Genomic DNA, 144,179 nt, shown 5'->3' on the forward strand with positions numbered 1-144,179 from the left:
ACAAAAGGAACCTTTTCAAATTAGAACTTAAAAAAAAAAAAAAAAAAAAAGCCAAACGACCTGTCGTTGCTAAAGTCCGTTTAAAAGACTAATCCTAAGTTATAGTTGCTGATAGTGACACTGTAATCTTCAACTGAATTGGATACCTTAATTAAAAAAAAAAAAAAAAAAAAGCTCGTCAATAAAGGCCCATAAAATTAACTTGTCCTAAAGAACATCGTTTTCTAATTCAACATTCAGTGGGACAGCCAGTGTGGGCAATGAAACACCAGATGGCGTTACTTCCAGTAAGGTGTACACCATTTAAGTTAAATCATTTCTTTAATTTGGACTCCGTAAAAGTATGTCAGATATCTAGTTACTTGGTTTTATTTTTAAGTTCCTGAGGGGGGGAGGGGGTAGCAAACACCAGGTGGCACTGTAGACGCGCAGCGGCGGAACAAATCGCTGAACCATTCCGTGTATTAACGCCCTGTAGGCTGTTGCCCAAATTAGTGAAATTGAAAGCGACTGCCTTGCAGAACCCCCAGCAGCTCAGCTATTTAATAAGAATCCCAACTTGGCCCACGAGCCGAGAGCATATCGCAGATTATTTTACTCACTGGGTCACAAGTGTCTGTTCCGCTAAGAAATAACATCCTCTTTGGCGCCATACAACTCCCGTTTAGCCCCTTATTCTGTCGGGACACTAAAACTTCTGGCACGCGTTTTGGATAGCGTTCGTTCTCAGTCTTGCGAAAGCTGTAGCGGAGCAGAGATCTTGTATGCATCGATCTTTTATCCCTCCCTCCCTCCCTCTATCCGAAAACTCCCTCAGCGTTCACAGTGCCGAAAGATCTTCGACCCATTAGCGATTCTGTAACATTCCTTTCTGGGAGCTGTGGGAGTTGTTTCTTTCTGTGGCGTTTATTCTCCGTAGAATCGGGCGAACGCTATCTTCCTCTCAAATAACACAACTTTACAAGCGAGGTTTTACTTATTCTACGCATGCATTCTCTTTTGGTCTTTTTATTACAGGCCAGTGTCACCGTTCTTTGCGTCTTTGGGATTTTTTTTTTTTTTCCCTCTATTCCAGAGCACTTTTATTTTCCTTGACCAACTTGGCAATAGCCTGAAAAATACAAACACGTTTCCCATTCTCCGATTTTTTTCTTTTTTTTTTTTCCCGAAAGGAATTGTACCCAAACTGCTTTTCGAACGATTTGTTCTTGGCAATGTTCACCTAAAGTATTTTTTTTAAATAATATTTATTCCTTTATCGTTTCTTGACATTTGTGCATTTTTATGGTATTCAAAGTGGCATACACTGTTTCAACGACAACAGTCTACTCATCAGCGAGTCACATTGCTTTAGATATAATGAAAAAAATGAAGCAATATCATAAAAATTTTGCTTAAAACTAAGCTTTTTATTTCTACTTAAATGATATTAGTTTAATATTTTTAAAACATTATATATCGCTGTTTTATTTTTTAATTGTAGATTTATGCCTTTTATATTTTTTTTTCCAAACATCTCATTTTTGCCATGGGAAGTCCTTTCTTTCCTGCTTTAGCCAACTTTTATTTTGAACATCTAGAAAAAGTCCTCTTCTCATCTATTTCCCCTCAACCATCCTTTTGGATAAGATATATAGATGACATCTTTACTGAATGGCCGCACAACAAAGACTCCTTACCTTCTTTTTTAAACAGTATCAATTCCTTACATCATCGTATAAAGTTTACTATGGAAATGGAAGAAACCAACCAGTTATCTTTTTCAGACGTTCTCCTCATCCGATCACCTTCAAATATTCTTACAACTACAGTATACAGGAAACCAACATTCACAGGTCGTTATATTCTTAAAGAATCAGCCCATCATCCTTGTCAAAAAACAGGAATCATAAAATGTCTAATCAGAAGAGCCAAAACTAATTGTTCTACTTCTAATTTTCTACAGAAAGAACTTTCTACCATCCAACAACACATGAAACTCAATCGCTTTTCCGAAAAGAGTATTCAACATCTTCTCGATTCTTATAATCCACCACAAAACAACAAAGATTCAATACGTCGAGTTCCAATTCCTTACATCTCCGGGATTTCAGAACCTATCGCAAGAATTCTGAAGAAATATGAGTTAACAGCTACTTATTCACCTATTAACAAATTATCTTCCCATTTTCCTTCTCCTAAAGACAAACGCTCAACTATATCTCTTCCTGAAGTTTATCAAAATCCCTGCAATTGTGATCTCTCCTATTTTGGACAAACTGGACGTTCTCTTGAAAAAAGAATCCAAGAACATCAATCCTTCATTCATCACAACAAACCTGAAAAATCTGGACTGGCTCAGCACTTGATTGCAACTAACCACAACATCCTTTGGTCAAAAACTCGCCTCTTACACGGATCCCGTTATAAATTTGAACGTTTATTCAAAGAAAGCGTAGAGGCCTTTCTCCATCGTCCTAACCAGAATCGGAATGACTGTATATCTATATCAAAAATCTGGGAAAGTCTAATTAGGATGACTCATTAATTCATATTAATTTTATGTTATTTAATATTATTAATTAATATCTTTATTTCAATCATGTCTCTGTTAAAAATATTCCCTTTAATACTTAGTGATATAACATCACGCGGCTTGTTCTATTTTTAAATGATCTATTGTTAGTATTCCACCTTGTATTTTTTTTTTTTAAACTGTTCTTGTAGTGCCACTGAAGATGGTCTGCTATTTCCAGACCAAAATATTTGGTTAATTAAATATCTTTCTTGTGTTTACGTACATATATTATTCAGTCTTTATGTCACAAGTATCCTTAAAACATCAAATATTATTATTATTATTATTATTATTATTATTATTATTATTATTATTATTATTATTATTATTATTATTATTAAATGCCAAGCGAGAGGAATGGAAATGCCTATGCTACAGAGAGAACAAAGAAACGCCCTCACCCACAACGCAACTGATTACGCCGGAGGCAGAATCGGACGATGAACTGAACAGACAAAAATATAGCGGTGTGTCTTATAATTTGAGTTCCGTAAATTTGTTACTAGAAAAAGGTTTAGAAAATATAAAAACCAGCTTGGTAGATCTTGTCCAAGAACTATTTGATAAACAGAATAAACAAATAACAAAAAAAAAAAAAAATTAGCGAATATGAAGAGTTTGTTAAATTTAATAATTCAAAAGTCCAAGAAGTCTTACAAACGGTAAAAGACATTAAAACCAGCAATAACGCACTAACTGACAGGCAGCAGAAATTGATAAAAGACACATCGGAACTCCATCAAGAATTTAATTCCCTGAAACTACAATACAAAGTTTTAAACCAACAACAACATAAAGAAGAACCTTGTCATAAACGGTCTTCCAAAAACTGAATTCACAGAAAATCTCAGAGACGTAGTTTTAAAGTTAGGCCATGCAATTGACATCTCCCTACAGCGTAATGATATTCAGACCATAAATCGGATTCCCAGGAAGAACAAAAAACAAGGCTTGCCGCGACCCGCACCAGTAATAATCCGTCTGACAAGCAAGGCTACAAGAGACAATCTAATAAAAGACAGCAGACTGAAAAAAACCAGTAGTCAAGGATTTAAATGCATCGCAAGACAATACGTCAATCTTTCTATCTGAGTATTTAACACCTTTCAATCAGAATCTTTTGAACCAAGCAAGAAAAGAAAAAACAGTAAAAAAAGTACCAATTTTTATGGATCAAAGACGGCAAAATATTCTTGAGAAAGTCACAGACTTCAAAGTCTATACAAATAAAAAGCTCGGAAGATTTTGACAGGTTGCCAGAGTGAAACAAAAGACTCCAACTTAGTTCAATAAGAAGATCTCAACACAACAAAAATGAATGTGAACCATCAGATAGATGTAATTACACCAGACTACATCAGTAATTGTACTTTCGAATCGCTTGATGCACGGAAACAACACACAGTACAAGCGAGAGGTCTCTCAATCTTGCATATTAACATCAGAAGCATCCGAAAACATTGGTTATTGTTACAGGCTTATCTGAGGAATTACACTGATATTATTGATATATTGATTCTTACAGAAGTATCCATAACTAATGACGAAGCGATTGCTTTCCAAATTCCAGGCTTCCAACAACATTGATCATGCCGCCAAACAAAAAGAGGGGGTGTAATATTAATATTTATCAAACAAAAATTAATAGCAAAAGAAACGGCCTATCAGTTTGAGCATGCTGAAACCCTTTGCCTCGAAATCACTAATACCACCAATAGACAGCATCCCATAATACTAAATGCTATTTACAGGCAATCAAACCTAAACATGATAAAATTCTTGCATGAACTCAATTGCTGGCTTTCACGCCAAGAAATATGCTCAACCGAATACCTAATGTTAATTGGCGACTTAAACATAAATATTGCAAACGAAAACCAGAACAATACCTAGACACGCTATCCATGTATAAACTAATACCAACAATAACATCATGTACTAGAGAAGAAATATTCGGAAATACTATCACTGCCTCCTGCCTAGATCATATAAACGTCCGAGCACCACCAAACAGTTACACTGCATCAGTCATAAAGTGCAAAGTAGCAGACCATTACTTCACCGCTCTAAACCTGCACACCAAGACAATATCCATGCAATGTCCCACAGAAGAAAAGCGGCAGAAAACAATAATAGACGAAGAAATAGTCAACCACGAAATAAGAAAAACAGACTGGAAACACCTGGCATCAGATTCAGGAGATATCTTATACAACAACATTAAACTCACACTGGAGGAAATATATAAGAAAGCTACAAAGAAAGTCAGAATTCTTTCAAAAACAACACAAAATCCTTGGATAACACAAAACTTAATCCTAGAAATACACAGAAAGGACGCTTTATGGAAAGAATTAAAGCGATATCCAAATAACACAGCTTTAAAAACTGAATATAAGATAACAAGGAATCGCCTTACAACACAAATCAGAAATGCAAAAAGAAACTACTACAGAGACAAACTAACCTCTGCACAAAACAACATGAAACAAGCCTGGCATCTGATCAATAAGATGCTAGATTGTGTTCCCAACACCACCGCCTCCGAAACCATAAAACACAGCTTCATGAAAGACGCAAAACCTATCCAACAACTAGCAAATGACTTTAACCAATACTTTACAGACTCCATCCAAGAACTGCACAGAAATATTCCCCCAATCACAAAACGTGACCCTCCACTTGGACCACAATCAAAACAGACATTATGGTTCCCAACCATAGAAGAAACAGAACTTCTCTCTGCAATACATCAATTCAAACCAAACAAAGGCCCAGGAATTGATGGTATCAGACCTAAAGATATAAAGCAACATGCAACTAGTTTAAGTCCTATCCTACTAAAATTAATAAATAAAATATTTAAAACAGGACAGATACCAAGTATGCTAAAGACCGCCATAATCACACTCATATACAAACATGGAAAAAGAAATTTAATCAGCAATTACAAATCCATAGCAACATTACCAATTATCAATCAAATTATGGAGCGGATCATACTGAAGAAACTCACAGCATACACAGAGACCTTTCATATTATCCCCAAAACACAATATGGTTTTCAGAAAAAGAAGGGAACAACATCTCTCTTGGAAGACTTTACAGGCGTAATTAATACCGCCTTAGACAAAAACAAAATTGCCATGGTAGTCTTTATTGATCTAACTAAAGCATTCGATACATTCACACATCAAACCTTGTTAGAAAAGCTGAGGCATGTTGGAATAGACGGGCCTCTTCACAGGTGGTTTATAAACTACCTTCAAAATAGAAAGCATATCACACGTATCGGGTTAAACCGAAGCAGAAAGCTACCAGTAACCTGAGGAGTACCACAGGGAGCTGTACTCTCCCCAACTCTATTCAACATTTACACGCACGATATTAATCAGCTACCACTCAAAGGTAAGATATTCCAATACGCAGACGATACAGCAATAATATCCATCCATAATAATGCAAGCATAGCCCAAACAAATATGCAACATGACATAAATCTGATCATAAACTGGCTCACGAAAAACTCCATACATCTAAACTCAGAAAAGACAAAATTAATGATATTCAGAAATCCACTGACTCGACCAGTTGATAACAAATATATAATCATCCAACATCCACTTTCCAACATAAAAAACACACAGAACAGCAAAACCACTACAATCACTCAGGTTGAAACAATACGATACCTTGGAATTTACTTCGATGCAGATATGAACTGGAATAGTCACATAAACCATCTACACAACAAACTCCGAACAATTAGTGGCAAACTCTACAGGTTAAAAGACATAGTTCCCTAAAAACACTAATATACAAAGCATTATGCCAAAATATACTAAGATACGTTATAACAACTTATGCTTTCTGTGCACCCTACAAATTAAATAGATTAATGTCGCTACAGTACAAAATGATAAAACTGATCTTTTGGGAACAAAGAGAAAATAACGACCTTATAAACGTTGCAATGGCAGAACACAAAATACTGACAGCAAAACATTTATGTCACTATGCAGCCTTGCTAAAACATTATTTCGATGCCAACTACAGGACAGTTAGAAATACATACCGTATAACAAGACCTCAGACTACTAATTATATCACATATAAATACAATAATCACTACGGAAAGGCCACGCGAAACTTCCACATCCCAGACATGATAAACAAATTACCTTTTGAATACAGAAACCTTACAAACTACAATAGCCTGAATAGAGCTCTAAGGACATACTATGAACAAGAAACACGCACCCAAAATACCATACAAACTTAATGAAACACAATATATTCGTTCAGGCTTCCAGTTCAGCGATGCATCAATACATTCGAAGTTATTTGTGCGTGCATGCGTGTGTGTGCGTGCGCGCGTGCGTGCGTGCGCGCGTGAGCGAATTTCTCAATCATAGATTGCGTAGCTTCCCAACACAGCAAAAAAAAAAAAAATAAATAAATAAATAATAACCAACTGGTGTCATCCTCAGATAAGCTTACATATAAGCTTCGAGGATGAAAGCAGAGAAATTAGTTCTCATCGAAGATGTATCATATGTAACCAAATGCATGTAATGTACGTATCACATGTAAACCAATGATATAATGTACGTATTATATGTAATCAAATGTATGTAATGTATGTAATAACTGTAACAAAAGTATGCAATATAGAGTGATTATATCCATTGATATTGTATATATAGAGTGTAAAATTGCAAAGAAACATCTGTAATAATCATCATTATGAATATTATAATAATATACGTTATAAACAGTTATTGTTATTATTATTATTTAAAAAAAACCTTCATGTACGAGAAAGTATTTGTTATGCATAATTGTGTTCATATAATGTATGTAATTTATCTGAGAAATAATGAAATGTTAAAAAAAAAATAATAATATTATTATTTTCAGAATCTTTCCAAATGGCTATCTAAAGTAAAGGACATTGGGAACCTGAAATTTTAATAGGTGGGAGATGAATTGCGTCGCTGCTCGTGAGACCACCACACTACTTATTGGAGGCCTGAAGTGGCTTAAAAAAGTTCCATTTTTGGTCTCTAGAGCAGGGTTTACGGACCAGGCAAAAAATGAATAAAAAATGCAAAAAATTAGAAAAATAATTTCAAAAAATCCTTATCCCATTCAGGCTAAAAACCTTTTTCTGTGTGGAAGTTGCATAAAAAATATAATAATAATAATAATAATAATAATAATAATTTTTTAACTGAATAATTTTTTGATCTCTCAAACATTTACATATATACAATGATCATCTTAAGTAACATTCAGTATATTATTTTACAAGGTTCAGCACTAAGTGTGCTACCTATAATGAGATTTCAATAATAATCATGATAACATGATTTTTTTACTATTTTTTAAAATAACAATCACAGTAATAATTTACAATTATATAGTTCAGGGTTACACAAGTTATATAATATTACATGTAGTTTGCTATTTTTTTTTTCTTCAAAGTTTGAGAAAGAATGATTATACAACAGTATTTACACATGTGCAATTAAAATATTATATTTCCTATTTCTCACAAACATGCAATGTAAACTCTTTATTTACATATTTTTTTAATAATGAAAATAATTTATGACATTAATTTTTTCATGTTATATAGTAATATTATATTAATGATATTATCACATAATAATCAGTATCTTCTTTATTGTTATTTACTTTACTGACTGTTTTGTTACTTTTCTGCATTTGATTATAAGGATTACGTGTAGATGAGTGAGGCAAGTTAATCCCACCTACTTCGAAGCTTGGGTGAGCTTTTATGAAGAGAGTGAGAGTTAGCCTTCACTATTTATGTTGTTGTTACTGTTTATTGCATGGGATGTAGGCATTGGATGCTGGTGATTTGTGATGTGTATATTAGTGTTAATGGTATCTTAACTTTGTTGGTATGTTTTCCAGAGTTCGTTTTTTAATGTTCTGTAATTATCTATGTGTTTTAAATTTCTTGGTAGGTTGTTGAGTTGCGTGGGTATCTGATGTGATTTCACTGAAGAACCTTATGAGCTGTTGAAGGGTGTAGGGATATAGAGGGTTGTTGTAGGTCGTGTTATACGATGTGTGTCTCTGTTGTTTCCATAGGTGATGTTGAAGTAATTCCTTGTTAATGTCATGTAGTGTTTCAGGTTTTTAATGTTCAGGATTCTGTGTGTCGCCATGTGCTGGTCGGATAATAATAATAATAATAATAATAATAATAATAATAATAATAATAATAATAATAATAAATTATTTTTTGTAAATAAACACGCTTTATTACGTAAACATAACTAGGTTGGATTTTAAAATAAATATATTACACGGAAACCTACAGAATCAAAAAAACAGAATAGTTTTTCAATGACAAATTCAATTGGCCCTTTTCCAATTTATTTCAATTTAAAAAAAAAATCGAAAAGCATTTCATGACGTCAGGTGACGTCACTAGACATCTTCAGTCGCCAGTGTTTTGCCACTCTTGCTCTTGAAGACTCCCGAAAAATTAGGTCACAACAAGCTTGTTCTTACAATCTAAATTCAGTATAGAAATAGTAGGTTGTTGAGTTACTGGCATTAAGAAGAAACAGAGGAAGCATGTCCCCCAAGAAAGTTTTCGAGGTGATTTCTCAAGCATCCAGTTATAAGATTCGTGCTTGTGCTAATTGCTTGTCAATACTGCATCCCCCAATGAAGTCAACATCCATCCACACATACAGAAATAGTGTTTAATTTTTCCTGAATTCCAAACATCACTATAACCATGTCTATCTCGAACTTATCTTCAAATTTTCTAGTCACTTCAAATAGTTCATTGAATTTATTAATTTACTTTAAATTCGGGAAAAGTTATCAATATCAATACAGGTATTGTCAATACCTGTATTACATAATCAAATTTATATTATTACTAATTTCCTGTCAATAATTTTTATCCAAATTAGTCTCCGAGGGTTCCAACATTATCAGATCTTGTATTTCGGATCCTGTTTTGCTAACTTTCCTCTCTCATTCTGTTTAAGTGACCATACCACCTGAGATTAGTTCTGCTAACGCATTCCTGGATGCTGAAAATATCAAGTTCTTTCCTGATATACTCGTTTTTAATATGATATTGCCATTGATGCCATCTGTTCGTGTTCCTCATCTTTCTCAAGACTCTCACACAGGCGGTCTCCAGTCTTTGGTCAAGTGCTTTATTTCTAACCCAATTCTTAGATCCACAACTTCAAAAATGGTTTGAACACTGTCTTGTATACTGCTAGTTTGGCTAATTTCTCTCTTATTCCACATAAATTTATTGAGCTGGCTATCCACCATACCAGCTTTCTTATTCTGTTGGATATTTCCAGCTTTAACCTGCCATCTTCACTAAAATACAAACTATAATCAACCGATTCCAATTATATTAACCAATTGGAATTGGTTGATTATAGTTTGTAACAGTTTTTTACTTTTTAGTGCCTTACATCAGTTATGTACCCTGAAGATGCCAACAGCCTTCGTTGGTGAAACTAGTTGGTATAACACAGTTGTTTATTATATGCACTTGATCAATATAATCCCATTAAAAGTCTTTCCATAACTTATGTACTCTATACGGAATTTAATATACACACAAAGAAAGCTTATATATTTAATTCTTAATTGAAATTAATGAAGGCAATAAAATACAGCGTTACTTCCCTTTTTTCTTTTTTTGTTTGTAATTCTAATAACGTTCACCGTAACCATCATCTTCATTTTAACTATTGCATTTTTCTTATGTATTCGAAAATATCACAATTAAATAATAATAATAAATATTTTATATATTTTATAAATGTTTATTTATAAACTTATTTCAGATAAACCCAAATGAATCTTGAAAATTTAGAAAATATTTATATTTAAAATATATTTAAAACTCATTAAAGAACATTAATTAATATTAGTTCATTATCATAAGAAATAAAAGGTGTTTAAAAATAATTCATATTTTTATTACTTTGTTTAAGTATTTTATTTAATTTTTTTTATATATGATATTTATTTCAGTTCCTTCCTCTTTCATAAAGAGTAACTTTGAAAACTGATCGATAAAAAGGAATGCTTTTTTTCTCCTAGAACTCGATGATATGTTATTCCCATACCTCTTTTCTACATCACCTTGTACTGCATTACAACTGATTAGATTAAAACATAGAATTACAACATTTGTAGAACGAAACCACGGCATGCAAAGTCAAACATAATCTTTAATGATTTGCAAAAGCTTCGAGGTTCATTAATTATGCATGCAGATAATAACTAAATACAATATAGAATCAATGAATAGCATTTGCAGTTTCGTTTAGATATTTTTTAGATTTTTAGAAAAAAGCATGCGCTTTGATGACTGAGTCGCGTGTTAACCGAATTATTGTTGATTTCATAAGCAGCCAATGAAAGAAGAGAAAAATTAGTTTTGTGTTTATTCTACGTCTGTTTAACATTTATTCGTTGTTTTCATCTTATTTTTCTTCTTCTTTTTTAAAATAGAATATAAATAAAGCGGTGGGAAAGAACAATTCAAATAAAGTGTTAAAATGGTGTTAAAACTTACTCGACTATTGCTTTATATATATATATATATATAATGACCTGGAAACATGGCTCTTGTATATATAAAAATACCTTACTTACGTAGGTAGCAAGCTATTTTTTTTTCTATAAACATATAATAGTCAATGGGGAATTTTATGTGCTCTTTCAAAAAAAAAAAAAAAAAAAAAAAAGAGAACGAAAGAAAGAAAAAAGAAATCGCTTTCCCTCGTCTTCATCTATTATTTGCAGACTAAACTAATGGGTTTTTGTGCTCTGAGTTGCCCTTCATATTGTCTTCGGAACCAATATTTCTTTCCCGAGTTATTCCGAAGAATAAGCAGGTGGAGATATTTCCACGCTCGCGCTACGAAACTCGGAAGCTCTGTCTTTTCCGTTCTCCTCTATTACTTTTTCTATTTCTTCGTGTGGAGGTTCAAGGCAACGGTTTTGTTTGTACTACAGATATATTCCTGGCGCAATGTGTCAGAATCAAATCACTACAGGACACATGAAGGACGGACCCAACGTCGCTATGGTAACGTACCTAGTGCCAACGATTTAGAAGTGAACTATGCAGCAGACTCAATCCCAACCCCCCAATTTATCCCCCATCTTTCTCCCTTCCCCCTCTCTCCCGTTCCCTACGTTTGCCCAAACCTCCCCTCACGTAGCGACTATCATATATTAGTCCTGCGAAGCAAAGGAGAACTGGAGGTGGGGGGGAATGGGTGGGTGGGTGGGTAGGCAACAACGGTTATCGACAGTAGCGCTAGTACGGCGGCTTCAGTCAGCACTCAGCCGGCGCGTAGAGAAGGGTGCATGATCGGCACGTGCACCTAGTGTATTACTTTGTATAGAGGGCTGAACCTGTGGCCATCGATTTTTAGGCTAAGGGAAAGACGGGAAGACGGGGGGAAAGGACGGACGCCTTTGAACGCGCGCGCGCGCGCACACACACACACACACACACGCACACACCAACTCACGCTACAACACACTGAGCGAGAGGGAGTAGAAGCCCGGTGTACAACGACGGCGCTTTTGACGGCACAACTTTGAGATCCACGCCGATAGGAAGCCATCTTTACGGCTAGCTGTGATGTCAAAAACCTGGCCGCGTTTTCTACATGGTTACCCTTCGCCGGTCTTAAGAAGCTATCCAATTTTGGTCACAGAAAGGTAAGAACCAATGTTAAGTCTGTTTTTTTTTTTATGATTATTTGATTACCGACTAGTGATCTCTTTATGTAGTAAATACGGCGTGCGGACACAGATGCACCGCTGTGTGTGCGTGTGTGAGGAGCAAACCTTTCTGGTGGCGTTTATTGCGTTGCTCGTAACACATATCAATGGCAGCCCGTCACAGGGTAATAATAGGCGCTAAGAATGATGTTTGTGCGTGCGTTGATGCTGATAAAGATCCTCCCTTTTTTTTTTTTTATTTATTTATTTCTTTTAAGGGACAATATGTAACTTGGGGATGCGCCCAGACTAAATTTACAACATTTTTCCTTATAAATAAAAATGAATTAATTAACTATATCCTTGTTGATGACCTCTGTGACCCCTTTCCCGATCCACTTAATCAAATGACGTGTTCCAGAAATGTGACATCCACTTAGACACCTTTAATTCAAAACGCGTTTCTTCAAAATGGTATTATGATTGAGAAGTAACTAATTTTCGATTTATACTCTTAACTCAATAGCGTTTGCTCACGAAGGATTGATTTGCGAAGGATATCCTGTACTTTTTTTCAAGGCAGTGTATATTTCATAGCAACACGCAATCTTCTAGGAATAATGTGTATTTACGGTCATCAATCGAATGATGATCAACTAATTTAGTTTGTTTGCGTTTGGCTGACATTACCAAGAATGCGATCATTGTTGAACTGTTTACATTCGCTGCTGATTAGTTTATATGATCATTTTATATTTTATATTCATTCGTTAAAGTTTTTTTTATTTGATATACATCTTACTCGACGATTATAAACTGGATTTTTGATGCTTATGAATATTTAAAAAAAAACATAAAATAGTTTTTTTATATGTTTTTTAACTGAAAAATAGCGATGCATTTTTGAATCCATCATTATGTATAATTTATACAAATCGTTTATTTGCATTTATCTCATATCATTCTTTGTGAAAGTGTATTTTAAGTGGTTAAGATAGATTTTTTTATTTTAGTTGTTTTTATGATTTCTATAATTATTATTTTAAGTTTCCACAAACAAGTAAAAAGTTAACGATTAATTCCAATCATATCAACTATATTGATTGATATTTCGTTGTAAGGAACACATTATTACGTAAACTTAATTACAAACAGAAGATTATTTTAGTCCATTTTTTTTTCCCCCTGTTACAGTCATAAAAGATTTGGCCTTAATATGATTTCTTTCATTTGTTAAGATGTGTATGGATTAAGGCATCTGTTTAGTAGGGCCTCACTCCTATAGATTTTAGGCAAGCAGCTTATTCTATTTATATCCTCTCTCTCTCTCTCTCTCTCATCTTCTTTCTCTTATTATTTCCTAACTCAACAACATCATTAATGCCCACGCATCTTCTTCTGTCCTCTAGAACAAAACTGCGAACCAACAAATAAGATTTGTACAATATACGAAGAGAATTTACGTAACACACACACACAACTGTGGATGGTTGCTATGGAGATATGAGTGATGTTGATTTGTGTCAAGAGTAACATGGAAGAATTAGACGCACTCGCAATATATGTCTCGTGTGTACACATGTTGGGGTTAGTTTGCATGTTTAATACATTTAACAAAGCGAGATAGTGGAGAAGTGGATTTTAAATGGCTTCATCTGTATGTGGCAAATTTGTAGGAAATCGGAAAGTATAGGTGTGTATGTGTGCGCGCTCGCCATGTGAAATCTACCAATTTTAAATAAAAATAGACAGTCTGTAAGAAAAAAATTATATATTGGGTAGTTCTCTTATATCCACACATCATAGTGGAGATGTAGTCATATACAAGAACCTCTATCGTGATATCTGAAAGAGTGAATTTTCAAAGTAGTGTTAAGCCAGAACTATGGATTGCCAATAAAAAGATGGCTGTTTTCCTGTTACAGGGGGAGGAGAAAATGACTCTAATGGCTTTGAACTTCCCAAATCGTTATATTCTAATACGGTAACCATGACAACAGTGCCACAACTGATAGAGTTCTAGTCCTGATAAGGAGATGGTAGGTGGATTAAGAGGTAGTAGGGGAATGGAATGTGAAAAAAAAAGTTATTTCTAGTACCAGGATCGTAGGTAGATTAATAGGGGGGGGGGGGACGCATGGGAAACTCTCATGACTTCGCACCCCTGATCATTAAAGTGTAATGTATTACCTTAAGGATGACAGGGCCTTTCCGCTTCTTCTTCCAATCTTCCATTTTTTTTTTTTTTTTTGTCGGTAATCAGTGTTTAACTTCTAGTTACTAGCTAGAATAATAGGTTAACCTTTTCGAGTTTATTCTGTCGATAGAGTGAACTGTGTATGATTTTCTCATACGCAGTTCACTCTATCATCTCTCTATATGTGTTAACTCTTTCGTCTTTCTTGCGTTCTTCCCTCTTTGAATATCGTCACGTTCTACTTTCATTTTCTTTTCCAAGCATATATAATCTTCATATTACTCTCTCTCTCTCTCTCTCTCTCTCTCTTTCTCTCTCTCTTATTCTCCTTAATGAGAAAAATCCTTAACAAAATACTAAAATTGACTACTTTGGACGAAATTATTGAAAACGAACTGGACCAATGCTTACGTCTTGTTGCGACTGGTGTACGATATCGACACATGTTTAAATCTACTTCCCACATACCATGGGATACACTTTACGGTTTTTGCATGAAAGTTCCCATTATGGCCGTGGAATAGTCGGCAGGATGATGTTATGCGCATTTGGTTGGAAAAGAGAGTACGAGAATGATCTCGTCATTATATGAGGAACATTTATAAAGGCGCATGTTAACCGAATCCGACAAGATTTTCCTTCTGGAAAATATTTTTTGCTTCCGCAAAAATCAACCAAATCTAAGTACTTCATATAATGTATTCCTCCTCATAGAATTACATACACATACTATTAATTACATTATACATATCTTCGTAGAATTATTATTATTATTATTATTATTATTATTATTATTATTATTATTATATCGCTGTCTCCATGGAGTCAGACGACTCATCGCGGAGGATCCTACATTGACATGCTAACCATTTTCACTACCTATCATATCATATGCTAGATGGGTGAAGCAAGAATGATTTTCACATTCCGTTATCTGTAAAAAGAAAATTTTATGGATAGGGTATTATTGAGCTATAAGCTCTGATCATGGCAGGAGGGTAACACAAAAGCCGAGCCTCAGTTAAAACTTTATTAGTTACAGCATTGCCATCCGTTACCCTGGATCCTCGGTACCGTTTTCCATTCAAACATTATTATTTATTGCAATAGCAAACATTATAAAAAAAGGTAGATGGTATTTTTGCATAAAATATAAGTAATATTTAAGAACTAACTAGTATAACAATTTATAGTGTAACAAATTATTAACACACTAGTTTACTATATTTAGTTTTAAAGAAGTTCGTTTTTTTTTTATTAATGTAATTTTCCAAAGGTGCAAATGAAAAAAAAATTTCCACAGTACTGTATGTGTTTTTTTATACAAAAATTCGTTCTGAGAAATAACCTAGAATTCTCATTAAATCCTAGATAGCCTCCTGAACTGTTAAATTTTATCCCTTCAAATGTGTTAAGAATAAAAGCAATAATTACATTTTTTTTAATCCAAAAATGTTGGTCATGACTTATTTCATAAAACCGTAAATAATTAAATTAGAAGGCTCCAAACTTTCTTAAAGGGTCTTATTTAAAAATAAAAAAAAACAACTGTAACTTCTTGAAAACAGTGACAATCACGATTCTTAATTGACTGAAAAATGTTATGTTAAAAAAATCCCAATGCATAGCAATTTGCCTTCCCACCTAAACTGCTATAGTCCTTATAATGAGGACTGGCTTAGAGGGACGAAGGAAGAATGCTTTTCATCTTCCCCGTTATCTGTAGAGGACAGTGTAAGGATAAGGTGTTATTGAGCTGTATAAATAAAGCTCTGATCATGGCAGGAGGGTAACAGCAATAGCCTAGCCTCAGTTAGAACTTCATTGGCTACAGCATTGCCATCCATTACCCTCCAAGGGTATTAATCACCGCACTTCACGGTCGATTAACTTCACACCACATATATGATATATATATATATATATATCATATATATCATACCGGTCCAATGGTCGCAGAACGCAGAACGATAATGTTTTGATGAGTGAAGCATAAATGCTTTTCATATTCCCCTCCATCTGAAAAGGTAAGTTCTTTGGGTGGAGAATTATTGAGCTTTAAGCTCGCCCTGAAAGGGCAGTGAGATTAACTGTATTCAGCTGAGCAATTGATTTGGATCTCTTGTATTTGCAGAAATCTGCTTCATTATAGTCTGAAGCTTACTTGATCAGTGGGTTCGGATGATTAATTGTCTTGATGAAGAACTTTTCAGCTAGGTCGTAAAGGAGAGATGTGATGTAGGGAATGTTGACGTCTCTGTGAATTTGGGTGTTTCTGATGAACCACGGAGCATCCAAACTCATTCTCAGACATTTGTTCTGTATTCTCTGCAGCTTTTGAATATTTGTGTTGGAAGTATGACTCCATGCAGGAGATGCGTAAGTGATGACTGGGCGTATTACCATCTTGTATATGAGCAGTTTGTTCTGAGTATCGAATTTACTTTTTCTGTTGATCATGGGGTAGAGCTGCGCTATTACTTTGGATGTCTTTGAACTTACGTGTTCTATATGATTGGTGAATTGTAGTTTTTTTTATCGAGAATTACTCCGAGATATTTGACTGTATTTTGCCATGGGATTTTAAAACCTAGTAAATGTATATCCTCCTTGATTTGAGGCTTTTTTTCTAGTGAACAGTATGGCTGAACTCTTCTGTGGATTGGATTCTCCAGTCCATCAGCCATTTCTGAAATGTGTGAATACTGTTTTGGCAGCTAGTTTGGGGCTAATAGATTTTGCTAATAATGCAGTATCATCAGCATATAATGCAGTGATTGTTGAGCTTGGGTTTTGAGGGATATCAGCAATAGAGCTAGAAAACAGCAAGGGGGGCCAAGAGTGAGCCCTGTGGCACTCCCGCCAGAACCTTGCGTCTGGTTGATACAGTTTCATTTATTTTGACTTGCATGTATCTGTCTCTGAGGTAGGAGTGAATTATTTTAACTAGATTAGTAGGCATATTGAATGTGATGAGCTTGTGGAGAAGATCCTTATGCTACACCTTATCAAAAGCCTTTGCAGCATCTAAAAAGACTGCAGCTGTATGAAGGTTCCGGTTGAAGCCTTCGGAGATATATTCGATCAGCCTGTGGATCTGCTGAATGGTGGAGTGGTTTTTTCGAAATCCAAATTGCTCATTTGGGATTATACGTAGTTGGTCCGTTTGTGATTGAAGCCTAGTAAGGACTACTTTTTCTGCGATCTTTCCAAGGTTAGACAGAAGACTAGGTCTGTAGCTTTCAGGGAGTTGGGTGTTTTTTCTAATTTTTTTTATTGGTGTGACATCTGCTATTTTCCATGTTAAAGGGAAATACTTGAGTCTGAGGATGGCATTAATTAAGTTGACTAGATGTACAATGGCTTTTCTGGGAAGTAGTTTAATTATTTTGTTTGTAATTCCATCTGAACCTGGAGCTTTGTTGTTGTTCAGGTGGGTTATAATTTTATAACTTCTGTTGGAGAAGTGGGTATGAGAGGTTCTAGGTCATCTTTTTGTTGTGTTATGACCTGGCTAACGCGGCGGTGAATCTTGTAGATGAGATTGATGTTCAAATTTTCATATGAGGGGTTGCATTGAGTTTCTAAGCTGTCGACCAGAGCCTCTGCCTTTTCCTTGTCAGTATGAGCTATTCCATTCGTGGTCTGAATTGGGGGTAAAAGTTGTCTTTTAGTGGGGAAGGTTCTCAGAAACTTCCAAATGGAGTTGTCTTCTGGGTTTAATTTCGTTAGCTTAGATTCTCATTCTTGGTTTCGATGTTTTTGGAGGACTTCACGAACTTGTCTGTTTAATTTATTCAAATTTGTTTTATCTTGAGGGGCTCTTGTGTTATGATATCTCTTTCTGGTTTTGTTTTTCAGTCTGATTAAATCCATGATTTCCTCGGGGATCCGACCACTTGGGTGAAAGATTGTAGTTTGGGTGATTGACTTTATTGAATTTTTGATTTCACGGTAAGGTTGTTTGCAGCCAATACTATCTCCTCTTTAGTGTGAATAGTAGGGACTGGACCAATGTGATTAGGTAGGATTCTGGAGAGTTTGTCCCAAGATATGAAAGAGTTGGGAGGAGAGAATTGTTCTTGTGTACCAAGCTGAAGCAGAATAGGGTTGTGATCGGACGAAAGTTCATTTATTGTTTCCAGCTGATATTGGTATCTGATGTTTTTGAGGACGACTATGCCAAGTACATCTGAATTTCCAGTTGAGCTGTGATGGGTGGGCTCTGTGGGTCCTGTTACAACAATAGAATGTTGCGTTGAGTAATGGTTTAGAATGAGACCTTTGTCGTTGAGTGTGGAGCTATGCCAGGCTGTATGTTTGGCGTTACAGTCACCAGCCATGATGATGGAGTCTGTGAAGCCGAGAATGGAGTCCAAGTCAGATACCAACAATGGAATGCTGGGTGAATTATATACAGCATAGATTTTGATATTGCCAGCATAGTCGTCCTCAAAAACATCAGATACTTATAATCCTTATAAGGACTGGCTTAAAGGGGCGAAGCAAGAATGCTTTTCATCTTCCCCGTTATCTGTAGAGGACAGTGTAGGGATAAGGTGTCATTGAGCTATTAAAGCTCTGATCATGGCAGGAGGGTAACAGCAATAGCCGAGCCTCAGTTAGAACTTCATTGGCTACAGATGGTCCTTATAGTCCTTATAAGGACTGGCTTAAAGGGGCGAAGCAAGAATGCTTTTCATCTTCCCCGTTATCTGTAGAGGACAGTGTAGGGATAAGGTGTTATTGAGCTATTAAAGCTCTGATCATGGCAGGAGGGTAACAGCAATAGCCGAGCCTCAGTTAGAACTTCATTGGCTACAGATGGTCCTTATAGTCCTTATAAGGACTGGCTTAAAGGGGCGAAGCAAGAATGCTTTTCATCTTCCCCGTTATCTGTAGAGGACAGTGTAGCGATAAGGTATTATTGAGCTATTAAAGCTCTAATCATGGCAGGAGGGTAACAGCAATAGCCGAGCCTCAGAACTTCATTGGCTACAGCATTGCCATCCATTACCCTCCCAGGGTATTAATCGCCGCATCTCACGGTCGACTATCACCACCCTACAGATGGTTCTTAAAAGAACTGGGCGATGGACTGAGTCCTTGACTCTTTATCCCGTCATCTGAATGAAGAAAATCTGTGTGGATGGAGTGTTATTGACTAAAAAGCTCTAGTCATGGCTGGGTAACGGCAATAGCCGAGCCTCAGTTAAAACTTCATTGGATACAGCATTGCCATTTGTTACCCTGGAAGTCCTAAAAAGGACTTTTCTTTCCCCCTACAGATGGTCCTTATAAGGACTGGCTTAATGGGGCGAAGCAAGAATGCTTTTCATCTTCGCCGTTATCTGTAGAGGACAGTGTAGGGGTAAGGTGTTATTGAGCTATTAATTAAAGCTCTGATCATGGCAGGAGGGTAACAGCAATAGCCTAACCTCAGTTAGAACTTCATCGGCTACAGCAATGCCATCCATTACCCTCCGGGTGCTGAAGAAACTTTTATAGAAAAGATATGCAATATTTTTATGGTGTAATTATTTAGTTTTTCAATAAAGATATTTTGACGATTAAAATCATGTAAATTTTTATATCAGAATATACTTATTATTATTATTATTTTAGAAATAAAATACAATACTTTTTTAGGATAGCGCGTATTCATGGTAAGAGCGGAAGACATTTGTGTGCTAGTGTTGTATTTTAGATAATGACCCATTATAAAAAATTGATAGAAACTGTAAATGCTGTAAGTACCAAAGAGAAGCGACCAGAAAGGAAATAACGTATGGAACAAAATATATCAATGACAGACAGCATCTTGTTGGCATGTTTTATTCTAAGAAAGCTACAAAATGGAAGTATCAATCCGCACGTACGGGATCATTCTTCCGTGACCCGACTCCATATCTGTTCCTTTGATGGCCTGCTGTCTCTCAGAGACCTTCTCTGCTTGTGTTATTGAGGGCAATAGGCGGTGAGAGTAAACAGCCGCTTTTCTCCATTCACTGGCTGGATGTGTAGATGGAAAAAAAAAAAAAATCTGTTGTCTTTCTTTGCGGGCTCAGCAGTACGCTCTTGTTTCGGTGCTTTATTTCTTTCTATCTTCAACACGTCCACAAGTCGGTTTTCGTTATCGCAGGCGCTAGCATTATACACCTCATAAAGCACACGTAGACCAGCAGTAGTATAGCACCAAGTTCCTAAAATATAGAACAAACACTTTTTTTTTTTTAATCCCTGTTTTTAAAATTCGTAACTTTTAAATTTCAAAATCAAGTTTCTAACAACAATCGGCACGTCAGAATTTAAATGAATTTATGGTATCCTCATAAAATCATTTATGAGGATAAATTCATGACATTGTGTAAATCTGAAAATTTATTATTATACTTTTTAATTTATTTTATGGTGTATTGGATTTTTTCCATAAATTAAAAAAATATTTTAATATTTTCTTTTTTTAATTAAAATTAATATTTAAATATTACTTTCCCAATTTTTATATAAGAAATTCAATTAACATTAATATATGACATCAGAAAAAGCAATTTGTTATGTCGTTCCAATTGAACTGATAACAGACACATTTGAAGATAAACGAATCTCGAAAACAGGTCACCCTACAGTGACGTACGCATGAAGTATAGAGTTGCTCTCTTCTCCCATTCTTCATCCTCTGAATTGAATTGACACCATATTACAAATCAATGTCTAAAGTGAATTCTGGTTGAAAATAAATGGAGAAGAATGAGATGTGCCAACTTTATCAAAGTCAGAGAGATTGCTTCGCACATCCCATGCTCACTGAACAGCTGTTTCTAAATTATCTTCATTCTTATCACGTGCTTGTTATTCCCCGCGAAGTTGATCAGCATAATTTTCGCTTTGCCTTCTGTCGAATCACCTGCCCCTTAGCTATCAGCAATTTGCATTCGCGCTTTTAAAGCTGGGGTTAGATAATTAATTTCGTCATAGATTGAGAAGTGTGGAGCGCTCCCTATTGGTACACTGAAGAAACATTAAAAAAGGCGATTCATATATATATTCCCCCCCCCCCCCCAGTAACATGTAAGAGGAGACAAATAAGGAGATATCAGTTTTTTAATCACGATAAATACAATGTTCATTAACAATTAATATTAGATCATAAATAAATAATTAAAATACATTTAGTATAATTAATATACGATTGGCAATTAATTCTGTTGGATTAGATGATAACAATATTATTCTTCAAATATATTACTGATTATACTGAATATATATATATATATATATATATATATATATATATATATATATATATATATATATATATATAAAAAACAGAATAAAATAATAAAATAAAAAAGCAATTAGAAGAGATAAAATCATAAACTAAAAATCAAATTAAAATAAAATAACAAAATAAAACAAAACATATTTATTGTATTAGTAATGAATAGAAAGAGTTTTTTTTTTTCTTTTGAGTAAGATCCTCCTGATGATATACAGTATATATATATATATATATATATATATATATTATTGATGAAGGTCACACAGTAGTCCAAACGTTTCCTGTTTGATATGTGATTGTCAACCCAAATTTTCATCCATAGATGAAATTGAATTTGACAGTCGTTAGGGGATACATTGAATGATTTATAGTACCCTCTACTCCATAACTGATAAGCCAAATACACACACTTCATTCTGTCTCCGTGGAAACCAGGATACGCACATGATTGATTGCGTACACACAGGCTACATAATGGACTATTGGCAAAAAACGAAATGAAATGAAAGATAAAATAAATAAAATATAAAAAAGACATTAAAATAACGCGCCGAGAAATTAGTTAAGCTATTATGGTATTCGTTGAAAACATTTAAATATGTTTAACATATATATATAATGAAAGTATGAAATATATTTGAAAATAATATTTTCATGCATAAATTAGATAGTTTTCATCATCTGTTATAACGTGATCACTTTGAAGGGGCGATGTCGGATGTATTTGACATCATTCAAACGAGTGGTCAGCTTATATAGTCTGAACTATATCTTCAACAGTATACGCATATTTATTCTTAAAATCCGCTGAGTAGATTTAGATGTGGCGACTGGCATGTAGAATGCCATTTAGGAGTGTATCATCCCAATTTGCTATGCTCATGTAATTTAAACTTGCCTTCTAATTCTTGCTGATGTGCTTTATAGCGTGGCAATTTTCATGAAAAAGATCCGGTTGAATGTCGTCATGATAATACGACATGTCATAGTGCAAAGTCTGTAGCGATTTGGTTTGAGGAAATATAAATGCAAATATTAAACTGGTTGAGTGCAGAGTTCCGATTGGAATTCTATAGAGCACGTTAGCAAGAATTAGAATGTAGGTTTAAACTACATGAGATAGCTACCGTTTTTGATGGAGGAATGAGCCAAATATGTTGGTCTCTTTATCAATATCGGTGAAAGATCTACTCAAGAGAGTGACGATCAAAGGTAAAGCAATGGTATATTGAGGTTTGAGAAAATAAAGCATAGGGGAAGCCAGGTGTACGTTAAATTTTTGCAATGGTATTCAAAGCCAAAATTCCACCTTCAGCGAAGTCTATTTTCACTCCTAATCCTCCCAACAGCTCATTCTTCCTTAAATCCAATGAGCAACTTCTGTACTAAGAATTCCTCTCACATTTCGAACTATTTTTTGCATTCCTGTGTGACCGATAGTGTTTGTAGTGATCTGCGATCTGACGTACATCGAAAATTGTCTAACATAGCATTTTATTTTGTTTTATTTTATTTTTCCTGGGTCAAAATTTTATTATCTTATTTTTTGCGCTTTCTTTGCTGCTTGTATCATTGCACAACTCAACAAATCATCCCAAACCTTGAGACTTTCCCTCAAATTGAGACCTTCTGCATTCTAACTACTCTGATGAAATCATTCTTGAAAGAGAAAATATCAAAGCATGTGCTGTCACTAATGAAAATACCCGAACAATTCCCGATAATCCTACGATTCCAGTAGTAATAGTAATCCCAACATACTGGCTCTTGTCCTTGCCAATACCCTCACAACATTATCATCACCAGCATATGAAATATGCACATTTCGAAAGTTTTGTGTGTTCCAACACAAAAGTGGTGTTGTCTATAGCAAAAAATAAGTATTTATCTATTACTTTGACTCTTTCATGAGTACCTCCAACCCTCACTCCGCATTTAATTCTTGTTCTTTATCTAAGCCTTAACTCTCTCTTACAAGTGTGCTAAAGAAATTGTTATAAAAATTAAACATACTTCGCTAAGCACTCAACATAGCTCAAAACAAAATCCCCAACTTCTCTTTCTATCTATATCGAGTTGTTAGTTGTCCATAGGACAACTAACAATGAATCCAAATTCGATTTCTAAGAGAAAAGGGGGGAAAAATCTTCGAAATAGAATCAGGATTCATTGTTGGTTGTCCCTGGTATCATACCAAATATTTTACCCTCAGTGCTTTCAAATCTTTCGCTAAAAGCTGAAAAATCAAGAGATTTCATCACATTTCTCCAAATAAAAAGAATCCTGTCCAATAATTTAATCCCTACTAGCACAAAATATTTGTTCAGTCTTGCTTAAAAAAATCGCCAAAATAATTTTATATAAAGAATAAAACAATTTAAGAATAAATATTTATTTCATTGTTGAAGTTATTATATTAAAATATTTTCAACTTAATGATAGAATCTTAAATAATTAATTAAATAAAATTAGTGTTATTAAATTTTTCTGGAAAAATTATTAAATAAATTAGAATTATAAAATAAACCTTTTCTAATATTTTATATTTCTCTATTTAATGGTAAATTGACAATAAAAGATGAATCAATCGACCGTATTTCACGGTCGATTGATTCATTCAATCCAATACCCTTGGAGGGTAATGGATGGCAATGCTGTAGCTAATGAAGTTCTAACTGAGGCTTGGCTATTGCTGTTACCCTCCTGCCATGATCTAGAGCTTTAATAGCTCAATAACACCTTATCCATACACTGTCCTCTACAGATAACGGGGAAGATGAAAAGCATTCTTGCTTCGCCCCTTTAAGCCAGTCCTTATAAGGACTAAAAGATCGGGAAGAGATTCAGATTGACACTGAGGTTGATTAGTACCCTTGGAGGGTAATGGGTAGCATAGCCAATGAAGTTCTAACTGAGGCTCGGCTATTGCTGTTACCCTCCTGCCATGATCAGAGCTTTAATAGCTCATTAAGCACCTTAACCCTACACTGCCCTCTACAGATAACGGGGAGATGAAAAGCATTCTTGCTTCACCCCTTTAAGCTAGTCCTTATAAGGATAAGGAAAGTATGAAAAGATTTTCCATCACCCTGTATTACAGAATCACTAATTGGAATTATTATTTGTATATTTTATATTGCATTTAATGTTTTATACACGTTTAATTCTAATATTTTAATTTAATCTAATTAATGAGTGTTTATATGTTTAAATTATATATTTAAATATTTTATATATTATTTTATTTAATGTCGTTGAATATTTTATTTTCTATTATACTATTTAATTAGCAATATTTAATGGTTTATTTGAAAATATTGCGAACTGTTTTAATATTTTATATTATGCCACTTAATTAGCAATTTGAAAATTGTGTGTGTGTGTGTGTATTGTATGTTTAATTCTAGTTGATTCATTAATTCCGTGACTCAATCAAGCCAATCGATAAACATTGCAAGTGTTATAATGACTAAGCTTTGGCGGTACTGGGAAATCTTGGTTGGGCGGACACAACACATGGAAATGGGTACACATTTAATTAAATCCGTAACGAATAATACGCATACGTATAACACATGGAAATGGTTATGTCAGTGTTATGCTTGACCTGTTAAACTAGTCTAATTAATTCTGAGGTTGTAGTCGGCAGAATCTGAGGAGGAAATATTAGATCCAGTTCACAGTACTTAAAAATGGAATGTTCATTGAAAAAAAACCGTGAAAATGCTGTGCATGGTTGTTACAATCTTCAGAAATCTTCTACAAGGTTGCAAAGCTACTATTTGTTCATAAACTGATATTTCTTAATGGACCCTAACTTTTTTTTACGTAGTATACATTCCTTAAAATCGCCTTCGGATCTTATGATACCATTTGCTAAAGGGGGATTTAGTTTAAGTGCATTTTATGTAATCATTACTTATGTCAAGAAATTGAGGTAAGATCAACTCCATTATTTCTATTTGAGCCGAAATACCACCAAGAAGATGGAGAGCTTCTACACCATTGCGCAAATACTTGATACAGCTCTGAAAGTATCATACAGCAGTTCTTCTCGGCACATTAGTGCAAGTGGAATGTGTGGACATCGTAATGAGACGACTCGAGATATAAAAGAAAGAAAGAAAGGGAAAAAAAAGAATGGTATGCGATTTAGGGATTACAGTTAGAATGGTCGTAGGATGTGTAATGCTATCATTATTTCAAATAATGTACTAACGTTCTTTCCTTTGGTTTTGAATTGCTTTTGTACAAATTCGTTTTCTCTTCTATCTTCTTTCTTTCTTTTTATTTCAATCTTTTTTCCCCTTTCTTGTTGTTTTCTTCCATTTTCGTAGTATAAAGATATGCCAATGCAAGTTAGCTTAGTCGCGTATCCTTAAAAAAAAAAAGAAGAAAAAAAAAGAAAAAAAAATCCGCGCATGCGCACATCGCATTTACAAATACCCACATAAGCAATAGCAGTTCACTTCATGTGTGGCACTGGAAGCTCTTATTGCACTACATTTTAGCTTCGATCGTTATTTTCTTTAATAACTGCAATGGATGGGGAAAGGCTGTATAAAGGAGGGGGGGGTAGGAGAATGAGGGAATGGAATTCTTGTTTTTCATCATCAGTCAGAAGGAAGTAAGAGACATTCGAGTTGAACAACCTACTATGTTCATTTCTTCTTTCTTTTACGACAAGACCGAAACAGCGAAGAAGACGAAAATATCACGCAAAAATCTCATTTTGTAGTTTTCATCGAGTAGATTAATATTAAATGCCATTAATGTCTCTATTCGTCTCCTAACAATAATGATCACCGAAAATAACACGCTTTTGTGTATGGCCGCTTTATAATCGAAGGGAGTGTCTCTCCTATTGACATGACGTCATTAGGTGATACCATTAATGGCCCACTTGGGTCTATCGGGAGAAATTTTCTTCAAACCACTTAATTTCGTCCATCTGGGAATGCAATAGAGAACAAGATCAAAGGTATAACCGACCCGAGAAGGGTGGATCAGTGGGTGGTAGGGGTCTGGGGTAAAAAATGACTGGGTGGAAATCATTAATGTGTTTAGTACAACAAATAACTAGTCAAGTGTCCCTTAGGAGTTTCGCGCGCGTCAAAATTCATGTATCCAATGAAATCAACATCGGTCCAATGATTTATTAAAGGTCGTAAGTCAATGAAGATACTAATGACGTCATAACAAGCTTTGACATCATGATTGGTACGTGAAGTATTCCCAAAGAGCACAAAACAGATTAATTTTGTACGCAGACGTTGGTGATCGGTAGATGGCGCCAGAAGTGTTTTAATTATGCACAATACGTTATGGGTATTCTACAACCATCTGATGAGATACTAAGAATGCGAAATACGAGAGTCGTCTGAAAACTTCTCGGCCTAACAATGAAAAAACGCATTTATAATTTCAAAATTATTTTTATTTTTCAACATAATCTCCCTTAAGACTAATACCTTTATTCCAGCGATGCTCCAGCTCCATTATCCCGTCCCTGTAGTGGATCTCGGTAAGATCTGCAAAATACCCTTCTACAGTTGCAATCACCTCTTGATTCGCTGACCAGCTAGGAAGAGTTTTAGTTTTGAGAAGAGATAGAAGTCAGAGGGAGCCAAATTGGGGAATAGGGTGGATGTTCCAACAATAAGGGATCTGTATAGTGCAGATCCCTTAATTTTTTTTTTTTTCCCCTATTCTGTTTTCTGGAAGATGTTATTATGGTGTTTGCTTTTTGTGATGTCAAAATTTCAGAGACAAACGATGTATTCAGAGTTATGATCGTGTGCAAAAAATTTATTTCGCCATATGACGAGTGATGAACTGTGCGAAATGCCTTTCAATAAAACTATTATTGACATTTTAACTAAATTTTATTATTTGTACTTAAAGCGAAAAAAAAAAAAAAACGCTAAAAACGAGAATTCTCTTGTGAGTTTTGAGGAAAAAACGGTGATGGTCTCTTTTCTCTTTCATTTGGTACTAAAAAGGGCAAAAACACTTTTGAGATCTTTCGTAGTTCCCCTGTTAGAAGTAGAAGGTAATCAGTCCCCTTTAATGGAGGCGGATCGTCGTTATTCCCATCCCTACTGACCATTTAATTTTGATTAATGTACACAAGGCGCTTCTGTTTGCCAGGCAGGGGTGCTGTCGTAGATCGTTGCAAGATAACGTTTGTGTCATGTCTCCCGGTAAAAACGTCTCGCCTTTCAATGGGCACTTACGGCCCGATTTTTACTACACCCTCACGAGAACAGAGCCTTCCCTGCAAAGCATACCCTAAACGACATGTTCCAGAGGTACTTAAGTAAACTGAAACATCTCTAGATGCCATTTTCCATCAACTTAAATATAACCTTCCGTTTCTATGGTGAATTATAGCTATTCGTACGATAAAATCCATTTTGTTTTCGACAACAATTTTTAATAAATATATGTATAAAAAAATTGTTTCAAGCCTTTTGAATAATGGTTGATCGTTAAGTATTGATTACTAACAGCCAGACTGGTATTCGTCTGTTTCTATGAAGCTGCTATACCAGCAGACGAAATGCTCTGCAAATAAATGAAAGATTTTTTTTTTTTTTTCTAATGTCAGAAATAAATGATTTTCTAGATGGCGCTTTGGTAGCTACCATTATTGTATTACGTTAAAAGCGTCAACTGATAGAGCGTATGCCTGTCTCAACGAAGGTGATGGGTTTCAACTGTGCTTGATAAGGTCGTTGGTGTTGTTATAGACGGTGTAGAATTTCTTTAACTAGATAACGTAGAGATTTAAGTTATTTCGGATTTCTCAGGTAAATGTTTTCCTATACTTTTCTGCGAAATAAGGCATAGGAATTAGATGCCCGTGTAACTAGCGATATATTGTTATTATTTATTTATTTTTTTTTAAAAATCATGTCTTGACTCTGTAAAATTATTAAATGAAACGAAAACACGTAGAAGCGTGTTAACCGTTGTATCCTTCCACATTGAAAAAATGGTGCGCTTTTTTTTCAATCATTTTCCATGCTATGCATGAACACGAGGTGTATATAAATCGTATTTTTCAGTGATGATAAGTCGCACACGCTTCTCAATTTGCGGAATTCTATCCGACAATTCAAAACTGAGATATGTTAGAAGATTGCTTAGTAAAATACATCTATTTGCGTAACCTCATACTCCGCACAATAGAATGAAGTTTTCTACTTCCTTTGCGACTTTGGTTTTGGGTCCTCTTCTCAACTCCTATCCCTTGCTGCGGAAGAGATAACAGGGTGCTAGCATCGTCTCGGCCATATATCACAATGACAAGTAATCTCCGTTCTCATGTTTTACTATGAACGATGGGTCCACCCGACCAACGAACAAGATGATATCGCTAAATAACGGAAATCCTTTTAAAAGAATTGCTTACCGTTTTTAAAGATGGCATAAAAAAAGAAAGTTGTCTATTGTAGATGACAACAACATAATGTAAAAGAAAGCTACTAACTTCCGGTTGACAGGTTTCTTCTTTTTCTTAAAAAAAAAAAGAAAGAAAGAAAGAAAGCAAATAAAACACATACACGGAGGGGAAAGTGTTAAATGGGTATTCGTTCGGTTTAGATGAAATATGGATGGAATCTTATTGAGTCTATTTATCGTCTGCTTATTCCATTATAATCATATAGCAAATATAGGAGAATTTTTAAAAAGAATGAAGTATGTCTAGGGGGCAGCACTGGCGCTTAAATTGCAAACGACAACTGAAGCTGAATTTCTCTCTAGTGAAATGAACAATGGATTACTGGATCACAGCACGTGACATACTAAACGATGGCGAGCGCCATCTGAAATTACCAAACTGAAATGTAAATATTTTATTCATTTATTTTTAAATGATCTGTTTTTAAAAGGTTTAAAAGAAACGTAATGGGAAAACTATTTTGGCCCCGATCATGGTCTTAAGAATACGTCTTTGCTATAAGAAAATACACGAGGTCATCCCATCGAAGCGAATGTCCTCGTTGAAAGAAAGAAAGAAAAAAAAAAAAGGTTTTCTTGGCAACGGACCAATACGTGGTCCACGAGTGTCAGTTCTTGACTGATGACCTACAGATAGAGATGAGAAATGGTGCTGAAATTCTTCTTTCTTTCTTTCTTTTGTGCTGGAAGTTTTACAGCAAATTTTTAACTTTCTTGCAAGGGAGCTCGAATTTTCTTTTTTTTTTCCCCCTTGGAACACGGAAAGAATTTCTTTAATGCAGATAGATAAAAAAAAAAAAAGATTGAGATGTCCAACTCGACCACTACGTTTTTCTTTTCATTCCTACATTTTTGTCTGTCTGTAATATATCGTGATCATCAAGCTAGCATAACTTTCTAAGTTATATTTAATTAGAATCTTAGAAAGATATTTATAAACCGACTGGAATTGTATTTTCTTTCCGTCTATGACTGAACAACTTCCTGCGCTTTAATAATCTCATTCCCAATTGTGCGCCCCCCCGCTGCTTTATCCATGTTCATGCCCTTCTGCTGCTTTCTATTTTTCGTATTCATTTCTGTTTCGTCTCCATGCATAACACAGAGTCAATCTCTTCATTTATTACCATATTCCACACGTCGTTCTCTCCCTCACTCTCTTTCTCTCCCCCCCCCCTCTCTTTTTAAGAGAGGAAGCCAACAGCATTCATGGAATCAAAGAATAACGTCGAATTGCCGACCCCAAGTTACTTCTAAAAACGGCAGCAACACAAGAAGAACGACATGATTGTGCTTGTTATGCAATTCTTACAACTTGGCGCTAATTGACAGTTTTCAAATCGTTCTGCCCCCACGGATCCTTAAGCCATACAAATGATTTGTGGTGTTTTTTAAGTTGCTAATGAGTAGACTAATTACAACAAATTTTCTTTTAAAAGAATGAGTAGTTTGCATTCTAAAAAAAAAAAAAAAAGCAAACGTAGGCGTTTGTAATCTCTTTTTTTTTTTTTTTTTTTTTGCATCATTTATTTAGTTATTCTCGTATTTCACAAATGATTTATAGTTAAAACGCTCTGGATAATTTTGTATAGGTCAATTACTTTTTTTTATATTTTTTTTAAACCCAAGTGAGTAGATAAAACTTCCGATTCTTATAGTTTAAGAGCCCTGAGGAGTTTTTAAAAGGTGAAAGATATACAATAAGAGCTCTCCTTCTCTAACAAATATGCCTTTTTTTTTTTTTAAAAAAAAAATCTATTTATTTCGTAAGCAGCTTGGATCGCATTTTAAACTGATACTTGAAAGTATTGCCCAAACAACAGAATTCATTTTAAGGTAGGTAGGCAGTGAAGATACTTAGAACTGCTGTTAAATTAGATAGTATATTTTTTTACGATGCTCCCTAAACATCGATCGATCATTATTACATCATCGTGCTATTGTAGTATTGAATGTGATGGCATATTTTATATGCCAGCACATTCTTGGTGCTTAGCACCATAATTTCCAAACCGGTTGGAGTAGCATTAAAAATGATTCGCTGTCGCGCCGGCAAATGGGAACAAAACACCCTCTTTTCATTACAAAGAACCAGTAACGTAACAAATTTTGCAAATGTTTAGTTAGTAGAATGGTTACCTCCCCCCCTCGTATTACCCCCCCCTTCCTCCTACCCCCCTCGTATAACACGAGGGAGGGGGGGTAGGAGGAAGAAGCTGATAATCAGAAACTCGCTAAATACAAGTTGTCCATTTTTCTCGATCCTATCCCGTACACAATCCTTAATAAAGCAGGAATATCTATTTTATCTATTTTAGTTGCATACCCATTTCGAATATATTGAACCATGATTCGGCAATAGCAATACCCCCCCCCCCCACACACACACACACAAAAAGCGTCGGTGTTAAATAATTGCAGGAGTGGATATGATTGATTTTAATTGTTGACAACTATACGTTCCTGATCCGAAAATAGGGGTGGGTAAAAACCGAGATGCCCTGGTTGCAAAATAAAAAAAAAAAAAAAAAGATTAATTTATATTTTAATTTTCGAAAAATTAAATAAATGGAAAGTACATATGTGTGTATATTTGATTTGAAAAATATGCCCCCCCCCCACTCACAAGTATATTAGCTACGATAAAGATATTGAGTTATTCAAGTGAGTAACCTGAGGCTTTCTCTCCTTATGTTTCCTCATCAATGTTAGAGCACCCCCGGAGTTCTGTACGCTCACACACTCTTCTCCCTTTACATAAATGATCTTCAACCATTTACCCCAAATCCTATCCGCAGCTTTGCTGATGGCACTCCATTCATTTTTTTCATTTGACAAACCTTGCAGTGCAAACCATTAGAAACTTCAAGATTTCTTCCATAACTAATGTCTTAAATTCTAATCTCGTTACCGTTGTTTACTGGGACAAAGATAACCTTGCAAACATCAGTGTGCTAGGAAGAAATTTCGGTTTTTAATTCCTCCAATTCAGCAAAATATGTCATAGAATACACAAAAGTACATTCAAATAAATAATATTTAGGATCAAGCCTTATCTAGCACACCGTGGGAAGTGCACTCAACCACCGCGATGGTGAATAGACGGAGAATGCCTCCAAAAGATGCTAAAAGAACTCTTGATTCGTAGGTACCTGTAAACCGTGTTCTAGAGAGCAAACGCGGAACTTTTTGAAGCCACTTCAGGCCTCCTGTAAGCAAGGTGGTGGATTAACACCAGACGATGAAATTCATCTCCCACGTAAAGACAATCACAAACATCCATGCTGATGCAGGATTAGAATCCTCGACCTATGGGTTGGATAGTGAACGCGCTGCCTACTCGGCCAACCAGGACTCAGTTAATAAGTAGCTCTGCAAGCATGATCCGACTTCTTTTGGTGGGGCCGAAGGAGCTATTCCACTTTTCCACTCGAGGAACTGCTTCTCAATGCTAACACTATTAAATCCCAAACCCGTCCAAACATGGAACCATTCGGGACGGTGCGCCATCACCAGGAATGCTCGATGATATGGTAATATCATCAAGCATTGCTGATATTTAATCAGAAAATGGTAATCTGATTAAACGGCAAACTCTTTCTCAGAGATTCACTTCAATCACTCGCTCATGGACGTTCAGTTTCTGCCTCTACTTCCGGTACCTTCATGGAACAATAGTCTTCTGAAACTGTCCACGTCATTCTCCTTTGCAAGAAAGAAAGAAAATAAAAGTAAATATCGAACAATAAAATAAAATTAAAAAAGATCTGAGAGAATGAAGACGAGATGATAAATTGCAAGTGAGAATTATATCACAAGACATCCTGTAGTGGGGTTGTGAACAATGGTTTTAGTTTATGGATTTGCACAGTGGTGGAGGTTACTTAGTATGCGATCAATCTGCCGTTTATTGGATTTTATAGCACTAAGTTAGTCCATTTTGACTCTGGGTGCTCTGGTTTTCCCTGGAAACCATTTGGTAGTGGTGACATCTCATCTTGAGGCTTAATTATGAATTTGGATAATTCGTGGAGTTCATATCTTTGTCACCCTAGATTGACTTAAAATGGATAATACTAATAGTAATCTAGATCAGGGGTCGGCAACCTTTTCAGACTCGCGGGCCACATTTACCTTTTATTTTTAATAATCGGGCCGCAAGCGTTTATTTAAAAGAAAATAGTGAGTGAAAAAAAAATACTTTTTAAGTTATCAAGTTTTATTATATCAATCTTAAAAAACAAAGAAATATTTAAAGTTTGAGATTACGAGATAAAGTACGACATTCTCGTAATGACGTCTGATATTATATTCTTTTATAACAGCAACGCTTTTATGACAAATAAGACAAAGGGGCTCATCCCCATTTTCAATAAAGAAGTGCCTGCTGTTCCATTCATCATTAAACCTTCTTCCTTCATCAGCAATTTTACGTTTTCTTGAATTCATTTTTGAAATTATTTTTAACAAATATATAAGACGGATCAGGGAACGCGACTGCAAAAGTGCACCAAATTCTCGGTTTTCGTCGGATGACGTCGACTTTGTTATCCCCACTCATGATGACGGACACGGTTGAATCGCGCCAATGGGGTATAAAATTATTTTATATTTATTATTCATATTATAAAATGTATTATTTAAATAATTCAGCATACAGGCCACGTGCATGTAAGTATGGTCAATATTTTATGGGACGCCAAAAATGCATGTTTGGGCCGCATGCTGCCCGCGGACCGCCGGTTGCCGACCTCTGATCTAGATAGAAACGACTTCTCCCCCACCTTCTCAGACTACGTAACATGAATTCATTTTGTCCTTGACAGAATTTGCGCACACCAAAGAAAGATTTGTGTTACCATAATACAAACCTGCAATGTCAAGCAACTATTTGTTAATAAACAGAGATGATGAAAAGCTATATTTTGGAAACCAATGTTTTGTTTGTTTTTCCCAATACCTGATTGAAGGCTGCATTAGCTGAAGTAATATGACATTAGTCATTTGGAAAGACTCAATAAATAAAACAGCATTTAAGATATAAATTATAAAAAATATTTTATATTTTATATAAAACACAAAATAAAGCTTATAGTAAATGAAATTTAAAAATAAAAATATGTTATAGTTTTAAAATTTTAAAGAAAATAATTACTTATAGAAATAATCCTTTTTTTTCTATTAATATGACTTTTATATTAAAACTGCGCTGCAATGTCAGAAATATAAAATTAATAATTACATAATGTAATAATATAAATAATATATATATATATATATATATATTTTATATATATTTTTTTTTACATTTGCAAACCAAATTTTTTTATTAATTCAATTACTATTTTGTTTTAAGAGTTTCGCAAACGTAGCTGTATACAGAGGCAAGATTAAACGCAGTATTTTTAATTCTATTAATAAGATTAAAAGTAAAATATTTTTATATTATAGCTACACTTCGAAGGCAAGATCTACTTTTAATAGTAGAGCTACGCTTCATGAGCAACACAAAATGCAGTATCTGTCCTCACAAAATTGTGTCTTCATTTGGCCAAGATCTCCGAGGCGTAAATAGAGATTCTATAGTTCGCGAGACATTGCATTATTTCTGTTAACTTGTGACTATACAACACTTCAGAGCGAGTTTATAGAGTAGCGTTTAAAATAAAATATTTTATTTTAAATATCCAAACTTATTGCTTAGTTATCTTTACAATTGCTTTAAATCTGTGACTATAATACGAATATAAGGTTTATACGTGTTCTCGTAGTCAAAAGTTTCATCCTAAAGAAACTGTGATTTTTAATCATACGTATCAAAAAATGGACCACAAACTGACACCATGTTCATACAATAATACTAGCTGAGATGATGAAAACAAGGTGGCAACATTTAGCTTTTGACATCATATCCATACCAAATTATGGATATGATGTCAAAACCCCTACTTGGAAGAAATTTCGGTTTTAAATCCCTCTCAATTCAGAAAAATCTGTTATAGAATACACAAGAGTACATACAAATAAATAATATTTAGGACCAAGAACATCGCCTCTTGTCTAGCACTCCGTGGGAAGTGCACTCAACTATCGCGATGGTGATAGACGGAGAATGGCTGCCAAAAGAATACTGTCTGCTCTCTTTTCAGGGTGAAAATACGATAGAAGATTAGAAATATAAATGGAGGATTAGAAAATCCAAAAACTTTGCTCTATAAATCAAACACGGTACTATTTTCAAGCCACTGCTGTCCTCCAGAAGAGAGAGAGAGAGAAAGAAAGAGAGAGAAATTACTTTATAATGTTAAAGATAAATGTTTCCTGTCTGAGATTTATGATAAATCATAAAATCTGCCAAAACTTAAAAATTATTGTGTTAATCGTCAATTATTGTATAAACTATGTTATAATAATTAATTTAATTGGAGAATTAATGTATAAAATAGCAAACTATCGATTTTTCTTTTTAATAATTAATAGATTTAAATAACACCATTAATAAATATCAATAGCTTACGTCTATCATTCTAACTTAATTTATTGCATGTTACTACAATAAATTTATATTGTAGTATGTTACTGTTAGACAAATTCAAAAATGGTGCATTAACAACCTGGAGAGCATTTTTTTAATATTTATTTTGTAAATAATATTTTTTCAACGAGAATTACAATTAGGGATATCTGGCTAAATAATCAGTCTGAATAAAATCACTTCCAAGGGTTGCTTTCATATATCATCATCTCATCTCATCCGATTGGTAACGGGTTGAGTTCACTAAGAAGAAAGGTTCTCCACTTATCACGATCTTTAGCCATCTCAATCATGACTCTATAGCTGGGTAGATGTGAATGTTCTTTCAGCAACTTTATCCAAGTACTTCTTGGTCTGCCTCTAGGTGTTTTTCTTCCGATATATCCATTCAGAGCTAAATATGGGAGCAATGAGGGGCCATTCTCTGAATATAACCAAACCATCTCAGTTGATGCTTAATGATTGTGTCTGTTATATTATCTGGGAAGTCTAAATCTGTTCTGACTTGATCATTAGTCTTGTGTTGCATCCAGTGGGTGTTATTAATTTTTCTGAGGCATTTCATCTCAAATGCTTGAAGTTTCTTGATTGCTTGTTGAGTTAATCTCCAGGCTTCTGAAGCATAAGTAGCCGTTGGGATAATAATTGTTTTATATAATTTTAATTTTAGACTCGTTGGGTTTTTTTATTTTTCCATATTTTGTTTAGTTTATTCATGTTGGTCCAACCTAGGTTTAGCCTGTGTTTTACTGTTTCCATATTGTTGAGGTTACTAGATATAAGATTGCCAAGATAAACATATTTATTAACTTGTTCCAGCGGGTGATTTTCAAGATTTATAGAAATATTTTCTTCTTCTCTACCTATCTTCATTATTTTTGTTTTATGAAGATTTATTTTCATACCATAAGTTTTACAAGAGTCATTTAAAATATTAATAGTTTTTTTCTAGCTATAGTATAGAATCTGCTAAAATAATGATATCATCCGCGTATTTATGTGATTAATGTTGGTACCATTGATTTTTACACCTGGTTCATCGGCTATGGTTTTACAGACTTCTTCTAGGAAGAGGATAAAGAGTTGAGGTGAGAGAGGCCATCCCTACATTACACCTTTCTCGACTCTGAAATTAAAAAGCTTTGGTGTCTCCATAATAATTTGAAATAATTGTTAAAATATCAGAATCAATTTTTACGTCTTTTAGGACAGTAATCAATTTGTTTCTATTAACTGAATCAACGCTTGCTTAAAATCTATAAAACAACAGTATATGAGCAGGTTGTATTCCCAATATTTTTCTGCTATATTATTAATGGTGAAGACGTGGATCTATGTGGCCTGAATCCTGCTTGGTTTTCCTCTATGATTTTTTCTGTAAGCGCCTGTGTTCTCTTTTGTATAATTCGAATGAACAGTTTATAACTATGACTTAAGAATGTTATGGGTCTGTAATTTTCACATATTCTTTTGTCTCCTTTTTTGTGAATTGGTATAATAATTCCTGTTTTCCAGTCAGTTGGAATTACTCCAGTATAAAGAATTTGATTAAATAAATTCATTAAGAAATTAATGGCTTCCTTGCCGCCATATTTCCATAGTTCTATAGATATTTCATCTTTACCAGTAGCTTTTGAAAGTTTCGTTTAGTTAATTGCATTTATAATTTCTAATATTTATAATTTATTAGACTACATTAACTTATTCCATTCGCTTTTTTTCTTTTTTTTTTTTTTCGTGTATTTAAAAACTTGTGTGGTCGTCCCAAAAATCTATAGACACAATACAGGGTACTTCGGTATCTATGGAAAATGGTTTCATCTTCGGGAATAAATCAAAGTCACAGAGGATATCTTTCTTCCTTCCATCATTCTTTCCACCCATGCAGTGATTAAACTGTGAACCATCGCCAAAGATTTTTGGCTTGTGTGTGTGTGTGTGTGTGTGTGTGTGTGTGTCGCGATATTTTCAGCAGGAATCTATAATAAAAGAAACCAAGTAATTCTCTAATTTGAAAAGAAGAAATATCCAATGATTAAAGAAAGAATGAGGTAGTGTAAAGACTAATGCAGGAAAGGAAAAGAAGAAAATGTTTTTTTTCTATCAAAATGATTCCCTTTTTTAAAGAAATCAAAGAGGAAAAAGTGAGTCCAAAGATGCTGGATGGAGCCAATTAATTACCAACCAAATGAAAGGTTTTCGTTTCCGATGTCTTTTTGAATGTAAAACGAAATCTATGGGGTTGGTTTCTTTAAAGAAAAACAGAGGAAAGAGAAACAGTATAAAGCAGGGGCATTGTGCGTTGGAAAGAGGGTCAAATCAATACTTTATTAGCGTTGTCTTTTATTCGAGCATTAGCACGCCATCTGCCATCACCTTCATTAGTACTAGACCCTAATTCCCTTCTGTTGTTGCTACTCCATTCTTTGATATCGATCTCAAGCTAGCGTAATTACGTTTATATGAACTTTGCAGCGATTTGGAAGCGGAAAGTTTTCCCGTTTTTCAGATGTTAAATTTAGAGATTGAGAGAGAGGGGAAAAAATGACAGGTAACTACCATGTATTCTGTTCATTGTGCCTTGCCTTAAACTAATTATTTATGGCTAAATGTACTCCAACAACAACGGGAACCAAAAAAAAAAAAAAAAAAGAAATAAAAGGCTACTGTGAAATCAAAGCACAAAAGGCACAAAGACAACAGAAATTAAGACAATACACGACGAACAAAACAATACTCCATAATGACATGGAAACAATAACTTAAAGAAGAAATTCAAATAACAATAATAATGAAAAAGTGCTTTAATTGTTACAGATATAAAAAACCTATTGGGAACTTTACATAAACACAAAATGGAAGTCAAATAAATGCTATAGGTGTAGCTATTCAAATGAAGACAACTTAGAAATCATTTCTAGGTATGAAAACGAACTTTATAAATTATAATAAACGTAATTTTTCATGCAGATACACAGAAAAGGAGAGGAATCTCGAATTCATTTATTCAAATGATCAATTAAATCTTATTCATTTTATTTACTACTTCGTGATGACTGGAGGCTGAGATTTATTATCTGTTATAAAATGTATTATTTAGTTCTAAAGAGTTTTCTAGATGGCATATAAAAATCATCTAGAAAACCAAACAAGTTTAAAACAGGAAATCGTAGAAGAGAAAAAAAAAATATCGAAAAGTTACCGTAAAGTAAGTTACATTAGAAAGGTGTGGAAAAAAACTAACCAGACGCCATCGGAAGATTCTAATAAAAATATAAAAAATGGATATCGTGAAAGTGGTAAAATGCTCTGAAGACTATTGAAAAATAGTTTAAATATGGAAGAATACTGTAATAGGAATCGGATATTATAAAGGCGACGTAAAAATTGAAGGTAATGGATATCGTAGACAGTCTGCCGCAATTACTTTGAAAGACTGGTAAATAAAACGGGCAATGGCCGAATAGTATGGATATATTGAAGAGAAATTTAAACAGGAATACATATCAGTACTTAAGGTAGAAAATTCAATGATTGCTGTAACAAATTTGGTATGAAAATCAGCAATAAAAAGACCAAAATTATGAAAATAGGCAGAAGCATTAAAAATATCAACTGCACCTGTGGAACAAGTAAAACATTTCAGCTACTTTGGCACGATTTTTACTGAAGATGGTAAATTAAATATGGAAATAGACAACAGATTCAACAAAGCTGTTATAGTAGGCAGTCAATTGAATAAATTCATATGGAATAAGAGAGAAATTAGTCAGAACACTAAATTAGCTGTATACAAGACAGTGTTCAAACCAGTTTTAACTTATGGATCCAAGAGCTGGGTTAGAAATAAAACACTTGACCAAAGACTAGAGACCGCAGATATGTGACAGTTCTTATGACTGGAGTACGGTGGATTGAATCAAAGTCGAAGAAGCTAAAGCGGTGTGTGTGTGTGTGTGTGTGTGTGTGTGTGTTAATTACGTACGTTCTGATGGCTAGTTTGTTTGAGGACTAAAACCCATTGCGCCTGCATGTAAGACAGGTTAACTCCCTTTGTGTTAAACAGCACCTGAAAGTTCCTCTCGTCTTGAACAACACGATTCGAAACGAAGTCCTTGCCAACGAATGGAGTTCGTCTGCAGCAACTGAGCTACGAAGACTCCATTTCTGAAGAAAATTGTCAACGATATCATTAGCAGAACGCGATATTAAAGACGAAGATATAAGAAAGAAACTTCATCTTATTAATATTCAAGAATAAGTTCGGAGAGTGAAGTGTTGATATCAAAAATCAAGAAATTCCGCAAATGATTCTGACATGCATGTCAAGCTTCCCCTAGTACGGATGTCTGGTTGTCATTCAAGTAATTCCAGCTGATCACTATAATGTCTGCCTCCCTCACAGTGAAGATGAGATACGAGATGTATCTGGAAATATTTGCATCGTTATGATTAGTATTAAAACCAATTTTGCGTGCTATCGTATATGTGTGCATTAAACCAGTATATTCAAACCACAGACGTTCTTAAAAACAAGATAGAACCTCACTCAGCTTATAAATAATCGCAGGGATGGGTTCCTCCGCTGTCGATCAGGTCTTCTTGCTTATTTTGCCCGTCTTTGAACAAATGCTATAGAAAAAGTCTAAGGAATGTCAGGTAGTTGCACTTAATCTCTAAAGATTTATTATGGTTTGGCACAAAGGCCTATAAATGGATGGAACACGTTCAAAGAATGAAAACAGAAAGATTACCAAAACAAGCCTTAAAGTACAAGCCATTAGGAAAAAGAAAACCAGGACGTCCTCTTAAAAGATTCAACGATGACTTCTAAGGCCGGAACAGGCCATGCTAGGCCTAAATCCTTGATACGCATGATGATGATGATGATGCCTATTAAATAAGCTTCAATCATGTAGTCTGTCTTCTGATTTCTGCAACCAGGGTCCAGATTTCCGTCTGGATGCACATTACACGTGGTGGATTGATCTCTCTCCTCAATCGTTGCAATTTTTTGCTAGGATTCCATTGTCTGTTCATTCACCTACTCCCTTCCTTTTGCATATCAACCATACCTTCCTCTTTGTTATTTGACAAACTTTGCAGTACACGAATCCAAAAGCTTCCAGAAGATTTATTTCTACAACCTTAAATTCTGATTTCAAACCATTCTTTAGGTTTTGATAATCTTGTCAACGTCATTTAAATAAATCTTGGTTTATTTCTTTTAAAAAATAATCTTTTTATTCTAGAGTCTTACTTTTGAGAGCGCCGAAACCTCTGAACAAGATGAGATTTCTCTTCTTAGGATTACTCTAATCTCAAATCTCTGCGAGGTTATTAGTAGTTTCGCCTTCTTGGCATCCAAAAAGATCAGGTTCAGGATCATGTTCACAGGGTCTAACTTTTTTATTATCTCGAGTGCTCTACTAGCTTCCCAAAACTAATGAATTGATTGTAGACATTGTCAGAATAACTAAGGCATAGCCTTAGTTATTTTGAACTATTTTCAGATTTGTTAATTTTTTTTCGCCAGTTTACCACTCGAGATAATAAAAAAGTTGGACCCTGTGAATTAATAGCATTTAAACTATAAATATGAAATAAGTTTGGAATGAGTTTTAGAAACTGTATTTTTTAAGCAAGTTTTTTTTTCTATTTTTAGCCCCCATGTTTAAAACTGTTATTTCAACACATCGCAAGAAGTTGTCCCCTCCTCCCTAGCCTACACACACACACACCTTAATGAAACCTTTTAACTTTAGCTCAAATCATTTCTATTTTTTCGTTGTAGTTGCTTGTTTTTCGCGTACGTATCGTATACAAGGATAATTACAGTTTTTTTGTAAGCTCTCATCAAAAGGAGAAAGTAAACATATTAGTAAAACAAAAAAGTTCTTTTACTTAAACCAATAATCTGCTAAAATTCTCGTTTGGAAACTTGCCAAAGATCACTCCGGCTTGATTATCCACCACCACTACCTCCCTCGTATACCACCTTCCAAGGTATTGTGTTTACAAAGCCCTCATTCTGTTTATTCAAACAAAACAAAAAAAAATACCCTTAATTTCCTAGCCATGAATCAACGTCATTGTAAGAACAGACACGTGTCTCGCCAGCTTCACGCCCTATTCCCGAACTAATTTCACTTTTTTTTTTTCAACCGTCGGTGGCGAGTCTTTTGTGTTTTACCTGCGAAAAGGGTGTGACAGGAGTCTGCTACACCTCCAATTGTCGGGATGATTAGAACATAATTGCCTCCGACCTTAATTTTTCCAGAAAGTGCAAAAGGGGATGGATGGATGAGTGGGTGGATGTTGTTCGACCATGTGACCAAAATGAAGAGTGGGTAAGAGAATGTATTTGTCCCTAATCGCACTCGTAGATCCCTCCCCCCCTCCGTACGGTGTTAAAATATATTTTTAGACGACTTCGCATTCTAACCTGGTTATTATCGCTTGGATTTCGTAATATGGGAGGAGAATTTGCACAGATTTTGGCAGGTACGAAGGGAATCTGATACACCAACCACTCCCATCTGGTATTTCTCTCGTCAACAACTACGTAAAGCGAAGGGGGGGGGGCAGGAAAATCATTTTCTATGCCGTCATCTCGTTGCATCACAGACAAGAAAGACAGATGGAGAAGTGGAGATTAAGGTAAAACAGATGTGTATATCAATTACGAGATATCTTTGGATGTACAGGAGTTGCCCGAAGCGAAGTTTATACACAAATGAGAGCTTCGTTTGCTAAGGATAAGAATGGGGCTTTGGCGGCGAATTTGTGTTGAGAGATTAAATCGCTTCCGAAAGCGAAATGAATTACAGACTTGAAAGAGAATTCTTTGGACTGGAAAAAGCTTATAACTTATACAAGCAATGTGTAGGATAATCAGAGGAGCACTGTCTTGATGATCGCTAGCAGCAGGGACGAATTGAGAGGTAAGTAATCTAAGCGTCATCTAGAGTTTTGTTCTTCTAGTAAGGAGAGTCTAAAAGACGTGACCTTCTGGAGAGAGAGAGAGAGAGAGAGCCTGTGATTACATATCTAAAATGATAAAGTGATCATCAAGGGGTTTGAAAACTTAGCAAGACTTGTTATCAGATTATTTAACACTCAGCCCACTTAGCACCAACTGTACTATAATATCCAATGCTTGGAGGATTGAGATTAACATTAAAATAAAAAATATAAAAGTGTCTTTAGAAATTATTTTAAAATTATTACTAAGCTAATAACTTCTTTGCTGGAGAGACTGGAAATTTTTTTTTTTTACGTTCTGTATAGATGTCACCACACTCCACTCCTCTGTGTTTGCACTGTGACATTTATTTGTTTCCTAATTTGGTATCGTTATGAAGACAATAAAGTGGGAATCAGAATACTTTATTACATTATGTAGCGAAATTATACTGATTTTATCCATGGTTATGTGTGCTTAAAATAACATGGAGTTACAGTATTTGACTACATGTTGAGGTCAACGTATGACGGTGCATATATTTCACTGGCAGACTTATCGAAAATTATATTCAAATATCCTCTAATGCCTTTTATTCCTGTCAACCTTCACTGATAATGAGCTCATGTTATCAGTGAATCTAAACTTTTAGAGAGAGAGAGAGAGAGAGAGAGTGTGTGTGTGTGTGTGTCACCATACCCTGATCATAAACCCCAACACCCTATCATAGTGTGAGCTCTATGGCTGATTTTTTACCTCAAGATGTTGGGTTAAAATCCACAGTTTTTCGGATAGATAAATCCAGTGCAATAATGAATTACCTCCGGAACCACAGAACCACACAGGCGTCGTCGATTATATGTATATATATATATGAACAGATGTTGAGATAAAAAAGTTCCTCTTAAGAAAAATCATATAGCCGACATTGTTGAAACAAAAATGATGTTTTCACAAATTACAACCAAATATTTCAAAAGGAAAACGCCGAGAAAATTAATTTATAAAATGGCTCTCAGAAAGCAAAATATTCAAATTAAAAAAAAAAAAAAAAAACTATTTGTAAGCACAAGTTTGTAAATATACACGGAATTAAATTATTCGCGACCTAATACCCATTTTTTCCCCTTTTAATATTTTAACCATTGGTTTAAGAACTTGTGTATGAAAGCGCGAAACTACTACATATCCTTGGGTAGGGCTGTCTAACCTATGCCACGCGTGACGAAGATGAGCACGTGGCATATGCTGTTATCCTATGTTTTTTTTTTTTTTTCATGACCCTATCGGCTCAATACTTTTCTTTTATTACATAAATATGCGGTATCACATCATACACGTATATGCGTATCGGGAAAAAATTTTGGATGAAAAAAATCATTGTGAGCAATAGAATACCCAAAAAGGGACACAATAACCGACAGTCGTCTGAAATTCTTAACATGGTTTTGGCATGAATCATCAGACTCTCTCTCATTATGATAATAGAATTGTGAAGATTCCGATATGAATACTGATTCCTTGTGATACGAACGCCACCTTTCTATTTCTTCCATTGCGCAGTTGGAAGAACCGCCTAAGTTCGATTCCCATCTTAGTAGAGTAGATCAGATAAAAATGAGCTTGCCGATCTTACAAAAGTGATGACAGGCTTTAGTACCTTCGAAAATTAGAACAAACCGGTAAACACGCAGCAAACAGTTATAATTACTTGCCAGAAAAGCACACATGGGCCCGCTCGTGGCCTTAGGGACTGATTCTTATGAAGTAAGATTGATTTTGAAGACTGATAAACTGCGAGGATAACGAGAGCGAGATGAATCTCACACAACAGTAATTAATCCAACATAATGACGTTGGATTAATTCAACGTAATTCCTAATTTTCAAAACAACCTAACCGAATCCTACATTTTTGTAGCACACTCAGAGAAACATCGAACCTATTTTGGAGTCTACTTTTACGGATTTTATTTAATGATATTTCGCATTTGTCCTGGAACCCTCCCACCCATCAATTCAACCAAAACAGAATTACAAGCAAAAATATTTCTGGGAAACATTTTTAATAATTTCTAGTTTTCTTTTAGTTTGCTTCTGGAAGCACACGTGGCTCTGAAGAGCTTTAGAAGCAATTGACTACGTTTCTATTCAGTGTTGCAAACTCGTGCATTTTTTTCTATTGCTAAATGTGAACAATCCTCTGAAAATTTGCTTATTAAAACAAGAACAAAATATTACAGTTATGTAAAATATGAGTCTGTAAAAATAAAATTAATTTTAATTTTGAAATGTCGAATTAGTTCAGAAAGAAAAGGAGGTAGTTATCTGCCAAGAGATTCTTAATTTTTTTTTTTTTCAATCATTTCTCGCTACCCGGCGATTAGTAATAATTTAAATCGTGAAATGGATGTGCAGTCGAAAGGATTTTTGAACCAAATTTGCTATTATTAGCCCTTACCCAGAGAAGCTAATCCTCACAATCAGAATCCGTTGGCTCGCACACTCGGATGTCCTTTCGCTCGATGGGTCATCAGCACACAGGCTATTTCTTTGTGCGGATAAAACCACACAAACTCTACCCGAGGTTTTATCGTTTCTACTTCTTGTGAATGTCACATAAAGACTGCATATGACGTCTCGAAAGCGAAATTGCTTGCCCTGTGTCTACTCCGGTCTGTGTGGTGATGTCCATAAAAGGTAGTGTCCGAGGAGCATCGGATCGTTTTCCTTATTAACGAAGCCAAGTCAGGTGCTTTGGCAATAAAAGAAAACAGGTCATCATGTAATATATATTACATGAAAGAAGAAAGAAAGAGCGAGAGAAGAAGAAGAAAAAGAAGAGTTGCATGATGAAAGAGAAATCAACATGAAACCATAGGCAAATGCCTGATTATAATGGGCAAATGTCTGATTGCAATAGGCAATTGTCTTATGTAATAGGCAAATATATGATCGTCATAGACAAAAGACTGTAATAAGCAAATACCTGATCCTTCATGAGAAGATCTTGAGAGAAGTATAGTTCCATGATCGATAGCAAAAATTGTCTCCTTATGGAATATGATCAAGATAGAAAGATTTGAAAGATAACCCTCACCAACTAACTTCCAGAAATGCTACTAAGTATATCTATCACTTAGCTATGTTGTGTGGTTAGTCTGTGTTTCTGTGGTTTATTTATTTTAATGGACGTTTTTATGAACAAACATTTATCATTTCTGACTGACACTGGATAACTTAACCTCTGTTGCAGTGAAGAATTGAATCTGAACAAAATGCAAAATGTTCCACTTACTGTGACAAATCCAGACTTTTTTTTGCCAGCGTATCTCGATCAATAAAAAGATGGTTGTCACGAAGGTGCTGATGCTATAATTCATTTCAGAATATCTACTAGGATATGAAAAGTTTTTTACCTTGGGTATAATATATATTAAAGATATTAAGTAATTTTGTAACCTTGGTTTTAATCCTTTTTCCCAAGTAAGCAAACAGACAAGTAAGTCAAGTCAAGTTTGCGCCTGAACGTGGTTCAAGACTTATGGTGGTGATGCAACACCAAGGCAACTCGTGGTAAAGATGGTCTGGGTAGTGCCCCCCCCCCCCGCCCATAATGTATAACATCATACATCTCCTAGGAGATGTGTTTTACATTTATGGGAAATACTAAGGAAAGTGATTTGCGTTCCCTTAGAGGGGGATGAGGGGAACTAAACAGAACCGATCGAGTATGGCACAGTAAGTATCTTTCCGGCAAAACATCATTTAGAAGAAAACATCGTCTGGAAGGCTATTTTGATTTTAGTGTCGAATAGACTCTGGTCTGCTAAGTGTATGGCTATAAAGAGTTTTAGACTAGGACAATGATGAGAGAAAGAAAGAGAGAGAGAGATAGCAGAAATAGTTACCATAGTTCCTTGGAGCATTGGCAAATGAAAATGAAAGAAAATTCTTTTTTTTTCTTTTCTTTTTTTTTCCTAAGCTCCGTCCTGGGAGCTGCGACTCAGCGCGCAACCCCTTATTATTAATAACACACACCCCTCGCGCAGAGGTTAGATACACTACCGGAACTTTCCCCGTGTGAGTCAGTCGATTCCAATTCCCAACCAGGAAACGCCGTTGCCGTGGTAACGAACAGATACTGGGAAGTGGAATCGTTGCCTCGAGTAGAAAGACAGAAAGAGAGAGAGAGAGAGAGAGAGAAATACGTATTGTGTGCAAAAACCTTTCTAGATTATCAAGGGAACCGTGGTTAGTCGATGCGCTACCAACGCGAACAAGTTTTCGACTAACACACACACACACACACACACACAAAGAAAACTTCAATTATCAGATTTTTGCAGCCAGTGTCAGATACAGAGCAGAAGGGTGTCTCCTCGCTCACGCTTTTGAATCGATATGGCATGAAGGGCCCTCTTCCCTAATAGGGAATCTCTCAAATAGGGCTAGAGAGAGAGCGAATCAATCAATCTATCTCATCGATCATATCTTTTTTGCATTTACTCACATCTTAGACATGGAGAATAACTCAAGCAGAAGTTCATTCGACCTTTTTCTCACTTTTTTTTCTCCTTCTTCCAAAGAAAACTTGCGTGTTTTTCTGCGACTCCTAAAGATAATAACTGAGTACGGTGTCTTGGGCGGCTGAGAAACCAGAGGTGGCTTGGAATCTGCTGGACACATCGTCATTAACCTTAAAAGATTTGGAATAAAAGACACCAACTGGGAAATCTTGACATTCAGTCAATCTTAAATTAAGTGCAAGATGACCTTACGTGCTTTATCTGCCTTCCGGGTGGTTTCGCCGTGCTGTTGCGTCTACCCATTTAGGAAAATTTATAATTTGTGAATTTGTATTTCACTTCTTTTTCAGCTATTATGTGTAGTCCACAAAGCTTGTATGAAGCTTAATTAGGCCATTCTGCAAAAATAATTTCCCAGCAGTTGCTCACATATGATTCTATCACGTGATACGCTAATTGTTTTAATCGGTGACGTAAAGGAAGAGCCTGTAATGAGGGTTCCAGTGAAAGATTGGATACAATCTGAAAGCACACGAAAAATTCTCAAATGTTTTCCGACATATTAACACGTTGCTCTTCTTACATCTGTATGCGTCCCATCTTCACATTCTACGGAAAAAAAAACTCTAGGTTACAAAAGAAGTGTCTTAGACTTCATACTTCTTTATATCTTTAAAGAGCTATTACGTTTCTTTAAGTTCAAAAATTTTTTTTCCTTTAAATTAATAATTTAAGAACTCTAAAAGCTAATCTAAAACAGCAGCGTCTCTTCCTGAGCTCGAAGTTAGAAAAGAGCATTAAATGAATCCATATTGAAATAAGATTGATTTAGGGTTAAACACTTTCCATGTAAATATTCCGTCTGTTTGTTGAATGCTGTGCATTTCTAATGAACATTTGTTTTGTGCGTAATGTGGAAATGGTTTATAAGCGTAAGATATTGGTATTTTTTTCAAGCATAAATAAAACGTCTCTGTTGAATTAGTTAATAACATAAATATCTACATATATTTATATCGGAAGGGACCTGAAGGGACCCTGATATACTATTAATATATACTATTAATCTCACACACACAAGATATATCGTTAATAGCATATTAGTGCAGTGTGTGGATAAGAGATTGAGGGAAAAAGAAAATATCTGGGGGTTTTTTGGGGGTTTTTTTTGGAACGAAGGTTGCAAGATTTGGAGAAGATAAAGTAAAGGAAACTCTTCCAAAGAACAAAATTAGATGGAATAGAAGATGAGAAAGAGATGTTGGTTCGGTAAGTTTGGAGGTATACGAGTGCTGAACAGAAATAGCTGCTCCCGGCGAACTGATCCTCCATTATCCAAATACACACACACACACTCTCTCTCTCTCTCTAACGAATATTATAAGCGGCATCTCATCATAGATTCCGCTTGTAATCGTTGCACTCCTTATATATGTTTTATTTTTATTTTTTTCCTAAAAACCGTATTAAGTGTAAACAAAAATTTCAGAAGGATTTGGTATACGTCTAAACAATACGGCAAATATTTGGTTATTCATGACAGCTGTAACTGATGGGATAGCGTCCAGAAAACGTTCTATGGGTTCACTGAGTGTTAGCAGTGGTGGAATCTGGTTAAATTCTAAATAAATAAGCTCCCGGGATCCTTGAAGTAAGGATCATAAATGTGAAGCTATTGCTAGATTGTCGCAACATTTTTTTTTTTAAATTTTATTTATTTATTTATTCTGCTGGAGTTAAAACCATCAGGCTTTCTCTTCCACACCACCAGAAACATTAAATACAAATACAAAATTACAAATTAATATAATGCTTCTAACATATCAATCGTAATCAGGCGACTGTTGATATTGACTTTATATACACATTCAAAACTGTAAACAATTGTTGAATAATAACACAATAATGTAGGCATAATTACCGTAAAGGGAGAAAACTCACAAAACAGAAAAAATCGTTTTTTTATTCACCATGCCCGGTGAATAAAAAAGTTCCAGTGGCCCCGGAGGGGACCGGCTGAATTTAACCACTGGGTGGAATATATAAATAAGTGTCTCGAAATGTGTCCACACGAAGATCAGGAAGGGTTATAATTGTGAGATCTCAGAGGCCAATAAATTCTTCCTTTTGTTATGGAAGTAGCCATATTGTTAAAATCTTGGGTGGTATATTAAGCAGTTTTCCTGAGGAGAACTGCTGTGTTTAGAGGTGAACTAAATACTCTCTAACCGAAATGACGTTTGATTTGTTACAGCTTGTAAAGAAGCATTTGAGTCATATAAGCATTTGTCGTATATCTTCATGAAATATCCAGAAGCATCACATGCGTGCTGAAAAGCTAAACTGGAAGTCGATGATTTCTCGAGGGGGGCGGGGGGGAGAGAGAGAAAATCTCAGAGGACGTTATATGCGAGTTCACTCTAACGAGGTTTCTCTCGAAAGAAAAAAGAATCCGATTAAGGGATTAACATGAAATCGCTTTTGTTATTATTTTCTTTCCATTTTCGCGTGTATGTTTCCGTTTTTGTCGCTCCGTTTTTCGTTCTATCTTTTAAATCTTTCGTCCATGAGCATTGCAAGATAAAGACGATGATTTCTTTCTGCCTGATTCTCCAGATTTCCATTAAATGAAGGACCAAAGAGCAAATAAAACCTTTCAGAGAACAATGGAGTTTCATAAACTCTTCCCAACTGGTTCGAATTATGTTTGGAGGGTTTGCTTGAAGGCACGAGTTGTCGTCAACGTCGTTGTGCTAGATCGATAAAGAGTCGGGCTTGAGACGTGGTCGGCTCTTGTGTTGGCCGCTACTTTGATCACCCGTCCGTTGCAGTCTTCTCTGCTCTTCTCCGTCAGTGCACTTCTCCTCTGCATCCTTTTGATCATAGAGGCTTTACTCAGTCCGTCCTTTTAATAGTTCCCTATCTCGACTTAAGGAGATTTACTTGCAAGGAGAGGCCATCCCTCTGTCTCTTTGAAGTCTCAGTGTCTGCAAGTTCTTAAGCTATTAAAGAGCGTTCCTTCTTTCTTCCCCTCCCCCTTCTTCTTTTACCTTGTTTTGCTTATTTAGTTCATCTCGATTTCCGAAAAACTAGTCATTAGGTTATTTGTCGGAGCCTTGAACGTAGCGGTCAAGTGTGGTATTCCGCTTGACCTTAAAGTGAGGATCAAATATAGTTTACGGAAGAAATAATCAAAATCAATATCAAAATATCCAAAAAATGTGAATGAATTATACAGATTTTTTGATACATACTTAAATTATTTTTTTATTGTCCTTACAGGCTTTTCTTTTCCAATCTCCAGTACACCACCTTCATCTGGAAAAATGGTAAGTACAATTGGCTCATTAAGGTGTATGGAAATACTATAATTAACAGTGATTATCAGTATATGTTGAAAAATCTCATTGGCAAACGAATGTTAGTGATATATTAGAATTTGTACTTTTTATATGCGTGTAGATAATACTCTGGCCTCATGGAAGAAAAATAAATCAATCAAATAGATAAATCTTCGAATATCTTTCTATTCTCCAAAGGGAATAAGCAGAACTTTTTTAGTCGAAGGGTGGGGGGGGGTTATGATTTTGAGATCTCGGAAACGAATAAATGGTTCTTTTCTTGAGGACTGGAATAAACTGAGCCTCCGTAGCTTAGTCGGTATAGACGAAGCTCTTTGGTCGGAAAGACCTGGGTTCGATTCCCGTCAGTGACGTGAGGAACCTTCATCTGGTCTCTTTCGACTAAAGGTGAGTTAGTCGGTCTCATACGGAAGATAGAGCTAACTCGGGTTTTACATCCCTCAAAACAGGCAAACCGGTCCCGTAAACACACACGGCTACAGTCATAGGCAACGGGAAACCACCTGGCTTCGTAATGATCTCCCTAGTATGGTAGCATAGAGCTACCCCCACCAGCCGTCTGGCTGAGGGAATAGGATAGAACAGGGGTCGCCCAAACTGAGGCGCGCGAGCCACATGCGGCTCATTGGGTATGTATATGTGGCTCTGAAATAAAATTAAAAATGAAACTAAAACTATCCAAGTTTCATTTATAAAATTTTTAAAGGATTTCATTCACATATTCAATGATTTTCAATACTTGGAAGTCTTCGGGACTCGTATCATGAGTTGGAAATATTTGCATTTAGTGTTCTCAGTATCTTCGGGTCTACATATTTATGTGAGCAGTCGTTTTCTAACATGAATTTCATTAAATGGAAACTGAGGATCCAAATTACTGATGCCAACATGGAATCGTGCCTTAAATTAAAAAGCGACTAGTTACAAACCGGACACACAGAAACTTACTAAGGAAATGCCAGCTCATTGCTCACACTGATTAAAACCAATGAGAGCAATTTTTTATGTGATTTTTTCTTCATTTAATAAAGATATAATTAATATTATAACTTGTTATATATTACTATAAATTTAGTATAATATTATTTTAAATTTTCCTTATTTGTAAAAATATATTTATGGCTCTCGAATAATTTTTAAATTGTTGTGAGGTTTGGCTCTTCCGTCTCAAAATTTAACCGACCCCTGGGATAGAATAAACCGCTTTGTTTAACTTGTGAATGCAGTGTTACTCTGCAACTAAAAGGAGAATAGCTACTATTCTGTGGTTGAATGTTGTTAGTTTTAAGTTATACTTTTTTTTAGATATATTTTCAATTATATTTATTGATTAAAAGTTTCTTACACATTTATAGTAAAAATTACAGTGTTATAAATGTAAAACTATTTTATTATATTAAAGTTTTTAAAAAGATAAGGTATTAAAAAAAAAAAAATCGTGACTTTCAGAATTCGCATATGCTTATATGGTATCCAGACAAATAAAGTTTGTTACTTTATTTACAATTTATTGAAGAACATAATAATTTTGAGTTGTGTACTTATTTAGATAAGTATGCCTTCAGTGCTATCCTATAAATAACTATAATAACAATGTGTATCTCAAAATGAATTTATAAATGTAATATAATGATGTTACTTCATTTAAAATAAATGTACAACATAAATGCACATAAACGTATACATTGTAATAAAACTTATAGAAACGAGTTGATATGCCATATAACGATGTACAGTACATGTAGAAAAGAGCAGATTGATCAAATTAACAGCTCATAAAACTCCCATTATTGTCAATTTAATAATTATTAATATTTTATAATTGTTACATACTAAAAACTGAATAATGTATTATTATATTTAAAAAAAAACTTTAGAATATTTTTTACTGGAGGGGAGAAAGTTGCTGGTAGAAGAATACATCTTTGTAAGGTGAATAAGGGTAGCCTGGTAATTGGAAATTAAAAAAAAAAACGAAGAAAATAAGAGAAAATAAAGAAAAAACAGTTTATGAACTATTTTTTATCACTACTCGAGAAAGGACTCGTTTTTTTTTCCTTTTTTTTTTTTTCAAACAAAGAAACATCACTTCATGATACTGCACTGGATGAGCTACTATACGAATTCTTTTCATTTCGATCATCAGAAATCCACCCGTATATTAGAAATACTCGGTAAAAATCATCTACAAAAGCTTTTAATGCCACTTTCTCGATGAGATATTACGAACCACACCTATTAACTTAGCTCAAAAAGGTTCTTTAGCAATTGCCGAGCATCCCCGTAGGTTGTTCAGTGTCGATAAAGCACTCCTTAAGTGTATCCCAAACTCAAAAGCCAGCGAATTTATTTGCGCCAATGAAAGTGACTTTCTTTGGAGTATTTTTTTTTCCATCCCACACTCCACCTGCGTTCTAACCTCATTAGAAATTCTCATTCTTTAACAGCCCAGCAGTTCGAAGTAATTGGATATTCTGCAAGAGGGGAAGGAAGAAAAGTGGGATTTATTTTGCGTTCGGTTCGACCCACTCACTATGTGTGTGTCCACGGCACTTCCTCTAACTAATCTGTTAGGGGGTATTATGCGGTTTTCAGCAACAACTCCACATCATCTCGTATTCGGGGACACAGCTGCGTCTCATGAACCTCAGCCATCGTCTGGTGTATTTGAGGTCACACTGGGCGATCGGGGGTAGGGATGGGGTGCAGGGGGAGGAAACTAAAAAGACCTTACATCCTGTGTACGGTTAAAGAGAGTTTCCATCTGTCACCGACTCTCACTACGCACAACACACACACGTCTCCTCTTGTCCTAGTGGAGTTTTTCTACTTAGACACGCATTTAATTCTGAGCGCAGAAGACATTGATCCCATGGTGATGAAATTGAACCTACGTTGCCACTGACTAAAGAACAATGGCTGTTTCCACTCAAGAATATATGGACTTTGTCTGTAGATTAATGCATTCCGAGAACTACTACTCGACCCGACCTCTAGTGTTCATTATAAGTACTAGAGAACGTGAAAGCATTGTTATAACAAATCAACGAAGTTCAAAGCGTATTAATTATAATTAATAATTATATGAAAAAAACGTTGATTTTAGCTTTATAGAAAGCAAATAAAGATGTAATCATTTTTTGGGCGATATCCATGTTATTAATGAACTAATTCAAATAGTTTAAGGAACGAAAAATTAAACAGAAATATCCATCTTGCTTTATCGCACCGTTTTGTATGCAAGTTGTTCCAAATGTTTTCCGTCTCACACCTCAAATACAAACTTGTAGACCTGCAAGTCTGTACTTGAAGGAACAGAAATTAATTGACTGCATTCTAGCATGTGAATCTCTCGTTCGCAAACAGGTGAGGGTGCAATTGTTATTAGAAAGAGGAAACTAGAAAGTTACATTCACTCATTAGCTATGCACGCAGCCAAATTATTGCTAAGCTCTAAGCTAAGGAAATCGATATCGAAAATAAAATCGTTTCAACAATTTAGGAGAACTAAAATGGACAATAACCTATTATATGTATACACAGCCATTGTACAACAACATACATGAATCGTCTTTCATCATCGTTCTATCTATTCTCATTAATATTATATTATTAATCTTAAAAATAACTTTGTAATTAATATTATATTTAAAATTTTAATAAAATATTTTAAATTGTTTAAAAAATGTTCTAAATTTTTAAAACTATATTATAAACCTTTATTATTTTAATATTTTAATATTATTTATAATACAACAATAGACGAAAGATTTTAAATTATGGTATGACCATACAGTTCATAAAACAAACGAACATAGAACAAGTTTTTAATAAAAGAGCGTGAGAATATAAAATAAATTATTTTAATTGTATTTTGATGAAATAAAACGGCCACATAATCTGTGTGAATGAAGAGGAATCAGACCAATTAGCAATCTGGCGAGTATTAAGCTATAAGAGGGAAAAAATTCACTTCGAATAGCTAATATAGCTGTGATAGACGCTCTAAGTAACCGAGTGGATAGCATCTCATGTTTGCAGTCCCACTGTGATACAGAAGTGGGGAAAAAGTTTCATGTTTGGTCTCCAGAACAGTTTTCGGATCATCTAACCTTTACCCACTGTACTAATGTATGATAAGTTAATACCTGTGGGCAACACTGCATTATAACAAACAAACTAAGAGCAAAACATGCTTGCGGAACTCTTCCATGAATAAGCTCCTCAATCGATATTACATTCCCCCTCCATCCGCTCGATTCCTAGTAAGAACGTGATTTAGAAGAGTCAGAATTTGAAGTTCTAATGAAACACAAAAATTTAATATGCCATTCTCCCATATACCTAAACCATTTACTGCCAACAGAGTGTATTTATTTGTGAAGGAATGTAATGAGAATCCTCATAAACAGTGCACAATCCAAGGGGTATTTTTGTATGGGCTTACTAAAGAAGAGGTCCTTTGTCTTAAATTGCATATCTAAATTCTGTTTCATTGGAATTTAGATGCGCATTTTTAAGATGAAGGAAAATCAAATCCTTAAGAAATATGGCGAATGTGTACAGTGCAATAGGAAGAATTAAATATTAGCATTGAATCGATAGAAGGTCTGCCTTCTTCCGTATCATTGCAAATAGCAGAATTCTCATTTTTCATGTTTAGGTGGATTACTTCTACATTTTAACACACAAACTGTTAGCCCCTCTCCATTAGCAGATAAACGTATTGAAACACGTTAGAAATACAAATGAAGAATATGACCTTTTTAGTTCATTTAGTCAATGCGGTAAGTTTTCCATGCACTTGTGACAAGTTTCATGGGAAATTAACCCTCATTCTTCACGTAGAAATGTCTTCAATTATTCCAGTGATTGCGATGTCTTCCAGGAATGATTTCTTATATGTTATTCCACTTCATCCCACACTGGATTTAGATAAAGACTCTGAGTTGACCAGTCCATTACAGCCACCCTGTTAACTAAAGCCCAAAGACAGTTGGCTGGTGGGCAGCAGGACTCTCTTGATAGAAAGGTATGGGCGTTCACTATAGAGCTGCATTAAGTGCAACACTATCCAAAACGTGCAGGTACATCTCTTAGTTCATGTTACTATCGATAGCAATCAGTACATTAACATCACGCCAATGAAATATCCCTACACCGTCACATTTCCACTTATAGTGTTTACCATTCTGTCCCTATATATATATTGCTACTACAGTACGGATCTGAGCATTTAAAGCACTATCCGGATTGAAACGATCCTACTGCGCACAGACAACCTGGCAACAGAGCTGAAACTGCAGTCAGAATGCTTACATGCAGTCGTCACCATTTCCTTGTCTTCAGGGATGGACGACAAGTTTCCAGTTCGGTTTTCCCTCGATGGAGCGAACCTGGTTTAATTGTGGAAGGCGTTTCGTTGATTCGCGTTCGCCACGTGCCTCGCAGATCTACTGGGAAGAGGGTGATCTAATTTCCTTATCCACATCTGTTGTTTCGTATTGTGTGTGGACTTCCATTTGCGAAGAGTGCACGTGCGCGTGTATGTGTCTCGGGGTCATCCACCTGACCGCGCCACAAGATACACGTAATCCAACGACGCTCGAGCTGACAGAGGTTGCTGCTGCTTTGCTCGTGGTGGTGGTCACTTAGCCGGTGTCCTAATGTGCAGGGCACGTGCTGCACCGCAATACCTTAACCAAATGACTTTCTTACAGCTTGCTAATGGCACTTGCACGAGGATGTGGATTACGGGGCTCAATTAGCCAGTGGGCCATTCACGCAGGTCCTCTCTAATTGTTATTGTTCTACTCGATCGCTTGCATCGAAGCTCTGTGGCTTCATCACAATTGCACTTTCTCTTGCTCAATATTTCTCCCTCTCAACCTTTTCTCCATTCTTCCCCCCTTTTACCTTGTCTCCATTTCTCTCTCTCTCTCTCTCTCTCTCTCTCTCTCTCTCTCTCTCTCTCTCTCTCTCTCCACATTTTCTCCATTCTTCCCCTTTCACGTTTTCTCCATTTCTCTCTCTTTCTTGCTCCCTGTGTCGTTATACCTCTTTTTTTTTCATTTATTTCCTATTTTTTCACCTTCTCTCTCTTCCTCTCCTTCACTTTCTTCCTACTTCTACCCTTTTCACTCAACATTTTTTCTTACTTCTTAATTTCTTTTTACCTTCTCTCTCTCACACACACAGTCTTTTTTATTGTTTTCTAATTCTTTCTGTCTCTTCTGCTTTTTTTAAATCATTTTTATTATCCATTCCTTCTCTCACTTATATTTTAAATTTTACTTCTTACAAATTCTCTCTCTCGTTTCTCTATTTCTTTTCATAAGGCTTCCACATTTTTTTTTTTTTTTTGCTACATCATTCCATCTCTCATTAAATTTTACTTACTACCAATACTACCATTCTTCTTTTCTTCTCAAGTCTTTTTTTTCTCCTAATTTATGCATCGCATGGAAAAAGTAGTTCTAAATCCTCATCATATTTTAAGTAACTGCATTCAAGAGTTAACAATCACTTCAAAACCTTACCGTCTGAAACTTGCATATCATTTTTGAATTTTTTTTTTTTTATCCTTATGACATGAAATAAGATATTAAAGCTGATCATTAGACCTGCTAAAAACGGAATACACTTTCTCAGCAGACACCGACACAGTCCAAGTATACATATACATAGAGAATATTATCATCGCTAAAAAGTGAAGGAGCAGTTGATACATATTTATAGTGATGAATGTGTGTACAGAAGTCTGCAGCATCTGGCTGAAATGCCTTGTTTATAGAGGGCGCCAGTTAAGCCTTACTGACATCTCAAACATTGCATTATTAGTAATTAATTAACCATATAACACAATATGGTATAAAATGCAATATATATAATATATTTTAATCGTTTTTTTTTTATTTTTATATATATTTTAATTCCATTTTATTTACATTATTTTTACTCACGTAGCACTTATTTAGCCTTTGGAATATGTTATTAAATTACATTTTTCATGGTCCGATACGGAAGAGGGCGCTTTTTAATCGTTTGTCAAAAACAAATGTTACTGCATATAAGTTGAAAGCGTTTTCTCTTCCTTATATGGTTTCATTTTACCAAATAATTAAATATTAGAGTTTAAAGGCCTCGCCTACTCCCTATAAGGGAATAAAAGGCGTTAGCTTATTATTATTATTATTATTATTATTATTATTAAATATTTGATAAGCGGTACAATGTGAATCGCACGCTTAAGATTTTTAATAATAATCGCATAATTGACTTTATTTCGTCCATACCTATCTGTGCGAGAGAGGGCGCTTTCATTCTTTGCCCAAACCAAACGATTTAATATAAAAACATGATTTCTCTTTGAAATTGTCGTTTGCTAACTGGTTTAAAATTAACGTCTAATAAAAAAAAGGGTAAATATTGGAAAACAATACGAAATTCCAGCTTGTAAAGTTTTTGAAATTCATAAATAATTTCTATGGAAAATAATATAGATAAACCTTAACAATTTGAACGAAGTCAACTTCATAATATTTTATGTTTTCCTAAAAGAAGCCGTTCTCTTCAGTTAATAATTATATCACGTTTTAATAAAGGTTTTTATAATAAAGGTTTTTATAATAAAGGAAATATTAAGAATGTAAAAATTTCCTAGACGTACCCCGGATATAGCAATATCAAAAAAGGCCTCAGATTTCCAGATTCAATACAATAATGGGCAATTTGAATTATATTTCGTATAATTTAGAAACGTTAATACATTTTATTTATTTATAAAGTTGTTTTAATGGTTGCATTGAAACAACTTTAACGATCTTAATTATTGTAGAAGTATTAATGAGCGATGCAAGCAACTGCATACATTAAACTTGCTATGAATAAAAAATGAATCTCAATTTTATAAAAATACACAACGTTTTATTCTAAAATCTTTTGTGATAAGCTAACTTAGAAGTTTCTGCTGGTATTTAATTAGCTAACAGCAATCTTAGCAGAGAAGCAAAATGACGAATAGAGATAGGGTTTGCCATTTTTCACCGATGTCATCAGTCATTGGAATATAAAGATAATTACAATTCCAATATCCTCGAATTAATTAAATCATTTTAACTAATCTTTTCACCGATAGGTAGACACCGGATATTGATCTTCAGATGCTACTGCTTATTGCAATTCCCATGGCGTCTAACTAATCTTGATAAACACTTCCTACTAGAAAAAAAAAATTTAAAAAAAAAAAAAAAAAAATATATATATATATATATATATATATATATATATATATATATAAAGCGAAACTGAATCTGTCAGATTAAATGTTCTTGTGACCGAACTAGGATAATAAGCCAAGATCAATTTTATTTAGTCGGTATAAAAAATGCAAATAGAATAAAAAAATTCAGTAAGTTTAGAAAAAAAAAAGCCGCAGTTGTTGTCAAAATCAATATAAAGTTTGGTATTGTTGAAAATGATATTGTGGCTTTTTTTTTTTTCTTCCCCTCATGAAATGCTGTTCACAAGGAGTGGGCAAAGCAGGCCGTATTCGCCATCTTTGTTCCTCTGCAGTCCACACTTTTTTTTTTCCTTTTTTTTTCCTTTCTTTTTTTTTTTTTTTTCGATATAAAATTGTGCGCATTTAAAAATAATTAAAGATCTTGTCTTTCGTTTATAATAAAGGAAATATTAAGAATGTAAAAATTTCCTAGACGTACCCCGGATATAGTAATATCAACAAAGGCCTCAGATTTCCAGTTCAATACAATAATGGGCAATTTAAATTATCTTTCGTATAATTTAGAAACGTTAATACATTTTATTTAATTATTCATTTATCCATAATATATAATTTATCCTTAATTATACACATAAGAGGTAGCCACCTCTTTACTGCACTGTATTCAAATATTCAAAAATATTCAAAATTATAATAACAATTCCTCGCTGTCTTAATAAAATTTATCGTTTCAACTGAACCATAATGTCAACTAGGATGAAGAAAATTATGTCTTTAGTACGCATGGCAAAAATGACTTCATTGTTGTGATATGAATGACGTCATCACTCTATATTAATGCAGTGACGTAGGTTATCATTTTTATGATCGTCTGCAATCATTTCGGAATTTGTTCCATTTGTTTTCGGATTGTCTGCTATTAAAATCAAGTTGGTGTTTTATTATTAGCTAGAACTTCGGTGTGTTAAAATAGCGTATAAATATAATTTTTTTTGCGTAAATTTTTTGGGATCGTAGAACGATTGGAAGTAATGGCGAGTATCTTACCACTTAGCTGCGGCCATTTCTTACTTTCGTTCGTCCATATCAAGTACTGTTCCACGCACACCTGGTAGACGCAAACACAACCTACTGTTGCCGTGAAAATACGAAGTATGACATCATTTCTGACAACGTCAAGTGTGAAGCAAACAATTGAAAATGTTCTTTGGTAGAGGGAAAGCAAAAGGGGGGGAGAGGATCTTGACAATGTTACAGAAAACACTCAAATTTGAAATTCAACTTATAAGTTAAATGGCTCTATTGATTCATGTGTGTGTGTGTGTGTGTGTGTGTGTGTGTGTGTGTGTTAATGACCTTTTTCTATTGAATGTCCAATTAAATCTACAATTTTACCAGCCACAAACTACGACTACACTCTGGTTCGACATGCGACATCCAGGTTAGTTGAGGTTAGGTTAGTTTATAATGATTTCTGATTTTATTGAGTGCAAAAGAAGTACTTTCCTTACTTTTTTCATTATAAACTAACCTAACCTAACCTAAGCTGTTATAATTTCTATTGAGAACGAAAACCTATAAACATGTTTTTGTTTTTATTACATTTACCAGACTCCTCTAGGAATTATTCACTTTAACCGGTTATTATTAATAATAACCGGATTTATCACTTTAACCGTAACACACACACACACACACACACACACACACATATATATATATATATATATATATATATATATATATATATATATATATATATATATATATATATATATATATATATATATATATATTAAAAAAAAACTCTTTAATGATGTGTTATTCGGATCAAACTTTCCCATATTTTTGATAAGGATATGCAGTCATTCCGATTCAAGTTAAGGCGCTGAAGCAAGTCCTTAGCACTCTCTTTAAATAGGCGTTCTACATAGAAGGCGTGTTTCAGAGACTAAAGAATGTTGTGGTCTGCCTCTATTCCGTGTTGAGCTAATCCAGAGTTATCGGATTTTTTGTGGAAGATATATGATTGATGTTCTTGTATTCTTTTTTTCTATTGAGCGTCCGGTTTGACCGAAGTAGGAAAGATGACAGTCACATGGAACTTGATATACACCAGGAAGAGACATAGTTGAGAGTTTATCTTTGGAAAGGGGAAATACGTTGACAGTTTATTAATAGGAATAAAAGTCGCTACTAAATCATATTTCTTTAGAATTCTTGAAATCGATTCTGAAATGCCGGAGATGCATGGGATTGGAACCCGACGTACTGTTTCCTTGTTATTTGGGTTAGGTTTGTAGGAGCCAAACAGATGGTGTGTAGTCCTCTCGGAGAAGCCATTTAATTTCGTATACTGTTTGATTGTTCTTCCTGTAAATGATGGGGAGTTGAACAATTAGTCTTTACATTCTTCTACATTCATTCTACATTCCACATTCTTCTACAAAATGTTTGATTCGACAAGCTAAGACTAATTGTTCAACTCCCCATCATTTACAGGAAGAACAATCAAACAGTATACGAAATTAAATGGCTTCTCCGAGAGGACTACACACCATCTGTTTGGCTCCTACAAACCTAACCCAAATAACAAGGAAACAGTACGTCGGGTTCCAATCCCATGCATCTCCGGCATTTCAGAACCGAATACCTGTAAATAAATATGAATTTCTTTTTCACGTTATCTTTTCATTTTTGATGTCCAGTGTTTTGTTTCTATTAAGACAATATCGAAATAGGTAATGACAGACATACGATTCATCTTGTAAACAGACGACGTTAAGTTACGGTATCGATAAACACAGCACAGTACTAAAAATATATTTTCACTTCCTTATGATTTTCTTTAATAATATTTTCTTTTCTCTAACTTACTTTATTGTAAGAATATAGTATATATACATACATACCATACAAAATATGTGTTAATCGACTGTTTATGTTACCGGTAAGGCTTCCGGTCAACAGTAGGCTATTAGTAAAGTTTCTGGGGAGTCAAAAGGGAGTTCGAAAAATGATTTTCGAACTAGGGGGGGGGGGGTCGGTGCCCCTAACCCCCCGCATTGTTCAATGGTCAACTGTATATATATATATATTAGGGTTACCAGGTAATTTTATAAACTTGGTTATTTTACTCCTAATCCCAAGTAAGCAAACAGTTAAGTTTGCGCCTGAACATAGTTCAAGTCTAAAGATGGTACAACACCAGGGCAACTCATTGTAAAGGTGAGTAAAGCTCTGATCACTATTCTTAGTATTTTCCATAATGTAAAGTACATCTCACTAAAGAGATATATACTGCAATACATTATGGGTGGGGTCACTACCCAGACCGGTTTCAACCTTTTTTTGAGGTCTCCTCAGTGAGTAGCTAGACCCTAAACACCAAGGTTTTAGTAATACAGAGCTTAATAAGTATTTTACCAGAACAAGTTACCATAAGGTGTTTTAACCTTATTAAATAAAAATCTCAGGATGAGAGATATTGGTGCTATTATACCCAAGGTAAAATACTTTCTACATCCTGAGATTTTTATTTAATATGGTTAAAACACCTTACGGTAGCTTGTTCTGGTAAAATACTTATTAAGCTCTGTATTACTAAAATCTTGGTATTTCTAGCCTGGCTCCCACTGATGAGACCTCAATAAAGGTCGAAACCGGTCTGGGTAGTGGTCCCTTGCCTTTAATACATAGCACCATACATCTCCTCCAGGAGATGTGCTTTGCATTAAGGGTAAATATTAAGATTAGTGATCAGAGCTTATCCACCTTTACCATGAGTTGCCTTGACTTGCACTACGTGTGGGGTCACTTAGACTTGCAATATTTTCAGTCGCAAACTTGCCTTACTTGTCTGTTTGGTTACTTGGGAAATGGAGTAAAACCAGGTTTAAAATAGCTTGGTATCTTTAACTAACATATATATATATATACACATCTATATATGTGATTATATGCTTCAACTCGGTTGTTGTGATACATTTTTAAAAATAGATTTAATGACTTAAAAACCGAGATTACTTATAAAGATTTAATAAGATTAATACAACTAGTTTCGGCTTATAATAGCCTTCATCAGGTATTCTTAAAGGAAGAGAATAGTAATAAACATTGAAGTATCTAAAAACTTGAAAATACAGGTAATACAGGTTTTTTTTTTTTGTAAAAAAAAAAAAAAAAACGTTTTTCATATATCAATTATGTGTGGCGATTTTTTACCTGTATTTTCAAGTTTTTAGATACTTCAATGTTTATTACTATTCTCTTCCTTTAAGAATACTGATGAAGGCTATTATAAGCCGAAACTAGTTGTATTAATCTTATTAAATCTTTATAAGTAATCTCGGTTTTTAAGTCATTAAATCTATTTTTAAAAACATATATATATACTGGTTTCTAACTAGTAGGCTGGTAAGCGAATTTAAAATGAAAATAATCTAGACTTCGATACGTAGATTGCAAATATATTATTTAATGGTTGCAGTTTGGGTGTAAATGGGTCATTATTATGAATCCTAATAATACTAAATATTAATAGAAAATTTAGCTACAAGTCTGTGTAAACAGACACTGAAAATATTAGTTCCACCACAGATCTCGCTTATGATAATTTCTCCCAGAGGTCTTTTGCCAAATAATTCATTACTGCGTTAGTTTATTTAAGTGGGAACTTACCAAGTAATGCAAAGCAGTGCATTTCAGTGATTAAAAGGGGGGGGACAAAAAGCAGAATTAGTAAGTTAGGAAGGTGCCAACGATTTTGTAACTGGAAACTATTTGCGTTTATGGGAGTAGCATTGAATAAAGTCCTTCAGCTAAATAATATAAATGAATAGGCTTTTAACCAGGTGTTTGTCTAGACATCAACTCTCAGGGAAATTTATATTTAGTAGGCAACCAGCAAATACTCTTTTAATTGAGAATACAAAACTGCTTCTGCAAGAGGTTGTGTTTTATTGTTTACAAGCCAGTGGCAAAGCAGGCTTCTATGAGTTCTTACCGCTAGAGAGCGCTTGGAAACATTCTATAATCTGAGAATTAACTTCTGTCATCACACAGAGCAGTCGAGAGGGTTGCCATTTCTTTGTCGACTTTAAAGACTTGAAGTTTGAAGACTTCATTTGGGAAGATCTGAGTTCCAGTTGTCTGAAAACCGGACAAGTCGATACAGAAGAACCCTAATTTCCACCAAACCAAGCTAAAGTTGTACTCACATTAGCTCTGCTGCAGTATTCGTCAGGGAAGAGAGTATACTATGAGTTAAAATGTTTCAACCTACACTAACGTTCCAAAAAGTAAGGGTTCAACCAATTGTTTATGTTATTTTGCATACGAAGTAAGTTTTTATTGAATTCCTTTTCTCAGTATCTGCACACTCTGAAGCTTTTGCCCTCTTTAGCTATAATGTATGATATTTTGCATGCAGAAAGCGAAAAAATTGACGTACTTATAGAAGTATACGTAGCTAGATTGATGAATTTGACTGAATATTTTTGTAACGAGACATGAATTTTAAAAGAAATGAGGAACTGAGTGTCATTAAATATAATTTACTGACGAAATTTCATTGACGTGTGTCTGTAATTTCGATGTTTACTGTTTGTTTGAGAGAACACCCAAACTGGAAGCCGTTGCAATAAGCAACGAATACAGTGGATTAATATTTAAATGAGTATTCTGTTTAATCGCCTTCAAACTTCTTATAACATGTAGTTAAATAATTTCCTAATATTCCTTCATCGCCTTGAATTAAATAATAAATTCAACCAACAGTCTGCAATTTGCATTTCTAGGGTGAAAAAGAAGCCAAGATTCTGAGTTGAAAAACCCTGACATTTCCTCCTCAAACCAGTTAACTCATCTTCGGTTGAAAGCGTACTTGCCAAGGAATCATATCCCAGTCTTTCCAGCCAAAGGGCGTCATTACAGAAGACTACCACAGAAGAACATCACCGAGATAAGAGTTTGTCCCTACAACCTACGAATGCCACTGAGGAACGATTGTTGTTATGGAGATGGCCTTCGAATATACAAATGGTGTGAATGAATCATGGTTTGGCTATCTAGACAAACCATGATTCGATCATCTGAGATGGCCAGACTTGAATCTTACAGATTAAAGCAAAAATTTGAGTTACTATGAGTTCGCGTTTTTTTTTTTTTTTGAAGAAACAAATTAATTTTATATTAAAATATATTAGTAGAGATGGAGCTAAAATTTGTTTCTCTTTTTCATCTGGTAACCAAGTAGAAGATGCCTAGCAAATTTGATCAAGGCTAATAATATACACATACGGTATTATGACAGAATTAGCATTTTATTTATTTTTATGTAGTCTCGGTTTTTTTAAAGATATGCAAATAAAATGTCAATTTTTTTTCTTTAAAGATATTTAATGTTTTATTAGCGACATGCTAACAACAGAATGCTCTGGTGATACCGATATTATATTCTTCTTATTTCCGACATTCGTTTTCTCTATTTTACAACAGTACCCTGTTTTGTGTCGTTTAAATTTGGTTATCTGATTAGCAATGGCAATTGAAGATTTACTTCAGAATGACAGAGAATTTGCATATGTTGAGAACTGTCTCCACGAGCACGTGCACTATATTAAACTCCTTAAACCTACAAATCAGGTTTCGGGGATCATGATATCAGCAACTCACCCTCAAGTTGCAATACTGCGTAACGAATTGATAAAGTATTCATTCGCTTTTTCCAATTTGAATAACAACGACTATTTGCACATTTCCAAGTTCTGGAGAAGCCCTCCCCCTCTTTGATCATACTGACTAGAATCCTGTTTTCTATAGCTTAATTTAACTGATTTTACGCATGTTCTATTGAAATGGCTCCCTGATGGGTGCGTTGTCTTTTCTTACTCTTTATTTGCTTTGAAACATTTTGTAACAAGTTCCGCAGAAATACTTTCAAATATTTTCTTTTAATGTTTAAAGTTAGTCATAACATCAATTTTCGGGCATACTGAAAGTTGATGTTATGACAAAACTGTTGTAACAATTTTGATATTCTTTGACTCTTAAAACGTTCTGTTGTGTAATATTATTAATCACAACGTTTAATAATATTAAACGTTGTGTTTAATATTATTTTTTTAATGATATTCCAATGTATATTGTTCTTAAAAAGATTACTAAATTTTTGAGACAGTTGCGTAATTACTGATAAGAAACAGATAAATATATTTGTAATTACGTTTATATAAGCGTATTGCAAAATTTATAAAAGCTTTGATTTACTTTGAATTACTTAAACTTTTTCAAATATACTTTAAAAATAGCAAATTTGTTCTGACACCTTTTAATTTTCGAAATAAAATTAAATTAAAATAAAATTGTATTTTAATTTAATATTTTGGCGGTGATTGATTTATTCAATCCAATACCCTTGGAGGGTAATGGATGGCAATACTGTAGCCAATGAAGTTCTAACTGAGGCTCAGCTATTGCTGTTACCCTCCTGCCATGATCAGAGCTTTAATTGCTCAATAACACCTTATCCATACACTGTCCTCTACAGATAACGGGGAAGATGAAAAGCATTCTTGCTTCGCCCCTTTAAGCCAGTCCTTATAAGGATTTAATATTTTAAAATACAATTTTATTTTAATTTAATATTTTAGGGGGAAGAATCGACTTGGATTGATTTATTCAATCCAATACCCTTGGAGGGTAATGAATGGCAATGCTGTAGCCAATGAAGTTCTAACTGAGGTTAGGCTATTGCTGTTACCCTCCTGCCATGATCAGAGCTTTAATTGCTCAATAACACCTTATCCATACACTGTCCTCTACAGATAACGGGGAAGATGAAAAGCATTCTTGCTTCGCCCCTTTAAGCCAGTCCTTATAAGGACTATAATTTAATATAATATAATAAAGAAATAAAATAGAATTGTATATTGTTTATGTAAGGGTATGATAAGACATATTGTACTGATGACATTTATGTAAGGGTATGATAGACATATTTTACTGATGACATAAACAAAACAGTTTTGAATTTGGTCAATATGTTAATATTAAGACTAAATATTTATTATATCATATAGAAGTTATTGATATATAAACATACAGCAGATTTGTAATAAGAAGTTGAATTTGGTCAGTTTTTCATGTCGGTGACGTTTTTTCTTGTTCTGTGTTCTGTTTCATCAATTTGACGCACGTTGTCTCATTAGACCAATAATTTCCTTAATCCAGCTCCTAAACACAGTGCAGATGGAGTTGTTACTTAATTAAAATGCAATTACAGCTCATGATTTTCCTCTTTTTACCATATTATATATTCGTAATAATTATAATGTTAATTATACATCGTGATAAATTGCACGCAATTTTCATAATACTATAATGGTAATGAGTAATATTTGGGTGAGAACAATACTGCTGTATTCTTTTTGGGTAATCAAATCTGCCATCTTTCAAAAGTTGGCACTGTTACTCATTAACTTAAGTTCTCGGCTAAATGCATTACTTAATGCGTTTGTATCTTCTTCTGAAGATTTTCATTAAGATTATTATTCATGGGGGATACAGCACTTTATCAGGTTTGTAGTAGAGCTGGTGAATCGTGAGATGTAAATACATACTTCGTTTATTACGAGAAAATTGTCGAATGAAAGCCCTTTGGGTTTGAATATTCCATACAGACAAACAAACCAATCTGAAAAGGTATTTAATTGATGGCAGAACCTTTTGGACACGCCTACTACAATTTCCTTTAGAATTAAAACCTGCCAGTACATCGAAGAATCTACTGACAGGAAGAAAGTTAAAAGTACTGCTATCAGATTATTAATTAAGTTTAAAATGTCATTCAGTTTAATCGAATTCAATTAATATCACTTACAAAACAGAAAATGCATTTAAAGTTAGTAATACAATAAATTTCAATAGATGATCTACTGAAATAAACATTTTAATTGATCATTTTTGGCATCCTTATTATGCATGCAGGTTTTGCTGTTGTGAGTTATTTCTTTCGCATGTCTTTAATTAAAAAAACGAGTACTGAGTAAAGAACTAATTAAAAAGGTTCTGATTTACTTTTAGCTCCCTTGGAACGAAAGAGTAATTTATCTTTCTCCTAAGAACACCCATCTTGTTAAAATAAATGTGATAATAAAGATAAAAAAAGTATATGTAGGTCCATATTAATATGAAAAATGTATAGGTACCAAATTATTACGTCTAGTTTTTTTAGGTTTGATCTAATAATTATCCATTTCCCTATACTAGCTCCATCGTCATCGAAAACCTAGTACAGTAAAAGGTGTCTTCGTTTGGCTATATGGGTGACGCAAGAATGCTTTTCACATTCCCCGTTATCTGTAGAAGAAAATGGAAAGGGTGTTATATAGCTATAGGCTCTGGTCATGGCTGGGTAACGGCAATAGTCGAGCCTCAGTTAAACTTCATTGGTTACAGAATTGTCATCTATTTGTTACCCTCTGAAAAATGTTTATCTCCCCAATGACAAAATTCATCCTTATAGTCCTTATAAGGACTGGCTTAAAGGGGCGAAGCAAGAATGCTTTTCATCTTCCCCGTTATCTGTAGAGGGCAGTGTAGGGATAAGGTGGTATTGAACAATTAAAGCTCTGATCATGGCAGGAGGGTAACAAGCAATAGCTGAGCCTCAGTTAGAACTTCACTGGCCACAGCATTGCCATCCATTACCTTCCAAGGGTATTGGATTGAATGAATCAATCCAAACTCATCGCACTCGCTTCATCCCTAATCCGACAAAATTCATTTGCCATAAATTAATTTATAATTCATTTTTAAGCAAAAATTGGAAAGGTGTATTACTGAATTCTAATTACACTTCAGTTTTAAGAAGAAACAGGCGATTCTTTTAATAATTTTCATTTCATATTAAAGTTTGTTAAATTATGTTTAAAAACAAATATGTAAAATAAGGTTTTTAATTATGAAGCTAATAATGTCTCATACAAGAATGGTAATTAAAGTTAAAAACAGCAACTCGTTCAAAGCAGAAAATATGCATTCGATTTTGTTCGCTGATTTATTAGCCTGATTATCTTGAATTTTTTCTCTGCTACGTGTATTATTTGTTAATCCATTTTAATTATGGCAAGTCTACAATTTATTACAACAACATTTTAAATACGGAAACTGAGTGAACATATTTAGGAAAATATTTACAGAAAATAACTCGTGTTACTGCTTCAGACGAAGATTATAATTGCATACTCATGTCAGAGTTGTAGGACTCCGTAATTCCAAGGTGTCCGTAGGCTTCTATGACTACTACAGGTTTTAAAGCAGATGTGTTTATACATTAAATATGTATACACACGGTAAACATCGCTCCAAGAAGAAATGGGGAAATGCCAAAACGAATAAAGAAATGAAAAAAGTAAACAAACAAAACAAGAAAACAACACGAAATGATGTTCAAAAGAATAACACTGAAACAATAATTTTCAAAGTAGGTTCAAATGTTTTTTGTTTTTTTATTCACAAACTGATGACAATTTCTCCATTTTTGCTAATTTATCCTTCTTTTTTTTTAATTTTTCTATCTTATTTATCTCATTTTACTAATTTCACGGAATGCTTTACATCAATTTCGTTTCTTTTTTTTTCTTTTTAATTTGAGGTATTAATTTTTTTTTGACTTCCGAATTCTTCTTTTATTTTGACATATTTCGTCTTTTTTCTACTCGTTTTGGCCTCTTTCCTCAGTGTATATTTTAACGTTTAATCGTATTGTTTCTAAGGCTGCAATGTCCTTCAATGCCTGTACGAACATGGAATTTGTCCTCCGTACTCCCGAATACCTACAGGTATACGCACTCGTAATCCTCTTCCGTTTGTTTTGCTTTAAGTAGTCGCACGACTTTTTGAAAGCATTCTGCATTCCATATTTAACCGAAGTAAGTTCATAAAATAAGTACATGCCTTACCATGTATTTTATAGCTGATAATAATAAAAAAAAACAGACAAGAAAAAAGACCCAAAGACATTTTTACGCAAATAAAATCCTGTCTTCATCTGAATATTGTCTGAAATTTGTGTTTTATGCCTTTATGTTCGCAAAATATCCCACCTAAGGTAACTCACTCTTTATATTTTTATATTAAATGTACGGGAAATCCTCTTTTATTCATAATATTCCATAAATCGCTTTTATTTTGTAAATAAGTTTTCATAATGAAAAGAGGGACATAAAAAGAAGCCATGTTATTTTAGAAACACATAACTTCTTTTTTTTTTTTTTTGTTTTGTTTTATATATAATCCCTTAAGGGTAAATACATGATCATTATTTGAACTTCCTTTTCTAAACCCACTTCGCTTGTCCGATAAAGCATATCCGAGTTATTATTCATCCTTTTATTTGATATTTCATAGCCTGTATTTAAAAGAATGATACTTCTATAGTTTTCACAATGAGTTCTGTCCCATTTCTTAAAGAGAGAAAAATGACTTGGCCGTTAACCAACTATTTGGTTTTTGGCACTCTTCCAACATAAATTTAACAAGTTCAAAATTCTCCGTTTAAATTTTTGTCCTCCGTATTTAAATAGTTCATTCTAAATTATATCGATTTTTATTTACGTCTTGATCACCCTCATTCTTTATACTGAATGGGCTTTATACTTAAACTACCGTTTCTAGTTGAGTTTGAGGTTAGCGTGATAAAAGATAAATTAGTTGGTTCTCAATGCCGTTTAACACTCACTTGTTAGCCAATAAATGTAACGAGAATAGTGAAATAGCAGTGATAGATATACATCGATACATCGAAGTGCTTTTACATATTCTCTGCCACTTAATCATGGTGATCTAAGGCTAGTTAACCATTGATCACGAATATATTTTATTTTCAAACATGAAGCATCAAGCTAAAAAGAATGTGGGGAGGAGGGTAAGAAAATCTATTCCATTGCCGTGACGAACATGACGAAAATAAAACAAATAATTCTATTTATATTTATGTATTTATATTTATTTCGTTATCAATATCAATTGACGTATTTTTTTATTATTATTATTAAAGAGCATTAATTTTTTATTTTGGTGTATTAAGAAAAGATTGAAAAATTCTAACAAAATATTTAGAGTAATATTAAAAATTCAATACAGATTTCGAATTAATAAATATCTTCAATAAATCTAAGAATAAACTATGAAATAAATAATTCCGTGGTATTACACAACATAAACCACATATTCTACTTTTTTAGAGTTGTGTAGTTCAGGAAAAACAGTACATTGCAAGCAGCAGGCTAATTCACTTACCAAAGAGACGATATTTATAATTTGGAAGGCTTCTATTGAGTTTTTATATTTATTATAAATTCTTCCGAGTAATAATAATGATGAAACAGTAGCAATGTTTGCAAACAACCTCCCTTTTTATCTTTCTAAATAAAGAAAAAAAAAGCGATTTTTATTTCAAAGGAATTTGCATTTTGATAACAAATTCAAAATAGACAACCATCATTAAAAATGTATAAAAGCATAGCAATGAAAGAGGAATTTGCTACGTGCAAGCAATGTTGTCAATTACATGTTTACAGATTAAATAAATTACAAATGAAATTAAATGAATTAAAACAAATCTTTCGCTTAAAAAAAAGTATATTGTTTCTTGCATGAAAGTATAAATAAATACTTAAGGAAGAAGGGTTTTTTGGGGAAATTATTTATTTATTTATTTATTTTTGCTTGTTTTCATGAGCGACGCTTGAAAAAAGAAAAAAAAAAACGAACCGATTTTTCGGGTGTTGTAAGGCTGTGTATCAATCTGCTTTCAAACTGATACCTCCTGCATTTTTAAAAAAAAATTCCCTGCGCATGCTCACTGTTCAAGTCCATATGGGCAGCTTATAATTGAACATTGTTCATATTGTAACTACTTAGTTTATTAGCTCTATTTCTTAGGAATATTAATATATTGCGACGAACAGAAAAAGAAACAGAGTACTATATATACGTCGAATTTGTAAAGTATCCAATTTCAACATTACGGTAAATTCAATATTGAAAATAAATAAATAAATAAATTTATCATTCTCCCACTTGCATTCCAAACATAGTGTAGGCATTGATTCCACTTCAGCCTTCTTTACTGCATCGCAAGTATTTTCACAAAAGGTTCACGTTTGCGAAAGCAAAAGATTTACTATAATTTGTTCACGCTCACGGTCTTGCATAGAGCAGAGAACGAGGAGGGAGGTGGTAGGGGAGAAGCTCGAAAGAATAGTCCATCCATCTCTAGACCACTACAATAGAATACATCTGAAGTACATTAGATCGCCAGTCTGGATTCTGAATCGCCTACCCAGTGGCTCCAACAGACGGACGATCCCCACGTGTGTAGGGGGAATTCCACCGTCAGTACTTAAGGGGATAATTCTTCATCCCCCCAAGTGTGTGGAAGGAGACATTAGATGCGCCGTAGAGAAGGAAACAGTGTTTGGTTTAGTCTGCAGAACACACACACACACACACACACACACACACACACACACACGGCATACCTGCTCCATCAAAATTTATGGCGCTCAATGAGATTCTGTTTACATACGGGCTTCTGTTGCAGTTCGTGGGGTAGGCTTAAAGCATCTTACAGGTTCTCCAGTATCTCCTTGATAGAAAAGAATGTGACAAGGAGAGAACGCAACGTCACAGGTGTCCCCCTACACATGACAGATGTTAGAGTTACGATATGAAGGGTTCAGTTTTGTGGATTTTATTTGTAGGGAGTATCGTAAAAATCGATTTTTTTCTTCTTTAAATAAAAGTAAGATAGTCTTTATAAAAAATAAAAAAAAACTACACTTGTGTATTGATAGAAGTGTCTTACAGGGCACAATTGCTCGAACTTGCAATAGCTAGGAGATTATTGATGTTATTAAAGCAGTAGGGAAAAAATGTAATTATTAATATTAATATTAAATTATCCCTGACAGAATAAACAAAGTAAAATACACGCAATGTATTGTAACCAGTTTCTTAATTTACAATTTAGCTTAAAAAAATTATTATTTCAAAACAAATATTAAAACACTCACCGCAAAATGAAAAAATCAAAATAAAATCTGCTTTAAAAATTATTTAAATTTTAAGTTGAAAAAAATAAAATGGTGTATAAATATATTTTTATTTAATTCTAGAATTTAAAAAATTAATTAAAAAATCTTTTGAATATAAAACAAGTTTTAGTTGAATACTATAATTTTTGAGAATAATTATATATTAGTTGTTTTACTATTTTTAAAATTAATATTAGATAAGATGGAAAAAAAGTAAACTGGATATATCATGATGAGAGGTTTTGAACGATGACAAAAAAAAAAAAACCGGTATGTTAATAAATAAATAAATAAACATAATAAACTCAATTTTTCTCTATTTTTTAAATTCCGATATTCAAATTGTAATTTTATTATTATTGTTGTTGCTGTTGTTTCAATATCTTTGCGAGCAACATAGAATTTTCAGATATTTAGAAAAGAGACGTAATTTGTGTATGCAGTCAATTAGATTCAGTTTTAACAAAGTCATTCTATATTACGTCAGAAGGTGTTAAATAGAACCAGTACTGTATATAACAAGGAAAGGTGAAATTTTCACTTATTGACATAATTTTCAACACGCAGTTGGTAGTTGCAATTTTCATAATGGAAGTGTTTCGATACTTCAGATTCTGTATGCAACTGTTAGTGAGTGTAATAAGTCTCACTTTGGATGCTTCTGCCATGTTTTGTTTCTCAGGTACTTGTAGAGCTGGGACTTTCTATTATTTGGAACTTTATTTATTGTAAATTGACAATTGTAAATTTTTTTTTTTTTTTTCATCATCCTCACGAACCACGGGCTCACTGCCCATTGGTGTCCTCCTTCATTATCTTCTTTCACCTTTCTTTGTCCGGTGCACAGTGTCGCAGTTTCTGTACACCCATTCCACACCAGTCCTTTATGTCATCTATCCATTCTCTGTATGGTCTACCTCTTCTGTTTAAACCATCCAAAATACCAAACATAAATGTCTTTATCTTCAGGTCCTCACTCATTCTACAGATGTGCCCAAATAATTGCAGCTTCCGTTTTATAATCTTCTGCATTAGATTCTGTTTTGGTTGTATCTTCTGATAGAGCTCTTCATTGGTGATTTTCTGTACCCATCCTATTCTTAGAATCTTCCTGTAACAAGTTCTTTCAAATGCCAAAATTCTTTTTCTTGATTCCTTATTTATTACTCACGTTTCAGATCCGTACAGTACACCTCTGAAGATGCATGTTTCCAGTACTCTTAGTTTTGTTTGCAGACTGATCACTTTACTTTTCCAGATGTTATCCATGGCCTTCAGATTTGTTCTTCCCTTTGCAATCCTGATCTTTATTTCTTTTTTACAGTCCAAGTCATATGTCAGATTACTTCCCAAATATGTAAATTGTTCTACATTTTCTATATCAGTTCCATCCACTTGGATCTTTTGTTTTATGTTCTTCTCACCAAATACCATTGTCTTTGTTTTTTCCAAGTTCATAACAAGTCCAAATCTCTTCCCTTCCTCATTTAACAGTTTCAGTGTTTTTTGTAGTTCTCTTTCGTCTTCTTCAATAATAACAATGTCATCTGCAAATCTCAGATTGTTAATTCTCATTCCGTGTACAGATATTCCTTTGGCATCTTCCTTCAATTTGTCCTTTGTTCTTTCCAAAATGTGCGATGAAAATGCTTGGTGATATTGGGTCTTCCTGTCTAGTACCTCTGCTTGTTTTAAACCACTTCCCCAAATCATCACCTATTTTAACTGCTGCAACTGCATTCTGATAAGCATATTTTAATATAACTATTAGTTTTTTTATCAATTCCATAGGATTCCAGAACTGCTAATATCACTTTCTGGTCAATACTGTCAAATGCTTTCTGAAAATCAACAAAGCAAGTATATATGTTTTTGTTTTTTCTCCTAGCTTTCTCTGCTATTAACCTCATTGTCAAAATCTGTTGAATTGTAGTCCTATCCTTCCTAAATCCTGCTTGCTCGTCAGCAAGGTATGCTTCCAATTGTGTTCTCAATCTTTCTGTCAATATGATCATCATCATTTTACCAAGGTGACCTATCAAGGCAATTGTTCTATAATTCTTACATTCTAGCTTATTTCTTTTCTTGTATAATGTTACTAATATTGATTTCACCCACTCCTCTGGCATTTTCCCTTCTTTCCATACCATATTACATAGTTGGTGCATTTCGGTAACCATACTTTCGCCAACATATTTAATCATTTCTCCAGTAATGTTATTACCAGGACTCTTGTTGTGTTTTAGCCGTCCTATTGCTTTTTCTACCTCTCCTCTTAAAATGTCCATATCATGCTCATTACCTGGTGGTGATATCTGCTTCAATTCTTCAGTCAGTTTCCCAACGCTATCTGAATCTAGTTTTTCATTTTAAATGCTTCTGCCATGTTTTGTTTCTCAGGTTCAGGTACTTGTAGAGCTGGGGATAAGCTTTCTATTATTTGGAACTTTGTTTATTGTAAATTGACAATTGTAAAATTCGTTTTTTTTTTTTTTTTTTTTTTTGCAAGTGAATAATTTTTTTGTGTTTTTCTTTTTTTAATATTATTATTCAAATGTTTCGTTAATTTATAAGCTATATTTTGATATGTCCATGTAAAATATTTCAATATTACTAATAAATCTGTCTCAAGAATCTTGGTGAGCTTTCTTTATTTTATTTTATTATTTTTTTTTTGTGTGTGCAGTATTTCGATCTTTACTCTTTCGTTGCTAAAAGCGTATATCTTAATTCTGATTTTCAAGGAATCTTTATAGCTGAACCACAACTTGCTCTTTTATTCTACTCCACACTGCTCTATAAACTTCCATTTCCACAGTTTTCTGCAATTTTCTCTTAATTCCACTTATTAATTCTATTTTTATCTTTTTATTGTATGTTGACTAATATTCCAAGTGGCAGCATCGTATCTTATCCCAAATCATTTGCCTTTATTCCTGCTATAGTTGTTTTCTTTAGATACTTCTAAGTATGTTTACATTTTTCCAAGTGGTTACCAGCTTTTTGCTCAACCCCCACCTGGAGGACCAAGCTATCTCTCGTAGTTTAGATTCTTTCCCTTGACCTGTCCGTTTATAAGTGGTCCAACCGGTAGCTATGCTACCGTCAGCATAAGTTCTCACGGGCATTGGTATTCGCATACCAAGATGGAGAAACAAACGAGAATTTAGCTGTTGATTTCAAAAATCAAAGAGACGTCTAAAAAAAAATTAACTAAAATAGAAAAAAATGAATAAAAATTACATTGGGAAAGTGACAAAATGGAGAAAAAAATTCGCATAAAATACGATAAATATAATATAGCACAGAAATACGTACATAAAAACATAGTAAAAAGGCTATAATAAAATAATTTGTGAGTTCAACAAATCTTCATCATCGGCCTGTAGAGTAAGACAGGCTGAGAGTCAGCAGATAGTAGGAGAGGAAATAAAGATAGAGTGCATAGTGGTAGAGTAGGTGAAAGAGGCCTCAGTTGACCTGTTTTAGCTGTTTGCCCCCAGGGATGTTTCTAAAACGGTCGTTGATTTTTCACTTTACAAAAAAGGAAAAATCCTAAAAAGGAAACATGTAACAAAACAAAAACAAAAAAAGAAGTACACAGAAAAGCAAGAATTGAAAGTTAAACTTAGAGGTGGAGGAAGGATCTGGCCCGAGTGATGCAGCTCACAAGGAACTGCACCGCCTCGCTGTAAGCCTTCGCCGCTCGGGTTCTCAGGTCCTCCCCCACCTGTGATAGCTGAAACCAGTGAGGCTGTGTACAGAAACCCCACAAGGTGGTTACTGTGTCTTTCTTTTGTTGTGGGCAGTTATTATTCTTTTGGCCACCTCACTTCCCTTGGCCATGTCTAGTTTGCAGAGAGCTATGAAGAACGCCGAAGCTGCCTCCTCGTCTAAATCCTGGGCTACCTCTACCTGCACAGGGGTGACTTTGCTGATGTCATCAACGAAAATGTCACCCCATTTTGCGCTGACGATGTCAGATCCATGTTCCCCTGTGAGGAGGAGTTCAGGTTCTCCTGTTTTTTTCATTGCTTCTTTGAATTTTTCCGCCATCCCTGGGATACCTCTGATGAGATGGCTGAGAGTCTTCCCTGCTTTCGCGTGAGGGACTTCTGGGTGGGCGGTCTCAGATACTTTTGCTGTTTTGGGCGTTACCAACTCTTCTTCCTGTGGGCTTAATGGCCGTTTGGAGGTGTTGGTGTTCACCTCCATCTTTCCTTCTTCCCTATCTATATCTGTATTAGTATCTATATTGGTATTGATGGTTTCAGTAACGACTGTTTCTTCTTGTTGGATTTTACTGCTTGTGGAAGTTTTTTCCCCTTACGGTTTTTCTTAGACGTGGAGGTATGGATTTCTGTTATATCAGGAGCAGCCTCGAAAGGAGGAGAAGCTTCCTGTGCTGTGTCATTTCTATTGCTTAGTGAAGTTGCTGGCGTGATCGCACCACCCATCCTCTCAGCAAGGGTTCTGGATGGGCATGTGTCCACTTTGTGGTCAATGCCCCCACATTTCAGGCAAGCTGACTCACAGTTTTCTTGGTTGTGGCCTGCTTTGAGGCAGTTTTTACATTTCACTCTAGGACAGTCCGCCCCAAGGTGAGTGAAGGCACCACATCTAAAACATTGTTTTTTTACAGCAGGGTAGTTTATCGTTACTCTGGCGGATCCAATAATAATGAAGTTGGGAACGGGTGTTTTCATCTCGGGAGAGATATGGACTTCACCCGACTTCCATTTGGGGTTTTCTGCGTCATTTAGGACTTCCACCTTGTGTACAACGCCCCATTTCTCGAATATTTCGTGGATGATCTTTACATCGGTTTCAATATATTCTAAAGGGAATCTGGAGATTCTAAGTAGTTTGGTAATGCTCCCTACCAAAAATGGAACTATTGTTTTTCCATTACATTGTTTTTCCATTACACTCGAATCCTGCAAGTAGTTTGTCTCTTGTTTGTTCACTCCTTACTACTACTTGGAAGCGGCCACCACCAAAGGGAGTAAAACCAAAAATCTGCTCAGCGCCGACGCTTTCGATGAGGGCTTTGGCCAAACATCGAGGTCGTAGATCAGCTTCAACTTCGATTCCAAGGGAATAATATAAAATTATTATCAAAAAAGAAAATGGATAATTTCGTCACTAACACATGTTGATGTGGATGTTATATTTTACATATATAAATGAAATAGTGGTGTACAGAAATTTATATAAGACATTTTTTTTATTTTAAGGGGCCAAGAAGCAATGATTTGTGATAAGGCTTGTTTTCTCGGTTTTATTGCACGATTCTTTTAGATAAAAAGTTCTTTGACTCGAGTAGAAGAGAATAAATTGATCAATAAATCATCGTTGATGTCATTACACTATTCTTACACCGCGAAGGAATATTTTGGCTTCGGAGTTTGTAGACAAATTGTTTTAATAAGAGTGGATGGGAGAGAATGATAGTTCAAGTGATTCTCCAAGCAGGATAACAACTGCATACGTGATCTACTCTGCACTTAATCATCCGACCAGACTGTTAATATGGGCTTCGAATGTAGCTTTTTGAAGTATCGCTAATGCATCAAGTGTTTATGGAACGGACTTAGTTATCAATCCAATGGGGTTTCATTAAAGAAGAAGGAAAAAAAGTCTTAGAGATACTAAGAAAACTTAATCGGGTTTCTTTCTTGAAGATCCATGGAGTCAATCACGCTTTCAGCTGTTGGGAATTGATTGCTAAAACCAAATTAAAGTTGGAAGATAACTCCAAGGGTTGATCAATATGATCCAACGTTCAATTAAACTCTCCCATCCCTTGATCGATCTGCACTCATTTTGGCAATCTGTCACTTTCCTACTTAATTGAATTTGATTTCTCGATTCAATAACTTACCTACAGATGCCGTGCGCCAACATACGCTGGAATAGAAGCAACTGCTACTGTAATCTTCTGAAAGCAGGTTTCACTCGGTGGATCAATAATTGCGTAACAGTTTCTTTCTTTCTTTCTTTCTTTCGAACGAATTGTTGATTTAGAGCCATACACTGCAATCAAATTTGCAATGCTTACTAATGTTATGTTATTCTCTACAGATATAAAAAAAAAAAAAACCAGCTAATCGCTAAATTTTAAAACAAAGTCTAAAGAATTATTTTATTATAAATAAAATAAAGAAATTGAGAATATTATGGATCCAATCATATTTTATAGTCAAATATGAGAAAAACGTTTAAAATTTACCAGATTTTAATAGAATATAACCTGCGCCATTGGAATTGTCTTGTTTTACACCTAAACAAGAACTTTGCCCAGGAACCCGTATGTTTGCTGGTTTCCTTGTTTTGCACTACTTAAAAGTAATGCAAAACAAGGCAACTCCAATGAAGCAGGTTATATTCTCATAAGCTCTCTGGTCAATTTCGAAATTTAAATTTATATATAAAATATGGCTATAAAATATCGTTGGATCCATAACATCCTTCATTCTGATAACTGACATTTAAATAGAGATCTAAATGTGCGTTATAAACCTAACTTTAATATCGTTAAATAACCTTAAATGTTTTAAGCGCGATTTTGTCTTTTTTTTTTTTTTTTCTCTCTTGGCAAAAAAAGAAAATTCTCTCCTTACCTTTGATGACGCTCATTTTAATAATCATAGCTAGATGTCTTCCATTCATTGATTAATTTATCCATCTTTCATCTGCGCAGCCTATCTCCATTTAGACATTTTAACAGTACTTCGAAGATACCCTCTATTCCATTCAACTCTGTCATTTCTAATAATTCTATTCCTTTCTTTGTTAAGTTAGAGCTTGGGATTTATCATCGCATTCAGATGACAATGTAATTCCTTATAGTAGTCCTTATAAGGACTGGCTTAAAGGGGCAAAGCAAGGATGCTTTTCATCTTCCCCTTTATCTGTAGAGGACAGTGTAGGAATAAGATGTTATTGAGCTATTAAAGCTCTGATCATGGCAGGAGGGTAACAGCAATAGCCCTTCATTGGCTACAGCATTGCCATCCATTACCCTCCAAGGGTATTAATTAATCACCGCATCTCACGGTCGATTTATTTCATATGGTGTAAGAAAATGTTTAAAATAATTTCACTAAAAATAAAAGATTAAAATTAATTACCAAATTATTCTTAGTTATCATTTTAAATTCTTATTCTTTTTTAATAAATTTATTAAAATTATTCCGTACCACTTAGAACATACTGTATTTTATCCAGGATAAATGAGTTCGGTAGCTGATGTATATGTCTGGCTGTTTATTATTTTATTTATTTTTATTTATATTTTCCTCTGTTAGCAAGGTATAAAACATACATATTTAGAAGTAGAATTGTCATGTAAATTACCTCAGTGGCATCAATATTTTGGATCTAGACATACGAAATCGTGCAAAATTTGCTTTTAGTACATCTAACGATTCCTATCTGTAGCACACCAGACACAAATACGCATTCATCTTTATGCATGAGTGTATTTGTATTAATATTATTAAAAACATAATTGCTATGAAAAAAATAGTGGTAATTTTGGAAAAAATCATATAATATTCACTAGCACTAACAGATATTTCAGAATAATTTTAGCATTTTAGGCTTAAGTATGGGGTACAGGGATAGAGGCAACGAATCAACCCGCATATTTAGACAGAAGCAAATTCTCTCTTTGTCCGAAACATTATACAAAGTAAACACAGCTAATTTACTCCGTACTAACTCCGTCGCTTGTCCGTAACTATCCCTTTAAAAAGAACACTGGCGTTCATTGTGAAGGGTGTCGAGGGAGGAGAAAATTCTTTGTTAACAGGAAGAGGGACTATTGCACACGTCAAACTGTGTTGCCTGGACCAGGAGGGAGAAATGCTGCCCATTTATACAGCTGCATGAGAGTTTTATCTCAAGTAGACATCACTATGACAACTGTCCAACTATAACAACAGCCCTCCTTAAAGGGAAGTGGGGGGTTTTACGTTTGATGGACGGGAACCATTGCTTATCAGTTGTGAAGCAGATCTTCCTCCATTCCCCATTTGTTTACCCCTACTGCTACCGTGAGGGGTGGGAGTAGGGGAAGATAAGGTTCCATTAAGGACAAACAGGAGTCTTGATAAGGTCCTGGTGAACACCGTGCACTCAGGTGTTTGACAAAATAGAATTCCTTTCGCTTGTTCCAAAAAAAAAAAAAAAAAAAAAAATCGTTGCAAATTTTGTTTTTATTTCTTTCCAAGAAGGAAGTTGATTATCCTGCAATATTTATAATATTTGAATTCTTCTTGTTATTAATTCTAATAAACTTTATGAATTCGAAAATTAAATGAATATTAATCCTGAATTTCTGATGTTTTATTATTATTATTGTTATTATTATTTCAGTTTATTCTTTAATCGACTATTTGTCTACTTCAGAAAAAAGAGTCAGTGTGATAGTCTAATTTTTTTAAAAATAAATACTGAAAAAAAAAAGCAATGTTCATCGAATATGCAATAATTAGTAGACGTTTGCCATGAGTTGTCTCTTATGAGGCACATTACGTTACCTGCACATTTTCGACTGAAAGTCATAAATTTTGTTACGACTTACTTTAAATGCATGGAGTATAATAACAATTTCCAATCAAGCTTATTATTTAATTCAGATCGAAGAACTCCAAAAAATTCGTATCCGATATAAAAACTTGACAAATCAGACTAACGAAAGCGATCAGTATTTAACTTTACGATGCCAAGCAACTTTGTAGCTAAAGCATATTTCACCATTCTTTTCGCAAAGCAATTTAGTTGTAATATCGTGCGATTATTTTTACAAAGGTAAGTAGGATAGTGGAAGAAGAATGGTAAAACATCAAATTTATATTAGAAAATGCGGCAAGAGAGAGTTTGGGAACAAAAAGAAAATGGATAAGACAGTGGGACGAAGAGATCAAACAGATAATTGAAGAAAAAAAAAAAGATAGCATATAAACAATGGCTAAATTTAAAGAAAGATGAATCAATCATTGAATATAAAGGAAAAGAGCAATAGCAAAGAAAGCAGGTAGAAGAAAAATAGAGAAACATATGAAAATTTTATAGCAAAATTAGAACGGGACTGTACATTAAAAAAGACCTAAAACATATAGAATCCTCAAACAAATGAATAACGATTTAAAAGAAAGAACAAAAATCGATATGATCGAACTAGAAACTTGGCAGAAGTATTTCCAGAAGTTATGGCACGATAACTCCTTGATACAAGAATTCCCCTTGAAATACAACATCAGTAATATAGATGAATTTACATACGAAGGACTACAAAACACTCTCAAACAAAGCAGAACAGGCAAGTCACCAGGTGAAGATAATATAAACACAGAACGTATTAAATTTGCAGGTAAATAATTTAATACCAGATTTCTAAAACTTATAAACCAAATATACAAAGAGGGAAAATCTCCAAAAAGCTGAGATAGAGCTCTAGTGATTCCAATTTCCAAAAAAGGTTTAAAAACAGATTGCAATAACTATCGTGGCATCAGCCTCCTCAATACAGGATACAAAATCGATGCAAAAATGTTGACAAACAAATTAATATTCTATATAGAATCACAGTTAGGAGAAGAACAGAACGGATTCCGTAAGGGAAGATCATGTATAGAGTCAGCTTTTATTTTAAAAATAATTATAGAAAAAACATAGAGAATACAATATTGAAACACACATAGCTTTCATTGATTATATAAACGCGTTTGACAAAATTCTGAGAATAAACTATGGGAAACTCTAATGGAATATCACATTCCAAACCAACTATACAATGCTCTATTGAACATATACCATAATAATGAAATCGCAATAAAGCAAAATGATACCAAATCTACTTGGAAACCAATAAATAGAGGAGTCCGTCAAGGCTATCCTTTATCACCCATATTATTTAACATATATATCGACAATATTATCAAAAAATGGAGAGAAGTAAATACATGTGGCTTCCAAATTGATCGACATACAAAAATAGACACGCTACTCTTTGCTGATGATCAGATCATCTTTGGAAAGACTGAAGACGAACTTCAGAAATCGATCTATGATTTGAATAATATAGAATAATATGGCCTGGAAATATCAACGGAGAAAACTAAAGTCATGTCTCTTCACGGAGATAACCCTGTCAGAAGTAAAATAGTAATAAATAATAAAATAATTGAGCAAGTTAATAATTTCAAATACCTAGGCTGTAAACTATCTTACATAAATGAAATAGATATTGATTTTAAGATGACAAACTTTATAAAAACTACTGAAGTAATTAACAGAACTTTTAAACCCAACTACGTACAGAAACACGCAAGACTCAGTCTATAGCCAAACCTACACTATTATATGGAAGTGAGATCTGGATCTTTGGATAAAGATATATACAGAGAATTCAGACAGCAGAAATGAAATTCCTCAGGAAAACAGAAAAACTCACCCTATTAGATGAAAAAAGAAACAGCGAAATAATTAAAAACCTTAAAATCAATTCCATAACAGACTCAATGATTAAATATATGAAAAAGTGGCTAGAACATATAGCAAGAATGCAGAGAGAAAGATTGCCAAAAAAGATTTCAACATATAAGTCTAGAAGAACAAGGAATAGGGGACGACCAGGGAGAAGATGGACTGAGTCCGGAACGGGCCACTTGGCCTAGAACTTAGATAATAATAAGAAGAAGCTATTTTATTTATAAATGTTTATATATTTTATATGAAAAAAAACTTTTAATTTGATATTTAGTTGTTTTCATTGAATTAAATCGAAACATGAAATTGCTGCAGTTTTATCGCCTCGTTTACGTAGGATTTCTTAGTTTTATTCGTTAATGCAAAGAATTAAATGCAGTCATTTAATTTATATTCATTTAATAAATGAACCGAAGACAATGTTTGCATTTATTTATAATCTTACTACTTGCTATGTCTTTCTCCCTTACCGAGTTTTGTATATGTAGCTTACTATCTAGACAATATCTGTCTATCTTTAAATCCGGATTACGGTACACATCAGGGTTCCGCAGTAGTGGGAAAGCCTGCAGTGAGATAATTGCTTTTGGAGGACAGCGATAAACTAATAATAAGCACATCCCCTGTGGTTTGACTGGTATTTGTACTCCTGTTTATTTTATCTATCCGAGGATGTGTCTGTTAATATTCGGTCGTATACGAATTTATATATGAAAATTTCGACTACTTTTTGTCCCAGATCTCTAAACGGTAGTTTCCGAAGCTTTCCGTGTACTAATACTTGTGCTTTTGTCCGGTATTATTATATTATAAAGTAAAGAACGAAAATGTAGGATTGAGAAAGAATATTTTCTTTTGAAAAAAGGCTTTGTGTGTTCAACATATGAGTTTAATCAAATCCAATACGATAATTAATATTTATAGACAAATAAGTAAGAACAAATATTTGAGTTTTCTTCCGTGTAATACTATTATTAAATAAAAGTTATGTTTCGACACTAATTAGACATGGAAGACATTATTAAACCCTGGTTAACAAAGTTAATCAGGGCATATATCGTATCAAATAAATGCAGCAAGGTGACTCAGGAATACCTTGAATTATTTTTATTTGTTATAGTCTAATATACAGTATTTTTTTAAATTAATTAATTTATTTTTTCTTTGGAAGAAACAGAACATCGTTGTTCTGTCTCCTCCAGCAGCAAGACACTTTCGATGAGCTAGTTAAGAACTCTTGTTGGGGGTCTTAGCAAGGCTTCAATAATCTCAGTCGATACGGTAGCTACTCTATTGAATATAACATAGTCATCTAACACAAATTACAGCCTTGATTGTTGATTAGTTGAAATCAACATGAAATGATGTACAACCTCACCATTCTCATTTATTAAATTCTACTCTATTTTCGGTTTTGTTCTTTGCATTTGTACATCCTGCGCAACGGAATTTATATTCTGCGATTTTTCTTCGGTGGTTGATTTTTCTATTTTTAATTCATGCGATACGTTGTAAAGCATCTTTTATTTCTTTAGTATAAAGCATGCAATAATAATAATAATAATAATAATAATAATAATAATAATAATAATAATAATAATAATAATAATAAACAGCGAATGGAATAGAGACACAGTGTGGTGATATAAGTTTTTTTTCCTCTTTTTTTCCCCTACATCATTTAAAGATGCCATGTTTGTTCCAGTGTGCACTGTAAGTATGAATTATAGCAGTTATTTAACTGGCATAATTTTTTTCCCCCTTTCAAGAATCGGCTGTAAATTCTCATAAATTATATACACTGTTTAAATGCAAATGATTGCGATTTGTCTAAAATGATAGTATGAAAGAAACTTAATTTTTATTGTTTGAAGAAAATTATATCTTTTCACGTGTTTACTGGTTTACACAGAAAGCATTCTTCAAAAAATTATCCCCCACCCCGTCTGTGAACTCTCGCTATAATGGATTTTTCCTTAAAACAGACGTGCTTTGTTTTGAGACCAACGACTTGTAAACTGTTTTTATTCTTCAGTAAATGAAAGCAATGCTGCATTTCATTTGGCGTCGTATTTATATCATTCAATGAATCCTAGTGATATTTCTAGTCTAATTAGAGACGAAAAATGTGTGTTTTTTTTCTTTAAACAAAAATAAATAAATAAATATTGATATTGCGCGGGAAAAAAATCCATTTAGTTTTTTTTTTTTTTTGCTCAAATCTGGTGATTATTGTCTTCGTGGAGGTTCTCATGCATGTGTTAACAAACGTAAACAGTATAGTCTTACATATCGATTTACATTTGAGGTAGTGGTAGATGAAAGTCCGTCATCGAACGAGACGTCACTTGTTAGGGAAGAGACTTGGGTTCAAATCCCATTTACAATGGGAAGAACTCTGTTAGGCTCATTTTGAAGAATACCTAAATTAAATTAAATTAAAGGAAGAGTTTTCTTTCCTGAGTATAAAATAATATAATATAATATAATAAACAACCCAGTTAGTAAATATACACATGCATACACAACAGTTATATAATAGTGACAATATATACATAACAGTTATATACTCGCATTTCCGATGCCATGAATTATATGAAGAAATCTCATCTTCATAAAAAAAAGGTGTATTAATTTATATATTTTGTTTAATTAATAAACTAGCTTTTAAAAACATATTAAGCAAATAATATCAGTAGTTTCATTTTTTCACTTTTTTTATAATTGAAAAGAATATTTGGAGCGTTAAATTGGATGTAAATGCAGTATATTTGGAGTTTGTGAAAAGCTTCTTACTCAGCTGCAGGTTCCGTTTATGAGTCAAGAGACTCATAAACGGAACTTACCGTTGCCATGGAAACAGTACGTCAGCTCAGTTTTATAAACAAAACTTTTCTTTTTAAGTATAAAAGTGTGCCACTAATTTATCTATTACTTATTAACATAGATAAAAATATTAGCAGTTTAAAATGTGATTATAAATTGAATTTTAAAAATTAATTTCTTTTATCCAAATTCAGATTTTGTTAGTTAAATTTCTGACTGCAATTTCAAAATTATATAAAATGCGCCATATGGATAACCCAAAAAAAGCAAAAGTTCATCCGGGTTACAAACTATGTAATGATACAAATGTTAGCACATTTCAATTTCAGAGATGCGCTCCTGACCAATCACGCATGTATGAAGCAATCTCGCTAAGTAATCTCCAGTATATTATATTAAAAAATCCATCTTATATTCTTTTTCTGTAGATATTTAAAATAAATCCAACAACTTTATTTTGGAATTAATTCATACAAGTAAATGTGATTTTTAAGCACGAGAATACAGGAGACTTGAGAAGGTTGATCAGCCATGAGGGAAAAAAAAACAGTAACTGCAAATGTGGATGTCATCAATAGCCTAGTCCATTCCATATCCTCGGAGCAGAACTAAAGAATCGAAGCTCATTTAAACTGCCTTCGACGCTACCAGCCAAACTCATCAACACGTCTGGGCACTGTCATTTTTCTCCAATGTCTTTTCCACAGAATAAGCTAACGCATGCACTCAAGGCTCAGCTCTATCCGGTGTGGCATACAAAGCATAGTTGGGTCGTCGGTGACATTTCTTTTGTAAACCTTGTTTTCAGACATTTTCTTTCTTTCTCCTTCTCTTTTTTGATTTCCGTGTCTTTGTTTCCGAGTTTCTTATTGACTTTTCAAAGAGGAAGACATGATTTCTAAGTATGTCAAAGGTTTACGCGTATTATTTGACTTCTGTCATTATAAACTAGCACCATAAACATAGGCACTCAGAATAACTATTTATTAGAAACAGTCACACATTGTTGCTTGTCACTACTTATCTTTTAATGTGTGGCATTCTTTATGTCCTTATAATAAGGATAAAATGCACTGCACGAGTTTTATAGCTTTTTTTTTTTTTTAAGTAGAGACTTTTTTTTTATTCCACTGTCGTACAAGTGCTGATGTTGGTCAGCTGCCAGACAACCCAACATAAATTACTGTAAGGGTTATCGGATTAGAGTAGTGTCAATGTGCTCAGATTACTGTTAAACCGATCGTAGAGTGTCCGTACAAACTTCAGACCACTTCGTCGACATTTATCCCGTATCCACTTTCTAAGCCTTACATGCGACATCTCCATATATCTTGCGGAGGTGAGTTATAATGTCTTACACGAGTTTCAATTTCTCTTACAAAGAGGTCCCTACATAGATTCCGTTGATGTACCAGAAACCCCCCTCCTCTTGATTTAAGGATTCACCTTTAACATTGCATGCTACGGAAAAAAGTTGGATAATCTGTGTGAAATCGTGCTGTCTCGTAAACTATATTGTGTTTATGATCTTTTTTTTTTTTCTTGCACCACTTTCAGTCAAAAATGTTAAAACTGAGTTTAAAATTAAAACTAAAATATGAATAGCAGACAGATCACCAGTTTGATGACCAACATACCGTAGGCTCACATCCCCCTATGGCATGGATCTTTATTAATACGGTAGATGTGAGACAATCTATATTTATTGAAGGTCTGAATTGGCAAGAAAAAAGTTTGATGTTGGGTTTCTTTGGTCTCTAGAGCAGGGTTTACGGATTAACTAATCCTTTAACCCATGGTTGGCTAAGAGGATAGGATCGTGTGTGGTATTCGCATAAAAAAAGAGAAAGGAATGAGAGAGAGAGAGAATATACTTGCCTCATGGCCTTAGTCCTTCGGCGTGATCCTGAATAACCATACTGCCTTATTTGGAAATCGTAAATGAACTAATGGATTCTGCCTGCATTTAACAGTTTCTGAACTTTTTAAGTGGGCTTAAGATTTTTTAAATATGTTAATTTGCTGTCTCCAATTCGATAAATTCACAATTTTCTGAAAAAATTGTTTCCAGAGAAAAACACTTTGGCATGGTAGGTTTTTCTTTATTTATTTTTTAATCAAATAAAGTACAAACATTATTAAAATGAAGAATATTATAGATCCAGCCATATTTTATAGCAAAATATAGAAAACTGCTTAAAAAGTGTTTCGAAAAAATACGAGAATATAATCTTCTTGATCGGAGTTGCTTTGACATACAATACTTAAATAACAATTAGCTCTATCCAGGAACCCGTATGTTCGCTTTCTTCAGTGCTTCTGGCAAGACAGCTGTTTCGAAATTTTCAAAACCCTTCTTAATTTTTTTTATATACATATTTGGCTATAAAATATAGCTGGATCTATAATATCCTCCATTTTATTATCTTAATTATGCCCAATTGAGGAGTTGGGCTATACTCTTCAGTTATATAAACATTATACTATGAATTCGGTTGCCAAAATATAATTTCTTTGAGAAAATTTAACAAAATATATAATAACAAACAAAAGACAGTTGCATATGGCAAAGATATCAAAATCCGACATTAATGAAAGGAGAATAAAAAGGCCACCGATCTCTAACAATAGTAATAAATCCGCATTTAAAGACAAGAGCCAAAACTGTTTATCAAAAATGAAAGAAAGATGGCGCTGCTTTTCCGAATACTTAACCAACCAAACAATAAGATTTTCAGTACATAAACGGATAATCTAACCTAGCACGTTTAACAAGCACACCTGTCACTTCTTGAACCATCAATGATGAGGATGTGGTATGAATAAGGTAGCCCCCCCATGTGTATTCACCACAAAAACTTGATGGACTGGCAAGAAAGTAGAACAGCCGGAGGCCGATAAGGCAAACAATACATAGATTTACATTGCTACGCGACCATGTCTAAGATTCAATTAGGGAAGGCGGATCCCCTTATTATACCAATAGAAAAGGGTTTTCGCGCTTGGCAAACTGCCAAGAAATGCTTCTACGGTACGTTGGTAAACATCCCCACGAAAAGAGTAGGGGGAGAGAGGGTGGGTGAAGATTTTAAGCAATGGTGACTGTTCCAGGTGGGGCAGCGGGGAGAGACAAGAAGCTACGCACCCCCTGGTGGTATTGGCACTAGTTCACCCCGCTTCAGTTGGCCTATTGTGCGTTCGCTGGGCTTCACACTGGGCAGGCGAGAATGCCCCTTTTATGGTTGTCAGTGAAGAGCCAGTGGCAATTGGTTAAATCAACAAAAGATTTTTCTGGGGGCCTACACCGTTTGACAAGCTTGACAGTTCTATTTTGGTCCCCTCACTCGTACCAACATTCTTCCCCCCCCTACCCCACCCCTTCAAGGAGTTGAAACTCTTCATGACAATTGGGCACTGGTCCTAACCTCTCCATCGCAACCAAAGGTGTCGAAACGTATCCTAGTGCCCAGAAGTTGAATCTATTTCTGGCTTTACGGAAAATACAATTTATTTCCACTCCTTATCCTTTCTCTCTCATCTCTTTCTCATCCCCCCCCTCACTCTCTTAGCTTCCCTGTCGTCACATGACCGCTTAGACTCTCTTTTCTCGCTATCCATGCAGTAACGACGTCAGTTGGGTGTTCTCGAGGTAATGTTCAGTGTGTGCGTGCGTTCGCTCCAGTTGGCCTGTGTTATAACGGAGATGAGTTTGCTTTGGTTGGTGGTTGCATGATTATCAGTGTTGGATTGTAACGTATTAATATCGGCGTCTGTTGCTGGAGGTGTCTTTCTCTCTCTTCGTCATCTTAATGCAATATCTTTCAGGTAAGCTTTGGGATGCTATTTGCTAATGAATTTGTGAATGGAAATACGAAACAGGTAGCGGTTGGCGATGGCTAGCGGTATTACGTCTGCATGCGGCATTATTGAACAGTCGTATTAACATTGCTTCCAACTTGGTAGTAGAAAGACATTCATTCTCATTTATTTTAAATAACAAAATTGATAGGAATAAATTCTCTTCCAGTTTAAATGTTCTTAAATAGCGTTGCGACGGTTAAAAGTTAAATTCCCACAATACTGTTAAAAGTAAAATTCTGATTCCGTCAGTTAGTTCATCGGGAAAATAAAGAATACGAAAATGTTAATAAAAATTCTTTGTTAGAAAGTACAAAATTATTTTCTAGGTAAATATTTTTTTAGAAATTACGAAATTTTCTTACAAATTGCAAATTTTCTTATGTACAACCAAAAAATTTTCATTATTTATATTAAACATCTACATACAAAATTTTTAATGGTGTATTTACATATTAATTTATTGTTTAGGTATTTTGCATCATATTTACATAATCATCAATTATTCTAATAGTTTTCATAGTTTTCATTAAAATATTAGATTTAGATATTAAAAATCTGAGAACACTATAGTACTAGATAGTACACATCATGTAAGAGGATTATGATATTTTTTTAAAGGAATCAGCACCATATCTCTTTTAAAAACTCAATCTTGTGTAGCTTGTTATGAAATAGAACTGATATCAAGATGCTCTACATGACATCCCTATTGTTAATCAGGAATAGTCATCTTTTCACACCCTAAAAAATGAACTTATTCTTGCAGCCTAAATTTATGCTTATTTTATTTAAAAATATCTTGTTGACTTTGTACTACTTGTTATTTCAAACAGCTTTTTTTATTTATGCTTTTTTTTTCAGTATTAGAAGCAGCTAATTTTCAAAAAAGTTAGCTTGTGTATTGGTTTTGTCCTTTGTCCTTAAAAATTGAACTCTTCAAACTGTTGACCACCCCCCCTTTGTTAACCGCAGACTGTACATAAATCGTTTTATTTCCCTCGTAGGGAAGAGAAGAGTGGAAATTGTATTTCTAGGTCTCTGAAAAGCTACAGTATGCCAAATATTGCTGCTCTTACCCCCCTTATTATTACGTGCTAAGTGAAAAAATTACTAACCAAAAAAAAAATAATTTGCTCTCAAGAACAAGTTTGCCTTTCTTTTTTTATATAATGAATTTATTCATATATTTATTAAGTGTCTTTACTAAAATATATATTTTTATAGAATATTTAAAAAAAAATTAAAATTTCTTTAGCAGTTTTAATAACTGTTTTGAGTATAAATATTTTATTATAAACAAAGTATAAAACTTTTATTTATACATTTCAATTTTAGGTAACAACCTTCCTATTAATATTAAATTTTTGTTAGGAAATTTCTCATTGTCACGTAAAATCATTATTGATCTAATACATTGGCAATAAAAATAAATAAATAAAAATAAACACTAGATATCTCTCTAAATTACCGGAAAACCGTGAATTTAATCCTAATTATATCTAAAGCGTCACTTTTTTCTTTTTTCTTTTCCCCACTGCACTGAAATTATAGGGTTAATTTTAAGATTACTCTGAATGCTTTACCGACTTCTCTGCCCATCTTAACCAACGGCTTTTAAATTCACTTAGATCCAGTAATTGTTTTCTTGTTTTACATTATGAATTTATGCAGATTTCAAGATAGTTTAGGAATTAATTTTTTTTTCTTTTTTTTTTCTATATGGATTTTATGGTGTCAATATTTGCTTTCTATTTAATTTTAAAATGATCTATTTTTCTATTTAATTTAAAATGATCAGTTTGGTTTATAATTAATAATTCGGGCAACATTTTATAGAAGGAAATAAAAATAATTCTATTCCATATAGGTATGTCTAATTTTTACTTTTTTATTTGTTATTATCATTTACAATGTGATGAAATTAATTACTTCATAAAAATAAGTCTGAGTGAAAGCTACGGACGATTTCAGAACTATAATATGCGCTTATGGAGAAAATATGCGTTGATTTATAAGTTTTTCTAAAAATTGCCTAAAACCGAATAACGGCTAAATAGTTTCGATTCCGATAGGAATTAATAAAATTTATAGAACATCTTTCATATTATCAAGTCACTATTATTAGTAATTTTACTAAAATGAAATGATATTTCATTTGTTCCACATTTAATTTTCATGCTTCAAATTTATTTTCCTTCAAAAAAAAAGTTAAATACGTTACATGCATTTATAAATCTCCCAAGGTCGTTCAAGTCATGCCTTTTACTAGAGAAACTGAGTCGTTGCTTAAGGAAACATAAGGTGAGGGAGGGAAGGGTCAAGAGTTTATCGCATCAGGGGTTAATGGTCTCCTAGAGAGTTTACATCAACACCTGTTCGTTATACTTAGAATTCCTTTGTGCATTACAAACCTGGTTAAAAGTTCGTGGAAGTCTTTTGAGCTAAGAATTCTAAGTACGGTTAATTGTACGAAGCAAAAGCAATTCGGGACGGAAATGGATCCAAACAGCATTTAACGTTCATATGACACCAAGGGAAAGTAAAGTTACAGAAATACAATTCTGTTTGAACTAGGACACCTATGAAGTGGTAGTGGGGGGGGGAGAAGAAGGAAGGGAGGGTGATCATTTACAGCGCAACTAAAGATGGGAAGGGGGGGGGGGGCAGATGCGAAAAACCATCACTTTGGTTCGAAAAGGTAGTAGGCCATTACAGAGCACCAATGTTCTGGCGAACGAAATGGTTTTCACTGACGCAAGACACAGCAACTTCGAACAACCTGTTATTACCTTTTCCCGTCGGTAATTACACGGCACGTGCTCTGTGTCTGCACAATAGAGTCATCGTGTAACGAGCGTCGACGACCCAGCGTATACTCTGAAAAGATGTCTTGTCTCGCAGATCCAGATCATCGCGGCCATAAAAGCAGGGGGGGGGGGAGAGAGAGGGGAGAACGAAGCGGAGGGAAGACCCCACGCTGTAATATATGACTACAGAGAGCTGTCAGCTGCGCGAGTAAAAAGAAATCGCTTTCCGAAATAAGCTGGCAAGACTTTAAAAATAAAAAAATAAATAAAAAAAACAGGAGACAGGGGGGGGAAAGGGAGCGTACTTTCATCGTTTTGGGATTGGTATTGATATTATTCGCAACCTTTGAACTTCGTTTATTGTTTAGAATGGGAGGCAAAACTTGGGTGGGTTCTTCTTCTTGTTCTTGAGAAAGTTCCCTCGAGGGAAGAATACAAAACGGTTAAAAAAACTATAGAGAAAAAGGTAAATAAGTCGCCTCCTTTTGTATAATTACTGCTAACGTCCATTCAGTGTCTTAAAACTATTATTGGAATAACTGAATAGAATAAAATTGTTTTGTTTCATTTGTTTGTCAGCTATGATAGAACGTAATGTTTCCATAGCAACCACTTCTCTTATGTGGCAGTGTATATGTCAGTGTGTTGTGTGTGTGTGTGTGTGTGTGAGAGAGAGAGAGAGAGAGAGAGAACTTTTTAATTGACTTTTTAGGTAGTTACATGGCTAAAGTTTTTCTAAAACTGAACTTCTTTTGCCAAGAAGTAAGTTTGTGAACACACCTACAGGTGGAGTGAAGTTGATAGTTTCGATATTGTAAGAATGGAGTGGCGTAAATCTGTGTTCAAGACTGCATCTCCATGGATATGCAGAACAGTAATACTAATGTTGTTGTTTTTAATAAAGAAAGATTAAAAGATTTCAACTTGACAACGACGATCATTAAACGAAAAGATAATACATATTCATCATTACTATTATACCGACTAGGATTTGCCTTTAAAACTTTTTAAGTTCCAAAAGATAAGAAAAACGCAGTATTATGAACTACAGACCAATGAAGGACATTAAAATAAGGCTACTGGCTCATGTGCAACAGAGTTCGTGTCTTTTAAGTAGTGCAATACGAGAGAAACTCATGAGGATTTTTTTTCTTAAGTTCTTGATCAAAACGTTTTCCTTTTGAAAGTTTAAAAAAGTTATAAAAGAAAATATTTTTGTTTATTCCCCCCTTTCCTATTTAAGTGCTCACCCGAGTAGGAAGAACGTAATGGTTCACCATCCAAGTCATGTCATTTGACTACATTTCTGTATTTATATAGATAAAGTAGATATCGTTACAAAAATGTCCGATAATTCATCCGTTAACCGATAGGTAGCGCTCGCTTCTGAGATTCGTTTTCATTTTTGAGTTATATGACATAGGACAACCTCCTTTCTTTTTCAAGATGGGACGTGTGCCTCAGCGATTTAAAAATTCATCTATTTTGAGAAGGATAAACGATAACATAATCCTACTGATTAACAAGTATTAATATCTAAAAGTAAAAAGCAACGAAACGTGAATGAATAACATTTTCGACGAGTGTGACCAACCAGTTGCTTCCGTTTGGTCCGAAGATAGATCTAATTTGCATCTGCATATTCAGATATTTCGATATTGTTATCGCTGTCTAGACTTGATTTGCATTAGAAAATAGCTATATGCTTTAGACGCATGACTTTCTCCATTGTGATTTGAAATGTAAATTATGCTTTTATGTTAAAAAGGTCTGACAGCCAAATAAAACATTAGCAAACGAAAAAAAATCCAGCTCAGTAGAGTAACCACAGTTTTGTCTCTCCTTTCCCCCTTAAAAAGCTTTTAATGAGGAGCTTTCGAGTGGCCTTTATAGCTTTCGTTTTACCCCCCCCCCCCACTAAGCTCGCGAATCCCTTTCTATATTTACAAGATTTCAAGGCATATTAGCTACGCTGGGTATCACTACAGCAGCCTGAAATTATAAGTGATGGTAAATTTCTTTTTTTAATTCAACCATGAAAAGGCTTTTAATTTATTAAATTAAAAGTAAACACTTAACAAAATGAAATTTGAATTTGCAATGAAGATTAGGTGCAGATGATGACGCAGAAAACATTCAGAAAGTTTTTTCTAGATATGAACATTATTTTTTCTTTCTGTTTTTTTTTTTTTTTTTTTTTTTTTTTAGATAACCAAATTCAATCTAGAAAGAGGAGGGCAATACTTAAGGCAAGGCAAATGTTCCCAAATAATTTATTGTTTATCCGAGTGAAAGTATGAAAAATATTTTTTTTTATTCAAGTCCGTATAACATCCTTGATTTGTGTCTTCAGCACTGAATTAGTTTAGTAAACTTCAGCCCTGTATAAATATGACGAAGCTTTTATGTTCTGTATCAACGTTGAATTGAACATATAAAACACCATTGACTTTTTTTTCTTTTTTTTTGGCGCCGATCGGATGAACCTAATGAAAACGATTTAAGCCAACATCGTACATGTACGAGCTTGATTTTGTAAGCGTGATTCTTCTTGAAGTGAGTTTAACCATTCTCAATATACCCTAACAATGGTTCTGGGAATAAAGAGAACCACCCTATCAGATCGGGTTTTGAAAGTCCTGTATAATACGATGTGGGTTTACGCGCATGCGTTAAAACAATTCTTTCTGAAATGTGTACATTGCAAAAATAATGTCGATATTTTTTAGACCATTTATGTATAGTAAACTTCAATTTCCTGTATATAAATGGAGTCCATTTATCCAGAATGCCCTGGATGGTCAAAATGATGGTTTTAGCTGTGATCACGAAAAATTATTTGATCTTTTCACGTACAGATTGTCCATATAATATCGTAAACTTTTATATAACAGAATAAAATCGTTAACATAATGTTTTATTTATTTATTTTGTATTATAGAAGTATCCTAGTATGTCTATAATAGAACATTCCACGCTTAATGAGAAATGAAAACGATAGGTGGCGTGACTGGGACGTGTCAGTCTGAGCACGTTTTTATTTTATTTTATTTCATGCGTTTAAATATTCAGTTATATTTTATTTCAGCTTGTGTAAATAGTTCAGACACGTTTTGTGATGTGTGTGTGTGTGTGTGTGTGTGGTAGTTTCGAGGAGGGCAGTGAAAAATGTGTATTTTGCTTACTTTCCTCGAAATTTGTAGGTTTAGATAAACCGCTGGAAGCACAAAGTTCGCAGCACCTGTATTTTCCAACTCAGGTAATGAATTCGAACAAAAAATCTCATGGAACAGACAAACATTACTATTTTTGCTTGGCCGACATAATAACACTAAGTAAATAGAGCATTTTCAATCCAGATCTTCTATCTACTATAAGGCCTATAGATCCATAGGCGCTACATATGACAATGTCTCCAAAGTCACTTAATAAATGCATAGAGAATCTCGAAAATTTACACAGAAATAAATTAAATGATCCCTGTGAAAGTATCTTTGCTACAATTTCCAAGTCTTTCGAGCTCAAAGAAGTCATTTTTGTGTGGGCACACGTAAGAACATTAACACTGCAGATTTGAAGGAACGGTCTGAAGAACCACACTCAAAGTCCAAACATGTATTACAAAAGGTTTTTCCCTTGATTACGAATTAAATTAAACCTTAATTTAAATTATATTCTTGGTTTAATCTTTTATCCAAGTGTAAGCAGACATAGTTTGCGCGTGAAGTATCTTCACGACTAGGTCACTTATAGATAGAGGCTGCTGGCTTCGCGCATCAATTGCCTCAGTATCCCATAATGCAAAGCACACGCCCTTTCGGATGCGTATAGTGCTATGCATTATGGGAAGATGTTACTACCTACACCTGTTTCAAACAACTATTCAGGTCTCATCAGCTTCTATTTGCAAGTAGCCTAGTCGTGAAGATACTTCGAGTCCAAACTATGTTTGCTTATATTTGGATAAAGGATTAAACCAAGAATATAATTTCTTGGCACAGGTCAATTTAAAAACAATAACAGCAAACATTCACCGTTTAAAAAATATAATAACGAAATTTCTTAAGAAAAACATCTTTATTTCAAAAGATCAGCTGAAAATATGTGCGCAAATTTGAAAGTGAACCTTCAAGGTCCTCTTTTTTTTTTTTTTTTTTCTGTCTTATTTAGAGTATTTCTCTGAGAGTGTTGGTAAAGAAATTTGAGGGAAAGATTTCGCCAGGATATAAAAGACATGGAAAAATGAGATACCAAGGAAAACATCAACGTGATGGCAGATTACTGTTGGTTTAAAAAAAAAAAAAAAAAAAAGAATTTGCAGTGCATCAGATAAACATAAAAAAAGGCCATTTAGGGATAACGGATGATTTTCTTCATAAAAGATTGGGAATTCCGAATAAACATTTACATAAACATGTTCACATTTTCTCGTAGCTTGATTCAACTCCCTGGTTAGTGAAAAATCTGTATACTACGATCATCTCAGATTCGAACCATGTGTGATAAAGCCTTTCCGATAGCACAGTGTCCACTGCAAAGCTTTTATAACCAAGATACCCCAGGTTAATATCATTTACTTCAATTTCAATTGCCTTTCCATATTTCATTCTGATAGCATTTTCTATCAGATGTGTACTGATTGCATTCCTTGAATATTTTCTGTTTTATCCTTCGTTACCGCATTTATTAAATTTTGGAATTACTCCAAGCCAACTGGAGTAGGGTTTTTTCCCACCTTTATCATCTACGATTCATTTTTGCTGCACTTTTTACTCTATTTCTAAAAAAAAAAAAAAAAAAAAATTTACCATCTTTACTGCATCTTTTATGTTATTTCCTAATTTCGCATGACTGTTTATCTGCTGTCACACGTGACTTAGCTTTCATACAATTTTCTCTATATTTTCTTAGAGCGTATGACTTACTAGTCAAGAACTTTCTATCAGGGTATTCCAAAAATACTCTTTCTATTGTTAGCTCCGCACCCAAAAGAGATAAATTATTGGGAAAAAAAAAAAAAAAAAAAAAAACGAAGACAAAGAAAAGATAGTGTCAGGTCTCCACCTCATTTTCATACTATTTTTCTCTCTCTTTCTCCACCGCGTAATATATTTTTCACAGCCATCGTGGTGAAGCCCTTCGGATTATTTTCACTTTTCTTATCTCTGCATTAACTTTTGTCATTCTTAAAATGAATACTCTTGAAATGTGCCAGTTTAAGAAATAACCAGAAGCGTGAGATGGAACCAAGTTCAGTTCTGTGGGAAGGATGTTCCAAACTTTAAATCCAATCTGTCTTCTACAACCGTTGAAGTGAATGCACTTGTAATTTATTTTTTCGCGAATATTTGTAAATTTGAGTCTATATTTGACTACTCGAAGCCGTTTGCCTTCTGATTCTTTGTTAAAACTTTCTCAAAACTTGCTCTTAAAATTTGCTCAAAATTAAATGGTGATCACTTCCTATTTGAAATCCTCCTTACATATTCTTGTGTCTTAGAGTCTTTTTATTCGAGTTTGTTTGAAACTGAGGCTTTGATTATATAATTCTAATCACTCACATTAAGAAAAGTATCTTAGTATTTCTAGAATCTGATACAAAATATAAAAGTTTTATAAGACATAAAATAGAGTATAAGTAGAACGGTCGTTGTAGATCTCGACACTGTCTTCTAAATTTACGTTATAAGAGAGTGTAATCTTTTTTTTTTTTTTGGCCATACGGTATCATTGGAAGCGCAAGATTGCATGGAGTCAGATAAATGAAATTCCTTGCAGTTATTTCGGTTATAGCATTAAAGATCGCATTCGATATTGTCAGCAATATCAGCGAACTAATGTTTTCCCATATCATCTAAGGAATGTTTTTCCCCAATGGGATTGGGCCATCACAGATTTACATTTCAACCACAATGGCCAACAACGAGTGCTCTAAACCGGTGTTCTTAGTTCGATTTCAAGTTCTAACTTAGACAAGCAAAGTAGAGTTATACGAACCACCTGATGCAATCGATATCATTCCAGAAACACCACAAAAAAGGGACCGCATCATAAACCTAGAATAAAGAATGGCCAGCACTCATTTTTATTAGGAAAATTGGCGGCGTAGCAGAGGCAAACCTTACTTAATAAATGATACTCAATACTTAACGCTTCGTTACAAGATAAATTCCAATTATTTTATTTTTTTTTTACTCATGTGATAAGTACATTGCATGCTCATTGCCATACTCTAGGTCCAAGTTTCACAGTATTCACGAGATTTCCACTAAGGTAAAGTCTGCCTGGCAGAACCACGTTGGTGGGCTTTTCTCTGGCTACATTATTAAGAAGTACACTCTCAGATGTTTCGAAACTGAAGAGCGGGACGTCCAAAATAACCCGGAAAATTCATGGATGGATAGCTGTGTTTATAGATGGACTTGCACGTTTGTTTGCATAGCGTAGTTCCTTAGTTCTAAGGAAGCCATTGCTCCATGTTTATTTGCAGTCATAATTTGACCTCCAGAAGCAGTTTGTTGACATTAACAGTCCTCCGAAAAGCAATCCTAGGAACATTTAATTAGCTGTACGTTATTATTTGAACTCCGATCACCATAAAGCACCTTTAGAAATATGTTTTAGCGCGGAGGAAGGGGGGGGATTCGTTGCAACCCATTCGTGTGGTTACCCCCTCACTCCATACTTCACACGGAACTTGAGCTGCCAATGTGGAAGAAACCAAATCCGACCATTTATTGCAACGGACTGCCATCTTTATAGTCGACTCTGCCCATTTGGCTTGGAAATAACATGCAATCAATCCTTTTCACTGTGCCTTGTCTAATGCTAGCGGGAGGCGTTAAAATCTCCGGTTACCTTTTCCCCAGACATCATTCAAAGCGTCTGTATCGCGGAGTGAATTGCGGGAGAGACATAACTCTTGTTCCTTTCCCCCCTTTCTATTCCCCCCCCCTCCGAAGTTTGGTGATGTGTGCGTAAGGCCTGTATTCGTTATCAGGTGTGGGCTGCAACCCTCCTTTTCTATTACAACTCAACGCTTATTTCGAAAGGATACGGTCAACAATTGCAATGATAATGCACTTTTTTTTTTCCCCGTTGCTATAGTAACTGCTTCTCCATCTTACTTCATCATGTTAATCGGGCTCCAATATAATCCAGTGTTAAATTCATTTTAGGAGTTTCTGTATTTATTAAGTATTTTACTAACATACAGTGGAATTCGAATTTAAAATCCCGTATTTAGTATTACAAACTTATATTCGAAAGGGTAGAGATCTAAAGTGTTCTGCATAAACAGTAATGCCTAATTTTAACTGTCAAAAAATATATTTAAATTATTTCTATAAATAATAATAATAATATTTATTAAAATAATTCATTTTTAAATATTTATGAAAATCACTTACACACCTTTTTAAAAATTTTATAAATACTAATTATATATAAAAATCTTCGGAATTTTAATTGAAGTCTAGTATAAATATAAAATAAATATAAAAATGTTTTTGTAAGCCACATGACCTATATTTAATTAAAACTTTATTAATTTAATTTCATAGTATATTTGAGGTAGTTAATTTTTTTCTTTACAAAAAGATCAAATCGAAAATAATTTTCGGAGAAATTTTAGTCGATTTCTAAACAATAATAGGGTTCGCCTGTACAATTCCATTGAATGGTAGTTCCATATCTAACAGCCCTAATAACACAAATGTTGGAGGCTAAAGCATGCATGCGTGTGTGTGTGTTTGCAGGGGAGGGTGAGTATGATATAACAGGTTCAATGCAACAGCTGAAACAGACACAAAAGGGAAGAGATGCGGATGTATTATGAAGAATGGGGGAGAAACGATCTTGTCAAGAGCACACACAGGTACAAATGCAAACAACAGCATCCTCCCGAGACGTACAACACATCTAATAAGAGAATTTCGCTTAATGGTGAGATACCCTCGTATCGATGGTAGTAGTAGGATTCTAGTGCGCAAGTGCACGCGCCTACATACACATATATCTGAAATATGTGTACGTGGCTACGTATTAATAATTCACATTCGTTCTAATGATTCAATTTCCCGGTATCTTAGAAGCGGCGAATACCTCGTTTCCTCCGAGGAGTCGCATACAAACATGACGTCTTGCAAGGGAAGGCACCAACTCGCTTGCTCTTATCATTACTTCCTGTATTAAAGGGACTACCCCGGCGGTAAATGGGAAGGGGTTAGTTGGGGGGGGGGGTAATGTATTTACTTGAGATTTTGTACAGGAAGAGGGATTTTGAGCTGATACTTCGAAGAAATGAACGTATTTCTTTGAAGAACTATAAGAACAAAAATGGAAGAGAAATTGTTTTCTTCCATACTTCTGAAACTTTAAATCCAAGACTCGTTTGAAATTAATAATTTTTCCTCCCCGAAACCGTAAATAATAATTATTATTTACATAATAATAATGGACATAATTATATTGTATAGTTTACATTTATTTTCATATTTTATTAAGATTTAACATTTCAATTTTTATGTTAGCGAATATTAATAACGCCCATGTGATAAATTATTTTAGTTTGTTGTTGATTAAGACTGACATGATATCAGTTATTCATAAAACATATAAATAAATGAAATATGAGAAAAAAGCCATTAAATGAGAAATTAACGGGAGAAGGAATAATATTTTCAAAACTAACATCCCACACCTTTCATTTTTTGCGATACAAGATTATGTAATAGTGCAATGGTTCCTCTTAAAAATGATGGTAGACGATGACACCATACTCTTGGAGGGTAATGAATGACAATGCTTTAGCCAATGAAGTTCTAACTGAGGCTCGGTTATTGCTGTTACCCTCCTGCCATGATCAGAGCTTTAATGGCTCAATAACAACTTATCCTTACACTGTCCTCTACAGATAACGGGGAAGATGAAAAGCATTCTTGCTTCGCCCCTTTAAGCCAGTCCTTATAAGGACTTAAAGATGATGGGTCTTTCATATGATATGCAGGCCATTTCTGCTTAGAGCTGGCTCTTGTTTTTTTCTTAACTCTGCGGAGGCAACGGTCGAAAAAAATTGTAGCGTAGGTCGCGTTCATTTGTAGTATGTGCTAAAATAAAAAAAAAGATTGCAAATATAATATAATACATGGTGGTTTATTTATTTTCAGTTACAATCTACAAATTATTGAACAAAGAAAAAAAACAACTCCTAACCAATACTATACTGGCATCGGAGTTCGCGGTATCTCTCAGATACAATTTACTATCAAATATCACTTGCACTTTCGCATTCGACTCTGTCATTCTCATCATCGGACTCGAGTAACAAAATCGCTGAATCTTTTCAACATCTGATGGATTATCCAATCGGTATATTTTTCGAGTCATTTTCAACTGTAAATAAATAAATAAATAAAAACTAAACCAATACTATGCTGACCAGTAGCGCACCCAGAGGGGGGGGGAACAGAAGGACCTGGCTCCCCCAAAGAAAAAGGGAAAAAAACACTAGAAAATTTTCAAAAAGCTTTTGAAATTTTTTTTTCTGTACTACTTATCAATTAGCGATCATTGCAGATGCTCAGTCATGGGTTGTATGCGATGCGTAGTGTGTATTCCCAAATCGTCTAGTCAACTCGGCCTCCCCCCCCCCCCCAAAGTTTAAATCTTGAGTGCGCTACTGATACTGACATAGGAGGTATCTCTCAGATACAATTTACTATGAAATATCACACACCTTAACATAACACGTGTTAAACCAAAACTGATCGCATAAACAGTGTGGAATATCATTCGTAATAAATGCATGCGCTGCTACTCACGACCTCCAAGCTATACACTGGATATGTGTAAGAATATTTATATAAACAATTTGCATGTATCTGTCAGATCAGCCGCGACCTCCGCAGGGTTAAAATAAATGAATAAGTGGGTGTGTGTCGGAATATTTTAGTTCTCTGCAAGATATTACTCCTGAACTCTTCAAAATCAGACTATTAGAGAAACGATGGTCTAGTTTAATGCATCTTTTCTTTATAATCTATTCGTACTTTCCAATGTTTCGTAAACCAAGATATAAAACAAAAAGATGCACAGTTTTCACCTGTATAATTATTCAATTCTCTTTCAATATCTATTTCTCCATCTTGCGGTTTGTCTTTGTCTCACAGAAGTCTTTCTCTCTCTCTCTACTGTACCCAAATTGCATAAACAGTATACAATATAATTATTTCAGTAGTTTTCTCTTTTGTTTTTCTCTCCATTGTCTTTTTTCTCTCTTTTCAACTTTGTTCGCTATATTTTTGCATTTTAATTTCATTAATATCCATTTTCTCCCTGCTGTCTTTCTTTCCACTCACCCTAATTATCTTTTTTTTTTCTGTTTATTTCGTCTTGTCATCGCTATCTCGCTATATTTTTCTCTTCCGATCATTATCTTTACGTGCTCCATCTTTCTCACTTCGATTTGTCACCATGCTATATTAATCTTTACACTCTTTCTTCGAGCAATCTTTGTCCGCTGAGTTTATCATCTATTCGATGGAAGTACCTGTTAATGAATAATTAATATTTATAAACAATACAAGTAGAAAGATAGCAAGCTAATTACATCTTTCTCTTTTTCTTTCACAGGTTAGATGTATGCTAAAGACAGCGATGACAAGGCTAGTAGCAAAAGCTCCGAACCATTCAAGTAACGAGTGGCCATTGGCTGATTAACGTGTGACGTCTTCGTTCAACGTATTGCGCATGAGTGCAACACTGACAAGTAGGGAAGTCGCACAAGGCAGCAGTCAGCGAATGTGTAACGGCTGTCGTGAATGGTTCAATCAGGGGCGTACACACCCCCATTGAGTAGATCCCGGCAGTTGTGAGCAGTCAAGGGTGACATCGGTTTAAAATTCGACAGTCGATGTGTTTGCACGAAAAGTGGAAAAGGTTAGGTCAAGTTGACGTTATTTCGCTATCTTTCCCCCCTCCTGTCTTTTAGTGTTCCCAAGTCTTTCACCCCCCACACCCTCCCCCCTCAGTGTTCATCCGTACACCCACTAGAAGGCGATGAAACCAATGTGGTGCAAGTCATTGCTAGCATTTAAGGTGATCTCGAAACATAAGTGAAGCAGAAAAAAGAACTCCAAGATGGATGCAAAGCTACGTGTGATATACGTCATCTATTTTATATTCTACTTATCGCTTCGATGGAATGGGACAAAAGCTGCTAATCCCAAAGAACGCTGCGAAGAGATCACAATTCCGATGTGTAGAGGGATAGGATATAATTACACGTCAATGCCCAATCAGTTCCATCACGATACTCAAGAAGAAGCTGGCTTAGAAGTTCATCAGTTTTGGCCATTGGTAGAAATCCAATGTTCGGATGACTTAAGGTTTTTCCTGTGTTCCATGTACGCCCCGATCTGCATCGAAGACTATCAAGGTCGTTTACCTGCCTGTCGATCGGTGTGTGAAAGAGCTCGAGCTGGATGTGCTCCGATTATGAGACAATACGGATTTGCTTGGCCCGAAAGAATGAACTGTGAAGATTTGCCCAAATACGGAGATCAGGAGAGACTGTGCATGGATGCCAAAGAAGGTGCCCCTCCCGAACAACCGGACTCGAACATTGGGTCTCTATATCCTCGTGTCAAAGATGGACGCGACAGAGAAAGGCGTCCTACTTATAGGGGGAGGCCTTATCGCGGAAGAGAAAGGCCTGATCTTTTGGTTCCTGGCAGTCATCATCCACCTGGGATCCCGGCAGGAATGCCCGGCTTAGGCTTCGGAGACACGGGCGAATGTGGGTGTGACTGTCGTTTTCCCATGGTCCGCCTGGTGGACAATGATGACCGACGCTTTTACAACAAAGTCGAAACGGGAGGGATTCCCAATTGTATGCGACCTTGCAGGGGAGCGTTTTTCACCAAAGACGAAAGAACTTTTGCCACCTTCTGGATCGGCCTGTGGGCGGTGTTGTGTTGCATCTCAGCTAGCCTAACTGTCCTCACCTTTCTCATTGACATGACCCGTTTCCGGTATCCAGAGCGACCTATTATCTTCCTGTCTGGATGCTACTTGATGTTGTCTATCGGATACCTCGTCCGCTTGGGTCTAGGACACGAAGCCGTTGCTTGCGACGGTCCATTCATACGGTATCACACATCAGGTAGGCCTGCAGCCTGCACTGTAGTCTTCTTGCTGGTTTACTTCTTTGGCATGGCCAGCTCTCTTTGGTGGGTCATTCTGACACTCACGTGGCTTCTAGCAGCGGGTTTGAAATGGGGTAACGAAGCCATAGCGGGTTATTCTCAATATTTCCACTTGGTGGCGTGGTTGGTGCCCACCGTGAAATCTATAGCGATCCTGGCGATGGGGGCTGTTGATGGCGATCCTGTGGCCGGCGTGTGTTCCGTCGGAAACCAGAACGTCGACCACCTCCGTGGTTTCGTCATTGCCCCTCTGTGTGTTTATCTCCTACTCGGCACGTCTTTTCTTCTAGCGGGATTTGTGGCCCTTTTCCGTATTCGTAACGTGATCCGACAACAGGCTAGAGCCAAAGCAGACAAATTGGAGAAATTAATGATCCGAATTGGGGTGTTTTCCGTATTGTATACCGTGCCGGCCACCATCGTCATTGGCTGCTTCATCTACGAGCAACACTTCCGCTATGATTGGGACCGTCGGGTGACCTGCCCTTGCACCGCCCCTGACCGTCGACCTGACTACTCCGTGTTCATGCTCAAATACTTCATGTGCCTGGTAGTAGGAATTACCTCCGGTTTTTGGATCTCGTCCGTCAAGACTCTGGACTCGTGGCGTCGTTTCTATGGCCGCCTGTGTTTCCGTAACAGCCGACGAGGTACAGCGGGTGTTGTGGTCGCGGGTGGCGTAGGCAGCGTGGCCACGGGGATGGGAACAATTGCCGATCACCAGGGACATAATCCGAGGACGTTCAAGCCGTTGAGTCCAGCTAGTCACGTGGGGCACGTCCCCCCTCACAGCAAACAGCTGCCTCTTTCTCATGTGTGACGCCGAGGCACAAACGAACTGCAGTGAACTGGAAAGAAGTGACCTCTGGCGGTCATCCTTAGACCTTGGATACGTCAAATAGTGGTGCTCCCACCCTAGCTAAATCAGGTGAACCTAGAGTATACGAAAAGGGTGTAGAGATAGAGAGAAAGAGAGAGATTTGTTTAAAACGCACTTTCTTGGTGCTAATACGTCATCATGAAAATTCGTATCTTAATGTATATATTTGTTTCTTAAGCATTATTGTCTTATTATGCTGTTTCTCACTCTCTCTATCTGTCTATCTTTCTCTCCATTTGGCCACCGGTCTCTTCTCTCTCTTTGCCATAAGCCAATGTTTCCAAAGTGTAGATATCACTGATCATATCATGTCTAGAAAGTAGATAATCGTTGCATGTTTAATTATATATATATTTTTCTTTTGTTACTGTTTTCTTTTTACGTAATCGTGGCCATAGCTTCAGTTATCATTTACTCATGGGATTACGAAGAACGAGATAGTAGCAAAGATATAATTGTAAATGTGTACAATAGAGGTAAAAGTATTTCTGAATCAAGAGACACCAGCCATAGTTTAATATAACCATCTTAAATTATGAATATAATTGCCGATAGATGGCGACCATGGACAATTTCTAAGATCGATAAAAAAAAAAGTAAAAGAAGGGAAAAATTGATATATTTGTGTATATAAGTGTTTATATATCAAGTGATTTAACAAAAGATTTCATCTATTAGAAAAAGGTTATGTTTTCGGGTAATTTTCAAAACGAAAAACTTCAATGTGGATATAAATATGGTTATTTGGATCGTAAAAATGAATTTTCTGATATAATAATTTAACTAATTAAAAACGCCTACAATCGACTTATTACATGATCTACAAACGCAAACATTTCAGATATTTTTAAAGCATAGTTCTTTCATTTTTCAGAATAAGTATACCCAACAATAAATGTTGTTATTTGGATCGTGAATTTAAATCATATTCAACTAGAAAAGTTATTTCAAGTTAATCAAAATTTATTCCCCAAAATCTTTTCACATTTAGATCCTATCCAATTTATTTAAATACGAAGGACTTAAGCTATATTTAGATTTCTCTGATAGTCTAAATCAAAATTTTAGGTTTATAATTTTAATGCTGCCTAAATCAATATTTTAGGCTGTATCAGATTTTCGCATATTCGAAGAAAATCAAGGCAGATTAAAAATTGAATAAAAAGTAAAATTTAATTCAACGTAAATAAATATTTTAGGCTTGAATATTTTTTGATGCAGCCTAAATAAAATATTTTAGGCTGTATCAAATTTTCTGAAAGATATGTTTTCATAGCTTATAATTTAAGTGTTTTAAGATTATATTTTTAAAAGTTGAAGCATTTTTTAAGGTTAAATATACAAACAAAATATACTCATGAACATGAAGAGCTACAAAAAAAAAAAAAAAAGTTCCCCTCTTATGAAATATTCATTTTAATGTTTAGTAAGTACCTCCATTAACATTAATTCAAAGCTCCTGGACACATTATCGTTCACAAGAAAAGCATGGTTAACTGTGTTACCATAGAAATGCATGAATGCCAAGGCGTAGAATTAGTGTTGCACGTCTGACACAATTGGTCATATTCAGGGTATCTGAACGTGCCATGGCGTTCCTTCATCTTTCTCCTGTAACCAACTAATGGCTTTCATTACATTAATGAGTGCACTAATTACCTTCATTAACAAATCCCCTATTCCTTTGCATCAACATGTGAATGCATGCGAATTCATAATGGTAAGGATAAATTATTTAAAAAAAAAAAAGTACCTTTCTGACGAGTTCTTACGTGAGAGAAACAGTCATGACTTCCAAAAGAATAAAAAATAAAAATAAAAGTATTTAGACTGCAAATATTTTATACTCCCCCCGATATCCGTTGCCTATTCCCCTCTCTACAAATCATACTTCCTGTTAATTATCGAATTTGAAATCGTTGTGGTGATAATGACTTCGCACTAGTCTTCAAGAATTCTAACAAGGACTTTCTCGCTCAGCGATAAATAAAACCCTCATGTTCTTGTGTGTAAGGAGTGTTTTCGATGTCAGCGTCAGTTCGGTAATTTATGGCAAGTAGAGAGTCTTTGCATGCAGAGCATGCGTCATTGCTTTGAGTTGGCAGGAGCAGGGCAATTGCTCGTTCGTTTCTTTAGGTGGGGGGGGGGGGGGTATGAATTGTGTGGCTCCGGAATTGCCAACACTCATTCAATTTTATTCTTTCTGCTTTTCAATGGCATGCCGCAAAGACGCGTGGGTTTGAGTTGTAATTATATAGTAAATAAAGTAATATCATGTAAAGGATATAGGTTACTGTCATCACTTTTACAGATAAAAACAAGTAAATGGAAAGAAAAAACAATCTTTGTTTAGTTTTGTATACGGTCTATTGTGCAAGAGTAAGAATTAAAGCAACCATATATTTTTGTTCGTTATGTTTGTTAAATCAACAAACTGTTTTGCACTGCTGACAAATTAACAACAAATGAATTTATTTTTCTGAAATAGTATTTCATTTAAAATATTTTATTAGAATTAAATAAATAAAATTAATATAAGAAGAATGTTAGCGATTTTATAATTTTTTTTCAAGTGCACCTTTTTCTTTTTAATATCATAAATATACAAAAAAAAAACCTAATGAATTTTAAAGGTCATTTATAAATCTTTCCTTCAAATCGTCCTTCTTATCCAACAACGGGGAATAAAAGCATCTTGGTTCACCCTTCTGGCCAATGATGGTATGTTATGTTAAAAGGTCACTTAATTTGTTGTTAAATTTTAAGCAGACCCACTTTGCATGTATCGTGTTCGTAACAATTGGGGTTTTAATTACGCTTTCGTTCATTATGGAAATAAGTCTTAATTACTTTCTTTCTCACATAATTCTACGCAGTTCGCATATTTTTTGACGTCCTTGTAAGTATTGTGCAACTCAATTTTTATATAAACAACGTGACATTTTTAAGTATATTGTCATGACTGGCTAATATATATATTTATTTATGTATCCTCTGTTTAAGATTTTTTTGATAGTCATACGTCACACATTTATTTTAATGGCTACTTTTCATTAAAAAAAAACGCATTTTTTTTTCTATTGCTAGAAAATGCTCAAGCTGATTTCTAAAATATTTATTAGAAGCTTTACTTTTTATAAATAATGATTGACTGTTGTTCTACAAGTCGTGTAAATAATCAAAATTTCTTTAAAACAATATACAGTTCAAATTTCAAGCAGTTGATATGATCAGTTATGAAGGCGTTATCCCTAAGTATGATCAATAAAAGGAAGATCAATCCACGAAGTATTAAATTAGGATTTAAAAAATAGAATCCAGATCTTTCTCACATTAATTTAGATAAAATATGTGCATTAAATACGGAGTTCCATAGCAATTAATTGTATCGAATACTAGTTAAATTATTGTGTTATTTCCATTATAATATAATTCAAAAACAGGTGTATTATATATGTAATTATATGTCGCAAGAATATGACAAATTTCATTAGGACAAGGAAATATTGTAACAGTTTCCGACTGAGTGATTATTTTCCACTATCATAAAAATCCTTAAATTTATGTTTCATTTCTGAAGTAACAAATACATTTGCCACACTGCAAATATTATATATTTGCAGCTATATTGTAAACAAAAGTATCCTACCTTTTTCTTTTAAATTTATAAGGTACTTATAGTTCATCTTAAGAAATGAAGATATAGGGTACCAGTGGGGACTCTTCAACAGTCTGAAATAGCACTTGATGTATTTTTTTTTTATTCGCGTGTTTTCAGGGTTGAAACCATTTTATTGCTTCTATGCCGTAAAAATTTTCTTTTATGACCTGTTTCTTAGTTTGAGCAAACACACACAATCTGCGTGGATGTTTTGCCTAGCAAAACTATATTCACCACGTAATGGGGATGAATTTTTGCCAATGTTCGTGCGGTGTGGGTAAAAGTATTGAAAGTTACGACGAAATGTATCCATAGCTTACAATTACTGATTTTAACTGCTCTCACGATGGTCGAGATCAAGTGTCGGAAACAGGTGTTCGTTTTTCCAGCAGGTGGCGCCACCGTCGCCTCACGTAAAAATCACCGGGACTTTAGGAGTGATAAAAATCACCAGCTTCCACACAGTGATAAAAACGCTATAAATTCGTCATTATTTGTGCCTTATATATTATTTAAAAATATTTTCACAACTATCGTTTGTTAATTTGGCTTAAGTTCCTATTAATCTGTTCAAGAGCGTATACGAAATAGATGAAATAGTTTCTTTCTTAGGATTAAGATGGTAAAAAAGTTGGACACAGAAAATGGGAAGCACCTGGAGTCATCAGTAGAAAGATGGGTCAATGGATGACCATCAGTTTATATGCATTTGTCATAAAACAAAAAAAGCTACCTGAGATTTAAAAAAAAATTCATAACTTGAAGGATTAAAAATATCATTTGGTAAAATAAAATCAAATGAAAGTAGAGATTCTGAAGCTTTTTTTTTATATATTCTAGTTAAGGTATGTTGATTGATTTTAGTAATATTGTAAAAAATAAAAAGTAATATTTAAAGATATTTTACATAGAATACAAAATAAAGTTATATATTAATTTTAACTACTTCAAAAATATTAAACAAACTTCAAAATCTAAATGACATAATAAATTTAAGAATACACCTTTTTTAGATTCAGACGACATAGATTATAGTTCAGTCAAACGAAATTGCACTCTGTTGCGTGTCTTAATCTCCTAAACCATTTATTTGGTTTAGGAGATTAATACATACATACACGCGTTAAGAGCAGAGCGAAGGGAGAGTAATGGATGGCAATGCTGTAGCCAATGAAGTTCTAAATGAGGCTCGGCTATTGCTCCTGCCACGATCAGAGCTTTAATAGCTCAATAACGCCTTATCCCTACACTGTCCTCTACAGGTAACGGGGAAGATGAAAAGTATTCTTGCTTCGCCCTTTTAAGCTAAAGGACAGGCGTTAAGATAAACGGTATTTCAGAAAAGAGTAGCCACTTGTGCTCCTAAAACAGGAAGTTCCGCCATACAATAGGGATTTAGTTTATACAGTGGAAAAGATGAAAGTTTGTATAATTAAGCTATTTTAAAAGTTAGTTCTTCAAAGTAATGAGAAATAGTAGTATTATTACTCTTATTTATACAGTAAACAAGAATATATAAACAAGAATATATATATATATATATAAAATCTTTACAGGTTGATTATTACAATAAAAAAGGAGTTATAATTGAAAAGTTGACATTCTTTTATATGTAATTATCGTTTATCTAGAACACCATTTCGAATTTAAGATACTGTAAGGGAAAGAATTGAATAAAATTCTGATTTTTGTTTACTTTGATGATTAATACATTTAGCGTGTTCTGGAATAAAATACATTTATTAATGTTTCACTATTTTATTTATTATTTTCTCGCATGAAATGTTATTTTGCTGAAATGTATGAAAATATATTTTATCAAAATAATAACACTTCCGATTCGTATCATTAAACGTTATAATAATATGTTACAGAAAAAAACGCGAATTATGTGCAGTTTAAAACCAAACTCCAAGCTAACAAATGTATATGGTAAGAAGGCAGCGCTACCTGGTGGTAAAAAACGAACCGGTATTATTTTATGTGAATTCACTTGAGCTTCGTCAAAAATTAATTATAAAATAAACTGTTATTAGTCAAAAATTAATTATTTAAAAAATTTTCGTAGCTAAATTTCATAAAACAAAATTTTAGAGTATAGTGGAATGCTGAAAAACAACATGTAATGTAAATAGATTTACTCTTTAAAAAAATACGATATCACCTAACAGTAATAGAAATGAATAAACAAATACTATAGTCCCAACTTCTCTTGTTTAGTGATAAAGGGACCAACTAGTATTATGACAGCTGGAAGGAACTAAAGAACTCTCACATGCCATAAAGAAATAGAATAATAAATGTTCAATACTATTTTTATGCGTCTAGTGATAAAATTATTCACTTTAAGCAGTCAAGGCGACCAGATATCTTAAAAGGAATGGGTATCCAATTTGTATGAGAAATACTGCATTCCTACCATTTAATTTTTATACTGGAAAAGTATGATTTTGTGATGGTTTTGAAAATATAAAAATAACAGTGAATATATCTAATCAAAAAAAAAAAAAAGTATCCATATTGAAGCTGTGAAAGCCAACACGGGCACCTATATATGTATGTATAGCATACTTTATTAAAAAAATCAAATCTTCCAAACATGAAAAATATTCGGCTACATCACCAAACGACCAGAGTAATTCAAAGGAATGTTAATCTGGTCCCCTTGTAAGGGAAAAAAAAAATAATAAATGTGCCATCCACTTCCATTATATCTACAGGCATTATCCTTAGTTGTTAAATCAGCTTTCATGTGGTTTAATCATTAGAATCTTGCATCATGTATCATAAACAATGTGACAATCACAAATTAAATTAGTATAAAAATGCTAAACAAATCATGTCACATTTAATTCTTAAAATTATTGTTAGTATCCCCCCTTCCATTTATATAAGAAAAAAGTGACAAAACAGGGTAAGGAATCGAAATAAGTTTAACTAATATTTTAGTGTTTATCAAGTTGTTATTTTTTATAAGTGCCAGCATATTATTAAAAATAAACTTAGAATGTTCTCATTTCTGCATTTTTTTTTTCTACTGCAAGCAGATCATGAACGAAATATCTCTTTAGCAACCATATTGAAGATAACTGAGTTATCATCCATCTAGTGTTAGAAATGTGTACTAAAACTGCACAATTTTAGTAATAAAAAATTATTTACAAAAAAAAGCACTTAAAAATATGGATTTAAATTGTTTAAAAACATTTTTTACTGTCTATGATGACTTTTTATACTTAATACACTTTTTTTTAAAAAAAAATATCAACATAAAAATTAATATTTGCTTTTTTTTGGTTATAAATATCTGCAAAATAGTATTTTTTTTTCTTTTTTGTTAACATATATTCAAGAAAGGTTTTGCGTGTTACTGAGTATGAAATTTTGCTGGTTTTTTGTGTAGATATATCTATCTATATATCTACCAATACATATACATAGATATATTGGAATTTTGAGCTATGCTTTATACTTCATGTAACTTTGTGACATTTAAACAGGGTATTGATATATATAAATATATATATGTTGTATTTCTGGAAGTCTTTGTACATTATACGCTTCCATCTTTGTTGATGTTTTGTTTTCAAAGTACTTTTTTTAAATAGCATGTGAAACGAATTTCAGAAACCACGGAGGGCATAAAAAAAGCCTAAAACAGGGTACATTCTCTGTTGACATTGTGTGTATTTAAGGTATAAACATTATATATATATTATATATATATTGTGTGTAGTGTTACTTTTGTTGTCAATACATCGTTATATGGGCATTAAAAGAACCAAGTTTCGATATGAATATGGGCTCTGTTTTTCTTTGTTTAAGAAAACACACACACACACACACAAAGAAATGGACGTGGATGGAATGTGATAAAAAAAAATCACTGCAGTAAACGTTAAGAATTAAGGTTGTAGTTTCAAATGCATCTGGAATGAAAAATGTATATACAATTGTGATAAAAGCCCCTTACATGGTTTATTGTTTAAAACTGTTGTCAAATTTTTCGTTTTAATTAATATTTCCCTCCGATATGGAACAAGCACTAGTATTTATAAATTAGTGTCTTTAACTAAAGGGGTATGTCCTTGATTCCTTTATCCGACTTCCTTCGTATTTCCAGCAAGGCTTTCTCATGTGATGATAACAACTCTCATCAACTGACACAGCTTTCACTACCATGGGAGAATAAACACACCCACTAGGGAGCAATCAAACAAAATGAATCTTACAGCTTTTTCATATCCACTGAGAATTTAATCCTCTGTTTCAACATTAATTATCTCAATTAATTTACTTCATGGAGTTTGCTTATCTTTATACAAACTAAAAAAACTGAAATATATCTAAAACATAAACAAATCGGATCAGACTTCTTTCTTCACTAAATGAAAGGCCTCTCAATCACAAGACCGAAATCCATTTTCAATTTAAAGTACTTACTAATAAATTCCAATGTTTTGTTCATCGCGCTACAAAATCAATTTGACTACAAATATTATATTCACTTCTTGACCCACTTTCAATTTTATATATACTGAAATCGTTAAAATATAGATAAATAGATTGTGGAAATCTCACTCATTGGTTCTATTATTTGATACATTTAGATATGGAAACTTTATGGATCAAAATAAATGGCAAATGAATCGCGTAACAAAATAAAAGTTATTTAAATAAAATATTGCCTTTGACAATTTTTGTAAATTATAATCAAATTTTTATATATTTGTCATTGTTAAGTCTATTATATTTTCTCCTCTTGAATATTCTGAGATTCAGTGCTATATATTTGTAGCTATCCTCGGAGATCGGTAATACAAATTTCGTCAACAATAAAAACTGTCTAAAAATAATTAGCGCTAGGATAATCCTGGTCCTGACTCGTTGAGCCAGGATATGGCTTAAAAAAATTAAAATAAATAAAAAAATAAAAAATTCATTGAATCAATTTAGCACTGAATTCTTTGCCGACATAACACTGCTGTGATGAAGGAATTTTGATGTAATTAGTTGGATATTTATTGATACTTATGTCGTATTCAGTTTTCGTTTTAATTGAACAGTTTGGAATATATAAACATTCCATTATGTTTATAATAGGGCTGAATAGTTAGGGTTATACAAGAGTTGCCAATAATTATATGAAACTTCTTCCTCAGCTGCTCCCATTTCTCCATGGGGTCGCTGTTTCTGATGAGTCTTCTCCACAGGTTTCTATTGTACGAGTAGACTGCATCTTTGTCCAGGGTTTTATCCTTCAGATCTTCCTCTACATTATCTTTCCATCGCTTCTTTGGTCTTCCTCTTCTTCTACTTCCGCCTTGTATTTCCATCATCATGATACTTCGTCCATCATACTTTTCATTTCTCCTCGTTATATGTCTCACGGTACCTCTGAAATGTTAATTCCTCACCTGATTTTTCCCTCCACACAGCCATCGAAGCTTACTTTCATTGGACATTTGTTTTGCCCATTTAATTTTATTAAATAATTATATGAAACCCATTTATGTAATCACCTTAAAAAATATCATTCTCACTTTAATTAGCTTGATTTCTGGATTCGTTCTTATACTCCAGATTCAGACGGACAACATCACCTGGTGGACGTCTTTTTAAACACAAAAACAAACAAAAAAATGGATTTCAAGGGACCTTAAGCAAATGGAAGAAACTTCTCAATGTCCATTGTACATCATTGTTGGGTTTGCATCGAGTATTCATTTCTACCCAAATGAATCCACAGAAAACCCATTGCTAAGGAATTAATGAAGGGTCGATTTTCTAAAACGAGCAAGGAGGGTTCCATTAATGATTATAAAGCCTTTCTGGAGAATATTAAAACACACACGGACTTGCTTGATTATCTTTACAACATGACAATGTCTTCCCCAGAGAAGCGGCCTTAGTAATGACAACATACGACACTTATTTCAGTCTATATTAGTTCATGGCTGACAAGGGGGGGAGGGGTTCTTCCTTTATGCAATCATTTCCATCCCCCTCTCTTCCCCTGTTTCTCCGTACAACGATTACCATTAATATGAATAAATCCATTAATGCTGAACCATTAATGTTTCGATTTTTACAGCATTAACAACAGTCAAGAAAGTTCGCTCATTAATGTCACAGGACGTACACAGTGAACACAACCCATTCTTTTCTTTCCCCATAAATATACTGTTTAATGTAGTGAAATTTCTAAAGTGTGGACTTCGCCAAGTTTTGAATTACAATCTGCAGTATTATTTCCCATAAAAGTTGAATTTTCAAGTCATTTTGCACAAAAGAGTTCCTTCGGTGTAACGCCATCTATGAGTAGTCGCTGGAACTAATGGGCCAAATCATTCAGTTAGATCGTAATGAAGGGAAAACTTCCGAATATTTGAAATGTGTTTAGATATAAACAAGAACAACAGGACGTAACTCTGTACACTTTAAGGGCTTCTAATGGTCCTCTACCACTCACTTATAATCGCTTTAACCCCGCACAGGAACCGGAAATTGCCTTAGTGATGACAGAGAAGTTCCTCATGGCTCACTGCTTAGTTCACTTTTCTATTACGCATCGGTAAGTCGCAATACTTGAAGGCCTGCTGCATCGTGGTGAGGAAGACATTAAACACACTCTCTTCAGAAGGGCACAACACCACTCAAGTAGCTTGGCTCGTGCTGTGCCACTAACCCCAAAGTAGACAAAGGAACAGGGAGGCTGAGAGACAGAGAAGGATGAAATAAAGAGGAACACAGAGAGAGAAGAAAAGAAAGGAGAAATTAAAAAACGAGGAAAACAGAATGAACGAAATACGTTAAAAGGAATGGTAAACTGAAATTGAGTGGAAAAGAGAGAGGTTAGGTAAATGATAAAAGAAATTGAATATCAAGAAAATAGAATGAAAGAAAGGTAAAAATTTGACTGAAAGATGAATATATATATACATAACATTTAAACGATTAAATTTTATTTATCCGTTTATATAATTTAAAACAAGACATTTAAAATTTTGAGATAACTTAAATTATTTATAATTAAATAATAAATAAGATTTAAAATATATATATTTCTAATTTTACAATAATTGTAAGTTTAAAAAATAATTTAAAACAAGACATTTAAAATTTTGAGACAACTTAAATTATTTATAATAAAATAATAAATACGATTTAAAAAATATATATTTCTAATTTTACAATAATTATAAGTTTAACACCATTTAGTAATTATTATATTAAAAGTATAAATTATTAAAGAAACCATTAATGAAACAACAGGACCGTCGATGAATCAATCGACTGTCAAATGCGGTGATTGATTCATTCAATCCAATACCCTTGGAGGGTAATGGATGGCAATGCTATAGCCAACGAAGTTCTAACTGAGGCTCGGCTATTGCTGTTATCCTCCTGCCATAATCAGAGCTTTAATAGCTCAGTAACACCTTATCCCTACACTGTCCTCTACAGATAACGGGGAAGATGAAAAGCATTCTTGCTTCGCCCCTTTAAACCAGTCCTTATCCTTATAAGGATAACGAAACAACAGATCGTAAATAAATATATTGTTAATTGCGGACAGTTTTTTAATTGGCTAATGTTCGAGCCTGCGCAGAGCAAAGATAGTTTGTTATCGAAGCAAACATTAATCTAACATAATAGATGATATAAGAAGTTTATATATTATTACGTTTTTTTTTATCATCAATATCAAATTACTTAAAGGTTTTTAGACATATGAAGTGAAATATAAATTACATTATTATTTCCGAATGAAATTATGCAAACTATACAAAAATAGGATCAAAATGCCATCACTTTTATCTTTTCACAGATATGATCAGCAACTGAACAATACTTGCCAAAATATCAATTTCTTCAGCTGCAATGTATGCATTAACATTCTTTTTGCTCAGCTACAAATCTCCACTCTCTACGCATGCTCAATTCATTTAATTTTTTTTATCACAGCTTTTAAAACAATTCAGCAAGATATGTTAGCTATTTCTAAAGTTGAACTATTTCAAAGATTCTTTAATTTTCTAAGAAAATGCCGAGTAGACTAATGATAGTATTGGTTCAAAGTTCAAGCAGCGGAAAGATGCAAAATTGCAGATCATCAAAGGGTGGGTGGGGAGAAGGAGCAAAATACAAACATTCTAATATTGCAAAGATAGCTAAACACCTAAGCCTAATGTTCATAGCATTAATCGATACGTTCACTTGACAAGAATGCCGAGAACTGTATCCGTAGAAAGTGTGCCTTCAGCGCTATTATGTATACTGTGTATTGTCATACGGAAGCTACAGAAATTCCCCGATGACTAGCCGAGCTCATTAATTATCCTAGTTTTCAGCAGGCAGGACAAGCTGTGATAACGAGTGAACGCTAAACCTAATTACCATGCAAGCATTTCTGTCATTAGCATCAATTGGAAGACAGACGTTACACAGAAGAATATACATTGGATATTGGATGGATAAGACTAAGTTGGCCATCAAATATCTTGTTAATCTAAAAATAAAGTTTTTCAGCTCTTTTATTAACCCTAAACAGTCCAGGGAATTTGTGGCAACCCACCTGGGAATGGATTTCCAAATTTAGCAAGCATTCGAAAATTAAGTAACGATTTGGGGGGGGGGATTACTTGAAATAGTAGAAGGAGAGGTCCACTCGTTAAGCAGGAGCCGCATAGTGAACAAGTGGACCTATTTCTATATTCTTTATATATATGTAAAGAATATGAACAGTTTCATATGAGATAAAAGAAATACTGTCACATGGCGTTAATGTACTATAGTTCTATAATATCTTGCTATGTGACGCTGGTATATACGGATGTCCAAACGCTAAGAACGAACTATATTTTTACCTGTATATGAAAAAATTTTTCATGACTACAGCTAATTGTAGACATCAATTTTTTGCCAGCATACTAATAAATTATATCATACAAAAATGTGTTGTAAATTTCGTACAAACTAAATTGTAATACGTATTTGGCAAATGTTACAAATTTCCTAAGGACGTTGTTAAGGAATTAACGTACAGTGCTTACAGAAAACTATGCTTTCAGTATAGAATATGTCCATCCTGAACTGAGAAGCAACTCTCGCAACCTCTTACCATGCTTAGCACTAAGTGATTCAGGAGTTTTTGAGGCAAACTGGCGCACTCCTCCTTCACAGCGAGGATAAGGCCTTGTTTGTTTTCTGGCAGGGAATTGCGAGCAGCAGTGCGTCTCCCTGTTGAGTCCCCAACGTGTTCTATGGGGTTCAGATACGGGGAGTGTGCTGGCCACTCGATTCGATTAATATCCTCGGTATCCAGAAGTATTTCTACTGCTCGTGTACGATGTGGTGTGGCACTCTCATCCATAAAAATGAATTCTTCACCTACAGCACCACGGAACAATCGAACATGATGAAGAACTTCATTCACCAGTCATAGTCCCTTTTTCCAGCGCCTGTAGTTTGGTGGACGCACCAAACTACAGGCACTGCATAATGCCTCCCCAACCCATGACATCAGCACCGCTGTATCCACCCCTTTCAAGAACATTCTCGCAATGGTAAGCAGTAAAAATGTAGACATGTATAAAAAAAAAAAAGAGTAAAAAGTACATTAGCCCATTGGTGTTTGGTCCAATTTTAATGGATACAGCGCCACTGAAAAGTGCTCTACGATGAGCTGTGGATAAGGGGATGCAGACAGAAAATTTATTGCATTGAGGGAGTACTGTAGTTGGGTTAAAACTTAGATAATCAGGGAGCTCTGCTGTAAGAACCAAAGAGGACGTTTTTACGAGAGAGAGAGAGAGAGCATGAAATTAAATATCCGCAACTGAATTTTATTATTATTGAAAGTAACCGAACGTGAATTAAGATCCTTCTTTGTAAAAAAAAAAAAAAAAAAAAAAAAAAAAAATTCTTTTTGTAGGATTCAAGGTAACTCTTGAACTCGGAGAAGCCATTCACCGTGCCACACCAGTCAGAGAGGAATTGGCCACTTCATTATACACGATGGAAAGCAGACCATAAAATGATAGTTTGCAAAGTTGGCCCCTGCGCTCGAACCGAACAAGTGCTTCTAAAACTCGACCACACAAGCTTTTTCCAAGTGCAGAGGTGGATGTAGGACGTAAAGATCTGCTGCATATCGAGGGTTATGGAATCCATGCTAGTAACTGTCAATTAATGGGTGGACCATCGTGTGGGAAGTAGTTGACTGTCGAAAATCTTCTCCAATGTATTTTTGAGAAAATTGAGGTGAGGGAGGACGGCATGGTAACTTAATGGGAAACATGTGGTTGAGCTCCCCAAAGACATCTCCCCCCCCCCACACACACAATATGGATTAAATTGAAAATTGACCTGTTCCATACTGTGGTGGGGGGGGGTGCCAGATGCCAACGCTCTTCCCTAGATGCAAGAGAGGATTGCCCCCCCCCCCACTACATTCAGTTTAAGCTGTTTTAATGATTCCAACGCACCAAGCGACAGCCTATTAATAAAATAATTTTCATTAATGCCTTTTTATTAGTTATATTTTTCTATCTAAATTATATCTATTTTTTATTATACATAATTAATAATATTAAATATTATTAATAAATAATTAATTTTTCCAATTTCTCTATTACTCTCTTTTTAAGTCTTTCTCTGGTGTGATCGACCGTGAGATGCGGTGATTAATACCTTTGGAGGGTAATGGATGGCAATGCTGTAGCCAATGAAGTTCTAACTGAGGCTCGGCTGTTGCTGTTACCCTCTTGCCATGATCAGAGCTTTAATAGCTCAATAACACCTTATCCCTACACTGTCCTCTACAGATAACGAGGAATATGAAAAGCATTCTTGCTTCGCCCCTTTAAGCCAGTCCTTTTAAGGACTTATATATATATATATATATATATATATATATATATATAATTCGTAGAGCGAAATAAGTGACATTATGTTCCTGGAAATCCGTAGTTATTTGTGAAAAAAAATTCAAGAATAAGTGATGAGATGCTATAAAAATATTCCTAAGTGGGGGCGCTACTGCGTCAAGGTTTGGACAACACCGATGTCATCCCTGGCACCCGGATACTGTCAGCAGGACAGTGTATAAATATAAATATTGGTTTCGGATCAAAGTTCTCGGTTAGAGGCACACACACACACGCGGTTATTTACCCATGAGCAATAGTGAGATGTGAAAGAAGTCCCTGAGGGTACGATAACCAATAAAATCCCCGACTCCTCCGAGGGGGAAAAAAAAATCCAAATGCCTTATATATATGATAATTAAATAAGCTCTTTTCTTGCTTTCTCTCGAAAAAAGGCACTCATTTGGAATGTATTCCACTAGAGAAAACAGCCACGCTAGAAATTGAATGTAAAGGACTTGTGTGGGAGGAGGTGTGTGTGTGGGGGGGATTTTGATGGAATACGCAGAGAAAAAAAAAAAACAACGTTTTCGTCATAAATAGCAACGCAAGTTGAGCTTTTGCGAACATAGTGCAGTTTTTATCTGCTCATGTTTATGCTAAAATGCACCATTCTCTCTCTCTTCATGTGGTTTATTTAATAATGTTATAGCATCCACAGTACGTGTTGTCAGCATTTGGTATATTCCCGCTCCTGGTGGAATACACGAACACACACTCTTGAGAAAACAGAGATCATCGTCTTGTCAGTTTCTTATCAAATTAAGGATTAAAATGTGTGTCTTCAATCCAACTTGCTTTTATTATCTAGTCGATATTTCACCATTTCAGAAACCCATCCGTTTATCAAGTATTCTGATACTGAGAACAGATACTACATATTCACATTAGCCATTCCAACTAACGTTGCATTAAGAACGGAATTTGAAGATGGGATTTTAGTGACTCATTTTTGAAGGCGAATCTTTCATAAACATTTTATTTTTATTACTGAAAATGTATGCTTTCAGACGAAACGGCTTATTTCATTGTCCAAGGCTAAGCCTGGCCTCTCGTCGGCCACACATAGCCCTCCCTGTAGGAGTTAGTTGTTGAATAGCAACTGATTTACTTTTTCTACTTCTTCCTCAGTGACTACGGATCTTATATGTGCAGGATCCCTGATTTGTGCGTCGTATATATGGATGTTCGACTCGATTCTGAGAGGATAATATCGTTAGTTACTGATGTCATTTAAACAAATTCTGTTCAACGTAAAAAGTAAAACGATTATTAAATCTCTGTGGAGTCAAAAGAATTACACAAAAGAAAAATTATTTCATTTAGAGGAAAGAAAAAGGTCTCCCTTAAAAATACTTAGAGAAGAAAGGACTGGAAAAATGAGAAAATGAAAGGAAAAGAAGAAGACACATTAAAGATATGATGAAATAAAAACAGAAGGAAATAGAGAGACAAAAACAAACGAAGAGAAAGAAAAGTTAACAAAGAGAAACTAAATGGAAGGAGAGAATGAAAGACAAATAATAAAATGAAAAAAAAATGGTAGACAAAGAAATAATGAAGGAAATGAGAGAGAGAAAGAAGGCAAGGAGTAAGGAAGAAAAGAATGAGAAAGTGAAAGAGAAAATGAATAGGAAAAAAGAAAGGGAAAGAGAAGAAAAATACGCAATGAAATATCAAAACAGTAGGGATATAAGAATTAGATCATTCGCGTGAGGTCACCACCCTCGTGTTTGAAGGGGTAAGGCAAAAAAAAGGGGGGAAAAGGTCTGTAGCATTTGCTTTACATTCCTCCTTTCTTTCTGGATGTCTTTTTGTAAGCTCACCTCCATCCGTTGTTTGCAGATAGAAGCTATTTGCTCTTTCTCTCTCTCTCTCTCTGCTGCAACACGGTTGGAAGAGGGTGTCAGGGAAGCGTTGGAGGGGGGGGGGGGATATACGGTAAGGCGAGTATTTACATTTCCACTCTGCTTCTCCAATTTCAGACTTCTGTTGCCTCTGGATGCGTCGAGATATGACAAGTTGGCCGTCCGTACACACACATCTGCGTTCGCCGTAAGGATGTCATTTTTCAAGATGGGAGAAAACTGCGTCATGTTGTTCGAGCGCGTATAAGAACAGAGTTTCTGTTTGTTTAACCCAAAAAGTTGCTCCAGTCGAAGAGATGCCTCCAATTATCCCAAATGGGTTTGGCTGATTTGGGCACTAATGGATGCCTCGATACACACAAAGGAACCTTGAGGTCACGGCAATTCATCACGCTAGCCAACATCTGTTTTCATCACGGAGTGTCACGTGTCAACAGAGAAGGCGTTTGGGAATATTATCCACGGATGGAGTTGGCTTCTTCTCCAATCGCTGTTTCTTCTTAATTCCTGCACTTCCACTGCGAACCAGACACGCTCAATACCCCCTCCCTCCCCCTTTACAACTAACTCACCGGGAAAAAAAAAAAAAAAAACATGCAACTACCTCTGTGTTGCATCCTCAGAGGACTGAGCACGTTCGAATTCTTCTTAAAGGCTAAATAAACACAAAGACTTATTTGCATTGACGGCGCCGTTTTAATTAAAGAGAAAGATTGCTGGTTTTCTAAGATAAGCATAAAATTTTTCTATTCTAGTTACCTTCCTTTCGAAACAGGAACAAGAGAGCGAATGAAAGAGAATAGAAAGATCAGAAGAAAAGAAAGAGTAAATGCTCTTGAAAATCACAGTGAAAAAAGAGAGAATATACACGAGAGTAAGTTTCGTTGTATTTTTACTTTTCGTTTCTTCCCCATTTCATTTCTCGATATTTTCTCTTTCTCTCTTTCTAGTACTAACACGTCAATGAGTTTGCTCTTTCATTCTTTCTTTCTTTTCCTCCGATCTTTCCATTTTACTCTCTTTTCACATCCAGTCAATCGTTGCTGTCCTTTCTTTCCTTCATTTCTTCCTTCTCATCTGTCTCTTTCCCCATGTGGACCTTACGGCCGACCGATGAGGATCGAAGGTAGTCGATGATGTCCAGATGCGTGCGTTCTTCAAGTGATTCTGTTTTTGTGTGAAAGGAGATACTGGCGCGTTCGTAAGAAACTGAAAACAAAAAGAGTAAAAAAAAAAAAAAAAAAAAATAGTTGAAGGAACAAATAGAGAGGCGGGAGGACGAAAAGGAAAGAAAGAGTAAAATGCTTGGAGAGAGATAGAAAATGAAAGGGTGAAAAGCAAAGAAAGAAAGAATAAAATGCTTGGAGGAAAAGAGAGAGAGAGAGAGAGAGAGAGAGAGAGAAAGGATATAAAGGAAAGAAAGGCAGAGTAAAATAGTTGCAAAGAGAGAAAGAAGAAATAAAACGGTTGAAGAATAGAGAGAGAAAAAAAATTGAGAGGATGAAAAGGAAAGAAAGAAAGAGTAAAAATGCTTGTAGACAGAGGAAATAAATAGAGAGAAAAGAGAGAGAGAGACGAAATTCAAAAGAAATATTGCTGGAAAGTATGTGTTTCTACTCTAACTGTATTATTAAATGCATTACCTCAATGCAGTGTTTGTATATTTATTACTATACACTTAAAAAATAAGAAAAAGAAAAAAAATCTCCACCTTAAAATGAAAACGTCGTCCCATTTTTCGCACAAATAAATACTAAAGCCGGTGCTTTCCCCATTACAATAACAGTAGTACTTTTATTTATCAATTAATGTATTTCCGACCATCCTCCATACAACATTATCAACCAGCGCACTCGTTTGCATCAAGCGTTTAAGTCTGTGTCCATTCTGCGAATCTCATCTCTCTCTAGGCTTTGCCGTACACACGCACGCACACACACACACACACACTATCCTAAGCGATCTAATGGCGCCAGAAAGACGCTCTTCATCCCATTGATCAATGCCTAGCGTCGAGTACAGCCACTTTCCCCCCTCGTTATCATGGAAGTAGTAGGGAAGGTTATGATTTTTTCTTCTTTTTGTCTCTCTTCTGTTCGCATTATCACCGCCATTATGTGTGGCAGTGTGGAAAAGTAGGGGTTGTTTACGGTACTCGACATCACAATCTACCCGCCTCTTATTGAAGCCCGAAGTATTACGAAACCCAGTTAAACGGACAGTAGCGAAAGCTGTCAGGGGTCTGCAGTTAATTTTCAACCTTCATCGCCTCTTTTAGCTTCGAACGACAACAAAGAAATGAATGGTATGCGTGATAGTTTGGTTTGCTTAATCATAGAGTGAAATCGATGACTTATGGGCCCACAAAGCGGAATTAAATCTTTCTAAGAGGTAGGAAAATCGTGGTTAATACGCTAAGAATAGGATGGAAGGTGGAAAAATTGCCTCTCGATTAATAATCCGCCACTTTGGGGGCAAAGAAATGTAATAGGCGAGTGAACGTTTCGACAACGAGGAGATAACCTTCATCAGAATAATGCGAGCAATTTACATATTCGAGTAAAGTTTCTTTTATTGTCGGGCACGATGCCCTAGAAGGGAATTTGTAATGCAATATTGCGCAACCGTTTGACGCATTGGAAGGGGGGGGGGGGGGAGAGTCCTTTCTTATTATTGGCTGCAGAGCTGAAAAAAAGAAATCTACAGTTAAAGTAGAGATTGCGTTTTTTTCTTTTCTTTTTTTTTCTTCTTCCTGATTACAGTGACATCTGTTGCAAGAAGTATTCATACAGCCCGCAGGTGACGTATAATTCATTGGACGCCCTTTTACTACAGTAACAGCCTGTTTGGGGATTCATGGGAGATCGACATTTAATGGACTCTGGTGTGTTATTTTTAGAAGAAAGTAGCGCGCGCGCGCGCGAGCGTCTGATAATGACATATCTCACGCAAGCCCATACGCTAACAGCTGTAGAGGTATTAAGTTAGCCTTTTTAATCCATTACAACCACAATGCTTAGTTTTTAATCATTTTTTGTTTAGTTTATTTCCTCAACTCTCTCTCTCTCTCTCTCTGTCACACACACACACAGAATAATGCATCGAAGGAAGTAGAGCTTTAAGAATGCATGGAGTCTAATAGAGCAGCTCACGCAATCTGAAGATAAAAGACCATGAACATGTTAGGCAGTCAGCAATTTTCAGATCATCAACATTAGAATGCCTACTTTGTTCCGGATATTTCAAATCCAGAAGCACCAAAAATAAACCAAAAGAAGAAGGGAAAAAAAGGTGCGAAAACATATCTCAGATTAATCTTCCATGTGTCATTTTTATACGGTGCAAAATACTCGAGTTTCAAGTCTTATCAATCGAGTTTATCAAGCCCATAACATTAAATCACAAAAACAAACATACAAAACAAGTTATAACGTACCCTAATGGTGACGATGCATGCACAATCAGTCAAGGTACGCTCGCTCGGAAACATATAGAATGAAAAATGTGTACAATGCATACCATTTTTATGTTGATTCTTTACTGTTGCGCCACCTGGTATCAATATTGTAGGTGTTGAGTTGGTTTAACTGTGAATTTTAAAACGTCACTTTTAATTTTTAATATAGTAGTAGAACAGCGTACAACCTTGTGAATTTTTAAAGATCAGCTTTAAAAATTTCTTTTGGTGGCGTGTGTGTGTGAACGTATTTCTTTTCTTCATATTGTAAATGTAGCGTCGTGTAGAGAAAAAAAAAATTATTAGGCCAGTAACCAAAACTAATTATTGATATTGCAGTAAATTTCACAGAATAATGAAATTGTAGTAAAAACTTATATAATGAATTTACTGCATTAATTAGTATTTAAATTACGCTATTTTTTAAATATTTTTAATTATTTTTAATATTTAATGAATATTTTTCTAGATAAAAGAGGATGCCAATTTATTTAATCTGACACGTGTCTTTTTTTTTTTTTCATGTTGATTTTACTAGGCGCGTGACTTCTGCTTGCAAATGTTTATTTCAGCAAGATGCGCCACCTGGTGTACCATATGAATTCATTTAAATAAATCCATTATTAAATGCATTTATTTGTTTAAAAATTATTCAAAATTTTACTAAAAACAGTGAGATTTGTTAAATTACATTTAAAACATGCCATGTTAAAATTATGTTGAATTAATATTTCACTTCTTCAACGAATGTATCACATTAAAACAGTTTTACGCTATATTATGATTATATTAAAATGGAAACGGATGAATTAATTTTTATGTTATGCTATAACTCATCCGCCATCTGGTGAAATGTCACGGAAAGAAACTTTAACTAAAAGAATAAAATTCTCTTTTGGGTGAACTTTTTTTACTTTATTCTTTTAGCCACCGTAGAAGATGAGTTGAAAGGTGAGATTCATCAGCCACTCCATTACTTTGGACATAGCAAACCGTGCCGAACGAGCAGTCCGCTGGAAATATAGTGTAGCCATTACAAGGAATGGCGGTATGGCTGGCGACAGTAGTAAACTCTCTCTCTCCACAGTGGGTCCAGCCAGACTGCTACGAATGCAATTATAAATAGCCCTATTAATTAACAAGGTATCATTATTTGCCACATTTATGGCTGCATTTAATAGGCTCTCAACTCTTTAATGGGTATTAAACCTTCCTTGTGTTGGAAACCGTTTCGCTCGCATGATTTCGGACGAATAAGTTGTAACTTCGACATCACGGAACTTTTATTGCAAGGAGAGGTGAGAAAACACTTTTGTTCGCTCCTAACACACACACACACACACACACACACACACACACACACACACACACACACACACACACACACACACACACACACACACACACACACACGAATGAGAGTAGAAACATAAGAGAAAAGAAAAAATAAATGCTCTATTGAATTTCATTGCGTTAGAAATTGCAGTGCGTAACACTGATTTCAGATTATAACACATCGAAGGCCAGTTGAGGCTTTGCTTTCACGATATTTCAATTTCAATGTCTTCATATAATATGAACATTTACAATTATAAATATTTCTTTATTAACCAACGCATGACAATTTTCAAATGAAAAGCTTTAAATATTTTAAATTACAATGAATATTGCAAATTTTAATTTATAACTGAAGTTTAATTATTTTAATTTAATGCAAAACATATATCAAATTTTTAAAAATTATTTTGTAAAAAGTATAAAATATAAATGAAACTATTAATATAATTAAGAAAAAACTATTTATAATTTTTAAATATTTTAAGATTTCAATAACTTTTAAAAATAACTATAACACCATTTTATAACATTAAAGTTAATAATGTTAATAATTGAAAATGTTACATCCAATTCATTTCGCCCAGCGGGGATTCATTCAATCCAATACACTTGGAGAGTAATGGATGGCAATGCTGTAGCCTCCTACCATAATCAGAGCTCTAATAGCTCAGTAACACCCTATCCTTACACTGTCCTCTACAGATAACGGGAAGATGAAAAGCATTCTTGCTTCGCCCCTTTAAGCCAGTCCTTATAAGGATTCCGCCCAGCAGTCATTAAGGTCAGTTCTCAGAGAACAGGGTGTTTTGAACGAAATTATGTGAAAACGGGTTTAACGCTGAAAGCCAAATTAACTTAGAAATACGTAAACAGTTGATTGAAATATTTTCTAAACACAGATTCCGTCACGTAAGGTAACACATTTCATGTTGCTAGGTTGTAGCAATGGCGTAAGGGAAGGGCCCTGTCCCCCACCACCAAAAGAAAAATGGAAGAACACGAGAAAAATTTCCAAAAATGTTTTCCTAATTAAAATTAATTTTTTTTTAAAAAAATTATGTTGTGTCGTGTCTTCTATTTCTATGCTACTTATGAATTAGCGGTCACATAAGGTGGGAATACTCTATAGAGCTCGGGAATCCTGGCCGCTGTAAACCCAAGCCGAACGAAGTAGTGCTCGGGCGCTACTTCGTTTTCCCGAGCCGGGCCAGAGGAGATCACGGGTATCATGTATTGGCGATCACTGCAGATGTTCAGTCATAGGTCGTATGCAATGCACAGTGTGTATTCTCAAATCGTCTACTCAACTCCCCCCCCCCCTCCTCCAAGATTAAATCCTGAGTGCGCCACTGGGTTGATGTAATATTATATATTGCATCATGCTGCAAAATAACACAAAATCTATACACTACAACCCAGTGAGGAACAAACAGCCAGTGCACCCACCTTAATAAGATGTAGAACCTCCTTTTCGCTGCGATGACTGCAGCAATCCTACAGGGCATATTTTCCATAAGGGTACGATAGCGATCAATGGGAATTTTGGACCATTCTTCCTCTAGGCATGTAACGAGGCTCTGGATAGCTCTAGGGCGGATGTCCGTTGATCTCACTCGGCGCTCAGTTCGTCCTACAGATGTTCAATTAGGGTTGAGATCAGGGCTCTGTGGAGCCAAGTGTGGTGACGTTCATGTCCCAAACCATGCAACAGTGGTGGAATTTTCCAAGCTTCACCTCCCACTGCACACGATCTTTGCACCCCCGAAGACGATGCTGGTTCAGGTAATGGGAAGTTTGCTTATTGGGATACTACCATGGAAACCCATGATGTGAGCCTTCATTCTGAATGTTTTTGTGCAGATTCGTGTTCCAGTCGATGCCCGAAACTCCACCTTCAACGTGTGGGCTACATCTTATTCTGATAAGCTACGGTTGGGAAAGTCAGACGTACTTGGCCGGTCGTGGGCTCTTAACACTAGTGATGACGATATGTTTCTGTGGTTGACATGTCTTTCCTTCAGGGAAATTTTGGGGCCTTTGGAAAGGATCAAATCATTTCCCATATACTTCCGAAGGATGGGTGCTTTACATTATGGCATACTAAAGCAATTGATGCTGAAGTCAACAGTCTCTATACAGCCTTGCCATAAATACTGTTACAACTTCCAACTCCCCGCGCTGCCCACAGAATCGCGCGAGCCCTGTTAGTGCGCAGCCAATATTTGCTTGTTAATAAGTAGAGTGAGAGTTGTCTAGCTGTATGGGTTAACATGCAGTGAGGAGATTAGGAGAACTGTGTAGCTTTAATAGCACCTCACAAGGTTGGAATGCAGCCCGCCTGTTATTTGCAACACGCTAAAAACACTCGGGATCAGTAGGACGTTTGCGTATCGGACTGTTAACCCGTTATAACGAAACAGAAGACGTATCTGACCGCCAAAGAACAGGTTGATCACTTTTTTTTTAGGACGCAACAGCTTGTGAGGACTGTGAAGGCACGCCTCTGTTATGTTTTTGTGCAGATTCGTGTTCAAGTCGATGCCCGGAACTCCGCATTCAACGTGGACTACTAAAAATTGCGGTTTTTACGTATTATCCTACGTAGCACCATACAGTAACGTTTGGCAAGTGTGTGTGTAACACTCGCAGTTGACTCCCTACAGCAGGGCATCTTATTACGTCTCTTTCAGATTCCGTCAGTTCCCTGAGACATCATGTATAAATAAATCCATGATCTATTATTGTCGATCTCAGTAACTAGTTTTAAATCTATATATATATATATATATATATATGCAGTGGCGCACTCAGGATTTAATCTTGGAGGGGGCCGAGCGCTAAGGATTTAACCTTTGGGGGGGGGGCCGAGTTGAGTAGACATTTTGCGAATACACACTACACATCGCATATGACCTATAACTGAGCATCTGCAGTGATCGCTAATTCATAAGTAGCACACAACATAAATAAAAAAAAAAAAGAATTTTAATTAGGAAAAGATTTTTGGAAATTTTTCTAGTGTTTTTTCCTTTTCTTTGTGGGGTGCCCGGTCCCCTTGCCCCCCCTCCCCCTCTGGGTGTGCCACTGTATATATGTTAAAGCCCACAACATATACAACTTAGCTTCTCGGAACTTTGACATGTAGTAACCTCCCAATGGCAAAAATATTCGACGTGTTATAGCTAGTTTAAAATAGATGCCCGTTTATTCTTAAAGAAATGAAATATTTTTATAAGACACAATTTTTTCTTTCTTTTTTTTTTTTTTTTTTTTTTTTGTTTATTTCATTTGACATGTAAATTTGCGCAACATTGAGCGGAGAGTGGATTTTATTTTCCCAGGGTGTTTGCACTCAATATGCAATGCTCCATTGATACATTTAGAAGAGAACCTCTGATATTATTATTAAAAAAAAAAAAAAAAAAAAAACTGTATCGCAGTGGGAAGAACGATGGGACCCTTTAAATGCGAAAGACCCAGGTTCGATTCTTGTCGTGACGAGAGGAATGTTTATGGGCTTTTCATTTTAAAATGAGTTAGACGATATCGTACGGCTTTACCAGGATTTTTCTTCCGTAAAGCTGGTGTTTGCATACAGGCATATCGGCCAGAGAAAACACCCATTTAATAGACGAAATACTGGAAGTTGACGGTAGGTGACATAGCTGTAGATGAAAAATTAAGTGTGGACGGTGAGATGTACGGTGTTAAATGCCTCCTCCCCCTGCAATCAGATAATATTGAAAATAATAACTGAATAATTATTTTGGTCCTTACAGTGAATTTTAGTAGAGATCCTAAAACTTTACACAGATTAACATCCTATTTAAAAAAATAAAAAAGCTCATAAAAGACAACTGAAGTACTTGAAACAAATGATATAATGCACTACTTTGTCCCCTGCTTTCTCATAAAAGTCATTGTACTTTTTGATTAGTTTGTTTCTCATTGCAAATATCAATAATAAATTATAGGATATATTTACTAATTCTTTTACTTAAAAAAAATTGAAGAAATCTACTGGAACAGAAATAATTATTAACCAAGTTAGCTCTGTTAATAATTAACAATATAAAATAAGGCAGAAATTAAAGTTATATTGAATTTGACCTCGCAGAGAAACAATAATTAAAATTTATTACTAACTCTTACTACTATCACTACTAAGTAGCGTAACTACGACATAAAGTTTGTGGTTAAGGCTGGGAGAGAAATTGCATCCATACAATATTGCTATTCTATAGAAAAATGTTTTGAGACGCAGATCTAAAACATACACTTTTTACACAACTTAATAGTTATATATGTAAATTTATTTTATATAAAAGTATAGTAAACTTATATTTTATTATATAATTATTTTAAATGATTAAAAGTACTTAAAATTTTTAGTAAAATTTTAAGTATATCTAATACACCTATAAAAAATCGATATGAAAATATTATAATTAAATATTGACAAAGGAATGAATTGAATCTGAATACATATGCTTTTTAAGGTTTGTTTTAGTTTATTACGTGTCGGATTCCAGTGGGTTTTAAGACTTATTTTGCTACCAATGCTAAAGTGCCGCTTTTATTTATATTTATATTTTATTTTATTTCATTCTCCTGAAGAAGTGTAATGCGTTTCAGAACAAATTAATAAATTGTTTCCATATGGCTTATATACTCTCATAAGCCAAATCATTATGAGCCTAGTAGCTTATTGGACCTTCTTTGGCTGAGATAACTGTTTGCACCCGTCTTGTCATTGACTCCAATAAATCATGAAAGATGTCCTTTGGTATCTTTATCAACCAAACGTGCCTGAAATCAGCAACCGAACAGGGCACTGGCGTCGAAGTGTGGATACTGCATTCCACATAAATGATGGCTAGGATTCAAATCTGGAGAATTAGGTGGTTGGGAGATATAAGAAATGCTTGCATATGCTCTTTGAACCATGTTTGCACAAAGCGAGCTTTGTGACAGGGACCATTGTCGTTCCGGAAAAATTCAACTTCATCGTGCCGCATTGTCAGCATGTAGGTTCGAAACAATTTCCGGGTAAGGATTAGCGATCAAGGTGTTTTCACTGAGGATGAGAGAACCTGGTGATGTCCATGAGAACAATCCCTCATACAATATACCTTTACCACCATAAGACATACCGCCCATAAGACCACACGTTAATAACGTGTGGTCTTATGGGCAGTTTGTCTGTTATTATGAAATGAAAAAATCTTTCCACCTTGTCATGAGATTCAGCTAATTCACCCTCAGTTGGAAAACCATTAGATGGATTCTTCTCGTCTTGGATTCTAATTTCATCCACAAAAGATTGTAAACATATACTCGTAGTACTCTGGCTAATGGTTAGATAATCAGGAAACTGTACTCTAGAGCGCAAGATTTCAATCGTGGAACTTTTCCAAGCCACTTGGAGCCTCCATTAATCAACAGTGAAAAGTTATCCATCGCTGAAACATTCAGAAACACCCAATCACATGGAGCCTCCATTAATCAACAGTGAAAAGTTATCCATCGCTGAAACATTCAGAAACACCCAATCACATGGCGATTCAAAGTTAGCGCATAGATTGGAAAGCGAAATTATTCCATCAGCCAACCAGTCCTCTGATCGTTAACTCACGTGAATGACTCAAACTTCTTACCAAGAAGGTTGAGAGTACACCATGCGATGTACTTATGCCTAAAAGGTTAGATCTTAAGATGATCATATTCACTCAGATTCCACTTATTAAGAAGTGTGCTAAACTGGAGTCATTGATAATAACAAACATTCTCGAAAAGGACATCGTTGACCGCTTGATAATGTTTCATTGATGGCTCAAACATAAGCGCTGCAATGAATGCGTAATAAACTGCTTATGAACGTGGGATGACTAACTCCAGAAGAGTTTATTTTAGCTGCTTTCTTTCCTTAAGGAAAAAGTGTATTCGACTGAAAACCGAAAATACAAATTATACAAAAATCCCAAAATATTCTCTAAATAATCTAAACAACCATATTCATTATAGTTACGCAAATAGGAATACCAAAGAATTACACTTGAATTATGTGTAAAGACAATGAGAACACACCCAGCTTACGGACAAAATATACTCAATAGTTATAAAAGCAACCATCTTATTCTAATAAGTTATGGTTGGGAAAGTCAGACGTACTTGGCCGGTCGTGGGCTCTTAACACTGGTGATGACGATATGCGTCTGTGGTCGACATGCCTTTCCTTCAGGGAAATTTTGGGGCCTTTGGAAAGGATCAAATCAGTGACATTTCCCATATACTTCCGAAAGGATGAGTGCTTTACATTATGGCATACTAAAGCAATTGATGCTGAAGTCAACAGTCTCTACACAGCCTTGCCATAAATACTGTTACAACTTCCAACCCCCCACGCTGCCCACAGAATCGCGCGAGCCCTGTTAGTGCGCAGCCAATATTTGCGTGTTAATAAGTAGAGTGAGAGTTGTCTAGCTGTATGGGTTAACATGCAGTGAGGAGATTAGGAGAACTGTGTAGCTTTAATAGCACCTCACAAGGTTGAAATGCAGCCTGCCTGTTATTTTCAACACGCTAAAAACCCTCGGGATCAGTAGGATGTTTGCGTATCGGACTGTTAACCGTTATAACGATACAGAAAACGTATCTGACCGCAGAAGAACAGGTTGACAATGCTGCGTTAGGACGCAACAGCTTGTGAGGACTGTGAAGGCACGCCTCTGTGAGAGCCTATCGTCGTTCTACTGGACACTTCCAAGACCACAGTTTATGCTGCAGAAGGTGGTAAAATCAAAGGCACTGCTCCGGCGAACAACAAACACGGAGATATTCTCTTCACAAACGAGATTTTCGGTGAAGAGTTGTTTAACCGACAAAACGATCGGGTATATGCCCGAAACCCGGATGGTCGCACTTCAAGTGCCATAGCACCCAAGATTCAAAGAGGTCATCACCCCGCGTCAGTGATGATTTGGTGTGGGGAGTGATATCAGGGGATATCCAAGTTGAAAAAGGGATCAAAGCATCCGCCAACGCTTATCAAGACACCATGCTGGAATCTGTTGTATACAGCCCCTGAACAATACCTTGTTTCGCAGTGGATCCTCCAACAGGACTCAATCTTTGCACACAAAGCGAGGATCACACAACAGCGGTTGGACTTCAAATTGTGGTAGGAGCTTGAGAGAGTACCCTGCAAGAAACGACACCCCAGCATCGCCAGCTTGATTGTGGATTGTGGATTTGGAGCGAGCAGTGGCAGCTTTTCCATTGTGTGTGTGTGTGTGTGTGTGTGTGTGTGTGTGTGTGTGTGTGTGTGTGTGTGTGTGTGTGTGTGTGTGTGTGTGTGTGTGTTGCCATCAATATGTGGCCACGCAGACTTCAGGCGTGCGTGAAGGCAAAATGGGGACATTTCGAACATTGATGCTGCTTTATGCACGTGGTTTGTATGTGCTGAAAGCTGTAAATGATTTACTCAGAGATTAAAGGTTTATGCGCTGTTCAAGTTGTAGCAGTATTTATGACTAGATTATTTATAACAAGTAGCTTAGTTGTGATACTTTGCTCACACTTGAGTAAAGGGTTAAGCAAGATAATTTCTTGTCAAGTTTTATTTAATTCGTAACCAAAATGCTTTCTACATGTATGGCGCATGTTGGGCCAATCGCGCTTCTGTGTGCATCCTTTTGTAGCATCTCATTTAAAAGACTGATATTAGCATGCAATATCATCTTCAAGACATTTTCGGCCATCTTTTTTTAAAAAAAACCTTAAAGCACTTGTAAAACAGTCCTTTCAAAAATGAAGTGATCTCTTCAGTATATCTTAGCATTCGTCAACCCTCTGGTGGTTTTTCTCTATTTTCACATAAACTTTTGCATTTGCACGTATAGTTCAGCGTCTCTTATTGTGACCACACTACAAAAGTGTTATTATTAGATTCAGTCTACTGGTTTGAACCCCAGTATGGCACCGATGTTTGGGAAAACATTTATTCTTATCCCCCCCCCCCCCTTCTAAAAATCGCATATGGTAGGGATTTTGGCAGAAGAATATGGAGGTTAGCATAAAGAGAAAAGATAGTTGCTGCCATTTATCGTAATCATAATGAAGGATAAAAAAAAAAAGGTTTCTCGGACTGAATCTGCCAATATAAACACTAGTTGCCATGTGTTAGATCGCGCATGCGCGCCACTATCAAGCTGAAGACATGATGGTTGCCTTTGTTTATTCGCAACTGTCTCATATCGTTCATTAACAAAAAATTAATAGCAAGAAACAGTGAAGATATTTTGTTTTTAATCAAAGGAAACAGTAGTTGCTAACCGAAGTAACTACGACTGTCGCGTTCCCCCCCCCCACCCGAGATTCTATTCTTTCCTGGTAAACTGTAGCAACACCCCTTAAGGATTTTTTTTTCTATACACGAAATCCCCCACAGCTGATCTCACAAGGAGTAGAAATCCTCCCCCCCCCCGTCTATTTCCCTCGTTTTCTCCTTTCTCGGGACTAATCGATCACGGGATCGACCCACTAGCGTCTGCAAGTTCCCCCTTGGCAGTGGCGCGTGCGTGCCATGGCAACGAACCTCAGCAGATTTTCCGCCGTTTGAACTTCTTAGAAACGCATGCCGCATGAGCGTCGTGTGCCCGCCCCGACACATTTCCATTTCTGGGGGGCTTTCATTCATGTTGCCCGACGTTGTCATGACAACCGACCAAAGAGAGGAAACAGAATACCGAGGTTGGAGAATTACATTATTCTTTCCTGGCCAATGGTAAGCCGATCTCTGAAGATAATTGTTTCTTGTAAGTCATCCGATTGAACACTTTTGTGTTTACCGACCATCTACAAAACCAGCAAGGGAGGTGAGGAGAACTGTTCCCTCAATTCCCGCAACAGGAAGCGAAATGGGAACATTTTTAAACGAAGTATTTAAAATAAATTTGTAATCGACTGCTAGGACGTAGTTCTTGTGATCGATAATAGATGGCGCTGAACCTCCATGTTGTTTTATTATTAATTAACTTATACATAGCCATTATGTACGCATGCTTACATTCTTGCTGGAAATTGTTATGAGGTTCAAATGAATAACCAGGTGGCGCTTCTTTCACTCTAGCTGTTATAAATATACAACACATCAGTTAAGTTAATATGCAGTATCTTGTTTCCATTTGACAGCCAACACGGAAATCATATTTGCGCTAGAAATTCAATAGTAAAGTCTTGTGTAAGTAATAAAATGACTAAATAAAAACAGTTTATCATTGTTGACTTTAAAATAGCTTTAATTGTTCTTTGTTTTTTTTTTTACTTCAGATTATATTTTAAACTTTTGAAGAGTGTGCAAAAAACATCACATCTGCAACTAATGCAGAAAACTTCATCCGGGTTACAAAATGTATTTATTTTGTTTTCGAAACACGACTACAATCTCGTTAATGTAAACTCGGTTTTTACAAAGTTTTCCTTAATAAGAAGCCCACATCGTTATACCGATGAAGGCTTTTTCTGCACACACATATTATTTCATTACAAAGTTTATTCCGTGACAAATAAATGAAATTAGTTGAGACCGTTAATGCACTAAGCAAGGCAATTCTGCTAATGACTCATTACCATCATTCGCGACAACAGAGATTAGCGTTTTCCCAAAAGATGGCATTGATTTAAAAGAATTCATTTTTACAGAAATAAATTCATTTTGTGATAGGAATATTTTATATGACGCTACAGAAATTATACATTTTAATTTCATTTATGATGATATATATATATATATATACACACACCATTAAAATTAATATTTACAAATTATCATGATGAAAGTAAAATAAATTATCATAAGTACATTCAGTGGATCACTAGACGTAGTGGGCTAAAATTATGTCACTGTTATAAGGAAATCAAGGTATCTTTGTATATCTTTGTATATAAGGAGTGAATAAAAATTAAGTCTTTAAAATCATCTATTTAAATGCTATTTTTTAATGTAGTTTCCTTGTAAGTCCATAGATTTTTTTCAAGCATGAATCTCTATCTGCGATCCATAATGTGCGATAGAAAGATAATATAGTGAGGCTCTAATCTCTTACATCTCGCATATACATTTGTATATACATGTGTGTGTGTGTGTGCGTGTGCGTGTGTTTTCACGGAGCCGATTTGCCTGTTTTGAGGATCGAAAAATCCGAGTTTCTTTTCGGGGTAAAACCCTCTACCTCCGTCTGAGACCGGATAACTCCCAATTTGATTGAAAACATCCGATAAAGTTCTTCTAATCATATATGGGATTCCAATCTGAATTTCTCCAACCAAAAGATTCATCTAAACCAGGGGCGAATTCTCCATGCTTGCTGCGCAAGCTCATTAATTGAGAGAGAAGTACTATTTATTTGTTAATAAATGCACGCATTTATAAGCATTCCATTTAGGCTTTTATTTTTGTCGACAGAAGACGTCTTAAGCTTGCGCGGCAATAATTGAGCTTTGCGTTGTGTATCGAAGGCCGATGCTTGCCGTCTAGTCAAAGCTACCTTGGCTTGCTCGGTTGTGTAAGCTTCCGGGTCCTCGCTACAGCACTGTGATTTCATGCTCGCGCAGAGCCATTTCCGCTCCCGTCTTAAACACAAGGCCATACACAGTCAACGTAGCTCTAGCCAGTGAGCTTCAGCTAGCCTTTACAAGTGTGCGTGTTGCTTGGGAAAATTAAGTTACAACCAACTTTTTATGACGATGTTATTGACCAGTTCATAAATGAATGAAATTAAATTTCTAAATATATAGTTTTAAATGGTCAGTAATTCATTATTCCGCTAATCGACTTCAATCGCACCTCTCACTCCCTGAATGATAACAAGAGCAAGCGTGAATTTCAAGACCAGCATTCGCCCCTGATTTTATCCAACTGAGTTACTTAGGCTTAATGACATTATCATCACTGAAATAAAATTGCAAATAATACTTTCCGAATTAAGATCACCGAACGTTTGGAAATGTTTTCACTAATAAGAGTACAAAATGCAGGCTCTTTGTAACAACTTCCAAATGGATATCATCTTTAGATGGTTCTTAAACTTTTTGAGACTGCAGGGACCTGCATAAAAATATTACTTCTTTGCGATTTTATCGGAAAGGAAATTATGCCAATCAATCGTTACCTGCAAAATATTTTAATCAAGAAAACATGATATATATTATAAATAAGAAAGTAACATATCTATTCTAGAAATAAGTCCATTTAATAAAAAGTAGTGCTTTCGTATTCACTGGAGGTATTTTTTCAAAAACTATATCTAACACAAATTATGAAGGTCTGTAGGCTCTGCCGAACACGATTTCTGAAACACTGACATAGAATACCAGGTACGACCAAATGGAAACCGCTCATCGAACCCAGTTACATTACATACCATCTCATAATTATAATTCATATAAGAACAACTAAAAAAAAATTGCATCCCACTGATCCAATTAATAACATAGAGGCATCCATGACGCGTATTTCCACAAACGGCCAAAACTATCTGATGTTCCAAATGCACTTTTATCCGCACTCGACTCGCATTCAGCAGTTGCCATGTAAAGTTCGATAACAACAAAAACACCATAAAAGAAAGAATTACAGAAAGGTGAATACCTCAAAAGCGCGTAGGATTATAGTCCCACGGCTAAAAAGTGCCAACCCTCCTTAAAACGAGCGTATTCGCTATAGAACTACCCAGAAAACTTGCAAGAAAACCGAAGAAGTAAGGAAAACGTCTTTGATAGTTGGTATTATGAAATTCATCCCCTCGCTTCAATATCACCCCTATTCGGTACCCTTATCGTTAGCTACAGAGAGAGAGAGAGAGAGAGAGAGACTTTCTTTACCGCTTTCATCCCCAGGTACTACTCCTGAAGGTTGACAGCTAGTGGATGGGGATTGATGCTACTCGCGCGCCTTCTAACCACCCTGGGCTGGCAGAGACAGAGAAATATTACCGTCGAAGCGCTTCGCTTTCGGGATAATGGCGTGGCCGTCCACCTGGGTCTGTTGCTCACGTTCTCACACACTTCCTTGAAGGGAGTGTCAGTATCTGGAGAAGGATGTAGGCAGAGATGGATGAGGAACTTGCCGATCACGAACCAATACTTCATCCTTAGCTATTTGGACTAATAGACCGTATCTCCCCGCACCTCTACACCTTCTGTATTTATTTGTTTTCTTTAGTTGTTCGCGAATTGCAAGACACGCATTTATTACTCTTTAATGATAAAAAGGCCGACAAATTTTGATAGGGTATAATACTGGCATCGATTGGTGTGTTTTCATTTACTTTCATCAGCTTGCAGATTGTAAGAAAACACGACACACTGAATATGCAAAAGTGGATGAGACATCACTTTATATATTGAATATAAAGAAATATTCCCTGGTGTATAGGTTCATAACATTCAATGCAAATTTTACTGAATAGCTTTCAAAACAAAACAAAAACAAAAATTCAGTGACCAAATATTCAAGTTCTATAATGCCACATAAACATAAGTTCTTAACAAAAATACCCAACGCATGCGCAGCTTTTTTGCTACTTTTGTAATGATCATCAAAGATGAGAAGAGTGCTTGTCCAGAGTTTTTTTTTTTTTTTTTTTTTTCCTACTGTTCTTGTTATTAATGGTGTTGTCCGTGATTTTACAAAGCATATATTATTAATGATGCTGTACATAGTTTTAGAAAGTATATTATTAATGGCGCCTATCAGAAATTTACGAACTAATTATTAATGATATTGTTCGTTTATTTACAAGGTACACATTAGATGGCAAAGTTAATACACATGACTTAATTGCAAATTACTGACACCTGGAATGCGAGATACCAAGAGAAAGGCCAGAAATGAGAAGTATTGAAGAGGAAAAGGCAATAACAAAATAATATCTCAAAAGAGGAAGAGACAAAAATGGCGAGAGCAGAATGAAATAATGCCAGGCAACTAAGGAAGTGAGTTCCATCTGTTAACGGTGTGTGTGTGTGTGTCTCTCGGAGGAGCTTATCTTTTTTTGAAAGAAAAAAATTCCTACAAGTTTACCTTCTGATCATTTTTAAATGTTACACACTACAGCATTCTGTTGCATATTTCTGAACCCGCAACATATTTGCTGCGGATTCGAATCCGTCAATGGGCGTGGATGTTTGTGCTTGTCTTTAGATGGAAGACGAATTTCATCGCCCGGTGTGACTACATCCTCGCTTGTTGGAGGCATAAAATGGCTTGAAAAAGTCCAATGTTTAGTCCCTAGAATAAGGTTTCCAGACCATGTAAAAAATAAATTTAAAAATATAAAATATTATATGTAATAATAGGGTTTCAACCTTTCGTGGATTGTAACATAATAGTCACGCGAAAAATAAAATAAAAAAGCAGTTTAGCAAGAACCAATGAAACAAGAGAGAGAATCACTGGGGGGGGGGGATTACAAAATAGATTAATGGGAAATTTAATAAATTAAGGGAGAAGATAAATTAAGGGAGAAGATAAATTAAGGGCGAAGTTGAAATCCAATATTGTTGCTATTATTATTATTTATTTGAAAAATACGAGTTCTTATTAGATGGGTGAAGAACTCACGAACAAAACCTTGAAAGATTACGGCATTGCTATGAAGATAAAAGTAAAGTAAACCAACCACTGATGAATGCGATACAGAGGAGAACGCTGTCATTTGTATTATGACCCAGACAAGGAAAGTCCTTTGAGACATCAGTAAATTGCAGCTTGTTCTTGTAGAACTTAAAAGAACATGCAATTGACGTCAGAGTCAATTGCACTCCGATTTGTCTGATTTGAGGAAGAAATCAGATCCTGTCAGCATACCTGAAATCACCCAATAACTGGAAGGAAGGATACAGAGGTGAGGAGTAGGCTTCCGACGTTGTAAGTCATATCGAGGCGATAGTAGGAGATTCAACTTTTACCATCTCGTATTCCTAAGATAATATTATTATCTGAAATAGTGATTTGTACGGTGAATTTTGCTGAATAGCGAGATGAAACACTTCCATTTATCGGGGCGGGGGGCGATCATGCATGCCTGGTATTGGGAAACTCGAAAAGTTTCAGTGGGCCAAGAATATACGATTATTTTGTCTCAAGGGCCTCATCAAAACCTCTCACTAACTCCTCAAATTGTCATCTCGACAGTATTGTAAAATCATAAAATACAATCGTAACTTGATTTATATGAATAATTGTGCTCCAAACGTTTTCGCTGAAAATTGCGGCTCTGACCTGTTTTTACACCTCTACTTCCTAGGGATTTTACTAAATAAAATCAATTAGCTAAGACTAGGTATCTCTTATCTTGGAAACGAAACTATTTTAAAAAAATACAAGAATATATGTACACATAATTGATGGAGAGTTCATCCCACTCACCCATTTGGTGCCTTTGAGCAATCTTATCAACTTTAATATACAAAAAATAAAAAGGTGTAAGCTTTAAAATAATTTGTAAGTAAAAAATAATTAAGAAGATCTTTATTTTTTTTAAATAATATATTATGAATACAAGAAAGTTCATTTTCATTTTAATAAATATAAATTAAAAATCATATAATTAATAAATAAAGAGCCAGATTAAGGATTAAAAATAGTAAATGGCTAACTATGATTTTGTTAAAGGTTTTAGGCATTTTGCTGTTGATTTTAAAAAAAAAATCAAATTAATAATTCAGTTAAAATGTTAAAAAATAATTAAATCAGATCAAAAACTACAAAAATAAACATAATTTGCTTTTAAACTATAATAATAATGTTGTTGTTGTTATTATTATTATTTAATTGTATATGATATGAATAAACCATTATGAAAATGAACTTACTCAAAAAATTCTCCAGCACGAAAAGATAAACATAAAAATTCTTATAAATATTAAATATAAATTTAGCGTGATGTTTTGCAGAAAGAAAAACAGAAAATAAATGTAATTTTTCTCAATAATCACTGCTTATATTTAAAAAATGTAATTTAAATACTGCCTGTATTTATTCGGCAATAATTAAAAGGAAATAAAAATATAAGTTGAAATATAAGAGTAATGTTTAGGATACTAAGGATCCGGGCTGCGATTGTGACATAATACTTTATAATACCACCAGGTGGTGTTATTTCAGGTCCTCCACAGTTGTTCACACATTATACTAAGTTTATGCAAATCAGTCATCTGCCAAAATTAATTTAGTGTCCAGAACCATTAATATATCTATATAACGCTCATTATTAATGGCGTCGCTCATCAATTTACAAAATACACGGCACAGATATTAAATGGTCGTTTATCATTTTACCAGAGGCAGATTATTTATATCATTTTATTAATTTACAAAGCTCCACTAATGAAACTAGCTAACATTTAATAATCGTCATTGCTACGATTCCGCTAACGCAGCGCCATCTGTCGGGATCACTGTTTACCGATGAGTGCGCAGTTTGCTGATCTAACGACAGTTGCTTGTTGTCGCCTAAGTGCTCTGATCACTCACTATAGGGAATTCAACCGGATGCGATAGAGTGCTTGAGACAGATTACTGTCACATGACATCGCCTAATAAATCTTCAACTTCTAGACCAATTGTCTGAAGATAGGTCCGCATAGATGCTCTAGGAAAAAGGAAATCATCTTTGGGGAGTTTATGTTCTCTTCACTCAACTCTCTTAGCCCTGGACGGCACATATGTGTTTTGATACGTGGGAGCTCCTCTAGCTCGCAACCACGTGGGAAGAAGTGACTGACATACTAAGAGGATAAAATAATCTTCTCCTTAAGTTCCGTTTTTCTTTCTACAAGAACATACGTATCGCTATTCAAACTACTTGAAAAAGTGTCTGGTCAATATAATTCTCAACAGCAACTAAGATTGAAAGCATAACATTAAAAACTGTTTAGAAACGGACTTAGGTGTGTAGCTGATAGATCGTGTTCGTACACCCATCTTAATCAAGAAAAAAAAATTCATAATTTCTGAGGTTAAATAAATATTCATTCAAAAAAATTAGTTGTTTGATAGAGCACATAAAATCAAAGTATGATACTATACTGTAAAATCAGAAATGAAGACACATTACGCCATCTACAGGCTATTCTGTATGCTATTCACATTAAATGCTATTTATAATAACATTTAAAATATTATAATTATATTTTGGTGTATAATGAAATTTTCACTAATTATTAATATAACAAGAGCTTAACCAAAAATATAAAAAATACGGAATTATATTTTTTTACTACCAATATTGTATTATATTGTATAGATTATAAATAAGTTATTTAAATAAAACGAAGCAATTTCTAAAATTATAGGGACGAGCGATCCGTTTAGATGCAGAATTTTGTTCTGCAAGTAGAATTTTAAAATACTACTTGTCGCGATCCTTTTTTTTTTATGTACAGCTTTTTTTGTCTACCTTATTAAAATATCATTCATTTGTCAACACCTTTCTTTTTTAAAAACACTTTACAGCATTTACTTGTATAGTGGTTAACTAATATACACTCTGGCTTAGTGGTTTTTTATTATGCATTTGGACGAAAATGAATCAAATCTAATTATGGTTTTGTGGAATATTACAGTCAATTTTTTTAAAAATAATAAATTAAATAAATATAATTATAAATTAAAAAACTAATTATTAATATTATTTTCTGGTTATTTTAGAAAAAAAAAGCTTCTTCCTTCTAACACCTTAAAAATATAAAGAGAAAATAATATAAATTTCCTGAGATGAATGAGATGAATTTCTAGGGACTGTGAGATGCGGTGATTGATTCATTCAATCCAATACCCTTG

At 34.8% G+C, this 144,179-nt stretch overlaps 1 protein-coding gene across 2 annotated transcripts; it reads left to right on the forward strand.

Annotated features, from left to right (window-relative positions):
- Window positions 1-12,005: 12,005 nt before the first annotated feature.
- Window positions 12,006-107,363, forward strand: LOC150109463 (frizzled-5-like). Of its 2 annotated transcripts, XM_090408427.1 has the most exons (3): window positions 12,006-12,319; window positions 50,578-50,624; window positions 103,625-107,363. In XM_090408427.1, the coding sequence occupies exon 3, from the start codon at window positions 104,132-104,134 to the stop codon at window positions 106,016-106,018; it is 1,887 nt and encodes a 628-aa protein (XP_090264553.1). In that variant the 5' UTR covers window positions 12,006-12,319; window positions 50,578-50,624; window positions 103,625-104,131; the 3' UTR covers window positions 106,019-107,363. The 2 variants fall into 2 exon arrangements, with proteins under 2 accessions (XP_090264553.1, XP_090264562.1); XM_090408436.1 differs by lacking the exons at window positions 12,006-12,319; window positions 50,578-50,624 and adding an exon at window positions 90,023-90,149.
- Window positions 107,364-144,179: the final 36,816 nt, after the last annotated feature.

This window comes from Typopeltis vanoorti, chromosome 2 (genome assembly GCF_054136105.1).
Source record: "Typopeltis vanoorti isolate ZY-2024b chromosome 2, IOZ_Tvanoo_1.0, whole genome shotgun sequence".
Classification (NCBI taxonomy): Eukaryota; Metazoa; Arthropoda; class Arachnida; order Uropygi; family Thelyphonidae; genus Typopeltis; species Typopeltis vanoorti.

Bases quoted from the DNA above. Each gene is read 5' to 3' on its own strand.
- LOC150109463 (XM_090408427.1), top strand. From the start codon at position 104,132: ATGGATGCAAAGCTACGTGTGATATACGTCATCTATTTTATATTCTAC.